The sequence below is a fragment of the Jaculus jaculus genome, chromosome 16 (assembly GCF_020740685.1).
Source record: "Jaculus jaculus isolate mJacJac1 chromosome 16, mJacJac1.mat.Y.cur, whole genome shotgun sequence".
Lineage (NCBI taxonomy): Eukaryota > Metazoa > Chordata > Mammalia > Rodentia > Dipodidae > Jaculus > Jaculus jaculus.
Genome location: NC_059117.1, coordinates 38,942,295 through 39,060,436, shown reverse-complemented (window position 1 = coordinate 39,060,436; position 118,142 = coordinate 38,942,295). Strand labels below are relative to the sequence as shown.

General features: G+C 44.2%; 2 protein-coding genes and 2 pseudogenes across 2 annotated transcripts; 1 reads left to right on the top strand and 3 right to left on the bottom strand.

The window, feature by feature from the left end:
• Positions 1-676: 676 nt before the first annotated feature.
• Nfe2l3 (NFE2 like bZIP transcription factor 3) lies at positions 677-33,605 on the bottom strand. Its single transcript, XM_045135860.1, has 3 exons — positions 33,048-33,605; positions 6,660-6,821; positions 677-2,383 (listed from the first exon to the last, which is right to left on the bottom strand). Exons 1-3 carry the CDS (start codon positions 33,603-33,605, stop codon positions 1,151-1,153), a joined length of 1,953 nt encoding a protein of 650 aa, XP_044991795.1. The 3' UTR covers positions 677-1,150.
• On the bottom strand, positions 20,498-23,537 carry LOC123455310 (annotated as a pseudogene).
• A 134-nt stretch (positions 33,606-33,739) lies between the features above and the next one.
• LOC101602568 (porimin-like) lies at positions 33,740-61,147 on the top strand. The gene is made up of 2 exons (XM_045135651.1): positions 33,740-33,988; positions 60,689-61,147. Exons 1-2 carry the CDS (start codon positions 33,740-33,742, stop codon positions 61,145-61,147), a joined length of 708 nt encoding a protein of 235 aa, XP_044991586.1.
• Positions 61,148-77,277: 16,130 nt separating this feature from the next.
• On the bottom strand, positions 77,278-79,231 carry LOC101595703 (annotated as a pseudogene).
• Between the last annotated feature and the right edge of the window lie 38,911 nt (positions 79,232-118,142).

The window sequence follows — 118,142 nt, the reverse complement described above, 5'->3', positions numbered from 1 at the left end:
TCGAGTCAACTACAGATGAAAGAAATGTACTTCAAATAAGAATCTTGTGTAGCATTGTTACTGGGAATGCAATCGCTTCAGCTCACACGGTCCTGTTGTGTTAGATCCAATATGCACAGACCCTGGCAACGCAGTCTCCCCCCCCCCCCCCGAAAATGGCAAGCATGATAAAAGATGGACATTTTAAGACTTACAGCCCCACTGCATACACCTTGATGTTGGCAATGTGAGGAAAGTAATTTATGTGCCTTTAAGTCACTTGAGGTACTTTGCAATGGTTTATTGGGCAAAATAAACACCTGTGAAGCACAGTGTTCATTGGGAAAATAGGGTTGGGAGAAAAATGCCATTTTAACTTAGGGTCATGTATCATTGAACCTCTTCATTTTCATAATGGAATAGTTGGCTTTTCTGTCTCAGTGACTTTCTATGAGTACTCTGCTTTACTCGGAAATTTTGGTGTCCCCCCTCCCTCAGTTCTCTGCGTTCCTGGTGATGAGCTCAAGATACATTGTAGGTTGCAAGGGTTAATAGCTACCACCAGAGTTTGTATGTGAACATAGGACATGAAATGACCTCATTAATGTGCTCCTTTTTGAAATAATGGGCAACTTTGTAATGTTAACCTTATGGCAGAATTGTTGAAATGGTTTTAAGGGACAATGAAGCAAGTTGATTAGGACGGTTTTAAAAGTTTATAAATTCAAATACAAAATTCACAACTTTTACAAGCTAAATGTCACAGTACTTCTTGAATGTCTTAAGATTTCCATTTTAATTGTATATGTGTATTGCATACATGTATTGGTGTACCAGGATCTCTTACAACTGATGAATGTGCGACTTAGATATCTAACAACGTGGATGCTGGGAATTACCCTTACAGAGAGGTTTGCAATGTAGGTAGATGCTTTTAAACTTGCCCCAGCCCTAAGTTTTCCATCTTATTAAAAGGTAGCTGGCAAATTGAAGTTTTTGCCAGTTTGAATACTTACACATTTCATAGGAATATAACTCAAGAGGCTTCCAGGAAAACTATTCCTCCCACCTTCCCAAAATACAAACTTTAGTCCTAGGCACTTATTAATACAAGCTTCACTTGACTTTGGGATAAGTCGAAATTTGGAAAGTGGTTTGTGGTCCAAATGAGTCATAAATCTTCCCTTTTTCCTTTCCTGGCTTCCTTTTTGTGGTTAGATGTCACCAGTTCTTTGGGTACAATCAAAACCGTTCCATCATGGCTGCACTGAAGTTCATACTGGCTTGGGTTGACTGGTCTACCTTGGTCATCTCTTAACCTACTAAGGACATCACAATAAAGGTCATGCAGTTTCTGTTTCATTATGTCAATAGCTTTGTAATACTGAGCTTGTTCTCTTTCAAGGGCCTCTTTCTTTGCTTGCAAATTACATACATCATCATCTAGGTTTACAATGATGTCTAATTTGCGTTTACGGCAGTTCTGTGCTGCAACTTTATTTTTTCCTCGACGTCTGATATCACGGATGAGAGAAACTTGCAAATCTGTCAGGTTGTACCTGCTTAACATGTTGTTCAAAGAGTCAACAGGCATGTGGACTATTTCATCTACAGAAAAAGGAATGTGCAGAGCTTTAGCACGCTGTTCATCACGGCTCAAGGTTCTTTCTGTGTCATCAAGGTACCTGCTTATTGTATGTGATTTCCTGGGTTCTGAAGTAGGTTCTTGTTCACCTGGATGTAAATGGTAAGTGTGGTTGTGAAATATATGCTGGCATGCAAGATCCTCATGAAAACCACATTTATTTCTATGATCCATATGACAAAATTTACTGGGTTCTGGGGAGTAGCCACCTACAGCCCCTTCTAACTCATAATGACAAAGAGATGGAAGGTAACTGTTAGAACCTAGAGCACCATTATATGTAGAGTGAGAAGAATTAGACTTGATCATAGATGTGCTTTTGTGACTTGAACTTGGCCCAGAATCACAGTCTGGTTCTTCAAAAAGTTGAGAAACTTCCACTGGATCAAAACCTACTTCTGTTGCCAATGACATTAGGGTTATTTCATCAAACATATTTCCATCAAGGTCGTATAGGAGGTCTAGGTTTGTCAGATTCCTTGTTCGGTTGTCAACAAGTTGGAGTGATCCTGTCAAATTAATGGCAGTAAGGGCTTGCTCAAGATTAATATGTGAATTCAACTGCAGAAATGGTTCTTGGGCATGTGAAGTTCTTGCTACTGAATCTGTAAGTGTGTTGTTGGGACACAGCAACATTGCTTCGTGAAGATTCACATCATGACTTATAACTTGGTTAAAAATTGTGTTATAATGTGCTGAAGAATTCAGACTTTGATTCATACTGCCTGGGCAAGGAGGAATGCCTTCCAATGAGATACTCTGGAAAAGAATGAGGGGGAGAATCTCATTTCATAGCACTATTTCAAAATAACAACTTCTGGGCTGGAAGGATTGCTTAGTGGTTAAGGCATTTGCCTGCAAAGTCAAAGGACCCATGCTAGCCAGATGCACAAGGGGGCATATGTGTCTGGAGTTCTTTGCAGTGGCTTGAGGCCCCGGTGTGCCCATTCTTTTTTCCACTTTGTTTAAAAAGTATTGAAAAAATACAACCTTCCCTCCCTCTTAGTGCTTGTCCATATTATTAGCTATGAATAACAAACTGGTTGAGACTACAATGTATGATGTGATCCCAAGTCAAATACACTGGTGTACTTGTGGGGAATCTAACAACGCACTTGTAGTTTGCTATGTAAATGCACCTTTAATCCTACCCACTGGCAGTCTAAATCCACACAAGGCAGTTGGGGATAATGAGCTGGTGAAGCCAACTGGAAGGGGATAAGCATTGCTACTATAAAAGGTATGCTTCATTTTGACAAGTGGCTACTGAAGTATGACCTCTTTTTTTTTTAAACACTATTTTTTGGGGGGGGGGCGGCTGAAAATTTTTTAGGGGAGGTAATTGGTGCCACCTTGCATGTGTGCCTTGATTTGTGAATCTAACATGGGATCTGGAGAGTTGAACATGGGTTCTTAGGCTTCAAAGGCGAGTAAGTGCCTGAACCACTGAGTTGTCTCCAGCCCTATTTAAGAATGGTATGCATATTGGTGATTGTCCAGTGTGAAAGTTTCTATAAAAATGCCTTTGCTTAATGTGCTTAAAGTATGGCATAACTATTAAATTTACATCCAAGAAAAGGGTCCTTTGTTTCATGCAGAAGTTTGTACAATTAGGTTCTTAAATGTGCAAGTCAAGATTCTCATTACCTCCAGAGAATACTCAGGCTGTGATGAAAGTAATTGAAGTCCTCCACAGAGAAAGATGTGTGTGTCTAGTTTAGATGGTTCTGCATACAAGCGAAATGCAAACCATCAGACAAAAGGCAACAATCTTTGTTGGGGTTAGACTATGTACTCCTGCCTGGCCATGGGCTTACTCTAGCCCAAGCCGGCATGGAAATTAGAGAAGTCCTACCATCTATATTCAGATTCTATTATATTGAATTTTTTTTTTTTTTTTTTGAGGTAGTGTCTTGCTCTAGCACAGGCTGACCTGGGATTTACTATGGAGTCTGAGTGGCCTTGAGCTCAGAGATCCTCCTATCTTTGCCTCTTGAGTGCTGGTATTAAAGGGGTGAACCACCACTCCCCCCCCCCCCCCCCCCCAGGTAGGGTCTGGAACTATCCCAGGCTGACTTGGAATTCACTGTGTAATTTCAGGCTTGCCTAAAACTCATGGAGATCCTCTTACCTCTGCCCCTAAGTGCTAGGATTAAAGGCATGCAGCACCATGCATGACAAAGAGGAGAGAGAATAGGTGTACCAGGGCTTCTAGCCACTGCAAATGCACAAATGCATTGTGCATCTGACTTTATATGGGTTCTGGGGAATCAAATTTAGGTCGTTAAGTTTTATGACCAAACTCAACTGCTGAGCCATCTCTCCAGACCCCGTTTGTAGTTTGTTTTTTTATCCCCGCCCCCCTTGGGTTTTTGAGTTAGGGTTTTAACTCTAGCCCAAGATGATGTGGAATTCACTTGGCAGTCTCACGGTGTCCTTGAACTCACATTCATCCTGTACCTCTGCCTCCCATGTGCAAATCACTTTTCTCCCCATTTTTTGAGGTAGGGTCTCATCCTAGATCAGGCTGACCTGGATCTCATTCTGTAGTCTCAGGGTGGCCTTGAAATCAGTGATCCTATCTCTGCCTCCCAAGTGCTGGGATTAAAGATGTGTTCCACAATGCCTGGCTTTCACTTTGTTCAGAGGCATGTTTGTGCAGATCCCAAGGGCAATTATAAAGCCATTTTGATAGTATTTAAGTGTAGATGCTATAAAGATGCTAACCTTAAAGTTGTATTTCTATAACTGGAGAATTACATTTTAGTGAGTATTGGACCTGTTTGCCAATTGGCACCACACTTTTTTCCCCTCCAGAAGTGTTGAAACAGGTCTAAACTTAATTGTGTGCTTGGTTCAGTGCTTGAGGTCAGAAGGTAGATGGCTGAGCAGCTAGTTTTCCTCCCCTGTTGTGCAGCCTAGGTTGGGTAGTAGGTCCAGTAGAGATACAGATCGGAGATGGGGGGAGAAGATACTGATTGTCCCTTGAACAACAGCTCATAATTCTGGTTTCCACTAAGTTCTTAATGGTTACCTTCTGTCCTTGCCTGAGCAACATTTTAAAAGTACAATGCCAAACAGTACAGGTCATGAACATAGGTGACAATAAAGAGCTAAGCCTGATAAACATGGCATGGGTGGTGCATGCCTGTAATCCCAAAACTTAGGAAATGGAGGCAGGAGGATCAAGAGTTCAAGGCCAGTTTTGGCAAAGGCTATGAGACCAGCTGGGCTGCACTCCAGTGAGTCTACTATATCTTAGACAAAGTAGTTTTTAATTTTTTTTTTTTCTTTAGAGGGAGAGAGAATTGGTGTGCTCAGGGCCTCAGCCACAGAATTTGAACTTCAGATGCTTGTACCACCTATTGGGCATGTGTGACCTTGCACTTGGCTCACCTTATGTGGGGTCTGGGGAGTTGAACATGGGTGAGTCCTTAGGCTTCATAGGCAACAGCCTTAACTGCTAAGCTATCTCTCCAGCCCAGAAAGTAGTTTTTATGGAAATCTAATGAGAGTAAATACTAAATACCCAGAAGAAACAGTAACTGATAGCATAAGGCAATATACAATTAGTTAATAATTGGTATAGTAGGAAGCATATCCTTTCCCTTTAGTGGCAGATATTTTAATTTGAAAGTCCTTACAGCACATGTGTGGGAGGTATTAAAGCCCTACAAACTGCACTACCTCTGGAGAGGGAGCATATAGGTACAGGGAGGTACCAGTACTAAGGTGATGATGGTGCTGGAGATTGAACCTAGGACCTGGCACATGCTAGGGAAGTACTCTACCATCAAATTATTTCCCCAGCTCTTTTTTTCTTTTAAATTTATTTTTATCTGAGACAGAGCCTCCAGCCACTGCAAATGAACTCCAGATGCATGTGCCACCTTGTGCATCTGGCTTACATGGAATCTTGATCCTTTGCAGACAAGGACTGCCTCTCCAGCCATCCTCAGCTCTCTATGCCTAGCTTTTTATGTGGGTGCTAGGGATCAAATTCAGGTCCTCAGAATTGTGCAGCAAGTGTTCTTGCCTGCAGAACCTTCTTCCAAGCCTGCTTTCCTAAGTTATTTGATAAACTTGGGAAGTAGAGGTGGCAGCCTTGGACCTTTTCCAATGTGGGTGATGTGGATGAGAAAACAGGAAGAAGCCAAATTTCTGTTCCAAAATTTTGGTAGTTACACCACTTTATTAATAACTGCTGCACTAAAATGATCAGAGAGCCCCCCTGTTTTGTGGTGCTGGAGACTGAATGTAGTTTCATGAATGATAGGTGGTATTTTTATTTTATGTGAAGTCATGGATTTTACTCATGGTATAGGGAAGAACTAATTCCTAGAGCAGATTAGAACAGTGGAAGGGGCAGGAGTGGTGGGCACATGAAGAGAACAAACAGCTCTTTTTGACTTCATTCCATAAAATCAAGTTAGAGGGTAATGGGGAAGTTAGAGGGTCAGGGCATGGTACTCTCCAACCTCATAAGTGTATTGAAGGATCAGTCCCACATGGTGTTTACCAGAAAGGGGAATGAAACAGGTCAGTGAAGAGAACTGCTAGCTTGTGCTGTCCAAGTGGATTGCCAAGTGGTTTAAGGTCTGCATGTCCAGGACTATCTCTGACCTTTCTGTGGCAGGACCTCAGCAGGGCTAAGTGAAAACCAAGGGGAGCTGCAAGCTGCAGGAATCCATCCCTTCAGCCTGCCCTTAGCTGAGAGCAGAGGTACAAAATAGTTTTTCGGGGGTGTGGCAGTTGCACTGACCCATTGGCATACTAAAGATGGGCTTGACCCTCAGCAGGAATTGAGATTTGCCTGCTCGGTTGGTGCTTCTTGCTCTCCTACTCTACACGTGGCTGGCCAGTTTAGGATACGTAGTATAGAATGGCAGTCATCTTTTATCCCTTATCTTGGCAAACACAACTACTAGCAAAACTTGCTGGCAAGTTCCTAGAAAAAATATACTTCTATGGTATGGTGACACCACAGTCCCATGAAAGCCAAGATGGCAAGTCTGGAACATGCTTTCATACTCACCTCAATCCTGGAGCCAACAGCCTTTTCGGCCTTCCAGTCTGGGGTATCTGACCTCTTACTTTCACCTCCATCATTCTGCTGTTGTGGATTCTCAAGAGCTGATTCTTCCTCATGCTGAATGCTGTGATACACAGCTTCACTCTCTCTCAGTATCTCATTCTCCTGTGAAAGTACCCAAAAATGTGCTAAGAACCATTATCTCACCAAAACCAGATATTGAAAATGACATTGAACTTCAGTGATATCACACACACACACACACACACACACACACACACACACGGGAAGCTGGCTATGCTAGCCCATGTAATTTTAGCTTTATTTATTTGAGAGTTACAGAGAAAGAGGGAGAGAGAGAGGGAGAGAATGGGTGTGTCAGGGCTTCCAGCCACTGCAAACAAACTCCAGATGCATGCGCCCCTTTCTGCATCTGGCTTATGTGGGTCTTGGGGAATCAAGCCTCGAACCGGGGTCTTTAGGCTTCATAGGCAAGCGTTTAACCGCTAAGCCACCTCTCCAGCCCTAGCCCATGCTTTTCATCCTAGCACTTGGAAGGCAGAGTGGACTGGGGAGATGATTCAGTAGTTAAAAGCAATTGTTTGCACTCACATAAAGCCAGATAAACAAAGTGGCACATGTATCTTGAGTCTGCAGTGACTGGAGGTCCTGGTGTATCCGATTCTCTATCTCTGCTTGCAAATAGAATATTTTTTTAAAATATCCATAATTGGGCTGGAGAGATGGCTTAGCAGTTGAGACACTTGCCTGTGAAGCCTAAAGACCCATGATTGACTCTCCAGATCCCATGTAAGCCAGACCACAAAGGTGAGGCAAGCACAAGCTTGCACATGCCCACTAGGTGACACAAGCATCTGGAATTCCATTCCAGTAGCTGAGGCCCTGGCACACCAATTCTCTCCCTTATCTCTCTGAACAACCTATAAATTACAAGCTAAGACTGAAATATTATTTTAGTAGCAAAGAAGCATTCTCAGTAAGTTAGTTTTATACACTTCCCTTCATAGGTACTCCTGAGACAGGTTGCTCTAATCTATATAGTTTAAATTAAATGAATTTATAAAGCCTCAGTATGTAAGATATTTGTAAATTGAATTAATTTTGAAAATGTTCCTAGCACAGTTAATTTTATTCTCTGAAACAGATCAAAAAACTAACATCAAATTCAAGTACAAGGAGAAAAATTTGGTATTTTTTTGTTACAACACACACGTGTGCGCACATGCACACTGACTATATATGTGCATGTGTGGGCTGCAGGTCTGGGGGTGGGATTTCCTCAATCCTACTTTTTCCGTATAGGGTCTCATTCTAGGCCAGGCTGACCTTTAAACTCACAGCAATCCTGCCTCTGCCTTCCAAGTGTTGGGATAAAGGGCATGCACCACTGCACCTGGCCCTCCTCCTCTTTTTTTTTTTTTTTTTTTTTTTGAGGCAGGGCATCTAGCTGAACCTAGAGTTCACTGATCTGGCTAGACTAGCTCTAGTTAGTCCCAGGAAATCTCTAATCTCTCTCCCCAGAACAGATTAAAGGCACATACCACCATGCCAGGAATTTAGTATGTGGGTGTTAAAGGTCTGAACTCAGGTTCTCATGCTTTTGCAGCTAGCATTTTGCTCACTGCACCCAGCCCTGGAAGGAGTATTTTAAAAATTACTTGTGTTACTCTCTGAAATGCAGAATAGATTGGGAATGAGTAATAAGGATATTTATTAAAAGGTCTCATGGGACTGGGAGATGGCTTAGTGGTTAAGGCACTTGCCTGTGAAGCCAAAGGACCTAGGTTTGATTCCCCAGGACCCACATAAGCCAGATGCACAAGATATTACATGTGTCTGAAGTTCATTTGTAGCAGCTGGAATCCCTGACATGTCCATTTTTTTCCTCTCAAATTAAAAAAAAATTTTTTTTTTTTAAAAGGTCAGATGGGACTTTTGGATATGATGGCAGCTTACTAGCCACACCAAAGCAGCCTAAGGAGGGAAATAAACAGAAACACAGCAAAATACACTCTTCTACTGAAAAGTGAAGTGTATATATCAAGCACAGCAGAGAAGCAGGAAAAACCAAGATCTTCCAGAAAGGAGGGAACTGGCCAGAATCCTGCCGAGGTACCAGCAGCCCAATCCCAAGCCTGACCAGAGGGCATCATAGAGCTGCAGGAAAAAGCATTTGACAAAATCCAACATTCCTTCATGATAAAAGTCCTACAGAGACTGAGAATAAAAGAAACATCTCAACATAATAAAGGCTATTTATGACAAACCTACAGCCAACTTAATACTAAATGGAGAAAAACTTGAAGCTTTTTCAAGACAAGGGTGACCACTGTCCCCAGTTTTATTTAATATAGTACTGGAAGTCTTAGCCATAGCAATAAGGCAAGAGACACATAAAAGGGATACCGATTAGAAAGGAAGATACCAAGTTGTCATTATTTGCAGATGACATGATTCTATACATAGAGGACCCTAAAGCCTCTACCAGCAAACTGTAAGACCTGATAAACACCTACAGCCATGTAACAGGATACAAAACAAAAACACAGAAATAAGTAGACTTCCTAATAACAAACACAGAGGAAGAAATCAGAGAATCACTGCCATTCACAATTGCATAAAAAAAAAAAAATACCTTGGAATAGACCTAACCAAGGGAATATAGGATTTCTACAATGAAAACTTTAAAACACTCAAGTAACAAATTGCAGAAGACACTAGGAAATGGAAAGATACCCCTTGTTCTTTGATCAGAAGAATTAATATTGTGAAAATGGCAATCTTAACAAAAATAATCTACACATTTAATGCAATCCCCACCAAAATTCCAATGGCATTCTTCACAGAATAGAAAAAGAAATCCTAAAATTCATTTGAAAGCACAAAATATCTCAAGTATCTAAATTTAGAGCAACCAAAATAAGACTGGTATCACCATACCTGATTTTAACCTATATTACAGAGCCATAGTAACAAAAACAGCAAGGTTCTGGCACAAAAACAGACATGTATGCCAATGGAACAGAATGAGGACCCAGATGTAATTCTGGGTAGCTACAGCAACCTGAGCTTTAACAAAAATGTGAAAAATACTTATTGGAGAAAAGATAGCACAAGAACGAAGTCCAAATGGATCAAAGACCTTAATATCAGACTGAAACTCTGAAACTTCTAGAGGAAAAGTAGGGATATCCCTTTGACATACTGGTGTTGGTGAAGACCTTCTGAATATAACCCAGTTGCTCAGGAAATAAAACCATTGATCAACTGCTGGGACCTCATGCAATTATAAAGCTTTTGTACATAAAAGGACATTGAACAGAGCCAAGAGGCAACCTACAGGATGGGAGAAAATGTTTGCCAACCATACATCCGGCAGAGAAGTAATACCCAGGATATACAAAGAACTCAAAAAACTAAATCATGGGCTGGAGAGATGGCTTAGTGGTTAAGGTGCATGCCTGTGAAGCCTAACGACCCTGGTTCGATTCTCCAGGTCTAATGCACATGGTGGCACATGCATCTGTAGTTCGTTTGTAGTGGCTAGAGGCCCTGGCACACCCATTCTCAACCCCCTTCCCTCCCTCTCTCTCCTTCTCTCTATCTCTAATAAATAAATAAAAATAAAATATTTTTAAAAAGTAAATCATAAGAAATCAAATAACCCAATTTAAAAATGGGCTATGGAACTAAATAGAGAGTTTTTAAAAGAAATACAGATATAAACATTTAAAAAAATGTTCTACATCCCTAGTCATCAAGGAAATGCAGATTCAAACTACACTGAGATTCCATCTCACTCCTGTCAGAATGGCTACCATCATGAAAACAAATGATCATAAATGCTGGCAAGGATGCAGATAAAGAGGAACCCTTCTACACTGTTGGTGGGAATGGAATCTGGTCCAGCCATTGTGGAAATCAGTGTGGAGTTTCCTAAGACAGCTAAAAATAGATTTACTATATGACCCAGCTATAGCACTCTTAGGCATATATCCTAAGGACTCATCTCACTACCTTAGATATACTTGCTCAACCATGTTTATTACTGCTCTGTTCACAATAGCTGGGAAATAGAACCAGCCTAGATGTCCCTCAACTGGTGAGTGGATAATGAAGATGTGACACATTTATATAATGGTGTTCTACTCAGTGGTAAAGAAAAATGAAGTTATGAAATTTGCAAGAAAATGGATAGATCTGGAAAGGATTATTACTAACTGAGGTAACCCAAACCTAGGCCCAGAAAGCCAAACATCACATGTTCTCACGTGTGGATCCTAGCTACAAATGATTGGACTTCTATGTGAGTAGGAATAAAACTCAGTAGCAGAGGCCAGTAAGCTAGAAAGGGGGGATATATAAGGAATAGAAAGGGAGGGGAGGGACTTAATAGGATGGAATTGTATATATGTAAGTAGAAGAACAGATTAATGGGGGTTGAAAAGGCCCAAGTGAGGTCAGGGGAAGAGATTGAGTAAAGGAAAGGTGAGGGAAGGGCTAATTAAAATCTCACAGTGTATGAATAAGTCATATGGAAATGTACTTTTTTGGACAGTGGAACACTCAGAAGCCATACATTGTTACTAAAAGTTTTCAGTGCCAGGGATGGGATGACTTCCAGTGAGTTGTTTAACAGACCATGGCCGAGGCTCTTGGTTTCCCACCAGGAATAGATGATAAGACTATTGCTGAAGACTCCATATGCCTGAACTACAAGGTCACTGAGAAATCCTGTTGGGGCTGAGCTGAAAATTTCCTCCATGTAGACCAGCTGACAGAAAGGTGGAAAAAGCTATACTGCATGCAGTTTAATGGGAGAGAGAGAAATCACCAGTGAAGATACTCAACAGTAGACACTGCAAGTCTTAAATTTGACCAGCCAGGCCAAGTGAGCCAACAGTGCAATAGTGGCATGTCTGGCATGGTGGAAACCAACAACCCTCTAATTGGAATGTAGGCCTGCTTCATGGGACAGAATACATGCCTGATACTGAAAACCTGTGATGGGGTAATTATGAGCCCTAGGGGTATAATATCTGCTGGTGTCTGGCTAAATGTATATACTATGCTTACAAAACTGCCCAGTAAGCACTTCTCTTAATGTTCATACACATATGTTAATGCTACTTTCAATTTTGGTTAGAGAACGTTCCAAGGCTCAGGGTCCACTGAGGAAGAGGTGACAGAAATAATGTGACTCCTTACATGTGTCTCCAGACACAAAATGGCCTGGATAACCATAACTTCACAGTGCCTGACACTACCTACACAAGACCATCATAATAGGAAAAGATCACGATATCAAAGTGAAAGAGAGACAAACTGAGAGGGTTAGGGGTATGATGGAATGTGGAGCTGCAAAGGGGAAAGTGGGGAGAGGGACAGAATGACCATGGGTTATTGTCCATAATTATGGAAGTTGTCAATAAAAGAAAAAAGGTCAGATGGTTCTTCTAAGCCCTCCAAACAGTTACAATTTGGCATGAACTTGGTTATGATACTGAAAGGTCTATGATTTTTTTCTACTGTAAGAATTTCTCCTCTTCCCTCTCTCCCTTTTTTTTTTTGTTTGTTTTTATTTTTTCAAGGTAGGGTCTCACTGTAGCCCAGGCTGGCCTGGAATTTACTATGTAGTCTCAGGGTGGCCTCGAACTCACGGCAATCCTACCTCTGCCTCCCGAGTGCTGGGATTAAAGTAGTGCGCCACCACACCCAGCTCCCTCTCTCCCTTTTTATTTGAAACAAAGTCTACTCTTGTCTCTCATGCTTGCCTAGAACTCACGGTGTAGCCCAGGCTGACCTTAGACTTGCTGTGCTCTTGCCCAAGTCTCCTGAGTGCTGACATTACAGATGTGGCTCATCAGGCTTTCTTTTTGAGACAGGGTCTCCCTACACAGCATAGGTTAGACTTGAACTGGTAATCGTGCTTTCGCACACCATGTTAAAAAAAAAAAATTCCAGAAGCATGATACTAGCAGAACTAACTCAAGGACCCACTTCTTCACCAACACAGAAATCTTAAGAAAACATGAAGTTCAGACAAATGGAAAGCCACAGATGTTGGAAGGAGAAGAAAAAAAAAAAAAAAAAGTAGGAAAGGACACAGATATCCTAGTGGCCTACTTGGTTTGCTTGGCTTCTCCATCTGGGGGACTGTTCCCTCCTGACACTGGAAGTGGCCCACTCATCCCCAGCACAGTCTCTCCATGACATGCTCCTCACCCCACTGCACACGTGCTGACTCGAGCCCATTGTTCTCTCTTCTGCATCAGCTCTTTCACTTCCCACTGATGGGGATTAGGAGCAAGGCATTTATCAGGGACACAGCCCCCCTCCCCCAAAAAAATATGCCAACAGACTCTACAATACTAAGGTGGGGATTTCAGAAGATGCAGTCCCAGAGCTCCCTCTATATCCTGCTTAAGTCTCGAGTTTTTGCCCATCTCCTAAATGATGATAGGGTTTTAACTCTGGGGGAATGTTGTTGGGAGGTCACTGAAGGAAGGACTCCCCACCTGCTGTTTCCCTGGTTAAAACAACAACAAAAAAGCCAAGAGCTACTTTCTCATAGAGGAACTAAGTCAATATCTATCTGGTGGGTTAAATCAGATGTCCCTCATGAACTCATGTGTTCGGAATCCTTGGTCCCCAGCTGGTGGCAATTTAGGAGGTAGCGCCTTGCTGGAGGACGTGTGTTGTTTGTGAAGGGTGGCTTAAATAGTGTCATAGCCAGCTCGCCCTTGCCAGAATTTAGCCCACTGTCCTGCTGCTGCTTTCTACCTGCTGTGGCAAAAAGGTGATGTCTGACCTCTGTTCAACTATCTTTTCCTGCCATCATGGAGCTTCCTCTTGAGACTATAAGCCAAAATAAAGTCTTCATTCGGCTTCCCAGACAACTCCGCTTGGAACACTTAGCAATTCTATCTTGTGGGGGAGAAATGGGACACAGACCCCAAACTCAAAGCAGGGATAGGTAGAGGATTTTATATCTATATATACATATACACATACATACACATACATACACACACACACACATATATATATATGCACACACACACACACATAAAATTTAGGGAGATGGAGACAAGGCTCAGGGGCTAAAGGCTCTTGCTTGCAAAGCCTAACAGCTTGGGTTTGAGTCCCTAGTACCTATGTAAAGCCAGATGCAAAAAACGGCACATGTATCTGAAGTTCATCTGCAGTGGCAAGAGGTCCTGGCATGCCCACAGTCTCTTTATCTGCCTCTTTCTGCCTCTCAACGCATTTTAAAAAATAAACATAGCTGAGAACTCTGGGAACAGGCAGCAGGATTGCTGTGAGTTCGCGGTCTGCCTGAGTGAGTGCTAGAGTGAGACGCTACCTCAAAAACAACAAAACAAACAACAACAACAAAAAAATGAAACAAGAAGCCGGGCGTGGTGGTGGTCTCCTTTAATCCCAGCACTCAGGAGTCAGAGGTAGGAGGGTCACTGTGAGTTCAAGGACACCCCTGAGAATGCAGAGTGAATTCCAGGTCAGCCTAAGGACCCTGGTTTGATTCTCCAGTACCCACATAAGCTAGATGCACAAGGCAGTGCATATGTCTGTAGTTTATTTGCGGTGGCCAGAGATGCTGGTGTGCCCATTCTATCTGCACCTCTCTCTCAAACTAAATATTAAAAAAAACCCAAACCATATTTATGAAATGAAGAGTGTCTGGCATTTGTAAGATAATTTGTATAGTTTCAAAGCCCCAAATAGCTTTGTAACTGGTACAGCTCAGCTTCAAGCTGACCAAGTTAAAAGGTTGATTCTAGCTTAGTGGTTGTGTAAGCTTGGGTCAATGGCTAAACCCCTCTGAACTTGTTATCCCAACTTTTAAATGAGAACATAATAGAATCTAGTTCACAAATTAAGGAGTTAGTTAGGAAAATGCCCCTTCATACATTTCAAGATGTTCTACAAACATTTATTACTACTTTTTTCTACTGCTTTTGATTCTGAGTTGCAGTTAGGTCTGCCAACAACTCAACTGGCATTTCAGGAGAAAGTGATACCAGCCTCTGGTGGGCAGCAATTACTATCTCTGCTCCCTCTCCTTTCCTGCTTCTCAACTTGATGATGTGAGCTGAGATGCAGGGACGGGCTTCACAAGTGCAGTCTGTGTGTTGGAAGTTTATGGCTCATGCTCTTAAAGAACAGGCACATTAAACCCATCATTAAGTTGCATTTTATTTGTGTGTGGGTGATTTTACTCTAGTGGGGGCTGGGGCCTCATTAAAAAGTAAGGCTGGGTGTGTGTGTCCTAGGAAGCTATCATAAACGTGTAAGCTGGGTCCAGTGATTTGCTGGCATCTGTGGGAAGACTTGCCACACCATACCCCCGCAAAAACCCCGGACACTTTTTTCAGTTTGGGCCCTTTGATCAAAATTTCTGGTGTCTGTCTCAGTCTATCTGAAATAATTATTTGGACCTTTTCTTTGCTACTGTACTATAAACTTTGTTTTTTCGAGGTAGGGCCTCACTCTGGCCCAGGCTATCCTGGAATTCACTCTGTAGTCTCAGGGTGGCCTTGAACTCTCGGTGATCCTCCCACCTCTGCTTCTCAAGTGCTGGATTAAAAGTGTGTGCCACCATGCCCAGCTTGCACTATGAACTTTTGTCATTCACCTCTGTCACCAGATGAGGAGCAGAGGGACACACTGGTGTGAAGGCTTTCTCATCAGTACAGGGACACTATGAAGAGGAGAGGAGCAAAGCTGGTCTTTCCTTTCCTTCCTTTTTTTGTTAAATATTTATTTATTTGAGAGTGAGGGAGAGAGAATGGGTGCACCAGGGCCTCCAGCCACTGTAAACAAACTCCAGATGCGTGTGCCCCCTTGTGCATTTGGCTAACGCGTGTCCTGGGGAATCAAGCCTCAAATCGGAGTCCTTAGGCTTCACAGGCAAGCACTAAACTGCTAAGCCATCTCTCTAGCCCCCTTTCTTTTCTTTCTCTCCTTCCTTCTTTTTTTTCTCACCTTTTCTCTTCTTGCAGTCTCCAAAGCACCTGTCTACTGGTAGCTTGTGCTTACTACACTGCACTGGGTCCTGAATAATGGGGTGGAGAGTTTGCCCATGAGATAACTTTATGAACAGTCCCAGTTAACCTATCTGGCCTTTTCATTTCCTCACCTGGGGAAGGAGGGTAGTGACCTCCTTTAACCTGTAAGGTTGCAGGAATCTTCAAAGAACTGAGTGGTACCTCTGAGTAAGATGACATCAGAAGGAGCCAGAAAACACCATGGCTTTATTCTAGGCTGGAGACAAGTTGGAGTCATCAGTCCTAGTGAGAACCAAGGAGCCAGATAAAGACAGTCTGTGTCCTGTTTGGCCTGGGTAGTTTTCAATAGCAGTTTATAATTATAGCTCATGTTTACTGAGTGCTCACTGTAGGCCAGAAGCCATGAATGTTATTATTTCATTTAAGTTACTCAGCATCCCTGAGATGGATGTATTATTATCACTCCTCTTGTAGAGGGAGAAACTGAGGTACAGAGGTTGGATGATTAGTCTTGTGTCACACAATTGGTGAAGGACAGACTTCACATTTGGCTGCAGGCCACACAGGCTCTTCTTGACCCCTCCACATGCACTGTGTCCCCACAGAAGCTAAAACTTGAGAGAGCAGAGGCAGCTACAGGTGAATCGAGATCTGGGATGAACCAGACCTGTTGAAGGAGGATTATGCCGACAGTGCTCGTGTTCCTCATCTCCATTCTCCCCAATTATATGTTCCTAAAATTTCCATCATAAAATTTGAGACACAAAAGGTTCACTGCTGAAGGCTCTTAAAAGAGGCAGGAAGCCCCGTTTTCAATGTGGCAGCCATCAGGAGAAATCAGGTATAAAACGAGGTGTTCTTCCAAACAGAACATGTAAGACACAAGACCATGCGCTCCAAGCCCCAGGCTCATTTTACCTGGTGTTGTCTCGCCTGCATGTAGACCCTGCTGTAGAGTGATGGGTGATTGGTGAACTTCTTACCTTAGCATAGAGCCCAAATGGCCTTCAAAATGCATGACTTTTTAAAAATTTGTTTTGTTTGCTCTCATGTAGCACATGCTGGTTTCAAATTCACTATGCAGCCAAGGCTGGCCTTCAACTCCTGATGATCCTTCTGCCTCCATTTCTTCTTTTTATTATTATTATATTTATTGAAGGAAGTACAGAGCTAAGAAAAGGCACCCACGTGGCATGGAAAAACTGTAGAAAGAAAAGAAAGAAAAGAAAGTTCATAGAGCTCCTGCCATGTGGGAAGCTGGAGGGAGTAAAGAACCCCTGTGGAGCTGGAGGGCTCTCCCCTCGGCTCCGCCTGGCTGACCCTGCGCAGAGCAAGTCCAGGCACAGCAGAAGGAAACACCCATAGCTGGAAGTTCACAAGTGGTCAGAGAGCCTGCCTTCCCCTTGCAAAGGTATTTATAACCTTATAGTGGTGGGCTGTCTTCCAGCTCAGGTGAACCTGAGGGACCTGGTTGGTTAGGGCTAGGGGCTGTTTCAGGTAAAGGCTAGCCCCAACACCAAGTTACTAGGCTGAACCTGACCAACCACAATGTGTAAACCCTATGAAAGACTTCCCTCCCAGAAGAGGTCCTGCTTGTTTGTGGAAAAACAGGTCTAGGTAACTAGGAGAGATAAGAAGTCAGATCACATTTAATTTCTAGCAAGTGCAGACTTTCCTGCCTTTTTTTTTTTTTTTTAAACTTTCAGGGGCCCAGTCACCCTATCTACCTACTCTCTCTCATTCCCCAATCTCTCTCTTTTTTTTTGTAAAAAAATATTTTATTTATTGAGAGAAGCAGAGGCAGACAGAGATAGAATAGGCATGCCAGGGTCTCCTAGCCACTGCAAACGAACTCCAGACGCATGTACCACCTTGTGCATTTGGCTTTATGTAGGTACTGGGGAATCAAACCTGGGTCCTTAAGCTTCACAAGCAAGTGCCTTTAACCACTAAGCCATCTCTCCAGCCCCTCATTTTCCATTCTCTTGAGAAGACATTCTAACTCTGTTAGAGGAAAGAGGACAATGACTAGTCAGTCTTTAATTGCTTCTGGCTGAATGGGGTGTAGACATATGGCAGTTAAGAGTCTCTCCTGGAGAGGGGAACTATTCTAATATAGAGTGCAGGAAGATATTCTTGGGAAAAAATGTTGGAGAGAAAGAATAAAAGTAAGGAGTTAATGAGAAGTGAGGATATAGCAAACTGGTCACCTTTAAGGTTGTCCTTCTTGTGGTCTTGTAGACCTTCAGGAACATTCAAGGGAACCAGGCAGATGGAGTTGGATTGTCTCAGGACCCTCTGAGCACAATGGCTGAGATTTCCTCCCAGAACTGCTCATCAAATCTGCCTCCGCTTCTTGAGTGCTGACACACACCAGACTTGCATGAATTTTTTTTTCATTATTTCTTTTACTTTTTTTGGTTTTTTGATGTAGAGTTTCACTCTAGCCCAGAGCTGGAATTCGCCATGTAGTCTCTGGGTGGCCTTGAACTCACGGTGATCCTTCTACCTCTGCCTCCCAGGTGCTGGGACTAAAGTGTGCCACCACGCCCGGCTTTTTTTTTTTTTAATCAAGGTTTTATTTTTATCAAATGTATAATTTCAATGTGATTTTTTTGCATACATTTGTTATGCTGTTTTACAGTGTGTGAGATGGGTAACAAAGGTGAAGATGTAAGTGACCTGAGCTAGCAGTGCTCCACATAATGAACCACACAGACTCTCAACACTCAGAATCACTGTTGTAGAAAGGAATATGTATGTATATACAAATATGCCAAGTCCATGTTGAAGACAATTACTCAAATATAGTGAAGAACCTAGATTAAGTGAGTTTATATCAACTAATAGGTAAAGAGTCCACTTTTATATGTCCAAAATCCAAGGCCCTGGGTGGGCTGGTCAGTTAGTGCCCCTGTGGCCATCACCCAGACATCTCAGGTGCCCTGCTATACTCAATGTGAAGTAAGACATATCACAAGCTCAACACCAAAATACAGGCTCTGACTCAGAAGTATGATTTTAACTTTCTCTTTAAGTAAGACAATGAAGGAGGGGAAATGAAGCTTGAAACATACTAACAACTATTTTAGTAAGAGAGCAACCAAAATTTAAAACACAACTTATGTGTCCAGATGTAAAAGGCATTAAGGAATAAACTATGGTATAAAGGGATGAGGTAGAAAACACCAAATACAAGATAGAGTATGTCCAAACAACCTGAAATTATAGTGTAAACTCTAAAACTATGCTCAGTTTTTTTTTTAAATTTAATTTACTAGTTTTCTTTTCAGTAAATACAGGCAGTTTGGTACCATTGTTTAGGCTCATCTGTGATCTACCCCCTCCCATTGGACCCTCCTTGTTGATGAAAATGGGTCGTGCATTGTGGAGTTAGCCCCCAGTTATTGGTATGATAAATGTCTCTGCAAATCATGACCCAACATGTGACTCTGACATTCTTTCCGCCCCCTCTTCCGCAAAATTTCCCTGAGCCATGTTGGGTTCATTTTTGGTCTGCTTCAGTGCTGAGGTGTTGGGGGCCTCTGAGGCTCTGGCTCTCTGATTTGGTAGGAGTTGATTTTTCTCTGTGTTGGTCTCCTTCCCCTTCGTGCTGGTATCCAGTTCACAGGAAAACATCACCCTTGCTCATTTCGCCAGTTGTATTTAGTTTCAGTTGGGCCCCTTTTGAGTGTACCTTTTCCTGTTTCTCCCAAATAAAATCATAGTTTACTATTTAATTACATCCAAAGCTTTTCTCTCAGTACAAAGCAACCACTACATACACATAAAATATCTATTTGTTAATGTAATAATCTCCCCGTCTCATCCCATGTGCAATGCACATGACTCCAAAGACTACAACTTGGGGCAAATGTACACACACTGAAAAACCACAATTCACAGTTCCACATTTCAAAACTTGCTTTAAGATTCTAGGATACTCAGGTCTGTACTTCTCAGGAAGATGTCACACTGATATTCATCATCAGTCCACCCCAGTACAACAAAAGAATTACCACTTACCAATTTCAAGGGACTAAACTTTGAAAGCACCATTAATTTCTTAGTGGCTGAAAAGGTCACTACAATTAAGCTTGTGTCTACATTCTGCCGAAGACCTCTGCAGAGCCTCAGCACTAACACAGTCTAACAGGCTCCAATCCCAGGGCCTTTCCAGGTTAGATGGCACATCTGTCTGTTAAAGGAGCCAATTACTTTAGGGTAAGGCATTCAGAGCCCCAAATCAAAGCTTTATTTTTACAAGTGTATGTGATCCAAATGTGTACATCATGAGTTTTTCCAAAAGAAACATACTATAAATAAGCAAACTACATCTGCTCACTGATATGTCTACATAGACTCCCTAGATGTCTCACTGGACTTAAAGACCACTCACAGTAATAACTTGTAAGTATCAAGTGTAACATGATGTTAAGCTATTTTAGCTTTTACACATACATGTTGCACTATTGGTTGAAAATGGAGAAAAATTTGCAGCACTACACTGTTAAGCTAGGTTGCATCCATTCTTTTATTTTTACTTATTATTTATTTATATTTTCTTAGAGTGTGTGTGAGAGAGAGAGAGAGAACTGGCATGCCAGGGCCTTAGCCACTGCAATGAAACTCCAGATGCTTGTGCCTCCTGGTGGGCATGTGTGACCTTGCTCTTGTCTCACCTTTGGGCTTCTGGCTAACTTGGGATCTGGAGAGTAGAACATGGGTCCTTAGGTTTTGCAGGGAAGTGCCTTAACTGCTAAGCCATCTCTCCAGCCCGCGTCCATCCTTTTAAATGGCATAAGTATCAATGTCATTGTCCTTGTCAGACTTCATAGTTCAACTTTTGGTGCACAGGTAGTCTTTGAATACCCCCCCTCAATATTCTCATGTTCATCTTCTTCCTCACCACCAGAAGATTCTTCCTTTGCTTGCTTCAGCCATCTTATAAATGGTCCTGTTTTGACACAGATCTCTTTGGCAAGTTCTTATGAGACACGTTTTTTTAGAAGCCTTTTCTGACCAGCTGTTGATGACCTCTTTCTCTAAAAGGTCAGCACTGTACATCTCCTTTAAGATGTGTGGAATCTTGGAGATAAGCTGTGCTTGATGCATTGCTACCATGCACTCCAAACCATGAAGAAGGAAGGTACTGCTAAGCATTTTTGATTTATTTTATTATTTATTTTATTTTATTTTAGAGACAGAAAAAGGGAGAGGGAAAGAGAATGGGCATGTCAGGGCCTCCAACTGCAAACAAATTTAAAAGATGCATGTTTCCCCTTGTGCATCTGGCTTATGTGGGTGTCCTGGAGAGTCGAACTGGGATCCTTTGGCTTTGCAGGCCTTAACTGCTAAGCCATCTTTCCAGCCCCGGTTGAGCATTTTTGCTGTTATGAAAAAGCTTAGAAAATGGTACCTGTATTTCTCAAATTGCTCTCTAATCTTCTCATTAAAGAGAACTACCACCAGCACAAGAGGGCCCATGGCTTTTACATCTAGTCTGTCTGCTTCAGCATCAATTTCTTTGTCAGAGGAGTCAATGATGTCTTCGTCTTTCTTTTTTTTAACCAAATCAAACAGGATTATTTTTGCTTTTCAAGGTAGGGTCTTGCTCTAGCCAGGCTGACCTGGAATTCACTGTGGAGTCTCAGGGTGGCCTCGAACTCAGAGCAATCCTCCTACCTCTGCCTCCCAAGTGCTGGGAATAAAGGTGTGTGTCACTACACCCGGCTCAAACAGGATTTTGACACACTTTTTCACTGCTTCCAAATCATCTGAGGGCCAGACTTTTACATGGTCGCTGATTCATCCATTCTGCTCCTCTGGGCTTCCTCAGTTGTACCTCCCACCCCCACCAGCCGTCCTCCTTCCCTTCTTCCACAGCACGGGGAGGGGACTGGTTTCATTTGGTGGTGGAGGTGGTCATGTCTCACTGTTGGATACAGAGCCGTTTTCCTTGACTTTGCCTTTCTCTTTTTCTTTCTTGCATCACTGTCACTGTTACTTTGAATAGTGTATTTATCCATAATATAATTGCAGTAGGTCTGATTGACTGTAAGTTACATCCATCCATACATAACAATACTTTTCACATACATTTTTGTGTTGTTTCAACAACTACAAAATATTACTAGGGAGCTACAGTCAGAATACAGAAAAGCCCATGATATTAGCTGTTTATACTATATAATAGTAAGCATATGTTTCATAACAAGAAATGTAAACAAAAGGCAATTATGTTTTGTTTTGTATTTCTTATTTATTTACTTTTGGGCTTCAAAACCATTTTTTAAGATTTTTATTAGCATTTTCCATGATTATAAAAAAATATCCCATGGTAATCCCCCCCCCTACTTTCCCCCTTGAAATTCCATTCTCCATCATATTTACTCCCCATCTCAATCATTGTACTTACATATATACAATATCAACCTATTAAGTACCCCCCTCCCTTCCTTTCTCTTCCCTTTATGTCTCCTTTTTAACTTACTGGCCTCTGCTACTAAGTATTTTCATTCTCACGCAGAAGCCCAATCATCTGTAGCTAGGATCCACATATGAGAGAGAACATGTGGCGCTTGGCTTTCTGGGCCTAGGTTTCAGGTGTTTTTTTTTTTTTTTTAAAAAAGGTTTTGTTTATTTTTATTTATTTGAAAGCGACAGACAGAGAGAGAGAGAAAGAGGCACATAGAGAGAGAGACAGAATGGGCGCAGCAGGGCCTCCCGCCATGGCAAACGAACTCCAGACGCGTGCGCCCCCTTGTGCATCTAGCTAACGTGGGTCCTGGAGAATCGAGCCTCAAACCGGGGTCCTTAGGCTTCACAGGCAAGCGCTTAACCGCTAAGCCATCTCTCCAGCCCTCAGGTGTTTTTTTAAAAAAAGATTTATTTTTATTTATTTATAAGAGACAGAGAAAGGGAGAGGATGAGAGAGGGAGAGAGAGAGAGGGACAGAGAAGAGAAAGGGAGAGGAAGAGAGAGAGAGAGAGAGAGAGAGGGAGAGAGAGGGAGGGAGGGAGGGAGGGAGACAATAGGTGTGCTAGGGCTAACGTGGGACCTGGAGGATTGAACCTGGATCCTCAGGCTTCATAGGCAAGTGCCTTAACCACTAAGCCATGCCCCTAGCCCTCAGGTGGGAATGAATGTAGTTTACGATATGTGTCAAGCATGCCCTGATAGCCATGAGCTTTACAACAACTGCCTACTGTTTACTTCTTTGAACTGACATGCAGATCTGTTTCAGGATTCTCACACTCAGGACAGAGAACACATTTTTAAAAAAAATTAAATGTTTTAAATTATTATTAACATATTTCATATGTATACATCATGTGTTTGTGCCCTCTTTTCTCTTGTCCATGCCCCCATTCCAATGGGGACCCTCCTCAGTGGGGTTGTAGGTATTCCCTATGGGGTTGTGGGTTTTTTTTTTTTTTTGAGGTAGGGCCTCACTGTAGCCCAGGTAGACCTGCAGGGTCGTCTCAGGGTAGCCTCGAACTCACAGTGATCTTTCTACCTCTGCCTCCTGAGTGTTGGGCTTAAAGACATGCACCACCATGCCTGGTAATAACAATGTTTTTAATCCAACATGTCTTACAGCTTATTCGCCTCATGAGATCCATTGACAATGTAACAGTAATTCTTAACATCAAACTGGGTCTGTGCTCCCAGCTCACACTGGAGGCTGATTAAGCACCTTTGCATCGTCAGCCATGTTGACTTAACTGTGTTGATTCTATTTCCTTTGCCCTCAACCGTGGAACTCAGACAGGGCATCTTGTAACGACAGAACTGGTCTGACAATGCTACGGTTGACACTAACAGACATTTTGGCTTCTTAGTGACCTTATCAATGAGATAAGGAGATCTTTGATTGTAACTTTTTTTATAATGCTGCATTTCTTTTCCCTCTGGTTATAATTACTTTTCTTTTTTTTTAAATATTGTATTTATTTGTTAGAGAGAGAGAGAAAGAGGCAGAAAGAGAGAGGCAGACAGAGAGAGAGAGAGAATGGGCACACCAGGGCCTTCAGCCACTGAAGACAAACTCCAGATACAATGCCACCTTGTGCATCTGGCATGAGTAACTGGACTGGACTAAAGGAGAGTGCTTAGGAAAGGAGGGTCAAGACTAGTGCCTTGGATTTCCAGACCTTTTCAAATTGAAACTCAATTACCCTGGCTCCTTTGATTATTCTTTTTTTTTTATTATTATTTTTATTATTATTTTTTTTTTGATTATTCTCCTTTGATTATTTGATTATTCTCCCACTAATTCCAGGTAACATCTCTGTATAAGAATGAAGTAGGTTAGGAGCGGGGGAACCAGCTTGTAAAAAATAACTAAATACTAGTAATAAGTGTAAAACTAGCTTTTTACAAGCTGGTTCCCCATGCTCCTTTGGTCCAGTCCAGTTCCTCCTTGTGCAGTTAAATCCACATTAGTGTTTTGGGCCAGTTCCTCCCTTCCTGCATCCAGGTGCTGAGCCCTATGGGAAGAGTATTCGGCTGGGCAGTGGCACAGGGCATCACCCCCAGTGGACTCCTATTTATTTATTTATTTATTTATTTATTATTTATTTATTTATTTTTATGGTTGGTTCTTGCTCTAGCCCAGGGTGACCTGGAGTTCACTTGGCAGTCTCAGGGTGGCCTTTAACTCATGGTGATCCTCCTGCCTCTGCTTCCCAGCCCTCAGCTTGGAACAGTGAGGATCTACCTACCTGGGAATGGGGGAAAGTTCAGAGGCCCCAATTCTGTAAGCCTGGGTGGCCCAAGCAACCTGCATTTTAGTCAACATGCCAGTGACCTATGCAGTCACCAAGTATTCCGGAGAAGTCCTGTGTACAGCCAATGAGCTTCCAGGAAGTTTCTTTCTGCCTCTGGGTTTCAGCCTCCCACACAAAAACTGCTCCTTACCTCTGAAGCAGGTGATTACATTCCTTCCAAAGACTAGTCTTCAGCGCAAATGGCCCAGTTTGCCCAAATATTTCAAGATTTCCCCGTCAGGGAAGGAAGGATTCTTTTCGTGCCAAAGCAGGCCCTGTGTGGCTTGGGCAGTTTTTGGCAATCTGGAAAGGATGATGGGGCTTTCCAGGGAGTTGGCACGGAGCTCACTGCCTCTTGTATACAAGGATCCAAACTGACTCTGTAATCCTTACAAGAGTACTCCAAGAAAGACATTGATATTCCCTCACCACTTTGTAAAGCAAGGTTCATCGAACTCCCAGGAAGAGGTGGAATTGGAACTGTTAGGTTTACATGCAAGGAAGCCAGGCTATAGCACTCACAGACTCAAACAGGCTGTGTCTGGCTGTGAAGGCATTTATGGACACGGTTCATCTGTGGTCATCCAATGGACTTTATGTACCTCCAATAGTCTGGGCGAGCCACATCCAATTAGTAGAAGGGCTTCAGGAGCAAAATCAAGGCTTCTTGGAGAAGAAATTCAACTCCAAGCATGCAAGATCCAGCTCCTGGTGAGCTGCCAGGGTTTCTGGCTGCCCTACATAGTTAAGACTTGCTAGTCTCTAAAACTGTGTCAGCCAATTTCTTGAAATAAATCTGGGTGTGTATGTATTCATTCATACTCTGCTCATTCTGTTTTCCTGTTAAAGCTTTCCATATGGAGATGAGAGCCCAGTTCTAATCCCACTCATGGTCTCTAAGACATGACCACATTCTGCCAGTCACCATCTTACATGATCAAAACAATCCAGACATGTGCCTCCACCTCAGCCAGCACCAGTCGTCTAGAAATGTATGCATGCATTTTCACAGAGATCTTTCACATCCTCATCTGAGCATGAGCTGTCCCCACACAAGGCTTCCCTGAATGGCAGCTTGTTTTCCTGTTTGAAGTTTTGCAGTGGGTGGAAGGGCTGGCGTACTCAGTCCTGAGGAAAAGTGATCTATTCTGCTACAGGCAAGTAACTAACTTACTCTATAACTTTATGCAGTCCCCAATTTCATTACTGGCTAATTACAATGCCAACCTAAAAGTCTGTTCTCTAGTGCCCGCGCAGTAAGGGCCAGTATTTCAGAGCTGACCTACTTTCTACTGGGGGCTCTGGCCTTGAAGTTCTCAGGATCCGTTCACAGGCAGGGCATCTGTGGGAGTGCTGCAAACCCAAGTGGAGTGATGGCTAGTGATGAAACTCGGCTCATGTGGCCCAGGGCTACAGCGGGTGAAGCTGAGCCCCAGTTGACATACTCCAGACACTTCAGTTCAAGGCAGATGGTGCTGGTCCTACGGTAGAAAGGCCGCAGACTGTGACAGAGCTTAAGGGAAGATGAGATGTTCAGTGGATGAAGTGAGTTCAGCCAGTCTGAGAATCTAGCAGTCAAAGACTTGGAAGGAACAAAAAGGTAGGCAGGTATTCTGGCCAAAGATGGAGTAAAAGTGAGTGTAAGGTTGTTTGGGGAAGGGAAGAAATAAGGTTTGGGCTAGAAAGTAGGCCTCAGGCAAATTACCAGCTGGCAATTAGCTCAGCAAGGGTAAGTGGTAGAGGAATCACATTTGGCACTGGGGAGCCTTGAATGGCAAAATATGGAACTGGTAGATCATGGGGAGCTAGTGGAGACTCCTCTAAGGAAGTGAATTGGGAAAGGGATATTCTAGACCCCCAGTGGGTTGTTAGCAATAGCTTAATAGGAAGGCATATAGCATACCAGTCTTGCTCAAATGAATTGCCCCATCTCCTTTAAAACTCCCAACAACTCCCTCAGGTCTTGTTATCCCACTTAACACATGGAAATTCAAGGCTTAGTGAAGCAGAATCACGCCACAGAACACACAATGAACAGCTAAAATCACCCCAATGGGCCACTCTTTTTTATTTTTTACCTTTTGCCTTTTTTCTCCCCCCTCAAGGTAGGGTCTCACTCTAGCCCAGGCTGACCTGGAACTCTATAGTCCCAAGCTGGACTCAAACTCATAGCAATCCTTTGACCTCAGTCCCCCAAGTGCTGGGATTAAAGGCATGTACCACCATGCCTGGCTCATTTTTTTTTGCCCCTCATTTATTGTACACAGAGAGAAACAGGGAAAAGAGAGAGAGAGAATATGAATGGGCATTCCAGGGCCTCCAGCACCTTAACCTCTAAGCCATCTCTCCAGCCCCACTCTTGAGGACTGCACTATTTTACCTTCTTGAGCTCCAGGCCCTGTACACTGGTTTTCCACTGTGTGAGCTCAGCAGCTGGGGATGGAGAGGAGGGAAGGATGCAAGAGATACTGCAGAGAGGGTTTCTCTGGAATCTACCAAAAAGATAGCTTCAACTAAGGTTTGCACATCAACCTAGCCTCCAGGTTCCTTCCAGCATAGGCTGTTGCAAATGGTCCCATACACAAACTAGCTGACTTAACTTCTAATGCTGAAGCCTGAGCAGGCCGGTTCACAGAAGCGTGGTGGGGAATCTTATGGGTCTCACTGTGTCCTCTCACACAACTTTAGAATGTAACCTTATTAGCAAGTCAGGTCATTGCAGATGAAACAAGGTAAGTTAAAGAAGCAGGATGGACTCTTGTATCAGCCCTTTCTTTTTATTATAATTATTAATTTTTTAGTTTTTCAAAGCAGGGTATCACACTGGTCCAGGCTGACCTGGAATTCACTATGTAGTATCAGGGTGGCCTTGAACTCATGGTGATCCTCCTACCTCTGCCTCCGGAGTGCTAGGATTAAAGGCATGCACCACCATGCCTGGCAGCCCTTTCTTTTTTATTTATTTATTTTTTAAATTATTTATTTATTTATTTATTTGAGAGCGACAGACACAGAAAGACAGATGGAGGGAGACGGAGAGAAGGGGCACGCCAGGGCTTCCAGCTTCTGCAGACGAACTCCAGATGCATGCGCCCCCTTGTGCATCTGGCTAACGTGGGACCTGGAGAACCAAGCCTCGAACCGGGGTCCTTAGGCTTCACAGGCAAGCGCTTAACCACTAAGCCATCTCTCCAGCCCTCTTTTTTATTTTTAATATTTAGTTATTTGCAAACACAGACAGAAAGACAGGGAGTGGGGGGAGAAGATGGGTGTTCCAGGGCTTAGTGCCACTGCAAATGAATTCCAGACACATGAGCCACTTTGTGCATTTGGCTTTATGTGAGTACTGGGGAGTCAAACCCAGACCATCAGGCATTACAAGCAAGTGCCTTAACTACTGAGCCATCTCTCCAGCCCCCACTTAAAAAATCAGGTGGCGTACGCCTTTAATCCCAGCACTCCGGAGGCAGAGGTAGGAGGAGCGCCGTGAGTTCAAGGCCACCCTGAGACTACAGAGTGAATTCCAGGTCAGCCTCAGCTAGAGTGAGACCCTACCTTGGAAAAAAAAAAAAAATCAGCCCTCTCTTATACAAAGGAAAATACAGTGAAATGCCCTAGGAAGAGGACTGCAGAGCTGAGTGTGATGGCGCATGCCTTTAATCCCAGCATTTGGGAGGGCAAGTAGGAGGATTGCTGTGAGTTGGAGGTGAGCCTGAGAATACATAGTAAATTCCAGGTCAGCCCGGGCTAGAGTGAGACCCTACCTAAAAACAAAATCAAAACAAACAAACAAACGAAACCCAAAAAAGACAGCAGATAGAAGGTGAAGAATGTCAATGATTCCATCAAAAAAGTACAGCTTCTCCCTTCGTTCTCAGAAGTAAAAAAGCTGCTGACACCTTGGTCTTGGACTCCTTGTCTCCCAGGGAGTAAATTTCTACTGAAGCCACCCAGTCTTTGTAGCAGCGAGTTACACCATTCTTTCACACATGAAGGGCCTAAGGGAGCTGGAGAGAGGACTCAAAAGTTAAAGGCACTTGCTTGCTATGCCTGTCAGTTCAATTCCCCAGCATCCGTGTAAAGCAGGGTGCAAACGCATGCACTTGCGTGTGCACACACATAAGTAAATTAAAATGTTTTTAAAAAGAGCCAGAGCGGGGCATGGTGGCACCCCCTGGGGAGGCTGAAGTTGCAGGAGAGTGTGAGCTTGAGGCCAGCCTGAGACTACAGAGTGAAGTCCTGCTCAGCCTGGGCTGCAGTGAAATTCTGCCTAAAAATAATAATAATAAAAAAAACCCAAGTACATCTTTAGAGTATCCAGTAATCACACAGTGACAGCCCTACTATGAAACTTACCAACTGCCATGAAAGAAGACTGCCTGTATTCTAGCTATGAGTTAAGGACACACTAGAATTTGCTTCCCACCTCTGTCAATGGCATTATGGATTATTTTTGAAACAAAACCAAGTTTTGGGGCTAGAGGGATGCGTTAGTGGTTAAGGTGCTTGTCTGCAAAGCCTAATGACCCAGGTTCGATTCCCAACACTCAGGTAAGCCAGATGCACATGGTGGCAGACGGGTCTGGAGTTCGTTTGCAGTGGCTGGAGGCCCTGGCATGCCCATTTTTTTTCTCTCTTTCTCACATAAATAAGTAAATAAATAAATATTTCAGAAAAACAAATTTTACTTTAATAATCAGAAGCCTTTCTTTTTTTTCTTTCTCTCCCTTTACTCTTACAATTAAATATTGACTACATGGAATTCTGTGACCTGAAGGAACCAGCCCAGTGGGCAGTGTATCAGGAGGTCCTGAGGGACTTCTCACCCAACAGAGGGTCTCTGTCACTGGACATGAAACCACATCAAGATGACCACAGCTGAGTTTCAAAGTGGCAAGTGTGAAACACTGCTGGCTGCTGACAGTCACCACTTTCAAATCACTTCACACAATATAGAGTTGTCCGTGCCTTGGCTTAACCTGTGCATCTCCATGAAGAACATGGGTTTTGGCAATGTGCATGAGTGGCTGTGTTTATCAAGCGAAGTTTGTTGGCTCGGGGGAATTCCAGAGTCTGTTTTGATGTAATTATTAGTGCCGCTAAGAAGTGACACCAAAGCAGTACTAATGATGCTTTGAAAACCCCCTACTCCAAAAGATTTTCACATGTGTGCAAAAATTGTGAAAAATTATACTGTAAAACAAGAAGATCCTACAACTCAAATGCAAGCCACCAAAATTAACTAATAATTATCTAATTACCTACCTATGGTCCTACAGAGCAAAGCATCCCTTTCTTCCAAGTCAACAGGTGGCATCGTTAATTGTTTAAGACATGGCAGGCAATGCACAGTGCTATACCCGTTAGGCAGAATGAGATTTTAATTTTACATAAGCCTATGAGTGGCCTTCAGTACTTTCACTGTGCAGATGAGGAAAAAGAAGTACAAAAAGATTAAGAAAACACAACCAAGTGGGGAGGGAATTATCATGGTTTGTTGTCAATAATAAAAAAAAATTTTTGATATGATGGAGAGTGGAATTTCAAAGGAGAATGTGTGTGGGGGGAGGGAGGGAATTAACATGGGATTTTTTTTTATGATCATGGAAAATGCTAATAAAAATAAAAAAAAATTTTGGCCGGGTGTGGTAGTGCATGCCTTTAATCCCAGCACTTGGGAGGCAGAGGTAGGAGGACTGCTGTGAGTTCGAGGCCACCCTGAGACTACAGAGTGAATTCCAGGTCAGCCTGGGCACAGTGAGACCCTACCTCAGAAAACCAAAAAAAAAAAAAAAAAAACAAAAAACTAAAACTTAAAAACACACCCAAGACCACCAAGCTCTAAGAGGGATGACTGAGATTCAAAACCAGGCAGTGTAGCTCCTACATCTCCCATTCCCTAATAAGCAAGCAAGCAAGCAGGCAAACAATGTGGAGATGAATTAAGGGAAATACTGAATAGGAGCTGGGCGTGATGGCACATGCCTTTCATCCCAGCACTCGGGAGGCAGAGGTAGGAGGACTACAAAAACAGTGAGTTTGAGGCCACCCTGAGACTACATAGTAAATTCCAGGTCAGCCAAAAAAAAAAAAAAAAGTTGAATAGGGTAAGTAAAGGGCTGGGACGGTAGGGGCCTGTGAGTGGGCAAAATAATAATCTAGGTGTGGTGTTGGTACTTTGCACATGCTTTTCCAATTTAATCACATAAACTGCCCTCTCCCACTTGACATGAGACACTGGGGCTTGGGTGAGTCACATAACCTCTGGGGGTGATTAATTCAGGTCTAGATCATTGTAAAGACTAGTGTTGTTTTCCTATCCCATTTTCCCCAGTCATGCTCTTCATTATGAATTCACAACCTGCTTTTGTGCACACCTTTAATCCCAGCACTTGGGAGGCACAGGTAGGAGGACTGCTGTGAGTTCCAGGTCAGCCTGGGCTAGAGTGAGACCCTACCCTAACACACACATGCACCCCAAAATAAACCAAGTAATCAATCCAGTGCCAGAGAGCAGTTGTCTTGGGGCCAGGAGACAGGCTGAGTCACCCCCATTCAAGAGGCAAGCCTGTAGAGAGAACCTGACTACTGGGATCCTGCACGCTTGGGTTCTAGTTTCACTTCTGGTATTAATAATGTATGGCTTTAACAAAGTCCCCTGGCCTCACTGGGCTTCAATTTTCCTTAAGTACAAAATGGACATGAAGATGCTTGGTCTGTGTAAGGCACAAGGCTGAAGTAAAAGGCACCACTGCAGGGCTGGAGAGATGGTTTAGCATTAAGGCACTTGCCTGTGAAGAAAAAGGACCCAGGTTCGATTCCCCAGGACCCACATAAGCCAGATGCACAAGGTGGTGCATGTGTCTGGAATTCATTTGCACTGGCTGGAGGCCCTGGCATACCTTTCTTTCTCTTTCTCTTTCTCTTTCTCTTTTCTTTTCTTTTCTTTTCTTTTTTCCTTCCTTCCTTCCTCCCTCCCTCCCTCCCTCCCTCCCTCCCTCCCTCCCTCCCTCCCTTCCTTCCTTCTTTCTCTCGCTATATATATACATATATAAAAGGAAGGGCTGGAGAGATGGCTTAGTGGTTAAGGCATTTATCTGTGAAGCATAAGAATACAGATTCGATTCTCTAGGTCCCATGTAAGCCAGATGCACATGGTGGTGCATGCATCTGGATTTCGTTTTCAGTGGCTAGAGGTGCTGGTGTGCCAATTTTCTCTCCCTCCCTCCCTCCCCCCTCTGTCTCTAATAAACAAATAATAAATCAGGAAAAAATAATAAAAAAGGAAGCCAGGCATGGTGGCACACACCTTTAATCCCAGCACTCGGGAGGCAGAGGCAGGGGGACTGACATTAGTTTGAGAGCACCCTGAGACTACATAGTGAATTCCAGGTCAGCTTGGGCAAGAGTGAAACTGTACCTCGAAAAACAAAACAAAAGCAAAAGGGGCATCACTGTAAAGGTGAATTGGCTGAAGGTGCTCAACATCTGATCAATGGCAGAAAGAACCAAGCTATTCCACCTCTACCATGGTCCAGCATGTATGCGCACAGACCATCCCAGCCAGACTATCCACGCCCCGGTGGGGGCGGGGGACGACAACTTTACAGGGCCTTCAAAGTAGTCTAGGCAAGCCAAAGCCATCTCCAAGCCTGGCATGCCAATTTAAGTAGGTATAGGAGCAATGACCCTCCCCTTCAGGGCCCTGTACGCGCGCTGGGCACACCGGGTGACATTCAGCTGTGAGAGGTTAGGGTACCGCCTAGCACAGCATCCAGCTGAGATTTCAATGGTGCAAGTTAAAACAGGCAGGAAAGGTGTATGTGTGTGGGGGGGCAGGTGGGACAGCTCCCTCAGGGTCCAGATAAGATGAGTGGATGGGGAAGGGGCTTCCTTTCGTCTACTCTCATAGGAGCCCACCAAAGACTAGCACTAACTCTCACCCCCATTAGATCAAGTCGCGAGAGAGGAAGGGATCAACTCAACAGTGAATCACCAGCACTTCACACAATGACCCCTCCAGGAGAGGGTGGAGAAGCCCGTCTGACAACTGCCTACACAAACAGGGTGATTCTGAAGAGCGGCAAACAAACCAGTTAAGCCCCAGTTTAACTTAGTAAAAGATCGCATTTCACAAAAACAACATCCAAGGAATACTTGCTGATCCAAAGCAGTGGTTAGCACTGCTCTCTCTCTCTGGCCAACAAGCTCCCAGGCAGGAGCTCCAGATACGGTGCTGGGGTGCAGAGGTGCTTCCATCCACAGATCCTGGCAACTTTGTTTTTAAAAAAGTTAAGTCAGCCGGCTGTACCAGTAAATCAAAGGGAACTTGCTGGTCACAGGCGAAAGTCAGGGTACCTTTTTTCTGTACGCTAATAAGGGGCTGCGCAAGCTCCGCAAGGGAAGGCTGTTTGGGACAGGGTGACCCTCACGCGGATTCACAACAAGGAGCACCAGAGTTGTCCTGACCCCTCCAACTACCCAGGGGTGGAAGGAGAATTGGGGTGCGCGCCAACCCTTCCAGCCCTAGAGAGAGTCAACGCGGCGATCCCTGGCTCCATTCCACCTACCTGGCTCGCGCGACCGTCTGCGTCGCGCACCTGCGCCGTCGGTTCCTCGGCTGCCTTCTGCTCCTCGACGGCGGCCACCGGGCTGCTGTGAGCTGTTCGGGGGTCCCCGCCGCCCCCCGCTGCTGCCTGGCCGCTGCCGTCTCCCACGGCCGACGAGGCAGCGGCGCCCAGCAGCTCGTGGGTCCCGTCTGCATCCCCGGTCGCCACGCTGTGCACCAGCCACGCATCCACCCGGGTGTGGGGGATGAAGGGGACCCCGAGCGCGCGCACCTCGCGGAGCAGCAGGCCCTCCAGGGGCGTCACGGTATCCGGCTCCCGGTCCTTGGGGTGCAGCGGGCTGGCGCGCCCCCATCCTCCAGGGGCCGGGAAGGGGCTGAGCGCGCAGGCGGAGCGGGTCGGGCAGCCCAGGACCGGCGGCTCGTGCCGGAGCCGGGGGCGCGGCGGCAGCAGCAGCAGCAGGGAGAGGTCCCGGTCCTCGCGGAGCCCCGCCGAGCTCAGCAGCAGTGCGAGGTGCAGCAGGCCGCCGCCGGCCGACCCCCACGGCTTCAGGAGTTTCATCTCCCACCACCGCACCCCAGAGGGGACGGTCGCGTGCGCACGCGGGTCCCCGGCCCCGCAGCGACGGCGGCGGTACGCGCGCCGACCCCCGTGCGACCGGCAACCGGCCCGGGAGATGCCGGGAAAGTAAAACGATGGACGAGGGCGAGCGGGAGCCGTCGCAGGCTCACCAGAGCCCGGCACAAAGACGCTCGCCCCGCAGCAGGCACCGCGTCCGGCGCGGCCAGGGATACGGGGAGAAGGAGGAGGAGGAGGCGCCCGCACGCCGAGCCCGCCCGCCCGGCACAAGCCCCGCCCAGAGCCTCGGCCCCGCCCACGGCCGCCGCCCGCCTGCGCCTGCGGGAGGGGCGGCGCGGGGCGGGGTTCCTGCGAGCTCGCGCAAAGTTTTCTGGGAATTGAAGTTCTTTTGGTCACCCAGAGGTCGCCTGGCTAAGCGCGGAAAAACGGGGGGTGGGGGGGAAGGCAGGGAGAAGTGTGTGGGGACAGAGATGTGTAGACTAGGGGAGAGTCACTGGGCCCTTTCCAGACCCAGCAGGCAGAGGACCCAGGTGAGGACCACTGGTTGGCTCAAAACCCAGGAGTAGGGCTGGAGAGATGGCTTAGCGGTTAAGCGCTTGCCTGTGAAGCGTAAGGACCCCGGTTCGAGGCTCGGTTCCCCAGGTCCCACGTTAGCCAGATGCACAAGGGGGCACACGCGTCTGGAGTTCGTTTGCAGAGGCTGGAAGCCTTGGTGCGCCCATTCTCTCTCTCTCCCTCTATCTGTCTTTCTCTCTCTGTCGCTCTCAAATAAATAAATAAATAAATAAAAAATATATTAAAAAAAAAAAAAAAAAAAAAAAACCCAGGAGTAGTCTCAGGAGCCTGACCTCTGGATTCAGATACCAGGTCATTGTATGACCTTGAATGTTTCTTCATTATTATTATTTTGTTATTATTGACAACTTCCATAATTACAGACAATAAACCATGATAATTATCTCCCCTCAACTTTCCCCCTTCACACCTCCTCCTCCACCATATTCCCTCCACCTCTCAATCAGTCTCTCTCTTATTTTGATGTCATCATTTTTTCCTCCTATTATGAGGGTCTTGTGTAGGTAGTGTCAGGCACTGTCTGGAAGAGTACATTGTCAGAAGTCCTACCCTTCCTTTGACTTTTATTTTTTATTTTTTATTTTTTTTTTTTTTAAATTATTTTTATTCATTTATTTGAGAGAGAGAGAGAGATACAGAAATAGGCAGGTAGACAGAGAATGGGTGCGCCAGGGCTTCCAGCCACTGCAAACGAACTCCAGATGCTTGCACCCCCTTGTGCATCTGGCTAACGTGGGTCCTGGGGAGTCGAGCCTCGAACCGGGGTCCTTAGGCTTCATAGGCAAGTGCTTAACCGCTAAGTCATCTCTCCAGCCCTCCTTTGACTTTTATATCGAGTACGTTTCTTCACCTTGTGTTTCGGTTCCCTTGCCAGTAGAGTGGGGACAATAACGCTTTGAAGAGGGATCTGGAGAGGTCAGAAGGAATAAACGCAAACTGTGGAACCCATAAAGAAATTACCAAGCTGACGATGAGATAAATGGCTTTACACAATACGCACTGCCTCAAGAACTCTTCCTTACTCCTGGCAGTGTGAGGGGCTAAGTCTTTCCTTGTGGTAGCCTTTACTCCTTAAGTGAGAGTTAAGAGGTCTATCGCTGGGTGCTCGTACATGTTCAGACCGCCTTCACTGCTTCCTAGACCGGATCTTGGGCATTCTACATGCCTCATTTTCTCTGTGTAAAAGGTACCAGCACCTCCCAACAGATGCTGACAAGCCATCAAGCCCAGCACTGGATAGGTAGAATGCTGTGTGATCGGTTGCTTTTTTTTTTTTTTTTTTCCAACCTGTCCTTCAAGGCTGGGTACCAAAGCTACATCTTGAATGTTCAGCAGTTGGAACTAATCTCGCCCTGTTATCCCACAGTGCTTCCTCCAGCTGCCAACATTGCAACACTTGGAACATTCTACTTTGTATTTTATCCAGGTTGACATTTAGTCGGATCTACTGTGAATTCTTGAGGACGAGGAACCTGTTTGGCTCACCTTTGTGCACGCACAGTACCCAATTCCCGGCCTTGCAAGTGGAGGAGGCTTTAGTAACCCTTCAGCCTTTCCTTTGTGGGGTGGGGCGAGGAGAGAGGCCCAAGTGAGGGTTGTCAGTTGCTTAAGAAACTGTGTAAGACTTGCTACAAAGGCTCCTTCCTTCACCTGTTTTTCCTCTTCTTTCTCCTGGGGTCTATTTAGTGTGAGAAAGGATATTGATTTTGTCCAGCAGGTGCCAGAAGAGCAAAATAGACCTTTTTGTTTTGTTTTGTTTTTCGAGGTAGGGTCTCACTCTAGCCCAGACTGACCAGGAATTCTGTATTTTCAGGGTGGCCTCCAACTCATGGCAATCCTCCTCCCTCTGCCTCCTGAGCACTGGGATTAAAGGCGTGTGCGTGTGCCACCATGCCCGGCTTTTTTAAATTTTAAAGTTTATTATTATTACTATTATTTATTTTATTTGAGAGAGACAGAGAAAGAGGGGGAGGGGAGAGAGAGAGAGAGAAAGAGAGAGAGAGAATGGGTGCGCCAGGGCCTCCAGCCACTGCAAATGAACTCCAGACACCTGCGTCCCTTGTGCATCTGGCTAATGTGGGTCCTGGGGAATCGAGCCTCCAACCGGGGTCCTTAGACTTCACAGGCAAGCGCTTAACCGCTAAGCCATCTCTCCAGCCCCTTTTTCCCCCCAGGGAGTGCTAGGGATTAAATATTTTGAGCTATGTCCCCAACCCATGTTTTTAAATTTTTTTATTTGTATATGTGTGTATGTGTGCTTGTTTTTTGTTTCATTTTTTGAGCAGAGTTTCACTATAGCAGGCTGACCTAGAACTCACTCTGTAGCCTCAGGCTAGCCTTTAACTCACGACAATCCTCCTACCTCAGTTTCCTGAGTGCTGAGATTAAAGGGTATGTGCCGTCATGCCTGGCTAGCCCTTGTTTTTTTAATATTTTGGTTATTTTTATTTATTTGAGAGCAACAAACAGAGAGAGAAAGAGGCAGAGAGAGAGAGAGAGAGAATGAGCACATCAAAGCCTCTAGCCACTGCAAACAAATTCTAGATGCATGCACTACCTTGTGCATCTGGGGTCTTGGGGAGTCAAACCTCAAACCAGGGTCCTTAGTCTTCACAGGCAAGCGCTTAATGGCTAAGCTCTTTCTTCAGCCCCAATTTTTTTTTTCAGCCCAAATTTTTTAAAAATAATTTTTATTTATATTTTTAATTTTTATTAGCATTTTCCATGATTATAAAAAAATCCCATGGTAATTCCCCCCCACACTTTCCCCTTTGAAATTCCATTCTCCATCATATTACCTCCCCATCTCAATCATTGTTAAAGTAATTTTTATTGACAATTTCCATAATTACAGGCAATAAGCCATGGTAATTCCCCCTCTCGATTTTCCCCTTTCCAACTCAACTCTCCATTATAACCCTTCCCCTCTCAATCAGTCTCTCTTTTATTGTGACATCATCCTCTTTTCCTCCTGTTATCATGGTCGTGTGTAGGTAGTGCCAGGCCCTGCGAGTCATGGATATCCAGGCCATTTTGTGTCTGGGAGAGTGCATTGTAAGGAATCCTACCCTTCCTTTGGCTCTTACATTCTTTCTGCCACCTCTTCGGCAATGGACCCTGAGCCTTGGAAAGTGTGATAGAGATGTTTCAGTGCTGAGCACTCCTCTGTCACTTCTTCTCAGCACTATGGTGCCTTTTGAGTCATCCCAAGGTCACTGCCATCTGAAAAGAGAAGTTTGTCTAACCACAGGTGAGAGTAGCATTATTATATGAGTATGAACATTAAGAGAAATGCTTACTGGGCAGTTTTATAAGCATAGTACATACATTTAGTCAGACACCAGCAGTCATTTACACCCCTAGGGCTCATGACTTCCCCTGTCATACATAGGTTTTCAGTATCAGGGACGTATTTACTCCTGTGAAATGGGCCTCCAGTCCAATTAGAGAGTGGTTGGTTTCCCCCATAACAGACATGCCTCTATTGCACCCATTGGCTCATTTGGCCTGGCTGGCCAAATTTAAGGCTTACAGTGTCCACTGTTGCTTATCTCCACTGGTGATTTCTCTCTCCCATGGAACTGCATATAGTGTAGCTTTTTCCAGCTTTCTTCCAGCTGGTCTACACAGAGGAGGTTTTCAGCTCAGCTCCAGCAGGAATTCTCGGTGACATTGCAGCCCAAGTATGTGGAGTGTTCAGCAATAGGGTCTTACCATCTATTCCTGGTGGGAAACCAGGAGCCCTGTAATGTTTTGGGGGCACCAGGGACCACCCTGCCAACAACTCACTGGAAGGCACTGACACTGAAAATCTTTTAGTAACAATCTATGGCTTCTCGGTGTTCCAGTGTCCAAAAAAGTAGGTTTCCATATGACTTATTCATATCCTCTTAGATTTGAATTAGCCCTCCTCCACCTCTCTCTTATCTGTCTTTTTTTCCCTTGACTTCACTTAGGCCTTTCCACCCCCATTAATCTGTTTTTCTACTTACATATATACAATACCATCCTCTTAAGTCCCCTCTTTCTTTCTGTTCCCTATATATTCCCTATCTAGCTTACTAGCCCCCTTTTGTTTTTATTTTTTGGTTTTACGAGGTAGGGTCTCACTTTAGCTCAGGCTGACATGGGATTCTCTATGTAGTCTCAGGGTGGCCTTGAACTCACAGCGATCCTCCTACCTCTGCCTCCCAAGTGTTGGGATTAAAGGCGTGCGCCACCACACCCGGCTATAGCCCTTGTTTTTTTCTTCTTCATTTTTTCGAGGTAGGGTTTCACTCTAGCTCAAGCTGACCTGTAGTCTCAGGATGGCCTCAAACTCATCGCGATCCTCCTACCTCTGCCTCTGCCTCCTGAGTGCTGGGATTAAAGGCATGCACCATCACGCCTGGCCTTTTTTTTTTTTCTTTTAATTAACAACTTCCATGATTGTAAACAATATCCCATAGCAATGCCCTTCCTCCCCCTCCGCTTTCCCCTTTGAAACTTCATTCTCCATCATATCCCCTCCCCCTCTCAATCAGTCTCTCTTTTATTTTGATGTCATGATCTTTTCCTCCTATTATGATGATCCTGTGTAGGTAGTGCCAGGCACTGTGAGGTCATGGATATCCAGGTCATTTTGTGTCTGGAGGAGCACGTTGTAAGGAGTCCTACCCTTTCTTTGGCTCTTTCACTCTTTCCGCCACCTCTTCTGGAATGGACTCTGAGCCTTGGAAGGTCTGATAGAGAGATTGCAGTGCTGAGCACTCCTGTCACTTCTTTCCAACACCATGATGCCTTCTGAGTCATCCCAAGGTCACTGCCATCTGAAAACAGAAGATTCTCCACCAAAAGTGAGAGTAGCATTAATATATAGGTATGAACATTAAGAAAAGTGCTTACTTGGCAGTTTGATGAGCATAGTATATACATTTAGCTAGACAACAGCAAATGTTATACCCCTAGGGCTCATGACTACCCCGTTTTAGGTTTTCAGTATCACTGATGTGTTCCCTCTCATGGAGCGGGCCTCTAGTCCAATTACAGAGCAGTTGGTCTCCACCATGACAGACATGCCACTATTGCATTTATTGGCTCATTTGGCCTGGCTGGCAAAATATAAGGTGTGCAGAATGGCATCTTCCAGCGTTCTGTCATCTGGTCTATGTGGAGGAGGTTAATCAACTCAGTTCCAGCAGGATTTCTCAGCGGTCTTGCAGTCCAAATATGTGGACTCTTCAGCAATAGGGTCTTACCATCTGTTCCTGGTGGGAAACCAAGTAGCCCTTGTTTTTTGTTATTTTGAGAGAGGGCGAGAGAGAGAGAAAATGGGAGTGCCAGAGCTTCCAGCCACTGCAAACGAACTCCAGATGTATACACCATGTTGTATGGGTTGTGGCTTACGTGGGTCCTGGGGACTCAAACCGGGGTCCTTTGGCTTTGCAGGTAAGCACCTTAACTGCTAAGCCATCTCTCCAGCCCATAACCCTTGTTTTTATGAGGTATGGTCTCAATATGTATCCCAGGCTGATCTCAAACTCTCTTTCCATCAGCCACCTACCTCTGCCTCCCTAGCGTGGGGGTTACTTGGCAGAAACGGTCTTTCAAAACTGCAACTGGAAGCCGGGTGTGGTGGCGCACGCCTTTAAACCCAGCACTCGGGAAGCAGAGGTAGGAGGATCTCCATGAGTTCAAGGCCACCCTGAGACTGCATAGTGAATTCCAGGTCAGCTTGGGCTAGAGTGAGATCCTACCCCCCAAAAAACAAAACAACAACAAAAAAAAAAACCTGCAACTGGAGCATGGGTCTGGGATGATGAAGAGGATAAAGAGAAATGTTAACCTGCTAATTTAGTAAGATGTGGGATAGGAGCTATGACTCCAGTATTTAGACCCTGAATAGAAGATTCAGGATTGTGGCTTTACAGAAGAGACCTACTAACTCTGTATAACGGTTACTTTCTCATTGCTTTGACAAAATACCTGACCAGAGCAGCTTCAAGAAGGAAAGGGCTGGCTTCCGATTAAAGCAGCCTAGGAGGGAAAAAGCCAAAAGAAACCCAGAAAAACACTCTTCTACTAAAAAATGAGGTGTATAAGAAGCTATTAACTGCAGCAGAGAAGTAGGAGAGACCCAGAGCGTCTAGAGCGCACATGGCAGGCAGAAGCGGCTCCAGCAGCGGCAGAGCCAGGTCAGTGTGGCCACAGACGCCGGGCTTGGCCTGAGCCACAGGACAAGCAGGCTGAGGGGATCCTCCACTCACACCGAAGCTCCTCACAAACTCAAGAAATGTGAAGGCAGGATGGCAGGGAAGAATGGACGAGCAGCTTGTGAGGAAGATGATTGTGAGAACCAGTGGGAAAACATCAGCCACCATCCCTAGCCTCTCTTCCCTCACTGCCAGTGCAAGTGGCAGCAAGCACCAGAGACCTGGGGAAGGGATCTCACCTACACAGCACCCAGCCCTGGTGACCAGAGCAGCGACCCACTGACCCAGCCAGCCTACCTGAGCCCACAGCACAAAAAAGAGGGACCCAAGCAGGAGCGCAGCATAACTGAGACCAAACCATTCCAAAGGGTGACTGGGATTACACCAGGTCAGTACCCGCCACATAAGCCTGGTATGGTCTTGAACTGGAAGTACTAACTGCACCTTCCATGTCAGGGTAAACTATATGTTAAGTCTTATGGATGGCCGGATTTGCCATTCTTAAATAAGCTATATTTTGGGCTTGTCATTTGTTGCTTCCTGATTTATAGTGCTTTGGTTTTCTCTTCTGTCATTTGTTAAGGAAGGGTCTCACATGGTCATAAACTGACTTGGAACCCTCAACAGACCAGAAATCTTAGCCTCCTAGATGACAGAGTTAAGGGTGTGGGGCACCACACATCCTAAGGGACTGTAACTTTGTTTGAGGATCTAGTTGTCATAATACCTACTTTTGCACAAATATTCTGTGCTGTTTTTCATTGAATGTGTACATTGTTTACTTAAACTTTAGAATCTGCCTGTATTTTGTTCCACTCAGCCTTCTTGAATACTCTCGTAGCAGGCAAACTCAACATATAGGGTCAATTTTGTAGTTACTCTGAGAGTCTTAAGAGCCATACTTAACCGTAAGTTCCTACCCTGAAGATATATAACATCAGATTGATTGATACATCTAATAATACTGCAGCCAATTAGAAAATCCAAGCATTAAATTAATCCAAGATGCAAAAATATGTACATTATAACACAAGAAACACCAAAAATCAAGACAATATAAATTCACCAAAAAGTATGAAAGCATCAGAAATGACCTCCAGTGAGACTGATTTAGAGGAAATGACTGAGAAAGATTTCAAAATAATGATTATAACTATGTTCAAAGAAATCAAAGAGGAAATCAAAGGAATTGAGGAGATCAAAGGAATCAAGGAAGACACAGAAAACCAATTTAATGAAATGAGGAGGTCAATACAAGACATAAATAAAGAAATGGAAATAATAAAGAAAAAAGAGTCAGAATTACTAGCAATGAAGAACACAGTCAATGAAATAAAAAAAAACTCTGTAGGATATCTCACCAGTAGAATGGATGAAGGAGAGGACAGAATATCTAAACTAGAAGACCAGGTGGCAGATCTAATACAGTCCAACAAAGAGAAAGACAAACTAATAGGAAAGTATGAATGGGAATTTCAAGATATTCAGAACACTATGAAAAGATCAAACATAAGAATTCAGGGTATAGTAGAAGAAGAAGAATTTCACTCCAAAGGCATAGTAGGCATTTTCAACAAAATCATAGAAGTAAACTTCCCCCAAATTGGGAAAGAGGTGTCAATACAGATACAGGAATCCTTTAGAACACCAACCAGACAAAACCTGGAAAGAACCTCTCCTTGCCATATTATAATTATACTACAAAACATACAAACCAATGGAAATATATTGAAAGCAGTTAGAGAGAAAAATCAAGTTATCTACAAAAGCAAGCCCGTCAGGATCACAGCAGATTGCTCAACACAAACTTTCAAAGCCAGAAGGTTTTGGAATGATACATTCCAAGTTCTGAAAGATAACAATTGTCAAGCAAAATTACTTTATCTTGCAAAGCTATCCATTCAAATAGATGGAGAAATAATGACATTCCACAACAAAAGCAGGCTAAAGGAATATTTGAAGACAAAACCAGCTCTACAGAAAATACTGGATAGGATCCTCCATGCTGAAGAGAAAGAAAAGCACACATATTAGGAACCTGAAAAAACAAATCATACTCAAATACTAATTAATACAAGAAGGCAAAGGTAAAACCAGAAGAAATACAAAAAAGAAAAATGACAAAAATAAATACATAACTTTCAATAATAACTCAATTTCAACAGCCTCAATGCCCCAAGCAAAAGACATAGGTTTGCACACTGGGTTAAACAGCAGGACCCTTCAATTTGTTTCCTCAATGAAACTCACCTTTCTACAAAAGATGGGCACTATCTTAGGGTGAAAGGTTGGAAAATGGCCTTTCAAGAAAATAGGCCTAGAAAACAAGCAGGGATTGCTACCCTAATATCTAAAAAGATAGTCTTTAGTCCAACATTAGTTAGGAGAGATAAGGAAGGTCACTTTATGTTGATTAAAGGCAACAGGAGGACATTATGATCCTAAACATATATGCACCTAACATGGGGGCTCCCAACTTCATCAAACAAATGCTATTAGAACTAAGGTCACAGATAACACCAAACACAGTGGTAGTGGATGACTTCAATACCCCACTCTCATCAATTGACAGGTAACCCCAGCAAAAAATAAACAGAGATACATCTGGACTAAATGAGATCATAGAACAAATGGACCTAACAGGTATATACAGGACATTTCACCCAAATGCAGCAGAATACACATTCTTTTTAGCAGCATATGGAACATTCTCAAAAATAGATGATTTATTAGGACACAAAACAAAAAAAATTTTTTTTTTTTTAGAGTTTTGAGGTAGGGTCTCACTCTAGCCCAGGCTGACCTGGAGTCTCAGGGTGGCCTGGAACTCATGGTGATCCTCCTACCTCTGCCTCCCAAGTGCTGGGATTAAAGGTATGCACCATCACGCCCGGCTTCAAAACAAATACAGGAAAATTGAAATAATTCCTTGCATTTTACCTGATCACAATGGGATCAAACTACAAATCAATAGCAAAAAAAAGTTATAGAGCATACACAAAATCATGGGAACTAAACAATGCACTACTAAATGATGAATGGGTCATGAAGAAACAAAAAGGAACTCAAAAAATTCATACAGTCAAGTGATAATAAGAACAAAATATACCAAAACCTTTGGGACACACTGAGGGCCATCCTAAGAGGGAAATTTATAGCTTTAAGTGCCCATATTAAGAAATCAGAAAGCCAGGAGTGGTGGCGCACACCTTTAATCCCAGCACTCTGGAGGCAGAGGTAGGAGGATCACCATGAGTTTGAGGCCATCCTGAGGCTACATAGTGTATTTCAGGTCAGCCTGAACTGGAGTAAAACCCTACTTGGAAAAATAAAGAAATCAGAAAGGTCACAAGTAAAGAACTTAATGCTTCACCTTAAAGCCTTGGAAGAAGAAGAACAAGGCAAACCAAAAATCAGTAGATGGGAAGAAATATAATAAAGATTAGGGCAGATATTAATGAAATAGAAACAAAAAAATCCAAAAAATCAATGTGAGAGACCCTGTCTCAGTAAAATAAGGCAGAGAATGGTTGAAGAAGACACTCACCATTGAGCTCTGACCTCCACAAGAACATGTGCACACACAAGTGAACACAGATACACACACCACACACACAACATTGGCTCTTCACCAAGGTTAGTTTGACGAGCAGTGCTGCTTTAAATGGCATCTCGGTGAGGTAGAAACTGCCTTGCAGTTGCTCACTTCCTGTGTTTCTCTTCCTTTGGATATGGGATGTCCTGGAGATTGCATTTGACAAGTAGAGTATGGCCAAGAAGATGGAACATCATTTTGAGGATTCATTTACAACAAGGCTTCTTCCTATCTCTGTTTTGCTTACTCACATGGAAAAGCCCTGGTGTCTCTGGCCAGCATCCAGTGTACATCTGAGGCTTGCTAATAGCCGAAGGATAATCTCAGAAGCAGATTCATTCACTACTTGAGGCTCAAGATGACTAGGGTCCTATTGTCTCTCTGATTGCAGCCTTGTGAGAGACTCCAGCCAGGGGACATTCATACACTGCACATGGGTTCTGGACCTAGAACTGATTCTAAGAGAATAAATGTTGGGATAGTCTGTTTTTCAGGTCTATATTGATCTCCACTATACCTTGTGTCAGAGGGTGTTATAGGAACTAATGAGTCAAATAATCAGGCAAAATCCACTTCAGAGAGAGGGAGAGAGCCTTTATTCATGCCCACTAAGTGGCACGAGTGTCTGGAGTTTGATTGCAGTGGCTGAGACCCTGGTGTGCCAAACTCTATCTCTCCTCTCTCTCTCTAAAATTAAAAAAAAAAATCATTTCGAGCCGGGCATGGTGGCGCACGCCTTTAATCCCAGCACTCGGGAGGCAGAGGTAGGAGGATCACCGTGAGTTCAAGGCCACCCTGAGACTCCATAGTGAATTCCAGGTCAGCCTGGGCTAGAGTGAGACCCTACCTCGAAAAACCAAAAAAAAAAAAAAAAAAAAATCATTTCACACCACAAAAAGTAGATGGGAAGTAGCAAGCCTACTTAGCCCGTGTTTTCTGTGGCATATGCCTGGACTTACATAAATATATTTCTCGGGCTGGAGAGATGGCATAGCGGTTAAGTGCTTGCCTATGAAGTCTAAGGACCCTGGTTCGAGGCTGGATTCCCCAGGACCCACGTTAGCCAGATACACAAGGGGGCGCATGTGTCTGGAGTTCATTTGCAGTGGCTGAAAGCCCTGGTGTGCCCATTCTCTCTCTTGCTCTCTGTGTGCCTCTTTCTCTCTCTGTCACTCTCAAATAAATAAATAAGTAATCTTAAAAAAAAGAAATATATTTCTCAAAACACCTGTGATTCTAGCACTTAGGAGATGAGGCAGGAGGATCAGAAATTCAAGGTTGCCTTCAGCTATATAGGAAGTTTAAGGCCAGCTGTGCTACATGAGACCCTGTTTCAAAAAAAAAAAAATAGAAAAAGATATTTCTTGTATGAGGAGGGCTATTGTTCTAAATCAGTAACATGCATTTCACCCTGTGCATATCTTGCTTCCTCAATAATACTGCAAGCTTTTGTCTTGGCCATTTTTGTATCCTAATGACTGTCCTCAAGTACTTAATGTCATTGATAGTAAATAAAGCTGCATGGATCAATAGGAATCAAAACTGGGCAGGGTGTTCTCAATGCAGAATAAGTTTTGCTAAAAAGATAAAGAAAGAGAAGTGTGGTTTGGAGAGACAAAACCAATCCTTCAGGCTGGAGAGATGGCTTAGCAGTTAAGGCACTTGCCTGCAAAGCCAAAGGACTCAGGTTCGATTCCACAGGACCCATGTAAGCCAGATGCACAAGGGGGCACATGCATCTGGAGTTCATTTGCAGTAGATGGAAACCCTGGAGCACCCATTCTCTCTCTCTCTCCATCTCTATGTCTTTCTCACACTCATTGTTGCAGTCAGGTTCACATTGCTGTCACAAATCACCTGACCAAGAACAGCTTGTGGGGGAAAAAGAAAGAGGTCTATTTTGGCTTACAGGCTGGAGTAAGTGAAACCCTACCTCGAAAAACAAAAACAAAACACAAACAAACAAAAGACATAGAAGCCAGACATGACGGCACATGCCTTTAATCCCAGCACTAGGGAGGCTGAGGTAGGAGGATCACTGTAACTTCGAAGCCACCCTAGGTCAGCCTGGGCTAGAGAGAGACACTGCCTCATCAAACCAAAATAAATAAATAAACACACACAAAAAAATGAATAACTTAAAGGAGGAAAGATTTATTTCAGCTTACGTTTTCAGAGATATTCGTCCATCGTCTTCGACTCTGTGGAACCAGGGTTTGTAGAAAATTGGAACATTGTGGTGGTGGAAATCAGTATGCGCTAGTCAACTCAGTCATTTCTACGCTTACTCTCTTTTCTTGAAGGCTTTGGCAAAATGTCTCAACCACTACAAGGTTCATTTAAATTCCTGTGACTGACAGTATTTAATCTAGCTATTCCTAGTTCTTCCTCCAATGTAACACAATTTATATGCTGTGTCTCAGACTTCAATAGGCTATTTTGCTTAATCCTGGAATTTCTACCATAAATGTTAACTTTCTGTGGATAATATTAATTGATAGAAACTTTCTAAAAGAAAGACGCCAAAGTTTTGACCTGTTTTCTTTCTTATGGTTTTGACTAGATGCTGTGATGTGATATAATAGGAAATATGTATATACATATAGTGCCCAACCTTGGTTCCTGGCTAAAGATCTCAAAACCCTGGTAACCTTTTAAGTGCTGAGTGACAGGAGCATCTTTGTTGTAACAGTTGATTTTTGTTCCCAGCTCCTCTCCTGAAATAACCCTCATGATGTAGGTGACAAGAACCTCTTTTATAATCTGTAACAAGACCTGATCAGCTACGCCTGAGTTTATGTCTTGAGGTGACATTTGGAAAGATTTTAAGGATGAGGAAGTTGTTTGCCTGGAAAACCAACCATCTAATTAGACTTCTGAAATGGAATTGTTATTAAAGTGTTTCTGCATTAGCTACTTTTCTCATCACAGTGACAAAATACCTGATAGAAGCAATAAAGCAATTTGAGTAAGGAAGGACTTATTTTGGCTCATTGTTTGGAGGAGAATTGAGCTCATGGCACTCCTCACATCACGGTAAACCAGGAAACAGAGACAATGGGCCAGTAAGGGACTGAAGTATAACCTTCACGGATTGCCTCCCATCATCCCACTTCCTTCAGGCTAGGTCCCATTTCCATCTTCCCCAGGTAGCCCCACCAACTTGGGATTAAGTGTTAAAACACACAAGCTTGTGGGAGGCATTTTCTATTCAAACCACTATAATGTTCTAGTGTTTGCACTTGCTAAGTGTTTAAGTGTGTGTGCATACACGTGTGTGTCCACATGTGTAAGGGGATTGCAAAGGACAGGAAGGGAATTAGAAAGAGAGGTCTAGAGGACCATAGGCAGAGTCAAATTTATCAACAAGAAATGAAAAACCTACAAGTTTACAGCCATTTTACAGCAAATACTGACTTTCAATTTTAATATATTTAATATATATGCTTAGTAATTTATTTATTCATTTGAGAGAGAGAAAGAGACACAGAGAGAGAATAGGCACACCAGGGCCTCTAGCCACTGCAAATGGATTCCAGGTACAAGTGCCACCTTGTGCATCTGGCTTTTGCATGGGTACTGGGTAATCAAACTCTGGTGGTTAGGCTTTGTAGGTAAGTGCCTTAACCGCTGAGGCATCTCTCCAGCCCCAGTTTTTAATTACTATTATTATTTATTTATTTGCAAAAACAGAGAGAATGGGTGTGCCGGAGCCTCTTGCCTCTGCAAACAAATTCCAGATGCATGGGCCAGATTGTGCATCTGGCTTTACATGGGTCCTGGGGAATCGAACCCTGGCAATCAGGCTTTACAAGCAATGGCCTTTAACTGCTGAGCAATCTCCCCGCCCTATGAATGACTTTCATTTCTACCTAGGTCCTGTCTTTTGCTTTGGAATGCACCTTTCTCTTCTGTCAGTACATTATGTCTGCCTGATGACAGTCTGTAAACCTAACACACATTGCTTTGTATACATTAACTTCATACTGTTGGCTGTAAGAAGTGTGGCAAGGTGCTGGACCCAATTTTAACTGATACACAGATGCACAAGCCTAAGCAGTACAGGCTAGTGCCCATGACAAGGAATCCCCAGTGAAAGTTTACTTTTTATTTCATAGTCCAAAGAAAGTATGGGATAAAGAACCAGAATGTTTTTTTTTTTAAATTTTTATTTATTTATTTGAGAGAGACAGAGAGAAAGAGGCAGATAGAGAGACAGAGAGAATGGCTCCATGGTCTCCTGCCACCGCAAATGAATGCCAGACACATGTGCTACCTTGTGCATCCAGTTTATGTGGGTCCTGGGGAATCAAACCTGGGTCTTCAGGCTTCATAGGCATGGACCACTAAGCCATCTCTCCAGCCCCAGAATTTTTTTTTATTTATTAATTTTCGTTTATCCAGGTAGGGTCTCACTCTAGCCCAAGCTGACCTGAAATTCACTATGTAGTCTCAGGGTGGCCTTGAACTCACGGTGATCCTCCTACCTCAGCCTCCCAAGAACTACATGTGGCAAGCCATTGTCCTTTGGTATTATTCTGCATCACCCCACAACCGCATTTTTTTGGTTTTTCGAGGTAGGGTCTCGCTCTAGCTCAGGCTGACCTGGAATTCACTGTGTAGTCTCAGAGTGGCCTCCAACTCATGGCAATCCTCCTACCACTGCCTCCCAAATGCTAGGATTAAAGGCGTGCACCACCACACCGGGCTCTGCATCCCATTTTTAAAATTTACATAATTATTTATTTATTTGAGAGAGAGAGAGAGAGAGGCAAATAGAAAGAGAGAGAGAAAAAAAAGGGCATAGCAGGGACTACTGCTACTACAAACAAACTCCAGACACATGCACCACCTTGTGCATCTGGTTTTCTTGGGTCTTGGGGAATCAAACCTGGGCCCTTAGGCTTCACAGGCAAGTGCCTTAACCATTAAGCCATTTCTCCAGTCCTGCATCCCATTTTTTAAAAATCATTTATTCGACCTGCCTTTAATTCCAGCATTTGGGAGGCAGAGGTAGAAGGATCACTGTGAGTTCAAGGCCAGCCTCAGACTATAGAATAAATTCCAGGTCAGCCTGGGCTAGAGGGTGACCACATCTCAAACCCACCCCCCCAAAGAAAAACAACAACAACAAAATCATCTATTCGAAGTCTGGGAAGATGTCACAGGAGGCAAGGTGCTTACTGTACAAGTTTGAGGACCTACACAAAATGCTGGGCATGGTGTACCCGCCTGTAATCCCAGCCCTGGGGAGTCAGGGTCAGGAAGTCCCTGCAGCTCACTCACTAGCTGCTCTAGCCAAATGGGTGAGCTCTAGGCTCAGTGAGAGACCTGATGTTGAAAAATCAGGTGGACTTTTAAGTAATTGAGGAGGTCAGCTGACTTCAAACTTCAGCTTCCACATGACATGCAGACTCATGCATACTTACCCACATACATGCATGTACCACACACAGACAAATGTACATACACATGGGTGTGGACTGCGTACCCACACACAAACCACTAATTCAGCACCTACTGGATATCTTGTCCTTTTTTAAAAAAGTAATTCATCCATTTATTTATTATTTATTTGCAAGCTGAGAGAGATAGACACAGAGAGAGAATGGGTACACCCGAGCTCTAGCCACTGCAAATGAACTCCAGATGCATGTGTCACTTTGTGCATCTGGCTTTATGTGGGTACTGCAGCATCCAACCCTGGTTGTTAGGCTTTGCAGGTAAGCACCTTTACCACTATGCCATCTCTCTAGCCCCTTCACCCATCTTAATTTGGTAGCAGCTGTTGGATTGCCCAACTGTAGGAATGGACCAGAAGATGGGTTCCTCTGCCCACTAGAGCCACTTCTGAGCCCCTCTTGTCTCATGTGCTTTGTCAGGTTGTGGTTCTTGTGAGACTATGTAGATTGATATTTTAATTATGATTGCTGTGTCTGTGCCTTGATAGCAATGGCTCCATTTTGAGCTTGCCACTTGGGCTCTGGCTGAAACAAATGGTGGCTAATAGTCACTTTGACAGCTACATGCTGATATATAAATAGGATAGTTGGTATCCTGGACTTTGCCTTCCAAAACTGGCATTGTGAAGTTGATATAATATACCTCTTGGGACTATAAACCCAAGCGCCTTTAGACTGTCCTTAGATGCACATGTTGTGTGGCTCTACCTCCTGCAAACAGCACCTGCCACCAAAGGCTCGTCTGAACCAACCATCCTTTGCTTCATTGCTGCCGACCTGATGGCGCTCTGGACCCCACCCCGCACACACATCCAGAGGGAATTCAGACCATCTGGGCAATGGGGAGTCCGTGGTTTGTTAAGTACTAGTCTTCAGTGCTTGAGGAATTTTTAAATTTAGTTTTGCTTTTATTTTCACACACTTCTTTTACATAGGCCTACTTCTTTTGCAGTAAAATGGTTAATCCCAGAACTACTTTTGCTTCACTTCACATGTCACTTGGTTAGCCTCTGGTTCTTCTTCAAGAAGGAACAACCCTAACTTTTACCATAGAATTGGGGAACCGGACCCCTGTCAATGGTGCAGGGTGACAGTCCCCCTCCAACCTCTGCCTGCCTTCTATCTACCTTCTCAAAAGGCAGGGTAATCAGTTTCACCTTCATGGTTGAATATGTCTGTGATATTGCAGTGGACTGAATAAAGTCCCTGCAAAAATCATAACCATCCAGGACTCAGGATGTGGCCTTACTTGGAAATAGGGTCTATGTATATGTACAGGTCAAAATCAAGGTGGGATCATACTGAATTAGGGTATGCTCCAAATCTAACAAGTGTGCCTTGGGAAGAGACAAAAAAATAAAAATAAAAATAAAAGACATATGTGGTGGTTTGATTCAGGTGTCCCCCATAAACTTAGGTGTTCCGAATGCTAGGTTCCCAGCTGATGGATATTTGGGAATTAATGCCTCCTGGAGGGAGTGTATTGTTGGAGGCAGGCTTATGGGTATTAAAGCCAGTTTCCCCATGCCAGTGTTTGGCATACCCTCCTGTTGCTGTGGTCCACCTTATGTTGGCCAGGGGGGTGATGTCCACCCTCTGCTCATGCCATCATTTTTCTCCTGCCATCGTGGAGCTTCCCCTCGAGCCTGTAAGCCAAAATAAACCTCTTTTTCCCAGAAGCTGCTCTTGGTTGGGTGATTTCTACCAGCAATGAGAACCGGACTGCAACAACATACGTTGACCTAGGGCTGAGGACATGGCTCAGTGAGATACAGTGCTTGCCTAGCGTGCAGGGCTCTGGGTTCCATTCCCAGTGCTGCCTACCACCCAGGCAAAAGTTCTGTGAAGACAGAAGCAGGCTGGTGTGATGTTGCTACAAGCGGGAATGCCAGGAAACCCTCAGGTCTGCAAGAGGCAGGAAGGCTCCTTTAGAGCTCTCTCAGGGATCGTATCACTACTGGCGCCTTGACCTCCACATTCTCATTGCTGGAGCTGGCTGAGAATATATTTCTGCTATCAAGCTACAAAGATCTTAATTGTTTGTTATGCAATCTGAGGAAACCAATTCCGATTCTGTTTTGTTTTGTTTGATTTTGAGGCAGGGTCTCATTCTAGTCCAGATTGACCTGGAACTTTGCAGTTCAGGCTAGCCTCTAACACCAGGTGATCCTTCAACCCAAGCCTTCTGAGTGCTGGCTTTAAAGGCATGTGCCACCATGCAGGACTACACATATGTTTTTCATTTTCTGTCTATTTTCTTTATGTTTTTTCTTATAAGAACTATTTTTTCATGCAAATTTATTCAGCTATTAAAAGAGAAAAAAGCTGGGCATGGTGGTGTATGTCTTAATGCCAGCACTCAGGAGGCTGAAGTAGGAGAATTACTATGAATTTGAGGCCACCCTGGGCTACAGAGTGAGTTCCAGGTCAGTTTAGGCAAGAGTGAGACCCTACCTCAAAAAAACACAAAAACCAAAAAATAAAGATAAAAGAGAGAACAAATTAAGTCATTTGCTACAACATGATAACCCTAAAAGACACTGTGAACAAAACTAGCTAGACACAGAAAGATAAATATTAAACATGCACAATTTAGAAAATAAAGTCAAATTCACAGAAACTGAATAGAATTGTGTTTATTAAGTGTTGGGGGATGGGAGGTGTTGGTCGAAGGTGCAAGCTTGTTCTGAGGTGAGTCCTGGAGCTCAACCATACAGCATGGAGCAATGGTTACAGGACGGTTTTCATTCTAAGTGTCCTCACATGATCACGCGTGATTACTGGGTGTGGTGGAAGATGTGTTAAGTCAATGTGGTAACTGTTTTGTGATGTATACACTCAGATCAAATCACCCTATTGTAACCTGGGATATATGCATAGTTATTTGCCAATTGTACCTTAACCAAGCCAGGGAAAAACTGGCCTCTTCCTCTTCTGAGAAAAGCCTGGGTTGCAGTGGGTGACGCTGGGGCAGCCCGGGTCTGAGCATGGCAAGAGATGGCTGCCATGGGTGTTAGCAATTCGCACAGTGGTAAGAAGCACTTTTCTCAGATGGGTAGTGGTGTGTGTGAGCTGTATCGATTTTCATCTTATTCCTTTCCTCTCGCTGCAGCAAGGACCCAGCAGAACACTATGCCTGGCTTTATCCAAGAACTTGGTTAAATGTTACATATGATTTGTTCTCACAAATGGGAAATAATTCTAGTTTTCCTCCTGATTATCAAAGCTCAGTGCACATCACTGACACTACAGAGAGGAAACAGGAAGTTACAATTGTCTAGCATTCTACCCACAGGTCACTTTTTCTATGTAATATATTAAATATATTCTAAAAATAAGTTTCTTTTCCAAAACTATTTGAGTTTTATTTATTTATTTATTTTTGCAAGGAAAGAGAGAAGGAGGGAGGAAGGGAGGGAGGGAGAGAGAGAGAGTAAGCACCAGGGCCTCTTGCCCCCCACAAATGAACTCCAGATATATGAGCCTCTGTGCATCTAGCTTTATGTGGCTGTTGGGGAATTAAATTCAGGCCACCAGGCTTTGCAAGCAAGCACCTTAAGTGCTAAGCAATCTCTCCAGCCTTAAAAATAAATTTCTTCATATTTAGAAGTTATTAGAGAAGCAGACCATCATTGATTTATTACTAGAACATTCGTTATGAGATCAGTGGCTGGAAATGGAACTCAGTGAAGGTTCTTTACCTCATGCTGTCCTTGAACCCACAATTTTCCTGTCTCTGCCCTGCATGGTATGCGCCACCACATCCAGCTATGAATCATAAAATATTTATAAAAATATGTTTTTGTTATGGATTACTTTTGTAACTGAATAAATAATAATAGTAATAGTAAGCCTCTTAGCTAGGCATAATGGCTCATGCCTGTAATTCCATCACTTGGTAGACTGAGGCAGGAGGATTATTGAGTGTGAGAGACCAACATGGGCTACATAGTGAGGTTAAGGCCAGCCAGGGTACACGGGGCTACAGAGTGAGGCCCTGTCTAAACAAACAACCAATTAACCAACTACCCCTTCTTACAGGGAAGCCCTCTTCCACAGAAACAAATATGGCTCCACACTGCCAACTTTACAGGCTGCAAAGTATCACAAGCAAATTATTATTTAAAAAAAATCTTTTATTTTATTTTTATTTTTTAATTTTTGGTTTTTCGAGGTAAGGTTTCACTCTAGTCCAGGCTGACTTGGAATTCACTATGTAGTCTCAGGGTGGCCTCAAACTCACAGTGATCCTCCTACCTCGGCCTCCTGAGTGCTGGGATTAAAGGCGTGTGCCACCACACCCAACTTTGTTTACTTATTTATTTATTTTTAAAATATATTTATTTGACAGAGAAGGGAGGGGGCAAGGAGACAATGGGCGCACCAGGGACTCCAGCCACTGCAAACAAACTCCAGAAGCCTGGGCCACCTTGTGCATCTAGCTTACGTGGGAACTGGGGAATGAAGCCTCGAACCAGGATCCTAAGGCTTCACAGGCAAGCACTTAACCACTAAGCCATCTCTCCAGCCCTCAAATTATTATTATTATTATTTTTTATTTGGTTTTTCGAGGTAGGGTCTCACTGTAGCCCAGGCTGACTTGGAATTCACTATGGAGTCTCAGGGTGGCCTCGAACTCACGGCGATCCTCCTACTTCTGCCTCCCGAGTATTGGGATTAAAGGCGTGTGCCACCATGCCCGACATGCAAATTATTTTTAGTTAAACTAAAGTATAAATCTTTAGATTTTGGCAAATTTTCATGTTAAAAGCAACTCTGATAAATTCCTTTTACACATATTTTAGACACATATTTGATTATATGGTATATATCCTTCAAATTTTCTTTTTTTTGTTGTTGTTGTTTATTTTTTATTTATTTGAGAGTGACAGAGAGAGAAAGAGGCAGAGAGAGAGAGGGAGAGAATGGGCGCGCCAGGGCCTCCAGCCACTGCAAACAAACTCCAGATGCGTGCGCCCCCTTGTGCATCTGGCTAACATGGGTCCGGGGAATCGAGCCTCAAACTGGGGTCCTTAGGCTTCACAGGAAAACACTTAACTGCTAAGCCATCACTCTAGCCCCTCCTTCAAATTTTCTGAGACAAGGAATATAAGCTTTTTGTAGAGGGTTTTGGTTAATTGTTTTCCAGAAAGAACCATATTGTAATAACTTAGTCAGTTTTTGAAAAGCATACATCCTAATTTTCTTTTACAATATGCAGTTTTAAAATATTTTATTTTAATTTCTTTATTTATGTGACAGAGAAAGAGAGAGAGGGAGAAATGGGCATGCCAGAGCCTCCATCCACTGCAAACAAACTCCAGACACATGCACCCTGCCCCTTATGCATCTGACTAACGTGGGTCCTAGGGAATCGAACCTGGGTTCTTTGGCTTTGCAGGCAAATGTCTTATCTGCTAAGCCATCCCTCCAAGTCAAAATATACATTTTAAAAAATATTATTTATTTATTTATTGGAGAGAGAGGGAGGGAGAATGAGGCAAAGAGAAAGAGAGAGAGAATGGGTGCACCAGGGCCTCCAGCTATTGCAAATGAACTCTGGATGCACGCACCACCTTGTGCATCTGGCTTACATGGATTGGGGAATTGAACCTGGGTTCTTAGGCTTTGCAGGCAAGTACCTTAATAGCTAAGACATCTCTCCAGCCCCAAAATATTTTTATTTATTTGCAAGGAAAGAGAGAGAGAGAGAGAGAATGACAAGATGACTGTTCCAGGGCTTCTTGCCACTTCAAATGAGCTTCAGATGCATGTACCTCTTCTTGTATCTGACTTTTATGTGGGTACTTGGGAATCCAACCCAGGCTGTCAGGCTTTGCAAGCAAGTACCTTTAGGAGCTGAACCATCTCTTTAGCCCTATATCCTATTTTTTTTGAGGCAAGCCCAACAGATTGTCTTTTTTTAAAATGCAAGAGCAAGAGAATGAGAAAGAATTGGTGCATCAGGGCCTCTAGCCACTGAAATTGAACTCCAGATGTGTGCACACTCTTGGGTACATGGCAACCTTGTGAACTTGCATCACTGTGTGTCTGGCTTACATGGGACCTGGAGAGTTGAACATGAGGCTTTACAGGCAAGTGCCTTAACCACTTAAGCCATCTCTCATTTTGAATTATAATATTCCTTATTTTCTGATGAAGATTAGTGTAGCCTTTTTGTTATTGACAAAAAGGTTATATTAAGTGGGGCATGGTGGCACACTCTTTTAATCCCAGCACTCAGAAAGTAGAGGTAGGAGTGCAGTGAGTTACTAGAGTGAGTTCCAGGTTAGCCTTGGTAAGACCCTACTTCAAGAAATAAAAAAAAAGTTATATTAAAAATTTCAAGAGTAGAAAAAAATCTTTTAAAATAATTTTCATATAGTGATTTAAGTTTTTGGAGGACATTTCTGTCTCCTCCCTGCCTCATTTCTGATTGACGATCTTTGTGATAACAATGTCTCAGTGCTATTTACTATTCTGTGACTTTTCCAGGCTGCATTTCACAGCTTTTTGGGGATGTGAGCCGTGGTAAGGTGAGACACAATCCCCTTTTCACAGCATCATGATTTCAACCATGCTACCTCGGAAGCTCATAAGCTCACTACTTTCTGTTAGAGAGGGAAGCAAGTTCCATTGTAGTTTTAAGGCTGAAGTGCACATAAATCTCAGCACATCAGATCTTCATCCGCAGACCCTTGCTAGTGTCTCAAGTGTGTCACCAGCGGCTCTTCTCTTGATGAGGCAAGCATGTCCAGTGTGCTCTTGAATGGCCAGCGACCCAGCCCGAGTTCCAGAGGAGGGTCTGAGTCTCCTGGGTTCCTGTGGAGAACTCAGATTCCTTTGGCCAACAACATGAAGGGTAATCTGAGAGGCCGTCTAGCCTAGGAGTGAAAATCTCAAAGTACAGTCAGAGCTTTCTGGGCCCAGTTCTCCTGCAGTGCATTGCTCTGTAGGATGTTTGCTGCCCAGAATTAATTCTCTGCCCATCTGTGTGCTGGTCAGTTCTCTCCTGAAAATAATTTGGGTATTTCAAACTCACTGGAGTGTGACTAGGACACTGGAGCATGACTATAACAGTCTTGCAATCTGGAACTCTACCTTACTATGCCATTTCTTCCATGTTTTTCTTTTCCTTTCTTTCTTTCTTTCTCTCTTTCTTTCTTTCTTTTTTGAGGCAAGTCTAACAGACTGGCCTTTTTTTTTTTTTAAATGCAAGAGAGTAAGAGCAAGAGCAAGAAAGAGAGAGGGAAAACAAAGAGAGGAAGAGAGAGAATTGGCACACCAGGGCCTCCAGCCACTGAGATCAAACTCTAGATGTGTGTGCCACCTTGTGCACATGTGTGACCTTGCATGCTTGCCTCGCCTTGTAAGTGTGGCTTATGTGGGACCTGGACAGTTGAACATGGGTCCTTAGGCTTTGCAGGCAAGTGCCTTATCTACTAAGCCATCTCTCCAACCCCCACATTTTTTTTTTTTTCTAGGTAGGATCTTACTCCAGCCCAGGCTGACCTGGAATTCACTATGGAGTCTCAGGATGGCCTCGAACTCATGGCAATCCTCCTACCTCTACCTCCCAAGTGCTGGGGTTAAAGGCGTGCGCCACCACGCCCGGCTCCCAAATTTATATCAAACAGATACTGCCAGTACACTTCTTGGGAACCAAGAATCAGCTCAATCTCACCCAGGGTTCTAGGCCAGGCACTCCAGTTGTTCCTGTGTCAGGCTGCTATGTTCCAGGGGCGTGTGAAGTGGTCAGCTGCTCTGCACTTGCATTAGGCCAGTTGACCTAGGTGCAGTGGATCCAGGAGGAACTTAGCCACTTAGTCTAATCCTTCAGAGGTAAGTGGGCTTTTGGTATGGACTAGCTTAAAACTGAATATTGAATGAACATGTGCCATATGTCAGGCATTGTTCTATGACTAAAAGAAAGCCTCAAATCAAATGGAACTTGCAATCAGTTTGATTGAGACAGACAATACAAAAATAATTTATCAGGGGATAATAGTTCTAGAAAGAGGAGGCTGAGGTAGGAGGATTGCTGTGAGTTTCAGACCAGGAGATAAAGGATGGTTGCTTAGCGATTTCTACCCAAGGAAGGCGAAGAGAGACTCAGATCTCAGGAGGTCAACCAGCCTGGGAAAGCTGAAACTCACAAGGCTCCTAAGGTAATGGAAGCCGTACACAGCTGCTGGGGGAATGGGGGGGGGACCCACCAGCTCAGCTGCCTGCAACTCTGGTGGAGCTCAGGATGCAGTGTCTGTGGGTCATCACCCATGCTGTGGTAGGCTTTTTCATGGCGCAGAAGCTGTCTTTGAGTCACCTATGCTTCTGTAAGCAACCCCAGTAAAACTCGCTGGCTCACCAAAATCGGATTTTGATGCAATTGGGCTTTAGTCTGTGGTTTGTGCCCTATCTGGAATGAAGAGCTGTGTACTCATGCCTCCCCAGGGAAAAGTTCACACCAAGGATGAACAAGAGGAGAGCGACGGCATGCACATGGAACACACACCTGTGATGTGTAGGGAGGTGGGCATGGAAAGTCTGGTTTCAAGGACGCCTCCATATTCTGCTCCAGTGTTGTCATGGCTACTGAGCTGAAGCCTTTCCACTCCAAGATGACATTGAGGAAAAAATGAAAATGGCATGCAATGTTTTGCTGTAGCCCAGGCCGACCTGGAATTCACTATGTAGTCTCAGGCTGGTCTTGAACTCACAGCAATCCTCCTACCTCAGCCTCCTGAGTGCTAGGATTAAAGGCATGCACCACCACACCTGGCCTTTTCAAGAATTCTTTAGCTTACAGTATCCAGGACATTGGGTATCTCTGTTTTCCCTTCCTCTGACCTCTGATGATGCCCCTCCTCTTCCTTCCGTCAGGTCACCTCTGGAAAGGTTCCACCATTGTCCCTGTGCCAACCTGAGAGCAAACCCTGACCCCTTGATACTCACTAGTAACCTTTAGCACTATGTACCAGTCAGAGCTGGAGCATGCTTGGCATTGCCCACTTAGGAAGCATGAGCTGCTAAAGTTCCTGCTGCTTCTTGCTGAGTTTTTGCTTCGGGATAGCATTGGGAAACATGCCAGCATGCCACTTCCTCACTCAGTCTCCAGAGAGGTACTGGTCCCAATGGGTGCCTTGAGTGGAGGAGGGGCAGTGCCACAGAGAGACGCTGTCTCATGAGGATGAAAGGAACAACCTCAAACGGGCGGCAGCGCTGGGGGAAGCCTGGAGCTCGGGTCGCGCTGGGTAAGCAGCCGCTCTGGCTGAGGAATACAAACAGCCTTTGAAGTAAAATCAAAAGCTAATGAAAGGAGGAAGCACCCCTGAGCCAACCTGCTCACAGCCGGAATATTCAAATGTCGGTCTGAAGCGGTTACCTCACTCCTGCACCTGTTTTGACTTGGCACACAAAAGTGCCGAGCGAGATTTAACAAGATGCCAGGGCTGGCACTCAAAGTGAAAATGCCACTGAAGAACAGGAGATGGAAACTGGCTAAAAAGTTTAGGGGTAATGGGACCCCAAAAAGTAAAGTCAGCCGGGTGTGGTGGAGCACACCTTTAATCCCAGCACTCGGGAGGCAGAGGTAGGAGGATCGCCATGAGTTCGAGGCCACCCTGAGACTACATAGTGAATTCCAGGTCAGCCTGAGCTAGAGTGAGACCCTACCTTGAAAAACAAAACAAACAAACAAACAAACAACAAAGTCAAGTCAGAGTGCCTAAAGATGAGAAATGTCTGTGAGCCTGTAGTCCCTCCCCCCTCCCTAAAGGAGCCCTTGCAGCCTCTACCTTGCCAGAGGCCAGCAAGGAGTTCCCTCTCTCCTAGAAAAGTTAATCACCCCCTTAATTCTCTTTTCTAAGAATGTAAATTTCCTTTCATGGAAACCTGAAGCCACCTGAACAACTGAGATGAGGCAATGTTGGAGTGACCAACTTAGTTCCCATCCAGTGAATTGCCATCCCATGAAAGACCTCAATCATGTTCTCCAGACAGGCTTTCCTATTTCCAGAAACCCTTGGGCAGGAGCTCTATCTAGTTCATTTTCTTTTTCTTTTCTTTTCTTTTCTTTTTTTTATTTTATTTTATTTATTTCAGAGTGACAGACAGAAAGAGGCAGATAGAGAGAAAGAGAGAAAGAATGGGCGCACCAGGGCCTCCACCTACTGCAAACGAACTCCAGACACGTGAGCCCCCTTGTGCATCTGGCTAACGTGGGTTCTGGGGAATGGAGCCTCGAACCTGGGTCCTTAGGCTTCACAGGCAAGCACTTAACCACTAAGCCATCTCTCCAGCCCTTTTTTTCCTTTTTTAAAAAAATATTTCATTTATTTATTTGAGAGAGAAAGAGGTGGAGAGAGAGAGAGAGAGATAGAGAGATATTGATTGAGAGTGTGCACATCAGGGCCTCTAGCCCCTGCAAATGAGCTCAAGACGCATGCACGGCCTTGTGCATCTGGCTTATGTGGGTGCTGGGGAATGGAACTGGGTCCTTAGGTTTCACAGGCAAGTGCCTTAACCACTAAGCCATCTCTCCACCCCCTATCTTCATTTTCTTAAGCTCCATAAACTCTGTACTAACACCTTTCCAAGTTTCCCTCCCTGTGATTTATGAGTATCATTTATCAACTTCATAAGCCAAGACTTGGAGGCCAATGACTCAGTGGCAGTTTTGTGTGACTGAGAGTCCAGCACCCTAAGTCTTGAGGTTCCATCCACCCGAAAGCTGAGGAAAGCAATGTCACTCTCAAGTTCGTCCCCAAACTCTTGCATCACCACAGTGATCCTACTAGTCACTTCGGCACTGCGACAACGAAGGAGAAACGACTTACCCTTTTGGCTCATGGCTTTAGAGGCTGTTGATAGAGATTAGGACAAGGTAGCCCTCTTTGTGGGTAGTCGGGGCCACACGGCCCAGAAGAACATAGATCTCATCCTGCCTTGGTAAGACTAGAAGGCTACTCAAGTGTGAACCGGAACCTGGGTCATCAAGATGGTGATCAGGCCCCGCCCCTCCCCGTGGGCCCCGCGCCCTATTTGGTGATGGGGTGCGGGGTGGACAGTCACCTGGAGGTGGTGCAAGCGCAGTGTGGCCACTGTCAGTGTGGTGCGCGGGGGGTGGGGGGGGTCGGGGGGCAGGTTGGGGGCTCATGTTGCCCTGGGGGGGGGCGCTGCAGGTGCTGGCAGGGCTGGGGACCTCGGGGATCTTCAAATGTGGTCAGTTCTGTGCTTCTGCAGAACTCCAATGCTGCAACTGAGAGTATCATGCAACATGCCAGCGAATCTAACGGCCACACTGTGAACCCACCGACAACTCCAGTTTCAGTGGTGCCAAGCGACGTAACAGCTGCCACTGTGAAACCTACAACCATTTCTAAAGTGCCAGCCCCAGGGGACTCAACACGTGTGACTTCTACTGCCTTAAAACCTACACCCAAAGCCACCAGTGTTTCACCAAATGTGACCCAGATGTCAACATTCTTGGTAACCACAGCCCACAATAGTTTGCTGACGCCTGTAACAACAAGAACTCACTCTAAGGAAAGTCAAGGATCAAACTTTGACAGGGACAGCTTTGTTGATGATATTGTACTAACACTGGGAGTTTTATCTACCTTTTATGTTGGGTGCAAAGCATATTGCTCAAGGAGAGACATTCAGTATAGAAGCATTGATGAACATGATGCCATCATTTAAAGAAATCGGTGACCAAGAAATGAAGCAAGACTGCAGTGCTATCAATTACTTTCAGTTTATTATCTTAAAAATATTATTTTCTTAAATAGTATAGGCAAGCCGTGCATAAAATCAAAAATGCATCTGCATTACATGAGTACATGAAACTTCTTCATCATTAGTAAAGGTAAAAAGGACTTGGTTTGGGTGTTTAAACGAGTAATTGGAACAAACAAGTAATTTATACAATGATCATAATTCAGTTTTAAAGTACAAAGCAAGACAAATTAAGAAAAGTTCTTCCTCCCTCTTGCCTTTTTCTGGGGTGTGTGTGTATGTGGTACTGAGTGGTCACATAGTTGCAGTATTTGAAAGACATCATCACTGAAAAACAGGACATTAACTGGGTGTACATTAAAAAGAATGTCAGCCGGGCGCGGTGGCGCACGCCTTTAATTCCAGCACTTGGGAGGCAGAGGTAGGAAGATCGCCATGAGTTCGAGGCCACCCTGAGACTACAGAGTTAATTCCAGGTCAGCCTGGACCAGAGTGAGACCCTACCTCGAAAAACCAAAAAATAAATAAATAAATAAAAAGAATGTCACATTGTCACAGCACCCAGAATTTTCAGAACTGGACATATCCTAAGTACTAATATCATGCAACAGAAATTACACAACTGAGTAAACCAGGTCTGAAACACAATTTAAGAAATCATCAGTGTTTTATGTTTTAAAGTAGTTCTTGGTTTAGAAGCAAAATATACATTCTAGAAACTGCTGGCTCCAAATTAATCCTGGACGATACCTGTGCTTCACTACACTAGAGGCCCACAGAGTGCTGGAGAGCTGTCTGCTTACTAATAGCTCTCTTTAAAAAATTTTTATTTATTTATTTATTTGACAGAGAGAAAGGTGGGGAGAGAGAGAGAAAAGGAGAGAGAGAGGGAGAATGGGTGCACCAGGGCCTCCAGCCACTGCAAATGAACTCCAGATACATGTGCCTCCTTGTGCATCTGGCTAACATGGGTCCTGGGGAATAGAACCTGGGTCCTTTGGCTTTGCAAGAAAACACCTTAACTGCTAAGCCATCCCTCCAGCCCCTAACAGCTCCTTTTAAGCTGTCATTGTTGAATTTTCTTCTGTACTTCAGGCAAACTGCAGTACTCCCCTGTGTTAAAGACTACTATGTAGGGTAACTAGCAATTAGACTATTTGCTTCTGTGAACACACTGTTACCCCTGGACACTGCTTCCATTTCATATTCACTTGTCAATTTTAGTTTTATATTCATCGTCTTTTTAAGAAATGTAGAGCTGTTTTCCATATCTAGAAATTTTTAATGGAATATAGAAACACGTAATTTTTTGAAGCCCTGTGATGTGATTTCCACGATAATATATAGAAGTTTGTGTTGTCAAACTGTAGATTAACCTGGGTCTGTGATGGTCTCCCCGGGCCACTAAATCTGCAGGACAAAAATGCTGCATTTTTGTACCCTGTCAACTTAGAAATCTGGGGAAATGACATTTTTATACTAAGACACTAATGTATTTTGTAAAAAATTATTTCAGAAAGTTATTTGAGTATTCTCCTAGAACATTACCCTGACCCACTGCTCAAAGGAAGTTACTTTCAGATGCACTATATATAATATAAGAAAAAGCACAATTTAGAGAAACACCAACATTAGTATTCTAGAATGTTTTCAGTTTTATGACTTATATTCCAGCACTCAAACTCAGGGTCAGGTTTTAACAAAAGAGGCATTTTGTCATTAAATAGTAAGATAATATTTCTATCTTAAAGGCCAAAGTAAGTTACACCAATTTTTGAAAGTCCAAAAATGAGCCAAAATGCCCTAATGAACATGCATCCACATTTATGTAACCTTTTGTGACCAACATTTGGTTTACAGAAAATGTCACCTTTTTAAAAGGTGCATTTCTACTCACTGTATATTATGACCAATTGATATAAACCTTGTCATGTACAGATACGTGTAACACATGTGGTGTGGAAGGATCTTTATGAAACAGGGTTAACTTAGTGTGACACGTGGGCCGGTAGGTTAAGTGTGTGTAACACACGTGGGCAGTGTGGAAGGGGCTTTATGACACAGGGATGGGTCAGTGTGGGTCAGTGGGTAAGTTGTTTGCTACTAACTGCTGTGCGGCCAACTGCTTTCATTTCTTTGCCAAATGCCATAGTTAAGACGGACTTTCTAGGGATGAGGGCCTTTAAGTTCGTGTCTGCTCCATTCTAGGGATGTTAGTACCAGCTTTGAATGCTTAGTGCTTCAGCACGCTGCAAACAGAAGCCACTTGCAAAGTACTGTTATTATTTGCCTGGAAAGTTCCCTGTTGAGGGGAGAAATAATGTAGTTATATCTTTTCTGATTTGTTGGCTTCAAATGCCAGTACTCTCAATGCAGTTTCTTTTTTAAAAAATATTTTATTTATTTGTTTGAGTGAGCTAGAGAGAGAGAGAAAGAGAGAGAGAGAGATAGAGAATGGGCGCACCAGGGCCTCCAGCCACTGCAAATGAACTCCAGATGCATGTGCCACCCTGTGAATCTGGCTTACATGGGTCCTAGGAAATCGAACCTAGGTCCTTTGGCTTTTCTGGCAATCACCTTGACCGCTAAGCCATTTCTCTAGCCCAGTTTCTTTTTTTAATTAAGTAGAAAGTTGTATGGATACATCATGTGTTAGTGACATCATTTCCATCCTCCCTTCCCCCATTCAACCGAGGGCCCTCCTCAGTGGGATTGCAAGTCTGATGCAATTTTGTTGGTTTTATTTTAATCTGCAAAATTGTGAGAGAAAAGTAATGCAAAACAATTACTTTGGGATACATTTCCTATTTGTACATTTGTCTTCCTAATTATGTTTACTTAAGCAAATGTTCGATTTTTGTAGCATTCCTTGCAAATGTATTTATTAAAAATAAAATAGTATGGATGCCTGTCTAAATATCAGGCAGAAGGCACTCGATGGCTTTAAAATGTCATTGGGTAACCCATAAAAAGAAAAATCCAAATGTAGATAATGAGAATCGAAAGTATATTGCATATAATTTTGTACCTTCAGGAAAAACAAATTAAACTTCTGTTACCCTTTTTTTCTATTTTCATATTCTTCTTTTTTTTCCCTCCACTGTCAGACTCATTTTGAGTCTGTATTCTTCTCTCTGATCCACCAACTAGTCGAGATTCTCCATGTACATTTAAACTTAACCCGTAGGGCTGGAGAGATGGCTTAGCGGTTAAGCGCTCGCCTGTGGAGCCTAAGGACCCCGGTTCAAGGCTCAATTCCCTAGGACCCATGTTAGCCAGATGCATAAGGGGGCACATGTGTCTGGAGTTCGTTTGCAGTGGTTGGAGGCCCTGGCGCGCCCATTCTCTCTCTCTCTATCTGCCTCTTTCTCTCTCAAATAAAATAAATAAAATGTTAACAAAAAAATTTAATAAAAAAAAAATAAACTTAACCTGTAAAGCTCATCCCAACTGAATGCCTACTTTATATCCCCAAGGACCTAAGAAAACCGAACCTAAGCCACCATGCATGTTACTCACCCTGGACTCCTGCCAACTCATGAGCTTCCTGCTTTTCTTTCTTTCCTAAAATGAAACTTTTCTTTTTTTCCCCCCTTATCCCTTTCCTCATTCCTTTCTTTTATCTTTGTTTTTTGAGGCAGAATCTCACCTAGTAGCCCAGCCTGACCTTGATTTCACGGCAATCTTCCTACCTCAGCCTCCTGACTACTGGGCTTAAAAGCATGTGCCACCGTGCCTGGCTTCTAGAACAACTCTTAACTTGTCCTTCTGCTGAGTCTGTACTTGTCAAGTCTCTGAGAGTCACAAGACAAGAAGTCAGAGCCCCTGGCTTAAGAGGCTTCATTGCTCTCAGAACTGCTAACAGCTGCAGCCTGTGGTTGCTTGGCCCTCGCACTATGGGCCTCGGGGTGGGTAGCATGGGCTGGAGCCAAGCCCATCACCTCAGAGGCAGAGGGGAGAGGAAGGAGTTGCAGACAAGACCCACTCATCGAAGGCAGGTCCTCAGTCACCTGCTTCCTCCAACTTCGTCTCATAGCCAGTAGTCTATTCCGCTATGGATTTGTCAGTGAATTAAAGAGGCTGGCATGCTTGGGATCTAATCACCTCTCCATAGTCCCACCAGCTGGGGATGAAGCTTCCAGCACATGGGCCTTATTGGGGACTACCTCACATGCAGACACTGACAGATATTGTTGTAGGATTTGAGAATGCAGAGCCTTTCTCAGAGCGCTGGACACTCAACACTCACCAGAACTCCCCAGGCCAGGGACTCAAGTCTCTTCCACCAAGAACTGACAGATAGAAACAACCTAGGAGGACAAGTTAAACAAAGTGGTTTTTATTCTTAGAAAGTAACGCAGGGCTTGAGAGATGGCTTAGCGGTTAAGCGCTTGCCTGTGAAGCCTAAGGACCCCGGTTCGAGGCTCGGTTCCCCAGGCCCACGTTAGCCAGATGCACAAGGGGGTGCACGCGTCTGGAGTTCGTTTGCAGAGGCTGGAAGCCCTGGCGCGCCCATTCTCTCTCTCTCCCTCTATCTGTCTTTCTCTCTGTGTCTGTCGCTCTCAAATAAATAAATAAATAAATAAATAAATAAATAAATAAATAAATAAATAAATAAATAAAAGAAAATAACGCAGACAGCTCCCAAGACGGGAGGGATCCCGAGCTGATAACCTACTAGGTTATGGGAAGCGGAGGTTTTTGTACCCTGAGGGATATAAAGGAGGCATCAGTTCAGGGTGGACTGGATGGCGGTGAATGTCTTGGGTGGGAGGCTTTTGATAAAAAAGGAACAAGAGTGACAGGGCTAGTAGTCAGCCCACATCTTGGTGAATTCAGTCCTTAGGATGCAGGATTTTGGGGGGTTCAGGGAGGGCCCCAACCTGTGAACCCCAACATTTAGGTCCTTATCTTGTTCCAGCAAAGAACTGACAAAACAGACTCCAAGAAGGGTAAACTATGAATTGTTAAGTTTATTTAGGAAGAAATCATGAATTATGAGGTTTATTGTAGGGGTAATAAGATCCACGGAGGGGCTGGAGGGATGGCTTAGCGGTTAAGGTGCTTGCCTGTGAAGCCTAAGGACCCAGGTTCGATTCCCCAGGTCCCACATAAGCCAGATACACATGGCGGTGCATGCATCTGGAGTTCATTTGCAGTGGCTGAGGTTCTGGCGCTCTCATATTCTTTGTCTCTCTCCCTCTGTCTCTAATACATTTAAAAAAAAAAGAAAAAGATTCAGGGAGGAGGCTAGCTGAAAGACTAAAGCCAGGCTGGGACGGGGAGAGACAGAATTACCCTATTCAGGTGAGATCACAGGAAGGAAAAAAGAGAGCTGGCCCACTGTGGGTAACCTCCTTTATCCTGCATCAGACATCCAATTAAGGTTACCAGACTGAGGTGTGTAAGGAAAGACCGGATTGGCTCATGGACTCAAGGGGCTGACTCAGGAGGGGCCAAGACCTGATTGGTTCACAGACTTAGAAGGCTGACCCCGAGAAGCTGAGCTGAAAAAGAAGCAGGAAGTTCCCTGTTGCTGGCAGGTCTTGGATGACAGGATCAGATACAAGTTCCAGAACAGACAAAATGGCATCTCCTGTTCCCCCTTTGGGCTTCTGCCCTGACTACCTGTAAAAAGCTGTCTTACTTCCTGTTCTCCTTCACCTGGGCTCTATTCAGTGCACTTCTCATCAGTGATATTCTTCCGAGTCTGTAACCCTGATTACCTACAAAATGGGGACTGACTCCCAATTTCTATCAATATTCAACTTGTGCTAGGCAAGGGGAAAGAGCTCCGCGGGTTCCGCTGTCAGTTCTGGGGGGCTGTCTGAAGTCTTCTATAGCAGACGGGACTGGGGCTGCCAGATAGCTTGCTAAGTATATTTGCCAATTTAAAATATATCCCTATGTTTTTGTTTTCATGATTGCTGAGAAAAATGTTTGAATCAGTCACAATATTGTAGATAGGCCCACATTAGGCTTGGACACCATTGTGCGCTAAATAGGGACTACCTCTTGTTTCCTGGTAACAAAAGAAAGGGGAACATCTGAATTGCCCTTTCCTAAGATTTAAAATATGATATAAAGGGGGGGGGGCAGATGGAAGCATTAGGACTTTTGCTTGTTTATTGATTTAGTTACTGCTCCTCCTCCCCCCAGGTCTCACTCTAGTCCAGGCTGACCTGGAATTTATTATGTAGCTCCAGGCTGGCCTTGAACTCACAGCAGTTCTGCTGCCTCAGCTTCTGTACTTGGCTTTTTGTTTAGGGCTACTAAAAGAAGGGCCACTTCCTCTTTAAAGAGGAATGAAGTGCTGTTTCTCTCTGGATCTAAATGGGGACAAGACATTCTAAGTTACCCAAAAGAAGGCTACTATTGTCCCCTCCCATAAGAATTAATTCAATAGGCCTGTCAATGATTTACCAGGTCAGACCACCCCTCTCCTAAAGACAGGCTAAGGAGATGGTGGAAGAGTTAGGTATGACCTTAATGAAATAATGTATTTACTATACATTTTCCTTCCCCCACCCCCACAAACCTGTCCTTTGGTGCAGATGCTTACAGACCCTCACTGACGAGCCTGCTCTCTTCTCTGAGCTCTAATTCAGAAAGTGTAACTTTCTCTTCCTTTAGTTTGATTTTGGATACCACCTGAAATGCTAAGCATGCTTTATTTTATTCATCCCTCATTGTACCTGTGCCTAATTTTTCTTTGGTTGAGACAAAAACTCTCCAGAGGCTAGAGAGATGGCTCAGCAGTTAAAGTGCTTGCCTACAAAGCCAAAGGACCTGGGGTGGATTCCCCAGGACCCACATAAACCAGATGCACAAGGCACATGCATCTGGAGTTGGTTTCCAGTGGCTGGAGGCCCTGGGGCTTCTGTTCTCATTCTCTCTCTCTCTCTTTCTCTCTCTCTCTCTCTGCAACATGATTCTATGCGGTTTTCATTGATTTACTTACTGCTTGGCAAGGATTTGATGGGATCTGGTCACACAGGGACAGCCACCAGCAGCATGAGTCAGATCAGTCAGGCCATTAAAGGCAGAGTCATGACTGATCAAAAGCTTCAGCATCCTTTCATTCACATGCAAGGTGTTTAAAGTGACATGTATGTGTTGGGAAGATTGCTCAGTGGTAAAAGGCACTTGCTGGTCCTGGCCACCCACGATTCCCAGGCCACCTGCAGAGTTGGGTACAAGGAGCGGCACAAGCTTCTGGTGCTTATTTGGAGATGTAGGAGGCCCTGGAATGCTCATAATCACATGCACTAAATAAATAAAAAATTTCAAAGATAAACTAACATTAATTAGTTGACTGATTTTGTGGTCCCTTTTTGGTTATTTTTTTTTTGGATGGCGTCAAAAGAGATTTTCCTGTTTCTCTTTATACAATTCTCTCTCTCTCTCTCTCTCTCTGTGTGTGTGTGTGTGTGTGTGTGTGTGTGTGTGTGGTGTAGACCCCCACGTGCTCACCTGTGCTCGGGGTGGGGAGTGCTCACCTATGGTGGCACAAGGAGAACATCAGGTACCCAATCCCATCACTCTTCCATCAGTCTTGTTTTGAGCTGGAGTCTCTTTATTGATCAGAGCTTGAGGGGCTTCTATGGTGACTCTCAGGTCTCTGCTCCCCTGTGGGCCTGGGGTTACAGCCCTGTACAAGTTTTTCCCCCTCAGGGTAGGGTCTCATTCTAGTCCAGACTGGCCTGGAATTTGCTATGTAGTCTCAGGGTGGCCTCGAACTCACAGTGATACTCCTATCTCTGCCTCCTGAGTGCTGGGATTAAAGGTGGGTGCCACCACACCCTCTCCTATACAACTTTTTTTTAAAAAATAATTTTATTTATTTATTTGAGAGTGACAGAGAGAGAGAAAGAGGCAGATAGAGAATGGGCGCCCCAGGGCCTCCAGCCACTGCAAACGAACTCCAGACGCATGTGGCCCCTTGTGCATCTGGCTAACATGGTTCCTGGGGAGTCTAGCCTTGAACGGGGGTCCTTAGGCTTCACAGGCAAGTGCTTAACTGCTAAGCCATCTCTCCAGCCCATCCTATCAACTTTTAAAGCTTGGTGTCTTTTGGGTTTCTATGAAAGGTAATGGAAGAACTTTTTTTTTTTTTTTTTTTTTTAGTAGAACATAGACATTTTCAAGTGCTTGTGGGAGAAATTCTTGCAAAGATGGTAAACTTGCTTTTAGGAGAAGTGGCAGACTATGATTGGCCTGGAGTAAGGGGGAAAAAGTATACATTTGCTCTCAGGAGCTTTTTTTAAAAAAATTTTTATTAACATTTTCCATGATTATAAAATATATCCCATGGTAATTCCCTCCCTCCCCACCCCCACACTTTCCCATTTGAAATTCCATTCTCCATCATATTACCTCCCCATTACATTCATTGTAATTACATATGTACAATATCAACCTATTAAGTATCCTCCTCCCTTCCTTTCTCTACCCTTTATGTCTCCTTTTTACCTTACTGGCCTCTGCTACTAAGTATTTTCATTCTCACGCAGAAGCCCAATCATCTGTAGCTAGGATCCACATATGAGAGAGAACATGTGGCGCTTGGCTTTCTGGGCCTCTCAGGAGCTTTTAATGGCTTGGTTTATAGGTAATAAGGCCTAAGCCTTGCCAATTTTCATATTTCAGGAACTGCACTTTATGTGAAAAGGGAAAATTTGATGTATGGTAAGATCAAAGTGAGTTGCAGAATAATTAGAGAATTCACCTCAAAATAAATGTTGACTGAGTGGTTCTGAGACTGCCCCAGACTATTGGCATGCCTTCGAAACTTCTCACAGGAGGGGCTAGCATCTCACCATCATCTCCTCTGGTGTCCCCATGCTCCAGTACCAGGATTGCTTCTGACAAACTAGCAGACGAACGTGTCCAGGACTTCCTGGGCCCCTAGTTTATGGGTTCTGGCAATCTCCGAGTTTCTCAAGTCCTTCCACGCATGCCTCTAACACCTGGGACTTTTTGCAGTGAATCCCACTTGTATAAGAATGTTTCCTAGTATCTGAATACAGGTCTCCTATGCCCCCTCCCTCGTTCCTTTCCTTTTCCAAGCTGATCTGTGATATGGAGCCTCCTGGCATTGCTCCTGTAGTCCAAGGGGCTGTGTTAGCCCGAAAACAGCAGTTTGTATATTTCTGAACTAGAATCTCCGAAAGATCATTCAGCTATCAGCCTCTTAAGGGAGAGTTCTCCAGATACCTGTGGACTGGCCCATTCTTCTTTTCTCACTGTAGTTCTCAAAATTCATTATAGAATGTTCTAGAAGTGCTATACCTGGAGAAGGGAAGACTGGCTGGCACAGTTGGGCTCTGCCCCACTGCCCCCTAGAAACAGGATGCCCCTTGATAATTTAGCCCATAAAACATAGGACAGGCTGGTTTGGGGGGTCCTTCCAATGTGGTACAAGTGGCATATGTACGACCAAGATTTCCTGCACCCTACGCAGCTTCCCTGAACTCGCGGGAAACTGGCTCACAGCAAATCCTGGGATTCTGTTGTCCCTCTCTGCCTAGCTGTCAGCAAGAAACCCTCCTCACGAAACTTGTATAGGAATGTTCTGTCCCACTAGACTCAGATAAATTGGTAAGTAGGGCACAGTGACCCACTTCACACATCTTGGAAGTCTGTCTCTGGGGACATCCATTAGCCAAAGCTTCCAACTTCATGCCCGGCAAAATCATGAAGCATGGCAGATAGAGACTGGCAGAGACCCGTTTTTCGGAGGTGCTTGGGCAAGCTGAGAGGTTCACCCGCTCACTTTGACTATAATTCCACACTTCCTAGACATCCTTTACAATTTTATTTACTTATTATTATTATTGTTTGTTGTTGTTTTTCTAGGTAGGGTTTCATGCAAGCCCAGTCTGAACTGGAATTCAGTACATAGTGTCAGGGTGAGCTCAAACTCACTGGTGATCCTCCTACCTCTGCCTCCTAAGCGCTGGGTGTGTGCCTCTTTTACAATTTTTTGGCATGTATGTGTGTGGTGTGATATGTAGTGTATGCATGTGTGTGTGTAAATGCGTGTGCCCCATATGTGTTCATATAGAGGCCAGCGGAGAATGTTGGAAGATCTCTCCCTTGACCTGGAGCTGCTATCAGCAAGCTTCAGTGATTCTCTGGTCTCCACTCAACCCTGAGGGCTGGGGTTACAGACATGTGTGGCGATGTTTTTTTTTTTAACATATAATTTTATTTTATTTATTTATTTATTAGAGAGAGAGAGGGAGAGGAAGAATGGGTGTGCCAGGGCCTGCAGCCACTGCAAAAAAACAAAACTCCAGATGCATGCACCACTTTGTGCATCTGGCTTACCTGAGTAGTGGGCTATTGAACCTGGGTCCTTGGGCTTCACAGAAGAGCACCTTAACTGCTAAGCCACCTATTCAGTCTGATGCTCAGATTTTTGTTTGTTTGTTTGTTTGTTTTCCAGGTAGGGTCTCACTCTAGCCCAGGCTGACCTGGAATTCACTACAAAGTCTCAGGGTGGCCTCGAACTCACGGAGATCCTCCTACCTCTGCCTCCTGAGTGCTGGGATTAAAAGCGTGCACCAGAACACCCGGCTTGATGCTGATTTTTATGTAGGTCCTGAGGAGTCAAACTTGGTGGCCTCTGGCCTGAGACTCAAGAGGCCCTTGTGCTTAAGCAGCAAGTGCTTGTAACTACAGAGCCGTCCTCAACCCTACTTACTTTTTATGAGAGAAATTATATAATAATGTACAATGACTTTGGAAAACAAGTTGGCAGAGTAAAGTTGACTCAACAATTTCAATTTTTTTTTGTTTTTGTTTTTGTTATTGTTTTTCAAGGTAGGGTCTCAGGCTGACCTGGAATTCACTCTGTAGTCTCAGGGTGGCCTTGAACTCATGGCAATCCTCCTACCTCTGCCTCCCAAGTGCTGGGATTAAAGGCGTGCGCCACCACGCCCGGCTAACAATTTCAATTTTTGTGTGTGTATATGTGTTCACATACATGTGTGCTGGTGTGCAAACACAATGTGTATGAGTGAATGTGGGGGACAGACGTCGCCCTAATTTTTTTTATTTTTTTTTTTGGCGACAGGGTCTCTCACTAAATCCCTCATCAATTTAGCTAGACCATCTAGCTGGCAAGTCCCAGGAGCCGCAGCAATTCTTTGTTCTCTGCTCCCTCTTGCTGTGATTACAGGCCTGTGCTGCCATGCCCAGCCCGTGCAGACACAGGCACTGGGGATCAAAGCTCGGGCAGCCTTTAACCAACTAAGCTGTCTCCTCAGCCCAGCAATTGCTTATTTATTTATTTTTCTTTTCAAGTTTTTATTATAAACAACTTCCATGATTATAAACAATATCCCATGGTAATGCCCTCCCTGCCCCCAGCAATTGCATATTTAGAGTTATACTCACTCTGTAAAAGTTCTTGCACATACACCAGAAGACAGAAAAGAATATTTACAGTAACACTTTATGCATTAGTAAAAACAAATGATCAAGTAGAACTGGAAATACCACATGTATTCACTGGTAGGAGAATGAGCTAATCCTTCCTTCCTTCCTTCCTTTCTTCTTCCTCTTCCACCTCCTCCTCTGCCTTCTTCCGTTTTGAGCCAGAGCCTCACTGCAGCCCGTGCTGACCTGGTACTCACGGCGTAGCCCAAGATGGCTTCAAATTCACCACGTTCCTTCTATCTCAGCTTCCCAAATGCTTAGATTAAAGGAATGAGCCACCACATTTAGCTTTTCTATTTTTTTATTGTGGCAAAATATACACAATATAAAATTTATCATTTTTTATAAAAATATTTATTTATTTATTTATTTGCAAACACAGACAGACAGACAGAGAGGGAGAGACAGACAGAGAGAATGGGCACACCAGGGCCTGGTGCCACTGCAAACGAACTCCAGATCCAGGCACCATTTTGTGCATCTGGCTTTATGTGGGTACTGAGGAATTGAACCCAGGCCATCAGGCCTTGCAAGCAAGTGCCTTGACCACTGAACTATCTCTTCAGCCCCCAAATTTACCTTTTTTTTTGGCTTTTCAAGATAGGGTCTCACTCTGGCCCAGGCTGACCTGGAATTAACTATTTAGTCTCAAAGTGGCCTTGAGCTCACAGTGATCCTCCTACCTCTGCCTCCCAAGTGCTGGGATTAAAGGTGTGCGCCACCACGCCCGGCCAGATTTACCATTTGTAATGAAGGTTAAGTGGTACTGAGCACATCCACATTATTGTGCCACCGTCACTCTCATCCATGTCCAGAACTTGCTCACCTCCCCCATGTGAACCTCAGACCACGTTAAACCATGGCTTCCTGGGCTCCTCTTTCTCCAGCCCCTGGCAATTGTGCTTTATTGTCTGTCTCTGTGAATTTGCCTATTCTAGAGACCTGCTGTAACTGGGATCATACAATGCTTGTCTTTTCATAATTGCCTTATTTTACTCAGTATAATGTTTCAGTTTCACCCATTTAACCTTTAAAGACTGAGTAATAATCATGTATGCACACATACATATTTACATATACCACATTTTGCTGATCTCTTCACCCACTGATAGACACTTGAGCTGCTGTTGGCACAATGCTGCTATGCCATAGGTATACAAATCTGTGTTGAGAGCCTTACCTTCACTTCTCTTGGGCATCTATCCAGAGGCATAATTCCATGGTAATTTTATACTCAATTTCTTTCCAAAAACCATCATATTGTGGGTCCATGTCTCTACATGTTATTTTGAGTTTTTAAATATTTCCATAGATATAGATTACATTTTGACATATGTACCCCACATTCCCTTCCCTATCCCCCTTGTTCTCACTGGAATCCGTCTCATCTCTTACTAGCAGCTACGCCATGGAAGGGAATGCCTCCCTTTCCCCAGCAACCTTCAGCTCCCATTAACTCATTTGAGAGGGTGGTGGCCTCCCAAACGTCTCCCCTGTGTGTAACACAGTGTCAGCCTGTCCCAGCATGTGCAGGCAACCACAGCTGCTGTGAGTTCATGAGCTCACTGGCCTTGTCACGTGCACGTGCCAGAGTGCCACAGCACATCTCCCCATCCTCCAGCTCTTCCATTCTTTCTGTCCATTCTTCGGCAATATTCTCTGAGCCCTGGAGGGGGTGATGTGTAGGTCTTGTTTTGGGATGAACACTCATCAATCACTCATTTTCAGCACTTGACCAATTATGATTCTCTGCATTGACTGCATTCCATTATGAGAGAGAGAGAGGGAGAGAGAGAGAGAGAGACAGAGACAGAGAGAAAGAGAGAGCTTCTCTGACTGAAAAAGGAACTGAAAGTAGAACTGATTTGTGGATATGAAGATAAATATTTAGGATGCTGTTGCAGTCAGATTCGCATAGCTGGTAGAAATCACCCAACCAAGAGCAGCTTGTGGGATAAAAAGGTTTCTTTTGGCTTATGGGCTTGATGGGAAGCTCCATGATGGCAGGGGGAAAAAGATGGCATGAGCAGAGAGTGGACATCACCCCTGGCCAACATAAAGTGGCCAATAGCAACAGGAGAGTGTGCCAAACATTCCAAGGGCCAAATGGCTATAACACCCATAAGCCCGCCCCCAACAATACACTCCTTCAAGAAGGTTTTAATCCCCAAATCTCCATCAGCTGGGGATCTAGCATTCAGAACACCTAAGTTTATGGGGGACACCTGAATCCAACCACCACAGATGCAGTTTGACAACATAGCTTTTTAGCAACACAGCAATAGTAAGTTCTTCCCTAGGGCCTACATTCTCCTCACCCACAGCCCTTTGACCTGGTTTTTAGTGCCAGAAGTCAATTCCCTCCTGTGGAGTGGGCCTAAAATCCAATCACAGACCAGCTGGATACTCCCATAAACTTTCATGTCTGACTTTATGTGGGTGCTGAGGAGGACCAAACTGGCATCAGCAGGCTTTGCAAGCAAGTGCCTTCCACCATTAGGTCATCTCCCATCACTTTTTCCCCTCTTATTTTCTCAAGATAGGGTCTTTTGTGCACTCAGATATCACCCATTGGGCAGACAAGACAAGCTAAAGATTCTCCTGCCTCTACCTCCTCAGCGCTGGGATTAAAGGAATATGCCACCACTCCCAGATTTATTTAATAGGTCCTGGTGCTCTGGACTCAGGTCCTCATGCTATGTGACAAGCCCTTTATTCCCAGAGCCATGTCCCCAGCCCTCATGCAGTTCAGTTTTGCTCGTTGGCTACCCAACCGCTGATTAACGTTGGCTGTGTTGGAGTCCATAGACCGTGTTCTAGGCTGGGCTGACCTTCGCTGTGGCCCTAGCTCTGCTACTTGCCAGCATGTGACTTTGGACAAGTCACTGAACCCCTTCAGGCCTTTCTCTTGTGGTTTGCAGAACCAGACTAGCTTCCTTGGGCTTTTGTGATGATGTCACAGGGTGATAAAAGAGTGTTCCTGCATATAGTTAGCAGATATCCTGGGGCATATTTCTGTGCCTTGTCCTGGGCTGAGCATGCAGATATGCCATTGTCCTGAACATAGCTCCTCTTGCTTAGACCTCTGTTACTTTGCTGTTGCTACTCCCCAAACTTCGGTGGTCCCCAGTTCACATATATATGGAATGTTTTCAGAGCTCAACTAAAGTCCCACTTCTATAAAAACCTTTCACTGGGGCTGGAGAGATGGCTTAGCAGTTAAGGAGTTTGCTTGCAAAGCTAAAGGATTCCGGTTTGATTTTCCAGGACCCACATAAGCCAGATGCACAAGGGGACGCATGCATCTGGAGTACATTTGCAGTGGCTGGATGCCCTGGCATGCCCATTCTCAATCTCTCTTTCTCACAAATAAATAAATAAGAAATTTTTTTTTACATTATTTTTATTTGAGAGTGACAGAGAGAGAAAGAGGGAGAAAGAGAGGGAGAGAATGGGCGCGTTGGGCCTCCAGCCACTGCAAACGAACTCAAGTTGCATGCACCCCCTTGTGCATCTGGCTAACGTGGGTTCTGGGGAATCAAGCCTCAAACCGGGGTCCTCAGGTTTCACAGGCAAGCGCTAAACCAATAAGCCATCTGTTCAGCCCAATAACCTATATATATATATATATATATATTTTTTTTTTTTTTGGTTTTTCGAGGTAGGGTCTCACTCTGGTCCAGGCTGACCTGGAATTAACTCTGTAGTCTCAGGGTGGCCTTGAACTCATGGCGATCCTCCTACCTCTGCCTCCCGAGTGCTGGGATTAAAGGCGTGCGCCACCACGCCCGGCTAACCTATATTTTTAAAACCCCTTTCATGGCTGCATTGACCTTGGCTTCCGGCTGGAGGGTCACTGTGACTTTAATCTACACCTGCTCCACGTGGGCTGGGCCGTCTGTTTGCCTTCACCTGCAGCCGCCCTGTGGGCGCATTTTGTCTCTGAAATGAAACTCTGGGAGGTCAGGGTAAATATTTGCTTCCAATAGCTGCAGGGAAAAACCTGTGTATGTGGAAGACGTTAGCACTGACCACGTTGAAGAAATTTTTCCTGCCTGGTTAAGTAAGGGTCAGGGCTCCGGATTGTCATATAATCTTCACATAAAAATTCTCTAGGAATCAAGCATGCTTTGAAACTGACTTCTTCAATCACGTATTCCTGGGCAATATAAATGCAGAAATATGAGCCATTCATTAGTAACTCATATCTATTTCTTTCCCTCAATCCATACCTGTGGTGGGGGAACAGCTGAGGGCTAATACCGTTCCAGTGAAAATGTTGGTTTGTGCCAGGCTTGGTGATGCACACCTTCAATCCCTGCAGAGGGAGAGGAGGATTGCTATGAGTTTGAGGCCAGCCTGAGACTACACAGGCCAGCCTGGGCTAGAGTGAGACCCTACTTTGAAAAGACAAAAAACAAAAAAAAGTAGAGCTGGAAAGATGGCTTAGCAGTTAAGGCCTAATGTCTTTTTATTTATTTATTTATTTTTTTGGTTTTTCAAGGTAGGGTCTCCCTCTAGCCCAAGCTGACCTGGAATTCACTATGGAGTCTCAGGGTGGCCTTGAACTCAGTAATCCTCCTACCTCTGCCTCCCGAGTGCTGGGATTAAAGGCGTGCGTCATCACGCCTGGTTTAGGGCCTAATGTCTTAATGCCTAACGACCAAGGTTCTACTCTCCAGAGCCCAAGTAAGGAAGATGCACAAGGTGGTGCATGTGTCTGGAGTTCATTTGTTCTCTTAAATTATTTAAAAAAGAGTTGTCGCTTTGTGGATAGTGTTTGCGCTGGTGGTCATGGCACCCTTTCCCCTTCCCTGAACAAGTGTGCCAAGGGAGACCGGTTGTTGAAATTCTCAGTCCCAACCTCTTCAGGTTGTGCCAGTGTCCGGTGATCTCCTTGTCCCCTCTGAGTTCCCTGGGAGGAGAGCCTGGCTCCACCTACCCCAGGGCTGCGCAAACTCTTCTGTTCCCACTCCAAAATAGAAGCGCACCTCACCTAGTGTGCTGAGTGTGATTCCAGCTGCCCAAGGAGCCGGTTTCACAAGGGTCTAGGCTGGGGCCTTTACTGTGACTCACTCCTGTGCCTACCAATTCTAGCATTTCCTTCTTTCTCTTCTCTCCCTCTCTCTCTGGAGGAAGGGTCTCGCTATAGCCCAGGTGGACCTGGCGCTCTCTTTGTAACCCCAGGCTGGCCCCGAGCTCACAGCCATCCTCCTACCTCTGCCTCGAGAGTGCTGGGACTAAAGGTGTGTGCCATCATAGCCTGGCCAATTCTAGCATCTCTTAAGATCAGTGGGCACGAAGTAGGTCAGAGAAATGGGTGAAAGGACTTTTAAAAGTTATCATTTTCAGGCTGGAGAGATGGCTTAGTGGTTAAGCACTTGCCTATGAAGCCTAAGGACCCCGGTTCAAGGCTCGATTCCCCAGGACCCACGTTAGCCAGATGCACAAGGGGGCGCACGCGTCTGGAGTTCGTTTGCAGTGGCTAGAGGCCCTGGCGCGCCCATTCTCTCTCTCTCTCTCTCTCTCTCTCTCTCTCTCTCTATTGCTCTCAAATAAATAAATAAATAAAAATTAAAAAAAAGTTATTATTTTCCAGAAGGAAGATCTCAGCTTAAACTCTATCAACCAGCTCCAGTATACAGCTCGGTTTCTCTAGTACACTCTTGGCTGAGTGGCCCTGGAGCTTTTGTTTTTGTGGCGTCATGGAGGGAGAGGAGCTCATGAAGCCCCACTCCTCTCTGGGGCTTTACTTATTTTTTTTTTTTTTAATATTTTATTTATGAGAGAGAGAGAGAGAGAGAAAGAGAGAGAGAATGGGCATGCAAATATTTTATTTGTGAGAGAGAGAGAAAGAGAGTGAGAGAGAGAGAGAATGGGCATGCCAGGGCTTCTAGCCACTGCAAATGAACTACAGACCCATGTGCTACCTGGTGCATTTGGCTTACTTGGGTTCTGGCGTTTCAGGCAAACGCCTTATCTGCTAAGCTATCTCTCCGGCCCTGAGGATTTAGTTATATGCAGTTAAGGGTTGCTAAGGGGAGACTTGCTCTTCCGTGGTCCAGCCTTGGATAAGGTGCCTGTGCTCCTGTAAGCAGCCTCAGCGAAACTCACTGGGTCGCCAGGGAAACAAAAAGGTCTTGGCCTGGGAATCAAATGAAATCACACAATTTAAAACTACAATATAAGTCAATTTTATACATTTTTTTTGATTAAAAGAAAGCTAGAATTACTCAAGTAATAAAATAGCCACATGCTCAATGATCACATTCCTTATCTCAGAGAAGAGGCATTAAACATTTATGTCTTTAGTTTATTTACCAGCATGTCTTGTATATGAGTTTAAGAGTCCGATCCATTTCTGAGGTTGTGCCTCTTAAACATTTTTCATATCTGTTAAGTTCAAACATCATTATTTCTTAAACATTTGCTGTTTTTACTATAAAGGTGCTGCAAATCCAGATCTAAAGCAAACAGTCATCATGGCCAGTAAGCATCACTTGTTTTCAATTGAAAATGGCAAAGTCCTCCCCAGGCCTTCCTCCGTGTAGTGACCATGGCAGACCATGGAGTTGTGAACTTCCGGATGCTCTGGCCCAACATGGCCCTGCTGTAAGCTCTGCAAAGGACACAGAGACCAAATGTGGAAGAATTTCCAGCATTGATTATTTGAGTGAATCTCTCCATAATTTTGCCCAACCCTGAAGACCTTTTCTGATTGACTTGATTTTATTCTTAGTCAAACCAAAAAACTTGTTCAATTTAAGATAGGAAAATACTTCAACATAAATCTACCCGTCTACCCACCCCACCCATGGATATTTACCATAAACTCACCTATCCTGCCCACACACTTACTGAAAAGACCCTACTTTTTTTTAAATTTTTTTTGTTTATTTTTATTTATTTATTTGAGAGACAGAGAGAGAGAGAGAGAGAGAGAGAGAGAGAGAATGGGCGCACCAGGGCTTCCAGCCACTGCAAATGAACTCCAGACGCGTGCGCCCCTTTGTGCATCTGGCTAATGTGGGTCCTGGGGAATCGAGCCTCGAACCGGGGTCCACAGGCTTCACTGGCAAGCGATTAAACGCTAAGCCATCTCTCCAGCCCCTTACTCTTCCTTCTTTCCTTCACTTCGTAAGCGAGGTTTTGCAAGACTTTCAGCCAGAGGAAATTAAAGAGGACCAGGGGCCAGGCGTGGTAGTTCACACTTATAAGTAAGCACTCTGGAGGCAGAGTAGGAAGATGCTGTCCAAGGTCAGACAGGGCTACAGAGTGAGTTCCGGGTCAGTTTGGGCTAGAGGGAGACCATGCCTCAAAAGACCAAAACGAAACAAAAACACAGGCAAAATCAAAGCACCAAGAGGACCAAGACCAGACATCCATAGATCTGGCTGTCTCTAAAGTTATGTCTGGTACCCCCATCACTTCTGGAAGATGACACAGTCATGGGAGGTGGCTTAACTGAAGAACAAAGTGACCCAGTGTTTTGTAGTCATGAAGTTGCTAATACATGTGGAGAGAAATTCACACTGTTTTTCCCAACACCATCTGCTTCCAGTGCAATTCAAAAATCCTGATTGTTACTAAGTAGAAACATAGGCCTTTCCTCATTTCTCAAATAGAATGAAATAAAATTGATTATCTATAAAATAGTTATCAAATCCAGGCTAGTGTTTGAATTATAATCTCTCCTGCAGGCTTTAAATTGTCCTCTTTCTGCTTATTTTATTATTGATTAGGCAGGCAAAATTCTTACTTAAAGTAGTTTGTATAATATGTTTATGGAGATTAATTTACTCACCCTTGAGGATTAATTTAAGTCTTTTATGATAGCAATTTTTCTGGACTTTTTCCCCGTAAGGGTCACATTCAAATTTATTAGATTGTTATCATGGGTCACAATAATTTGGATGTAACTAAATAATTCACACTTATGCCTGTCAAGCCTTGACACTCTTCAAAATTATCCAGGGAATATCTTGAAACTACAGATAACCAAGTCCTATTCCAGACCTGGTGAAGCAGAATGTGTTAGGGTGCAGATGGGAAATTTTCCCATTGAAAGATGTTCCCTAGAGATCCAGGCGTAGCAACTTAGCCTCTGATAGTGGATGACACACTGGCAACTGATCAATATAGTTTAGTCTCAGGGGTTTTACAGTAAAGTATTATTGTCATTAAATGTAGAATTTTATTCAGTTAACACTGTATCCTTGTTTCTTGTCTTTATTCTGCCCTCTAGAACTGCTCAAGTTCCTCTCTTTCTATGTTGGAAGGTAATGTCAGAGGAAGGGAAGACAGGATGAAGGAGGCTTGGAGTGAGACCATTTTCACTGATAGTGGCCACGGGAGCCAGATAGAGCTAACAGCCACAGGATCGGGCTGTCTCTTCTCCTCCTACTGGTCTGGCCTGAACCAAGCTCTTGGCTTCAAGTCCTGCATTTGGCTGGGTCTCTGGCCCCCTAAGGTCTACGTGTTAAAGTCTTGGACCCAGGGTGGTGCTGTTAGGAGATAAGGGCTACTGGAAGGTCTGTAAATCATTGGCTATGCCCCCTAGGAGGGGATAGTGGGACCTAAACCCCCTCTTCCCTTTTTGGTCCTGAGGATGGAACTTGAGGCCTTGGTGTGCACTAGACCCATGAGTTATGTTGTTCCTAGTCCTCTCGTTACTTTTTAAATTAAAAAAAAAATTTTTTTAAATTTTTATTTATTTATTTATTTGAGAGTGACAGACACAGAGAGAAAGGCAGATAGAGGGAGAGAGAGAGAATGGGCGCGCCAGGGCTTCCAGCCTCTGCAAACGAACTCCAGACGCGTGCGCCCCCTTGTGCATCTGGCTAACGTGGGACCTGGGGAACCGAGCCTCGAACCGGGGTCCTTAGGCTTCACAGGCAAGCGCTTAACCGCTAAGCCATCTCTCCAGCCCTAAATTTTTAAAAATTTATTTGTTTGAAGGTGTGTGTGTGTGTGTGTGTGTGTATATACATACATACATATATATATATCACTCAAATGCCACAGTGTGCAGGTAGAGGTCAGAAGACAACCTCACTGCGTCTGTGCTCCACCTTTGTTTGTTTGTTGGTTGTTTGGCTTTTTGAGGTAGGGTCTCCCTCTAGCTCAGGCTGACCTGGAATTCACTATGTAGTCTCAGGGTGGCCTCGAACTCATGGCAATCCTCCTATCTCTGCCTCTCAAGTGCTGGGATCCAAGGTGTGCGTCACCACATCCAGTTCTGCCTTCTTTTTGTTTTATATATTTTATTTATTTATGAAAGAGAGACAGTGAGAAAGTGGCACATACACACATGCACAGAAGAAGAGAAAGAAGGCTGGGAAGATGGCTTAGCGGTTAGGCGCTTGCCTGTGAAGCCTCAGGACCCCGGTTCGAGGCTCGTTTCCCCAGGACCCATGTTAGCCAGATGCACAAGGGGGCGCATGCGTCTGGAGTTCGTTTACAGTGGCTGGAGGCCCTGGCGCGCCCATTCTCTCTCAGTCTCTCTCTGCCTCTTTCTCTGTCTATCTCTTTCAAATAAATAAATAAATAAATAAATATAAAACAAAAACATTTAAAAAAAAAAAAGAAGGGTGGGGGAGAATGAGTACATCAGGGCCTCTGAGCCACTGCAGACACATGTGCCACTTTGTGCATCTGGCTTTGTGTAGGTACTGGGGAATTGAACCCAGGCCACCAGGCTTTGCAAGCAAGCACCCTTAACCACCAAGCCATATCTGTAGCCCTGTACTCCTCCTTCTTCGAGACAGGGCTCTCACTGCTGCACATTAACTTTGGCCTGGGAGCTTTGGATTCCTTTGCCTCTGCCTTCTGTTGTTATTGGTGCTTTGGAATCACAGAAACATGAGGCACTTTGCACTTGCTTTATGTGGGCACAGGGAAGTTCATCCCCAATCCCACGTTTTACTTTTCATTTTGAGATAGGGTCTCGCTCAGGCTGGGGCTTCAAGTCACTCTGTAGCCCAGGCAGGCCTTGAACTTGTGATCCTTCTGCCTCAGCGTCCTGAATAGCTTGTGCCACCAGCACTTGTTCCTTCCTTTCTTTTCCATGTCCTGGCCATGGCTTTGCTTTCGGCCACAATGTGCCACCTGGCCACAAGCCCAAAGTAATAGCTTGACTGACAGTGAACTGGAACTTCCAAGGCTGTGAGCCAAAATAAACCATTTATCTTCATATGTTGGTCTTCACAGGTGTTTGGTATGGTGATGGAAGGCAGCCCAACACGGACCCAGAGAACCCTCAACAAACTCACTTGGCAGGCTGGGGAAATGACTCAGTGGCTAAAGGCACTTGCTTGCAAAGCCTGAGGCCCAGGTTTGATTCCCCAGTGTGCACAGAAAGCCAGACACACAGTGATGCAAGAGGCTCTGGCATGCCCTTACTTGCTCTCTCTTGTAAATAAATTTTTAAAAATGTTTTAAAAAGCTAACTAACTAACTAAGTAACTAATAAAAAAACCTCAGTGGGTCCTGAATTATATACCCAGCAGAATTCACCATGTTCCATCGGTAAATTGGTATCTGGCTCCAGGACTTGTAAATATTAATTGTAACATTAAATGATGATTAGAGACACAACACAGATTTACTATTTCAAAGCTATCAGAACTAAAACAACTGCACCCCCAAGGACAAACCAGACAGCAAAACCAAACCAAAACTAAACTAAACTAAGATACTTTTTCCTCACCATAAAGCCAAGGAAAAGCTTCATCTTTATTGAAAAAGGCCATCCACCTATTTTGAACTAAAAAGTAGCCTTCCTTTTTTGGGGGACAGATTTCAAAGTAGGGTCTTGCTGCATTTCAGGCTGACCTGGAATTCATTATGTAGTCTCAGGCTAGCCTTGAACTCACAGCAGTCCTCCTACCTCTGCCTCCTAAGTGCTGGGATGGAAGGCATGTGCCACACCGGCCTATAATCTTCTTCTTTTTCTTTTTTAAAAAAAATTTATGCTGGGCATGATGGCGCACGCCTTTCAAAATACATGGCCATGCCCAGCTGTTTATGTGGGTTCTGGTGGTCAAACACCAGTGGTTTTCAGGTCTCTCCAGGTCCTCATCCTTGCACAGGAAGTGCTTCTAACCACTGAGCCATCTCCTCAGCCCACGCTTACATTCTTCCCATCCCCTCTTACACAGCGCTCCCTGAGCCTTGGAGGGCATTTGAGAGAAATTGCATTTAGTGCCGCGCATTCAACAGCCACTTCTTCTCAGGACTTTAACAAGTTTTGCATCTTCCCAGTAGTCACACTCATCTGCAAAATGAAGCATCTCTCTCCAAAGGTGAGAATAAACATGAATTAAAAAAATATTTTTTGTTATTTATTTTTATTTATTTGAGAGCAACAAACAGAAAGAGAGAAAGAGGTTGGGGGAGAGAGAGAGAATGGGTGCGCCACGGTCTCCAGCCCCTGCAAACGAACTCTAGATGTGTGCACCCCCTTGTGCATCTGGCTAACATGGGTCCTGGGGAACAGAGCCTTGAACTGGGATCCTTAGGCTTCACAGGCAAGCGCTTAACTGCTAAGCCATCTCTCTAGCCCTAAACATGAATATTTAGAGGGCATTTTGATGGGCACAACATATCCATTTAGTTAAATAACAGTGGTGGATTCCCCTTTCCCAAAATCCTAGCCTATGCTTTTGACTAGGTTTTTAATATTAGGCATGAGCTCCTTCCTTTGAAGTTGGCCTCAAATCTATTCAGAGAGCAGTTGGTTACCCCAATAATAGTCATCCTGCTACTGCATCAGTGGGCACATCTTGCCTGGCTGGGGGAGGGACCCATTGTGATCTGCCCTTGGGAAAGACCATTGCCCAGAGGCCTGTCATTCCAGCACCATGATGGCTAGTCAGCAGGGAGGAAGCTTCCCGGGATGGTCACTCTTGCTTCCAGGGGAGTTACATAGGTAATTGTTTTCTGAGCAGAGCTCCCAACTCCAGTCTTAGCAGCAAACGAAAGCTTTGTGTCTTTGTGCTAGCTGGCAGGGACTCTTCCAACTTGGATGAACAACAGGGAAATGACTTACTAACTTAGAGCCAACCATCTGGTACCATATGCTTTTGTTATAAATCGTGATTATGAAATTATAACAGGAAGAAATGCCTGCCATACTAAGTGAAACCAGATCACGTATACACTATGACTTTAACTTTGCAAAAATAAAAGGGAGGGATCGGTCGATGAGGTAGCCTTGGTAAAGCCATTTGGTAAGGTGTATTTATATCAGCATATTTTATGAACCATTTTAAAAAAAGAAGTGAGGAAAGAAAAACATTTCTGAGATAATGATGTGAAGAGAAAAATAAATATTTTCTATCACCATGAGTTCAAGGCCATCCTGAGACTACCTAGTGAATTCCAGGTCAGCCTGAGCTAGAGTGAAACCCTACCTTGAAAAAAAACCAAAAACCAAAAACCAAAAACCAAAAAAAAAAAAAAAAAAAAAAAAAAAAAGAACAAAAAGAAAGGAAGAATAGAAGAAGAATATCTTCTTGTTTCCTTTCAATGTGTTAATGTGGAAGGGGAAGTGCCCTGACCCCAGGTCACATGAGACTGAAATCCAAGCCAGCACTACAGCTAAGAACAACTTCCTATCTGTACTTCCAAGGAAACGAACGGAGCTTTTGCTGTGGCCATGGGCACCGCTCTGCGCGTGACAGCCCGTGGTGGAGGGACTCTGACTCCTGCTGAACGGCTGCCACGTGGGCTGTGGCTCAAGCCGGTGACTATTCCTGCAGCTCAGTTATCACCTGCAAGTGCTTTCTCACCACGTCTTGGTGCCAGGCCCAACTGTCCTCCTGGCTGTTATAAATTACTTCTTGTGTGAGGCAGTTGTTTAGCGACTTAGAGAACGCTTTAGAAAACTCTCCCTGCATGCTCAGACGCCGATGCTGAGAAGTCACTGTTGGAAAGTGGATTCCCTTCCATTCGTTCCTGTGTGCATGTATCTCTCAGCTAATGTGGTAAACAGCACTGCTCCTTAATTAAGAGCCATATCAGGTAAGACCCAGCAAGGCTAAAATTCTTCCTTCCTTTCTTTTTTTTTGGCGGGGGGAAGGGTTCTATATAGGGTCTCATTCTAGCTCAGGCTGACCTATGTAGTCTTAGGGTGGCCTCGAACTCAGGGTGATCCTCCTACCTCTGCTTCCTGAGTGCTGGGATTACAGGTGTGTGCCACCATGCCTGGCCCTCTTTTATCTTATTGTAAGAGAAGGAATCATGCTCACAGGCTATGAATTTCTCTTTCTTTCAGAGTATGTCATTCCATAGATTGATAAAACACACTAGCCTCTTTTGAGTGAGGGCCCAGTGACTTGGCTGACTAGGGAATCTCAACTTCCCTGCAAAAGGATGAGGAAGGTACAGGGTAGGGTAGGATAAGGGTTCTAGAACTGCAAGGTCAGCTGTGAGTCTGGCTTCCAGTCAAACCAGGAGCATGGTTCTAACGACAGAAACATGTCACAGGACATCAAGCACTAGGGCTATTCAGGGCTCAGCAGATAGAGATGAGCTAGAGGTGCCCGTCCCTCTGGTGAGAAAGAGCTTGGAATATGAGCAACCCATGAGAAGGGCTTGCAGGGCTAAGCGGGGGGTCGGGGGGTCAGAGGGGGGGAGAGCTCATTCCTCCCGTGAATCGTTACTGAAATTTCTCCTTGGTCTTCACAACGCTGAGCAGAAGCTTCCAAAGCAGCAATTCTTTCTCTTGAATAGTGCACACAACTTCTTCTTTCTTTTTTAATCATAAACATCATCATAAGATGCATGTTGGACTACATGTTTTTTTTTTTTTTTTTTTTGAGGTAGGGTCTCACTCTAGCCCAGGCTGACCTGGAATTCACTATGGAGTCTCAGGGTGGCCTCGAACTCACGGCGATCCTCCTACCTCTGTCTCCCAAGTGCTGGATTAAAGGCATGTGCCACTACGCCTGGCTAACATGTTTTTATTATAATTACTTAGTTTCAAACACATAAAGCCATCTATGTATTTTACATGGTGTCTACATAATTAAAAAATTTTTTTTTGATTTTTTTTTGAAGCAGAGTCTCACTGTAGCTCAGGCTGACCTGGAACTCATTCTGTAGCCCAGGCTGGCCTCAAACTTTTGGCAATCCTCCCACCTGAGCTTCCTGAGTGCTGGGAGTTAAAGTCATGCACCATCATACTAGCGGTGTTTATATAATTTCACACACACACACACACACACACACACACACACACACACACATATTTAACACAAAACTATACTATATATATGAGATATCATGACCAAACAGTACAGTTTTGTGTTAAAAAATTATAGGCTCTGGAGCCAGATCCATTTGGGTTCAAATCCTAGACCCACTACTTCCTTGATATATGTCACCTTTAAGCAATTAATTTTTGTACCTCAGTCCACTCACTGAAATAAGGAAGCTAATAGTAACTACTGCACAGCGTGTGGTGTGGACTTAAAATGAACCCATGGTGCAGGCCTATAACCAGCTATTGGCGAGGCTGAGGCAGGAAGATATCAATTCAAGGGTAGCCTGGACTACACAGTGAGTTCAAGGCTGGTCTGGGCAATTTAGTGAGACCCTGTTTCAAAAAAATAAATAAATAAATAAAATAAAAAGTTTAAAAAGCAGATGTTTCAAAAGGTTAAAAGGGTGATGTAGTTTGAAGGCAGGGCAGCCTGGGCTCACTGTGGCAGCAGTCAGCTCCATGTTGCTGGGATGAACATCCAAACCAGGCACAGTTTAGGGGAGGAGCAGGTTTATTTCAGACTTAAAGAACCAGGGCAAGTTCCATCACTGGTGGAAGAAGCTGCTTCCATACATCCAAGCAGAGAGAACAGCCGTCACCAGCCAGCAAACACTGAAAGCAACAGAACCAAACCAGCAGCAAGCAGGGACTCCAGAGTTCAGACTGCTCTCTTTATCTTTAGGCTGGAATTCAGATCTGCACCCAGGGACACCTCAGGACCAGACTCCAGGATCTCAGGATCAGACCCCAGTGATGCCTCCTCCAGCCAGGTGGGCTGGAGATCCAAGTTACAAGTTTTAATGAAACACCTGAGTCTATGGGGGGGGGGCATACATTTCAACTACTACAAATGTCCAGTCCCAGAAAAGAAAGGAAAAGAAAGGGAAAGAAAGGAAAAGAAAGGCTGATCCGTGTAGAGTTGTCACAGTGGCTGACATGTAGCAAACACTCTGTAACTATGAGCTACTATAAAAACAAAGAGCAAAGCTGGAGAGATGGCTTAGTGGTTAAGGTGCTTACCTGCAAAGCCTAAAGACCCAGGTTCGATTCCCCACTACCCATATAAGCCAGATGCACAAAGGTGGTACATGCATCTGGAGTTTATTTGCAGTGGCTGGAGGCCCTGGTACACCAATTCTCTCTCTTTTCTCTTTGCCTCTTTCCCTTTCTCTCAAAATAAAATAAGGAAACAAGTAAAAAATAAAACAAATGCAGTGTATGAGTGAAGCCTATACACAGCTGCAAAACCAGTTATTATGCAAGGAAGCTGTTGTCTTAAAACTGCCTTGTCATGTTGACTGCAACTGCCAGAAGAGATTACTCAGGTCCAGTTCTGCACTCAGTGTCACGGGCTTCTGGTCTCAGTGCTAAGGCAAGGTTGCTTGTGACCCTGGCTTTACCCACTGGTTTGAACAAACTTCAGGGTTAATTTAAAGGCTTCCTTGAAGCACTCTGTAGTTTCTGACTTTATTTTTTAAATATTTTTTTTGTTCATTTTTTATTTATTTATTTGAGAGTGACAGACATAGAGAGAAAGACAGATAGAGAGAGAGAGAGAGAATGGGTGCGCCAGGGCTTCCAGCCTCTGCAAACGAACTCCAGACGCGTGCGCCCCCTTGTGCATCTGGCTAAAGTGGGACCTGGGGAACTGAGCCTCGAACCAGGGTCCTTAGGCTTCACAGGCAAGCGCTTAACCGGTAAGCCATCTCTCCAGCCCAGTTTCTGACTTTAATAAATACCACCTGGCAACTGTGGCATTGTTGTGTTTATTTAAAGGTAGCTCTTGTCCACCCTGGCAATGTGCAGTGAGCGTCCAAATGCAGATGGTACAATGAGGGGTGGAGACATTCTTACTGTTCCTGGCTGCCAGGTTCACAATAAATGCACTTTGACAAGTTGGGCTCATGGACACAATGGGAATGTGGTTTTTATCGCTACAAGGGCCCTGTGAGTCTAGATGCCAAACTACTGAGTATTCTAAAGGCTTAGATGTATTTAACTTATTTTGGATCATTCATTGTTCCATATACAGTGATATCATTTGGCGTTTAGTTGTGCAATATGCACTCAATCTAATTTTATGGACAATGTCATTGAAAAATAATCCTTAAAGTGAAAATTAAAAAAAAAAAACCCAATATGGATTTTTTTTTTTTTTTTCCCGAGGTAGGGTCTCACTCTGGCTCAGGCTGACCTGGAATTCACTATGTAGTCTCAGGGTGGCCTCGAACTCTCCGCGATCCTCCTACCTCTGCCTCCTGAGTGCTGTGATTAAAGGCGTGCGCCACCACACCCGGCTCGGATTTTTTTTTTTTTTTGAGAATGGGAATGGAAGGACACTCCCTCTTAGATAGCTCAGTGTTCAATAAATACCAGTTTCTTGGGGCTGAGAAGATGGCTCGGTGGTTAAAGGCACTTGCTTGCAAAGCAGGCTGGAGTTGGGATTTGATTCCCCAGCATCTACACAAAACCAGATTTAAAAAGTGACACAAACATCAGGTATTTATTTTAATGGCAAGAGACCCTGGTGCCTGAGACTGCATAATGAATTTCAGGTCAACCTGGGGTAGAGTGAGACCCTACCTCAAAAAAAAAAAAAAAAAAAAATCATTTCTCCATGAGGGAAAGAAACTACTACTATGGGACATGAAGCCAAGAACCCATTCCTGGGACAGGCCGGAACTTGATTTTGTAGACCCCCTAGGACTTACGGTTGGCCTTCCAGCTCCTGGCACCGGTAGGGGTGGCTGGGCTCTGGAGTCAGGTCTGGAAAGGTCGACCTAATTCCAGCCGCAGTGGGTGGAAGGTGGGGCTGAGGTTCAGCCATTGCGGTTGCACCAGAAACTGGCCGTGCAGCTGGGGCCCCAGGTAGAGTCTGGGGAAACCAGTTTTCTGCGCGGTAGGGCACGAGATAACGCCCACCTATGCACTACATCCTCCCGCACAAAGCACACTGGATGTTTTATATAAGTGTGTCTACACCTTCATTAGGTTCAACCAGGGGAAAGTGAGTTTTGACCGCGAAGGGCAGACAGAACCCAGCGCTCGGGAGTCTCTCCCAGTGCGAGAAAGGGAACAAGAAGGCACAGCGCCCCTCCGAGCTTTGCGCAGCCTCGCGCAGGGCTGCGATTCCGCGTTTCTTCCGCAGCCCTGCTCCCCGGGTCTGCAGCAAGCCCCCCGGTGATCCTAACCTAACCTAACCTAACCTAACCTAACCTAACCTAACCTAACCTAACCTAACCTAACCTAACCACAGTTTCTTCAAAGACTCCACAGACAGGGTTTGGCTGAATAAGCTGCTGGGTTAGTTAATTAAATAGCCAGACTATTTGCAGCAATTCCCTGCCACATCAGGACGCAGTTCTGGGATTCTGCAAGAAAGACAATGGTTCAGCTGGATCTCTGCTCCCCCCGTTGCTTTGTGCCCCGCATCCACTGACTGCTATCTTTTTCCTGTAATTAAACCTTCCCTGGTGCCCCAGTTTTACTCACTGGGCGTCTGCATTGTTCCCATGTACCATCCTGGGTGCTTGTCTCTCCTTCCTCTGGAGTCCTGATTCTAACCTACCTTCAGGACTTGGGCCCCTGTGGGCCCTGCCTGTCCCCTGCCATGGGACCTCCTTATGGGGGGGGGTCATCTGGGCTTGTGGCATTTACCTGCCTTGAGCCATGCTGGTCCTACTGGACTGCCCCCTCCCCCCAAGCAGCTGGTGGGACAAGGTTAGGTCAACGTCGTCCCATTCCAGCCATGTTGGAAGCGTGTGTGCCCAGGAAAGATGCGCTGGGAGAGAATTCAGGAATTTGGGGTTTGGTGACGGGGGATCTAAAAGAACATGAAGAACTTGGGTGTCGTTTTTAGTTTGAAGGCTGTTTAGTGTATACCTAGTTTTTCTTTCATTTTTCTTCTTTTTATTTATTTGAGAGCGACAGAGAGGGGGGGGAATGAATGAATGAATGAATGAATGAATAGGCATGACAGGGCCCCCAGCCACTGCAAATGAACTCCAGATGCATGCGCCACCTTGTGCATCTGGCTTTACGTGGGTACTATTGACTTGAACTTGGGCCATGAGGCTTTGCAAGCCCTTCCTGGCCACTCAGCTTGTTCTGGGATTCTGAGTATTCTTGTCCTTTCCATAAACCTTCTTTTCCCTAAACAAGTCCCAACTAGTACACACCTGCCTCCACACTCCATGTCCCCACTTGCCTGACTAACTGGGATCTAGCCAGCATACTCCATATGAAGGTAGTCCTCTTGCCCAGGTGTGCTTCCCTTACCTGTGAGGCATGAGGCCCCGAGGTCCCGCTTGCCTTCTTCTGAGCTCATTCCATGACCAGCCTTGGCCCCGAAGCAGCTGGACATTCAAGTTCCACTGAAAAATATCAAATTTTTATTTTTGGTCTTTTTTGTTTTACATTTTGGAAAAGCAGTATCACTTCCTAAGTTTTAAAAGAGTAGGAGTTGCCAGGCATGGTGGCACATGCCTTTAATCCCAGTACTCAAGAGGTAGAGGTAGGAGGATTGCTGAGAGTTCGAGGCCATCCTGAGATGACATAGTGAATTTCAGGTCAGCCTGGGCTAGAGCGAGACCCTACCTCAAACCACCTCTCTTCCCCTGTTTTTTTTGTACCTAAAAGACTGGAAGTCATAAAAACCAGCCTTTCCATTCTCCATTCTTTCCCGAAACTTCACTTCAGACATGTGATTTCAAAGGAAAGAGACATTTTTGTTTTACCTTTAGATGCTGTGGTCTTTACTTAAAGACATGATTATATAGAAATTCCTGTATATCATTTATTTTGTGTGTGTGTGTGTCTGTAGAAACTAGAAAACAAAAAGGGTTCTTTTTGTTTTTTTGGTTTCCTGAGGTAGGGTCTCGTTCTAGCCCAGGCTGACCTGGACTTCACTATGCAGTCTCAAGCTGGCCTCAAATTCACGGCGATCCTCCTACCTCTACCTCCCGAATTCTGGGATTAAAAATGTGTGCCACCATGCCTGGCTTAAAAAGGGTTCTTCATTGTGATTACTGATGTAAAAATTACTAACCTTCATTCATTCAGTGCCCTGCTCTTGTGAAGTAACAAGCTGTAAAATTACACGACTCATTCCTTTCCTTGGCAACTTCCAGGCAGTGCTTGTCAGATTTCATGCAAGTCACTGCCAATGTGTAGTTAGTGTGTATCTGTTGTTGATTCAGCTATCCATCTTTTCCTACCGTTGCTCTGCCCTTCTCTCCCTCTGCTCTCAAGTCCAGCTCCTCAGCAATCGGAGGTGATTATTCCCAAAAGCAGCATTCCACCTTAGTGTCAAAGCTTGCTCCTATAGAGGCTGCGGCTGCCCACTGGGCTGTGGGATTTACTGATTCTTTCTGAGGTGTCTCCAGCCCAAGGCAGCAGTATTCATAAAGTTGTGGGACTGCCACCCAGCCCTGGACTCCTGATTTTGCTGGAGCTGGAGGATGGCACCACAGAGCATGCTCAAGTCTTCTTACCGGTGAGTTGGAATTAAGTAACATCTCTGGGCAATAGACCCAGAGCTGTAAATAGGTCAATGGCAACAATTCTTTTTAAAAAATATTTTATTTTCCTTTATTAGAGACAGAGAGGAAGAGAATGGGCATGTCAGGTCCTCCAGCCACTGCAAACGAACTCCAGACGCATGTGTCACCTTGTGCATCTGGCTTATGTAGGTCCCGGGGAATCAAACCTGGGTCCTTAGACCTTGCAGGCAAGCGTCTTAACCACTAAGCAGTCTCTTCAACCCAATGGCAACATTTCTTACAGGATTGTTTACAATAGCAAGAGAAGAAAATACAAATATTACTAGAACCCAGCATATAATACAAGAAGTTTCAGGTGAAAGTGAACTCGTAGGACGTACACGCTGCTTTTTACTTACCAGTGCTCATGAAACAGAGAAGGGAAGAAATGAAAACGACCCTGTGGAGTTATGATATTCTAGAGCTAGCAGGAAACTTGGAGATTATTATTTTTTGTTTGTTTGTTTGTTTCAAGGTAGGATCTTGCTCAAGCCCAGGCTGACCTGAACCTCACTCTGTAGCTCCAGGCTGGTCTCAAACTCACAATGATCCTCTCACTTCTGCCTTCCAAGTGCTGGGATTAAAGGTGTGCACCACCATACTCAGCCCAATTATCCTATTTTTAACTTTAAAAGTTGATTGCAACTACATTGATCAATATATTGTACATTGAGACCCAATATACAAGGACAACAGAAAGAAACAAAACAACAACAACAAAATTGGCCTCAATTTCTACAAAACCTTTAAGGAGCAATTTAAGATACTGAGCAATGGTATGATGTTGGAATAAAGATGTGGCCTCCTGGTATTTGTGTTCATGAGGATGATAAGTGCATTTCTTTTTAAAAAATATTTTATTTTTATTTACTTATGTGACAGAGAAAAAAGAGGGGGGGAGAGAGAGAGAGAGAAAGAGAGGGAGAGAGAAAGAGAGAATGGGTGTGCCAGGGCCTCCAGCCACTGCAAACAAACTCCGGACGCACGTGCCCCTTGTGCATCTTGCTAATGTGGGTCCTGGGGAATTGAACCTGGGTCCTTTGGCTTTGCAGGCAAATGCCTTAACTGTTAAGCCTTCTCTCCAGCGCCCCCAATGCATTTCTTCAACACTGTGGTACATAACTTAAGAGTTTCTCTTTCTATCGATGAAAATCATACCACTAGTGTGAACGAGCGGCAGCCCGCTACGGCTAGCAGGGGCACCCTCAGCCTGCAGGGACACGCTAGAGCTCTTTATAGTTTGTAGAGCATGGAGGGACATTTCCAATCACTCAAAATGATCAAGCCATGGTGTTTCATTGGGTTCTTCATCTTCTGTGATTTGAAACTATGATGCCCATCTAGTTCTTAAACTTGTTTCATGGATTTGAGCAAATAAAATAATTTATTGGCTCATCTGCAAATATTTTTACTAGCATTTACCATGTGCTTGGCTGTGTGGGAGTGAAACTTGAATTTCTCACAGATCTACCAAGATTTTCCTTCGTGTTTGAGGAGTTTCTCTGACCCCAAGCTTCCAATGATATTCAAGGATTTGTGAATACTGTTCAAAAGAGAATAAAAAAAAATCCCCACAACTTGTCTGTAAAATAAAACCTTGACACTCAGTAGCAGACAGGCTAATTCTCAGATGACATGGGTATATTTTCCTTCCTTGGGCTCCATTAATCTGAGCATTAACTCAGCTTGGACAACCTTTTTCCTCCCCCAGAGCCTTTCATCCCAGATGCTGGGGCTTGCTATAAAATGGCAATTACGTCTCACAACTCCCTACTTAGCCCCATTTGATGGGGAAGCAAAGTGAGGCAGAGCAAGATTCCATTGCTTAAGGAGGAACCACCAACAAAGAGTGATGCCTGTGGCCTGCTGAGCTTCGCTGTGTCCGGGGTAACCAAGAGACAGCCCACGGCTCAGCTACTTACATGGGCTGGGGAGCTGGATTAGCAGGTGAGAGTTCTTGCCAGGCCTGAGAAGACCTGATTCACCCTGTCTTCAATGCCCTAACACCCATGTAAATAGCTGGGCATGGCCACACATGTCTATAACCCCAGTTCTGTGGGGAGCAGAGACTGGAGAATCACTGGGTGTCACAAAGTGGGCTTTCGAACCTCTACATTAGAAAATAGTGGGACACTAGTAGGAAGCCACAGAAATTCTTCCCATGACATTACATTTCTCTGTGTATGTAAGATATTGGAAAATTGCATGCCTCTTTTGGGATGATAAAATTATAAAGCATAATTTCAAAACTAAAACTGGGATATATATATATATATATATATATATATATATATATATATATATATATAAATTTTTATTTATTTATTTGGGAGAGATACAGAGGGAAGGAGGGAGGAAGAGAGAGAGAGAGAGAAAGATAGAGAGAGAGGGAGAGAGAGAGAAAGATTGGGCATGGCAGGGCCTTTAGCCACTGCAAATGAACTCCAGGAGCATGTACTATCTTATGCATCTGGCTTATGTGAATCCTGGGGATCAAACCTGGGTCCTTTGGCTTTGTAGGCAAGCATCTTAACCATTAAGCTATCTTTCCAGCCCCCATATGCTTTTGACTAGAGTTTCAGTACCAGACATAAATTTCCTCCCATGGAATGGGCCTCCAAACCAGGGAATAGTTGGTCACCTCATAATGGCCATGCTAGTCTTGAACCAGTGGGCACATCTTGTATACTATACTTTATGTAGACAAATTGCATGGCATGTAAACATCACCATAAATTTATTATTTAAGGAAACCAAAATGGGCTATGGAAGTAGTAAAATGCACAAGAGTATTATTTATATGGATTTTTAAAAACTTGTGATATAATCTTAAAATGGAATATTATGTAACAACAAGCAAGCCCATCTCTTGCTTCTTCTAACAGCATGACTATTGTTCAGGGAGAAATGCTGAGTGAAGAGCTAGGCACAAGGGCACATACTACCTGAGTCCATCACATCAGGTTCAAAGTCAGGCACAGCCAATCTGTGGTGTTAGAAGTCAGGATAGGGCTCTCTTGGGAGAGGGCGAGGTACTTGTTTCATTGCTTTTTTTCTCTGGGTGTATTTGTGAAGCTTCACTGAGTTTATACTTTGCTCCCTTTTCTATAAATACATTAGACCTCATTTTCATGAATGTATCTCCATTATATCTGCAAGGTGGATTTTAGTAGTCCAATTTTCAAAATAAAGAGACTGAGGCTTAAGTGTTTAAGTAATTCGTTGAAGGCCACATGGAGAAAACAACAGCCAGGCTGTAAGCAGCTGTGGTGACCATTGGAACCAGGCTACGACAGGCTTCCCTGCCTCCAACAGCTCCTCTAACCAAGGAGTCCAACCTTTGTCTGTGAGTTGAGTCTCCCATGAAAAGACTCATTCTTTTTCCAGGGTGGCTGGGCAGGTGGCTTTCCCCCATGCCCAGCATGTGGCTGGGGAATATCTTTGGTGCATGGTCTTTTCTAGCCTGTTCTAACACTGAGCATCTCTGCCACATTCACCATGGTCTCTCCATCTCCTTTTACTAGTGCTAACTTCCTACCAGCATCAAGAAGGGGAGCAGCACTGGAAATGGATGGGTGGTATTCATTCACCTGCCACGTTATAGCTAAAACTAAAAATGGGAGGTTCTGGGGAGATGCCATTGGAGGCATCATACCAGATGATTGGCACATCCTCCCTGGTGTTAACAGTGGAAGAGACTATCTAAGAGGCACAGCTGACTTTGTCATCCAACATGGTAGTAAATTCTGGTCACTCAGAACATTTTAAGCCAGAGTAGGGAGGTATGCAAGAAAATGACACTGAAAGCAGTGTCTCCTTGAACACAAAGGAAAATGATCCACAGTGAACAAGTGAAATCTAGCCGGGCTTAGCATAAGAAAATTGGATCAATGCTGCATCAAAGGATGGTGCTCCCTTACACACACACACACACACACACACACACACACACACACACACACACGAGAGGTAAGTAATGAGTCTCAGGCAGCATTCTGCTGGGAAAAACCTAGAGCTGTACCTGGGCTGGAACTTGTAATGTACCTTCCATTTTAAAATGTATTCTTCAATAGACATTGATTTGCTGAACTGAATTAGAATTCTAAGTGGAATTTGAGCAACTTCTGGATAATTTTGGGAGATCATGAGGCTGTCTTTCCCTTCAGGCGGGTTGTTACTAAGTGTGCCTTTCATGTGGAAGTGTGCTTTTAAGTGATGAAATGCAGATGGGTGATTTGGGCTTAGTAGTCAGGATATAAAAAGGTGTTACCACAGAAATGGACTCTTCATAGGAACCTTTTGCCTGGAGCAGGATTTTAGTGTTTGGAACTTCCTGTTCAAAGGGCCCACGTGAGAAAGTTTTTCTGTGTCCCAGGAGTCATGTTTGCTTAAAAAGTCCCAGCGGAGGTGGGCAGGGTGTCATATGCTGTATTCACAGCACTGGGGAGTCTGAAGCAGGAGAATGGTGAGTTCAAGGGCAACCTCAGCTACAGAAAGAGACCCTGCTTTAAAAAACAAATCCTAGGGCTGGAGAGATGGTTTAGCGGTTAAGTGCTTGCCTGTGAAGCCTAAGGACCCCGGTTCGAGGCTCGGTTCCCCAGGTCCCACGTTAGCCAGATGCACAAGGGGGCGCACGCATCTGGAGTTCGTTTGCAGAGGCTGGCAGCCCTGGCGTGCCCATTCTCTCTCTCTCCCTCTATCTGTCTTTCTGTCTATGTCTGTCGCTCTCAAATAAATAAATAAATAAAAATTAAAAAAATAAAAAATAAATAAATAAAATAAAAAAAAAAAACAAACAAATCCTAGAAGGACTGTTGGCTCTGATGCAAGAAGTCATTTCTCATGATAAACACTGATATGTTGAAAATGGGGACCCAATAGCTTTGGGGAAAAACAACATATATTAATGATTATATTTTACTTAATTTTTCAAAAAATGTGCTTATCCAATATTAAGATCACTGTTTTTAAAAATATTTTATTTTTATAACTTTATTTGAGAGAGGGAGAGAGAGAGAGAGAGGGAGATATTGGGTGTGCTAGGGTCTCCAGCCACTACAAAAGAACTCTATTGTTCATCTTGTGCATCTGACTTACATGGGTCCTGGACAATTGAACCTGGGTCCTTTGGCTTTGCAGGCAAGTGCCTTAATCACTAAGCCATCTCTCCAGCCCTTTTAACTTAATTTTTAAGTTAAGAGTTCTTAGGGGCATGTGTGTATCAGGAAGAAAGTAACAGAGACTCAGGGTTCCATAGTAGAAATATTTTCAACGTAAACTTACTTCCATCATAAGCCTCAATTCCTTTTTTTTTTTTCCAGAACATTTTATTTTATTTTTTTTTAATTTTTATTAACAATTTCCATGATTATAAAATATATCCCATGGTAATTCCCTCTCTCCCCACCCCCACACTTTCCCATTTGAAATTCCATTCTCCATCATATTACCTCCCCATTACAATCATTGTAATTACATATATACAATATCAACCTATTAAGTATCCTCCTCCCTTCCTTTCTCTACCCTTTATGTCTCCTTTTTAACTTACTGGCCTCTGCTACTAAGTATTTTCATTCTCACGCAGAAGCCCAGTCATCTGTAGCTAGGATCCACATATGAGAGAGAACATGTGGCGCTTGGCTTTCTGGGCCTGGGTTACCTCACTTAGTATAATACTTTCCAGGTCCATCCATTTTTCTGCAAATTTCATAACTTCATTTTTCTTTACCGCTGAGTAGAACTCCATTGTATAAATGTGCCACATCTTCATTATCCACTCATCAGTTGAGGGACATCTAGGCTGGTTCCATTTCCCAGCTATTATAAATTGAGCAGCAATAAACATGGTTGAGCACATACTTCTAAGGAAATGAGATGAGTCCTTTGGATATATGCCTAGGAGTGCTATAGCTGGGTCATATGGTAGATCAATCTCTAGCTGTTTTAGGAACCTCCACACTGTTTTCCACAATGGCTGGACCAGATTGCATTCCCACCAGCAGTGCAGAAGGGTTCCTTTTTTGCACATCCCCGCCAACATTTATGATCATTTGTTTTCATGATGGTGGCCAATCTGACAGGAGTGAGATGGAATCTCAATGTAGTTTTATTCTGCATTTCCCTGATGACTAGTGACGTAGAACATTTTTTTAGATGCTTATATGCCATTCGTATTTCTTCCTTTGAGAACTCTCTATTTAGCTCCATAGCCCATTTTTTGATTGGCTTGTTTGATTCCTTATTATTTAACTTTTTGAGTTCTTTGTATATCCTAGATATTAATCCTCTATCAGATATATAGCTGGAGAAGATTTTTTCCCATTCTGTAGGTTGCCTCTTTGCTTTTTTCACTGTGTCCTTTGCGGTGCAAAATCTTTGTAATTTCATTAGGTCCCAGTGGTTAATCTGTGGTTTTATTGCCTGAGCAATTGGGGTTGTATTCAGAAAGTCTTTGCCAAGACCAATATGTTGAAGGGTTTCCCCTACTTTTTCCTCTAGCAGTTTCAGAGTTTCAGGTTTGATGTTAAGGTCTTTAAGCCATTTGGACTTAATTCTTGTGCATGGCGAGAGAGAAGAATCTATTTTCATCCTTCTGCAGATATATATCCAGTTTTCCCAACACCATTTGCTGAAGAGGCTGTCTTTTCTCCAGTGAGTATTTTTGGCATTTTTATCGAATATCAGCTGGCTATAGCTACCTGGACTTACATCTGGGTCCTCTATTCTGTTCCACTGATCTACATGTCTGTTTTTGTGCCAGTACCATGCTGTTTTTGTTACTATGGCTCTGTAGTATAGGTTAAAATCAGGTATGGTGATACCACCAGCCTCTTTTTTGTTGCTCAGTATTATTTTAGATATTCGAGGTTTTTTGTGATTCCAAATGAATTTTTGGATTGTTTTTTCTATTTCCATGAAGAAAGCCTTTGGAATTTTGATAGGGATTGCATTAAATGTGTAGATTGCTTTAGGTAAGATTGCCATTTTCACGATATTGATTCTTCCAAGCCAGGAACAAGGGATGTTTCTCCACTTTCTAGTGTCTTCTGCAATTTCTCGCTTGAGTGTTTTAAAGTTCTCATTGTAGAGATTCTTTACCTCCTTGGTTAGGTTTATTCCAAGGTACTTTATTTTTTTTTTTGATGCAATTGTGAATGGGAGTGATTCTCTGATTTCATCCTCTGTGTGTTTGTTGTTAGCATATATGAAGGCTACTGATTTCTGTGTATTTATTTTGTATCCTGCTACATTGCTGTAGGTTTTGATCAGCTCTAACAGCTTGCTAGTAGAGTCTTTAGGGTCCTTTATGTATAGAATCATGTCATTTGCAAATAATGATAACTTGATTTCTTCCTTTCCAATTTGTATCCCTTTTATGTGTGTCTCTTGCCTTATTGCTATGGCTAAGACTTCCAAAACTATATTAAATAAAAGTGGGGACAGTGGACACCCTTGTCTTGTTCCTGATTTTAGTGGAAACGCTTCCAGTTTTTCCCCATTTAGTAATATGTTGGCTGTAGGCTTGTCATAAATAGCCTTTATTATATTGAGATATGTTCCATCTATTCCCAGTCTCTGTAGGACTTTTATCATGAAGGGATGTTGGATTTTGTCAATGCTTTCTCTGCATCTAATGAGATGATCATGTGATTTTTGTCCTTCAACCCGTTTATGTAATGTCTTACATTTATAGATTTGCGTATGTTGAACCATCCCTGCATCTCTGGGATAAAGCCTACTTGGTCAGGGTGAATGATCTTTTTGATATACTCTTGTATTCTGTTTGCCAATATTTTGTTGAGAATTTTTGCATCTATGTTCATGAGGGAGATTGGTCTGTAATTTCCTTTTTTTGTTCTATCTTTGCCTGGTTTTGGTATTAGGGTGATGCTGGCCTCGTAGAAGGAGTTTGGTAGAATTCCTTCTTTTTCTATTTCCTGGAAAAGCTTAAGAAGCAATGGTGTTAGCTCTTCCTTAAAAGTCTGATAAAATTCAGCAGTGAATCCACCCGGGCCTGGGCTTTTTTTAGTTGGGAGATTATTGATAACTGTTCGGATCTCCATGTTTGTTATAGGTCTATTTAAGTGATTAATCTCATTTTGATTTAATTTAGGTAGGTCATATAGATCAAGGAAATCATCCATTTCTTTGAGATTTTCATATTTTGTGGAGTATATGCTTTTATGGTATGTCCCTATGATTTTTTGAATTTCTCTGGAATCTGTTGTGATGTTACCTTGTTCATCTCTGATTTTATTAATTTGTGTCTCTTCTCTCTTTCTTTTGGTCAGATTTGCTAAGGGTTTATCAATCTTGTTTATCCTTTCAAAGAACCAACTCTTTGTTTCATTAATTCTTTGGATTGTTCTTTTTGTTTCTATTTCATTAATTTCTGCCCTAATCTTTATTATTTCTTCCCGTCTACTACTTTTTGGTTTGCCTTGTTCTTCTTTTTCCAAGGCTTTAAGGCAAAGCATTAGGTCGTTTACTTGCGACCTTTCTAATTTCTTAATATAGGCACTCAAGGCTATAAATTTACCTCTTAGAACTGCCTTCATTGTGTCCCAGAGATTTTGGTATGTTGTGTTCTCATTATCATTTGACTGTATAAAGTTTTTGATTTCCTTCTTGATTTCTTCATTGACCCATTCATCATTTAGTAGTGTATTGTTTAGTTTCCATGATTTTGTGTATGCTCTATAGCCTTTCTTGCTACTGATTTGTAGTTTAATTCCATTGTGGTCAGATAGAATGCAAGGAATTATTTCAATTTTCCTGAATTTGTTAAGATTTGCTTTGTGTCCTAATATGTGGTCTATTTTAGAGAATGTTCCATGTGCTGCTAAAAAGAATGTATATTCTGCAGCCTTTGGATGAAATGTCCTGTATATATCTGTTAAGTCCATTCCTTCTATGACCTCATTTAGTCCAGATGCCTCTCTGTTTATTCTTTCCTGGGATGACCTGTCAATTGATGAGAGTGGGGTGTTAAAGTCATCCACCACCACTGTGTTTGGTGTTATCTGTGACCTTAGTTCTAATAGTGTTTGTTTGACGAATTTGGGAGCCCCCATGTTAGGTGCATATATGTTTAGGATTGTAGTGTCCTCCTGTTGGAGTGTGCCCTTAATCAATATAAAGTGACCTTCCTTATCCTTCTTGACTAACGTCGGACTAAAGTCTACCCTGTCTGATATTAGGATAGCAACCCCTGCTTGTTTTCTAGGCCCATTTGCTTGAAATACCGTTTTCCAACCTTTCATCCTAAGAAAATGTCTATCCTTTGTAGAAAGGTGAGTTTCTTGGAGACAACAAATTGTAGGATCCTGCTTTTTAACCCAGTCTGCAAATCTATGTCTTTTCGTTGGGGCATTGAGGCCGTTGATATTAAGAGATATTATTGAAAGGTGTGTATTTATGTTTGCCATTTTTGTGTGTGTGTGTGTGTTTCTGGTTCTACCTGCGCTCTCTTCTGTTAACTAGTATTTGAGTATTGCTTGTTTTTTCTAGGTTCCTTATATGTGTGCTTTTCCTTTTCTTCAGCATGGAGGATTCTATCAAGTATTTTCTGTAGAGCTGGTTTTGTCTTCAAATACTCCTTTAACCTGCTTTTGTCATGGAATGTCTTTATTTCTCCATCTATTTGAATGGATAACTTTGCAGGATAAAGTAACCTTGGTTGACAGTTGTTATCTTGCAGAACTTGGAATATATCTCTCCAAGCCCTTCTGGCTTTAAAAGTTTGTATTGAATAATCTGCTGTAATCCTGATGGGCTTGCTTTTGTAGGTAACTTGATTTTTCTCTCCAACTGCTTTCAATATTTTTTCTTTGGTGTGTGTGTTTGGAAGTTTGATTATAATATGGCGAGGAGAGGTTCTTTCTGGGTTTTGTCTGGCTGGGGTTCTAAAGGCTTCCTGTATCTGCATTGGCACCTCTTTCCCAATTTGGGGGAATTTTTCTCCTATGATTTTGTTGAAGACGCCTACTGTGCCTCTGGAGTGGAGTTCTTCTCCTTCTACTATGCCCTGAATTCTTATATTGGATCTTTTCATTGTGTCCCGAATATCTTGAAATTCCCACTCATACTTTTCTATAAGTTTGTCTTTCTCTTTGTTGGACTGCATTAGGTCTGCCACCTGGTCTTCTAGCTTAGATATTCTGTCCTCTCCCTCATCCATCCTACTGGTGAGATTTTCTACAGAGTTTTTATTTCGTTAACTGTGTTCTTCATTGCTAGTAATTCTGACTGGTTTTTCTTTATTATTTCTATTTCCTTATTTATGACTTGTATTGCCTTCTTTATTTCATTAAATTGGTGTCCTGCATCTTCTTTGATTCCTTTGATTTCCTCTTTGATTTCTTCTTTGATTGTTTTGATGTGTTCTTTGACCTCTTTGAACATATTTATAATCATTCTTTTGAACTCTTTCTCAGGCATTTCCTCTAACTCTTTCTCACTGGAGGACATTTCTGATGCATTAATACTTTTAGGCGGATTTATATCGTCTTGCTTTTTAGTGTTTCTTGTGTTATAATGTATATATTTTTGCATCTTGGATTAAGTTAATGCTTGGATTTTCTAGCCTGCTGTGTATTCTTAGCTGTATCAATTGATTTGATGTAATATATTTTCAGGGTAGGACCTTAAGGTGTTAGGTGTGGCTCTTAAGACTCTCAGAGTATCTACAAAGATGTTCTTAGGGGTTGAGTTTCCCTGCTATAGGAGTATTCAAGCAGGCTGAGTGGAATAAAATACAGGTAGATTCTAAAATTTAACTAAACACTGTACACATTCAATCAAAAACAGCCCCGAGTATGTATGCAAGAGTAGTTATTATAATGACCAGATCCTCTATCAACAAAGAGGTTTAGATTTCTGGTCTGTTGAGGGATCCAAGTCAGCTTGCAACCAAGTGAGACCCTTCCCTGGTGCAATCCCAGTTACCTTGGATGATTTTGGTCTCAGTCAAGTTGCTGCCTGGGTCGTCAGGCTGCTGTTCTGATTTCTGGAGCTGGGCACTTGCTTTTCCTGCGGGGCAAACCGAGCTGCTGCTGCTTCCTCTGCTGCTGCTGTAGCTGCCACTGCTGGAGCCACTACTGCTGCTGAAGCTGCTGCTGCTGTGTCCACTGCCACTGCTCCCCCTGAAGCTGCTGCCGTTGAGTCTACCGCTGCTGCCACTCCTGGGTCTGCCGCTGCTGGGGCCGCTGGTACCGGTGCTGGAGCTGCTGATGTTGCTGCCGAACTCTGCTCCTGCTTGGGTCCCGCTGTCAGCCCAAGTTGGCGTGGCCGGGTCCCCGGCCGCTGCTGTGTTCGCTGGAGCTGGGCTCAGGCGGTGGGGGAGGGGAGGGAGCCGCGGCTGCTCTGGTTGTATCGCTGTTCCACGTGTGCTTCTACCTCGCGGTCTGCTCCTCCCTCCGTTGCTCGCTACCGCTCTCCCCTCACGTTTCCCGAGTTGCGGAGAGCGCGGTGTGAGGGGAAAATCCCGCACCTGGCTTCTCCTGCGGCTCGAGCTGAGTCTGGCGGCTTTCTGGTGCGCCGCGGCCGCAGCGGTTGGCCGAGCTGCCGGAGCCGCTTTTCCCGCCTGTGCAGGCTCTGGATACTCTGGAACTCTTCTACTTCTCCGCTGCCACTTCAATTTCCTATACACCTCACTTTTTAGTAAAAGTGTGTATTTTGCTGAGTTTTTTTGGGCTTTTTCCCCCCTAGGCTGCTTTGGCGTGGTACCTACACTGCCATCTTAACCGGAAGTCTCAATTCCTTTTTTGTATCTTTTCCATCACTAGAACAGTTTGTTTGGTTTCCTCTAGAGATGGGACACACTCAGTCATTAACAAAAGAAGCCCACTCACCTTGAGCACCTAGAATGACAAACTTTTATCTTCGGGAGGCATCTACTTTTCTAAGAACATTTTGCCAGTTCCTGAGAAGAATTTATGGTGAGGACCAGGGTTGAGAAGTTTATTTATTTATTTATTTACTTTTGAGGCAAGTCCACTAGACTGGTCTTTTTTTTTAATGAGAGAGAGGGGAGAGAGAGAGAGAGAGAGAGAGAGAGAGAACTGGCATACCAGGGCCTTCAGCCACTGCACACTGAACCCTTGATGTGTGCACACCTGTGTGCTTGTGTTACTTTGTGTGTCTGGCTTGCATGGGACCTGGAGAGTTGAACATGGGTCCTTAGGCTTCACAGGCAAGCACCCTAACTAAAGCCATTTTCCAGCCCATATTTATTTATTTATTTACTTGAGGTAGGGTCTCGCTCTAGCCCAGGCTGACCTGGAACTCATTCTGTAGCCCCAGGCTGGCAATCCTCCCACTTCTGCCCCCCAAGTGCTGGGATTAAAGGTGTGTGCCTCCATATCTGGCTCAAGAAATTTATTCCGTAGCATAGCTTGGATGCGCACTGATTTTAAATGCATTCCACCTTCCATATCCCTAACTGATTCCATCTTACAAAACTAAAATTCTGCACCCATTAACTCTCCACCCTCCCTTCCCTTAGTCCTCAGTAACCACCAGTATAATCTTGGTTTTATAAAATTTACTGGAAATTAGCATCCGTGCACATTTTTAGGAGATATAGGCATAATTTTATTATATTTTCCCACTTAAATAAATAAGAAGGGAATTCTTTGAGGCAAAGCGTGTTGAGATGTCTGGGGAGAAGCTGAGAAAGGGTGGTCTTTAAATGAATGTGAATGTGTCTGAGAACAAAGAGAGGCCTATTCATGCAGGCAAAATAGCGACATCTGCTGGTGGGTTGGCGGACTTATTTTCCTACAAGTTCAGAATGGCTTCTAAGGTTAGTGTTTACAAAACAGAGGCAGATCTGTCCCTCTGCTGCCTCCTCTTTGGAAAACCTGTTATCTAATCATGGAATAAGAAAGTTCGTGAAAAGACAGCCCGGCGTGGTGGCGCATGCCTTTAATCCCAACCCTTGGGAGGCAGAGGTAGGAGGATCACTGAGAGTTCAAGGCCACCCTGAGACTACATAGTGAATTCTAGGTTAGCCTCAGCTAGAGTGAGACCCTACCTCAAAAAAAAAAAAAAAAAAAAAAAAAAAAGAATGTTCTTGAAAAGAGAAGAAAATCCAAACATTTAATTTACTGAGCTATCATGTTTGGGCATATTTAACTACCCCTGGACTGAAGAGTCTGAATTTTTTCAGAAAAGGCTAATTTTTGCCTACTGTGTTTTCTTATTGCTAATGGCCAGCCTGCAGTGAAAGGCCTACAGGCCGACCTGGAGAAGGCGGCCCATTCCTGGACTAGCCAGCAGACACCCTGATTTGCGCTGTATCCAGGGCAGGACGTGTCTGTCGAAGGTCTAGCCTACTTTCCCTTGTCCAGCTGTTCTCAGTGTGTGAATGTTCACAGCCTAAGCCCTGCCCTCTTGTAGGATGGGTCCGTGGATTGAATGAGAGTTTTGGACGCCTAGGTTGAGGGCACTAGATAAAGGCTGGCTCCTTCTCAAATTTCAGGGTTCCCCAATCAGACCATCATTTTCCAGTTGGCCAGGAGCCTCACACTCAGAGATGCTCCGTGGCCTATCTAGTACTTTCAGTTCCCTGTGTAAACATGCCCCAGTTTAGCCCAGACACAACACACCTCACACAGAATGCGCACCTTCAATGATGTCCCTGTCCTCAAATGGCTTTGAAGGTACAAAAAGAAGCTATTCCTGAGAAGCTGAGGCATCCAATTTGTTCCTTGTGCCTGTTCATGTCACTCCCAGTACAGTCAGTGAAGTCGGGTCTCAGTTTCCCTTTCCTGAAAAATAGGGAAACTAAACCTCCATCTCCAAGAGTGTTTTCAGGTGAGCTCACAGGCTCTTAGCATAGTCTCTGGCCCAGCCGAGGGACACTGCATGGCTATTTATTTTTAAGAATATGGTCCCTCAAACATGTCTATTTTCCCTAATTTCTGTTGCCTACAGGTCTGAATTTTGCAGCTGTCCCATACTTACTGGTCTCTGGCATTCAGTTCGTTACCTTCTCCCAGGCTGGTAACAAGCAAATAGCTTTTTTATATGTTTTGTTTTTTTACTTTTGTTTTTGTGTTGCTTTTGTGAGATAGGGTCTCAATATGTGGTCCAAAGTGGACTCAAATTCATAGCAATCCTCCTGCCTCAGCATTTAGAGTATGGGATTACAAGCGTGTACCACAGTATTCCTGGCTAAACTAATATATTTTATATTCTGTTCTTAATTATGTTATTTCCTAGTTAAAAATCTAAATGGGGGAGGAACTGGAGAGATGGCTTAGCAGTTAAGCCACTTGCCTGTGAAGCCTAAGAACCCAGTTTTGATGCACCAGTACCCATGTAAACCAGATGCACCCGGTGGCACAAACATCTGGAGTTTGTTTGCAGTAACTAGAGGCCCTAGCATGCCCATTCTCTCTCTCTCATAAACAAATAAATAAAAATAAGAAATTAAAAACAAAACAGATGAGCTTCTTAAACAATCAGCTGAATTCCCTTACCCAATTCTAATCACTTTATAATCTGATTTGTCCCTATATTACCCAGATTAGCCAAGCTTCACCAACTCTCCAGGTCTACTATCTACTCCAGACTGGAGGAACATGAGCACTCATCACTAAAAAACTTTTTTTTTTTTTTTTAATGTGGTAGCGTCTTGCTCTAGCCCAAGCTGACCTGGAAGTATGTAGTCTCAGGCTAGCCTTGAACTCACAGTGATCCTCCATGCCTGGCTTAAAAAAATTATGTATTTATTTATTTGAGAGAGAGAAAGAGAGAGAGAGAGAGAGAGAGAGAGGACAGCAGGGGCTGACAGGGAGCAGGGCCTCTTGCCACTACAAACCAACTCTACATGCATGCACCATTTGCTTTATGTGGGTCCTGGTACAGGCAAGCGCCTTTAACTGCTGAACTTTCTCCAGCCCTTAGCAGTCCTTCTTGATTCTGAGCCCGGTATCTTTGTTTCTGTGGTTTTCCTGGTTCCTTATGACCTGCCCTCCCACCTCCTGGTCCTGTCTAGATGTTCACATGAAGCCCACGTCCCACCTCTTCCATGAGCTTCTCTCCAGCTCAACAGCCTGTGATGATCTGTCCTGCAGACTTCCATTCTGTCATAAATCCAAATTCTTATCATATTAATAGACCCTGCTCAGCATTCACTAGCTAAACATTAGTTGTTTGGATGTTTCCTATAATCTCTGTGAAGTAAGGGCCTGTGTTACATTATCTCTCAGTACCTCAATTTCCTCCTCTGATAAATGGGGTTAGTGCCAGAGGATTGCTGTAAAGATTCAGTAAGTTCACACATGCATAGCAAATATCTAGAAACTAGCGTTTAAGAGTGTTAGCTAAGCCGGGAGTGGTGGCGCACGCCTTTAATCCCAGCACTCGGGAGGCAGAGGTAGGAGGATTGCTGAGAGTTTGAGGCCACCCTGAGACAACATAGGTCAGCTGGGCTAGAGTGAGACCCCTCCCAAAGAGTGTTAGCTATTGTTATTTTCCTGGACACATAAAAAGGGGACCACAACAGCTTGTTTGATTATTTGGGTATGTTTCATAACGAGGGACTTGGCTCTTGTGAGTCTTGTGTACCATTTAAGCAGGAGATGAATTCATTTGACAAATATTTAATGTGCGCATGCCATGTTCCAGGTACATACTGTACTGTGGGTGCCAGTCTTAGTTTCATTTCTTTACATATGTGGTCAGCCAGCCATTCATATCTGGAATAAACAGTGCAGGTCAAATACCTTCATTAAAGGGGCTTTGAGTTCAAGTTTTGTCTTCATTCATCTTGCCCTTGAGCAAACAATTTGCCACAGTTGGGCCCCATTTCCTCTGCTGCACAATGAGCTCTGAAGCCTGCCTCTCTGTTCATTATCTGTCAAAAGAGCCAACTATGGCGTTGGCCAGGCAGGGAGGGGCCCTCCCTCAGTTCTGGTTCACAGCAGGCTTGGATATGTGAGCTCCTTGTCCTGATCTGACACGACCAGCGTGTCTGCGACTGTCAGCTACTCTTCTTTCGCTGTGTACAGAGCGCCTCTGAGGATCTCCCTGCCTCATTCACATGCGTGCCCCCATGCTCTCTTAGAACGGAGAGTGAGCGCACTCCGCAAATGCTCCAGGGAGGAACGGCTGTGTGCATCTTTAGCTATCTACTGCCTTCCCTTTTGATTTTCCTCCTTCCCTTCTCTTTCTTTTTTTTTTAATTTTTATTTATTTATTTATTTGAGAGCGACAGACACAGAGAGAAAGACAGATAGAGGGAGAGAGAGAGAATGGGCGCACCAGGGCTTCCAGCCGCTGCTAACGAACTCCAGACGCGTGCGCCCCCTTGTGCATCTGGCTAACGTGGGACCTGGGGAACCGAGCCTAGAACTGGGGTCCTTAGGCTTCACAGGCAAGCGCTTAACTGCTAAGCCATCTCTCCAGCCCTCCCTTCTCTTTCTAAATTAAATTGCACTTGCGCTTTGCATCTATGCATGTTCACACAACCCATTTATATGCTCCTTAACACAAGTCTATATACTTACAAACCCCAACCATTCCTGGCCCTGCCTCGCACATTCCCAACCCAATATGCTTGCTTAATATATGCTTGCTGACAGATGGGATTGGCCTGAGCTGCCATCGTGGAGATGGAATGCTTTGTTTGCCAAGTGTGGGTGAACCCTACCACCTTTCTTTCTTCCCCCTCGCCCAGTGGAGTCAGTTTCTGGAGCTAGGACTGGGGAACCTGGGTGCTTGCCAAGTATCCAGGTGATTCCTCCGCACACTGAAGTCGGAGGCCAGCGAGGCTGGACCACCTGCACCACATCCAAGTGTACTGCAGCGGCGCATGTGCTAGATGAGTTCAGAACTGCAGCTTCACCCAGAGTCACAGATGCCATCAGGTCTGGCTTATCTGGCCTGCAGCACAAGCGCTTGCTGGATCCCTGCTCCCTGTCAGCCCCTGCTGTCCGTGTACACCCTCAGCACCTTACTGACCACGAGTGGCTTCCTGTCTAGTCTTCCCTTCATCACCGAGGGCTTCCTTTATGAGGATGAGCTTCCTTTGGACTTGGAGTTTACATACCTGGTTTTAGTTCAGTTGCATGGATTGCTCATGCACAGGATCCTGGAGTTGGGAAATAGCATATTGTGGAATAGGCTTAGTGGTTTTTGAATCATAATCTAAGAGATCCACTTTATGCAGAGATTCAGTGTATGTATAGATACACATACATGGACATGCCTAGTGAACCAGCGTATTCTGTCTTTGAGCCTCCGTCCTTTCTAGTCAGTTTCAGCAGAGGATGGTCTCTCAGGCTGCATCCGGTCTGGTTCTGCCCTTCCCCATCTTCAGATGACCTCAGATTCTGTGATCCGCCTTCAGACTCCGGCTGAGGCACCTTCTCGCTTGCTCACTTTAGATGACACTTCAGACGTGCTAGAGGAGGGCGACCTTAACCACAGCCATTCAGAAGTAGAGGTAAAACTACTGCCAAGATAGGGAGCTTGAGCTTTCAGAATGTCTGGGGCTAAGTGAGGATTCTCCATTCCATTGGAAAGTAGTTGAAAAGTGATTCTAAAAATATTTTATTTTTTTACATGTGTATGTGTGTGTAAGAGGGAGAGAGAGAGGGAGAAAGAGAGAGAAACAGAGACAGAATGGATATACCAGGGCCTCTATTCACTGCAAATGAACTCCAGATGCATGTGCCGCCTTGTGCATCTGGGTTACGTGGGCCCTGGGGAATCAAACCTGGGTCCTTTGGCTTTGCAGGAAAGTGCCTGAACCTCTGAGCCATCTCTCCAGCCCCCAAACATGTTTTTACTAGACCTATCCATCCCCACTGCTCTGGGGATGGGTGGGGCCTCATGCCTTTACATGTGGATGGGAAACTGAGACTCTTTCCTCTACTAATTGCAAAGCATTCACAATCCACTCACAAGAGTGTGTGGTCAACCCACCAAACAGCTGATTCTTCCTCACCTGGCTCCACCCTCCTTCTTTCCAAACAGCCCTTGGTGGGCCTCCCCTTTCCTCATTTTGCTTCCTTTCCTACTGGGCTTCCCCACTTTCTTTCTAGATGGTTCTTACCTTCCAAAACTTGTTGCCCTGACCCCAGTGGCATGTTGGTATGTTCTATCTATATTGGGTAGCTTACTGCATACATGCTTTATTTTATTTTATTTTTTTTGTGGCTGTGATGATCAAACCCAGGGTCCCATGCCAGGCAAGTGCTTTCCCACTAAGCTGTACCTTCAGCTGCATGCACCTTAACTCTGAGTGAGTGGCCTGGACGGGTGACGTACGAGGTATTACCCCTCCTTGTTTTACCTTCACTCCCTAAACCGGCAGAATCATCTGTGGCTGGAGATGTGGATAGGTTAGTTGATCAAGTGCTGGCCTAACACGTGTGAAGTCTGGGTCTGACCCCCCCAGTGCCTCACAGGCTGGCTGTACTGGCTCCTGCTCATCTTCCCAACAGCCTGGAGGTGGAGGCAGGAGGACCAGAAGTTCAAGGTCTAATTTGCCCACAAGGCAAGTTCAAGACAGGCTTGAACTACATGAGACCCTTCTCCTGCCCCCAACACACACAGAAACTCTAGCTTTGGTGTTTTTACTAGCTGTGTTGCTTAGAAGATTGTCTGAGTTTCCATTGGGTGTGGTGGCACGCACCTGTAATCTTTTATTTTTGTTTGTTTGTTTGTTTTTCGAGATAGGGTCTCACTGTAGCCCAGGCTGACCTGGAATTCACTATGTAGTCTCAGGGTGGCCTTGAACGCTCCATCACCTTCCTACCTCTGTCTCCCCGAGCGCTGAGGTTAAAGGCGTGCGCCACCATGCCCGGCTCACATCTGTAATCTTAGAACCGGGAGGCTGAGGCAGTAGGGTTACAAGTTTGATGCCTGCCCGGGCTGAAGAATGAGACCTTGTCTTTAAACAAAAGTTAGATGGTGGGCTGGAGAGATGTCTCAGTGGTTAGGGCGCTTGTCTGCAGACCCCAAAGACCGATGTTCAGTTCCCTAGTACCCACGTAAAGCCAGATGCCCAAGGGGGCACATGTGTCTGAAGTTTGTTTGCAGTGGCTAGAGGCTCTAGAGCACGCATTCTCTCTTTCTCTCTCTCTCTCTCATGAACAAACAAAAATTTAAAAACATTTTAGAAAGGTTAGATGGTTTAACAGTTAAAGGAGCTTCCTTTCAACGCCTGCTGGCCCAGGTTTCAGTTCCTAGTATCCACATACAACCAAATGCACAAAGTGGAGGATGGGTCTGGAGTTTATTTGCAGCAACAAGAGGCCCTAGCATGTCCACTCATTCATTCATTCATTCATTCATTCTCTCTTTCTCTCAAAGGAAAGTTTTTTGTTTTTTGTTTTTTCCTAATCCTCATCTGTAAAATGGAGCTAAGACAGCCACAGTGTGTGAACTGGGAAGACTGAATAGGATCTTGTGGACGCTATCCTTGGCAGACCTGTACATGGAGCATAGGAAGCATCTGCCATCTGTTACCTGACCCAAAACTTAGAATTGCGTCTCCTGTTCTCATATTTTGACCCAAAGCCTAGAAGCACGGGAAGTAAAGGCTCAGCCTCCCGTTCTCAGTCATCGCAGAGTCTGGCTGAGTCCGGGGCTGACCCGTCTTCATTTCATCCCCTCGGTAATCCTTCTCTTCTTCCTGCCTCCAGGCTACTCTAACATAACCCCTCCTGCGTGCCTCACATGACGCTAATGAGCATGGTGAGACACTAGAGATTCCTGAATGAGGGCACCTGGCCCCCGGTCCCCAGCTTCCAGGCACGGCCGGGCAGCCTCTCTGTCATGGTGAGTCGCAGCACCTGCGGCTTGACCCTGTGAAACTGGATCACAATTATCTGTGGGTCATGTCAACTGTCTTATCTTTTTTTTTCTTTTCTGTTAAAGTGTTAAAGTGGCTATAGGGTGATTCACTTGTTTTTGCAAGAAATAGAAGGTAGAATTTTTAGAGATTACAGTTTGATGTAAAATGATTGTCATCACCAGGCATGGTGGTGCACACCTTTGATCCCAGCACTCTTGGGAGGCAGAGGTAGGAGGACTGCTGTGAGTTCGAGGCCAGCCTGGAACTACAGAGTGAGATCCAGGTCAGCCTGGGCTAGAGTGAGACCTACCTCGTAAACAACAGCAAAAAAGATTGTCAGCCTCTGTCATTTGGTGTTCTTCTGAAACATTTTGGTAGTGATAGCCACAGAGAAGCAAAGCACCGTGGAAGAGTTGTTGCTAAGGTAGAGTCTCACTTTTAGCCCAGGCTGACCCAGAATTCACTATGTAGTCTCAGGCTGGCCTCGAACTCACAGCGATCCACCTAACTCTGTCTCTCATGTGCTGGGATTAAAGGCGTGTGCCACTATGCCTGGCTCAGATCACTGACATGTGTTCTAGCCTGGAATGGGGACACAGCTGCACAGGGCCATTATATGTTGGGAGTATAATCACATTAAAACATACTAGTAGTTGACATTTATGGAGCATTTACTGTGCACTCGAGACAGTCCTTATTCCTAACTCTATCTACAGAGACTTGATCCCTTTTACAGATGACAAGAATTAAGTGACTTGCTTAAGAAATAGCAGAGCACCCACCCACAAGCATCCCATAAGTCTTTGTCCATGGCTCTGCAGTCTTTTCTTTTTACTCTTCGAAATGTCGCAGGGTCAAACACAACCATGGACACTATGCAAATGAAGGAACATGGCTGCATTTCAATAAAAGCTTATTTATGTTCCGCATCGCTTAAAATATACAGAAATGATTCTTAGCTCACAAGGTACAAAACAGGTGGTGGACTAGCTTGTGCTCGGGGCCGTACACTGTCGGAGCTGATGAAACTCGCTGAAAATAGAACAAATGGGGAGAGGGAATAATGCCTGTAAGATCTCACCCAGCTTATGGAGGACTCCTGTCTGCTTTAGACAGGGACCAACTACGAAGCGGGGAGAGGACTTCCCTCGTCTGCCCTGATCCTCACACTTAAAGTTCCTTTTAAATTTCTTGTCCCTAGGTTAATTATTTTATTATTCTTTTTGGCTAGGCAAGTGTGTGTGTGTGTGTGTGTGTGTGTGTGTGTGTGTGTATGTATGCATGTGTGTGTGCGTGCACACACACACCTTTGGATCCAGAAGCAACAGAATGAACAGTTGTATTTTTAATTTCTTAGATTTATTTTATGTCCTCAGATTATGCCAATTTGTAGATAGCAAATTTCTTTTTACCTCTTTCAGAAAGGAGGAAAAAGATCTGAATCGTTCATGGTGGTATTATTTGACATTACTATTTGACGTCAGAAAGGAAAGGTGCCAATAGATACAATGCCAATAGAAAGGTTATAATCCTTTCCCCCTCCTGGCCATGCTGGACTTCCAAATGTGGCCTATCATATGGAAACTCATCAATATTTGAGCAACATCTCAAATTAGATTGTGTGTGGAAGCAATATATTTGGCGTCAGTGTCCGCCTCAGAGCCGGGGCTTCGGGGGAGCTGTGAGAGATTGCTAAGCCTCGGAAAACAATTTTGGACGTTCTGGGTCTGGAATTCTCTCTCTACACTTTTTGCTGAACAGGTTGGTGGCTCCATCACTCCAGGACGCTCACAGACTGGAATTTCTATTTTGAACAGAGGAAAGAAGCTGGGAAAACACAGGCATGATAAAACACGGGAGCAAGAAACCCATCTACAGTGCACACTTCCGACAGCCCACGCCCCGCGAGTATCTCGGAGAGGGATGGACACATTTAATTTCCTACATCATCAGCCTGAGGGTAGTGTCGTTGCTATGGGGCCACGATGGTGTAGGAGCATGACAATTTACCCAGCGTCCATCTCACACAATGACGAGATAGCGACATGCTATCTCTTCAGGCCGCACGCAGTCCTGCAAGGTGGTCTTTTCTTCATCTGGCGGACGAGAAAAAACGGAGGCTTAGGGGAGATTATGCCATTTGGCCCAAACCACACACCTGGGAGGAGCCGAGCGGCCGCCTTGCCCAGGGCTGGCTGACCCGGTCCTGGCCTGGCGCCGGCCACCTGCACCTCTGGGTGCACCTGCCTCGCCGGGCATGCGCGGTAGCGCTGGGCCGCCGCTGTCTTTGTCTGCAGGCGTCACCCGCCCTGCCCGAATCCCCGGCTTTGTTTTCCCCTCTTTTGTCTTGTTGGCGAGACCTTTACTCCCCTCTGGAGTTTTCCTGGGCTCACAGCTGAGAGAAATTTAATCGAATCGAAATTTACATTGGAGACCTTGTAACACAAAACGTGCGCGCTAAGACGCAGGGAGCTGTTTGCAAGCCGCGGCTGGCGAATTGCTGCAGAAACCCCTGGTGAATAACGGGCCAGCGGTGACCGGCTGGGCTGGCCGTGAGAAGGCTTCCTGGGCCGCAGTAACACCTGGAAATCGTGTTAGCACAGCTCCCTTGACTTGATTCTGTCTGCATTTTATTTTACGACACATTTCTACCTGTAGAGCTTGTTCCTATTTTTTTTTTAATGCCTTACCGCCCCCCGCCCCTCCCCTTCTTGTCCACGTAGAGTCTTGCTCTCTAGCATAGGCTGACCTATGTAGACTCAGGCTGGCCTCGAACTCACAGCAATCCTCCTACCTCTCGAGAGCCGGGATTAAAAAAGCATGCTCCACCAAGCTCAGCTTCCTTTTTTTTTTTTTTTTTAAAGATTGTCTTCCTTCAAACATCACTGGTTTTTTTTTTGTTTGTGTGTTTGTTTTTGGTAACATTGCTTTAAAAACATTTGGGAAGGAATGCTATTTCAGAGGTTACTACCATGGCAGTTTCTTGTGGCCACTGCTGCTGGGGAAGTTCAGCAGACGCCCTTTGAACTTGAAATTATCCACGGCCTCTGACCAAATTCAAAACAAATATGCCATGAACCATGCATGTGTGGCAGAGGAAGATATAAGAAGGACTTTAAAATTTGCTTGGTGATTTTATGTTTTAAAATAGTTTTGTGATAAAATATCATGTTCCATCTAGAGACTTAATTTTGTTTTCTCTCGATTTTACTTTGTTTGGGCTGGAGAGATGGTTCCGTGGCACTTGCTTGCAAAGCCTGCACGGCTGGGGTTCCCTTACCTTCCAGTAGCTTTGTAAAGCTAGATGCACAAAGCGATGCATATTTGGAGTTTCTTTAGTATAACAGGCCCTGACATTCCCATTCTCTCTTTCTCTCTCTGATTGTAACTAAATAAAAATATTAAGATATTAGATCCATATTCAGATAAAATTCCTTAAATATTGTAATAAAAATTATCATGCTAAACACAGAAAGTTTAAGCCATTTCCTCTCTCTTTCTTTCTCACACCTCTTCCTTACCTCTCTTCTCTACCTTCTCTTCTCTTCTTCCCATCAGGTACCTTTCTCTGATGTAAATTAGACAAACATATTTTAAAAGCTTAAATTTATTCAGAGATATCATTTAAAATGAAACTTTCATACTTTTCTTTCATTATACTTAAAAAAAAAGGTTTCCTTTGAAGCAAGTCACTTGGAAGTCGAAAAGGCAGGAAAACATATTTCAGTTATGAGGCATTCTTAGGGCGACTCTGACAGTAAATGCATGGAAAGAAATGCTATTTGATGCACCACGGAGATGTCACGTTATTGTCTTGATGTCAATGTAATCTGGAGTGATATATAGCTACCTCTCCCTGGCATGGGAGATTAATGAAAAGACTAATTTTGGCCATCCTTGTACACTGAGGGCGGGTAAATAACTCTAAATTGATCTGTGTAAATGACAGCACACAGAGCGTCTTACTCTCTTGTCACTTCAGTGGCATTCATCGGGTTACTTCAGGCCCGTTTGCTGCAGAAGTCCCTCCATCTCTGTCCACGCTTGCACAAGACGGCTCTGTCTCTGTCGTCCAACTCACACACTCCATCAGAGGGTATGTTCTTTCAATCATTGTGGTTGCCCTTTAGTTAACAATTATTTGATGTTTTGGTTAATTTTGTAGGGATGTATAATTTATATTTTAAGATTCAATAATTTTCTTTCAATTATTCATATTATTTAACTCAAAGGGTTTCTTCTCTTTAGTACATGTAACTCTCTTTTTAAAGTCAGTCAGTCTATCTATCTATCTATCTATCTATCTATCTATCTACCTACCTACCTACCTACCGGAGTGGAGTCTCAGTGTAGCCTAGGCTGACCTGGAACTCACTTTGTAGCCCCTGGCCTTGATGTCACAGTGATCCTCCTACCTCTGCCTCCCAAGTGCTAGGACTAATGACATGCACCACTATGTCTGGCTGGTTTATATATATATTTTTTTTGGTGGGGGGGTTTCAAGGTAGGGTCTCATTTTGGTTCAGGCTGACCTGGAATTGACTATGTAGTCTCAGGGTGGCCTTGAACTCACAGCAATCCCCCTACCTCTGCCTCCCGAGTGCTGGCATTAAAGGTATGCACCACCATGCCTGGCTTGGTTTATATTTTTGTATATTTTAAGCATTTTTACTTATTATTAATATTTTTTTTAGAGAGGGAGATATGGGCAGTCAGGGCCTCTTGCCACTGCAAATGAACTCCAGACGCACGCACCACTTTGTGTACCTGGCTTTACATAGGTGCTGAGGAATCAAAAACCGGCCCGTAGAGCCTTTAACCATTGAGCAATCTTCCCAGTCCTGTATTTTATTTTAAGGTAGAGTCTCATATAGCCCAGGCTGGCTTCAAACTCTATATGTAGCTGAGGATCGTGTTGAATTTCTGGTCTCCTGTGTCCACATCCTGAGTATGAGGTTCACAAATGTGTGTCACCATGCTTGGTTTATGTGGTGCAGATCAAACCCTCAACCCAGGGTCTTGTGAACACTAGGAAAATTCTCTATCAACTAACTGAGCCACATCGCCAGTCCTCTACTTTCATATTTGTTGCAATTTTTCTTGAGAGGAATTAAGTATGATGAAACCAAAGCAAAATAATAAGAACTGGGGAGGTGGTTCAGTGGTTTAAAGCACTTGCTTGCAAAACCTGCTGGCTCAGGTTCCATTCCCAAGGCACTCATGTAAAACCAGCTGCAAAAACATGGGGTAAGCAACCGGTATTCATTTACAGTGGCAAGAGGCTCTGGCAGGCCTATGCACACACAGACAGACAGACAGACACACACACACATGTACTCACATAAATTACTACCCCCTCTAACCAAAACAAAATCCCTGCAAAGACCTAGTGGGCTTTCAGTATCCAGCAGTCCCAGAATTCCTCTACCTGATGCTCTGCATCCAAGTCATGGGGCTCATTTTAGTCATTTGGAGGGCTTGAAGCTTCGTCAGTATGGTGGACAATTTCTCCTGGCATGGTTTATTGTCCCTTAACAGAATTTGAGAAAATGGCTGTTTCAGGTTTCTGTCACCTGCCTCAGAGGTCAAATACTGCTATCAGGAGGTGACAGTTGCTATTTGGCTCAAAGTACTTGAGGTCATGGTCACTCCATTATCTTTCTAAGACTGCAATTTTTGATCCTGCTTTACTGGATATCAGATGTTCGGTTGGTCGTCTTTTTATAGATGGCATCAATATCAGCTGGCATGTAAAAGCTTTCCCAACCATGATTGCCTTATTAATCAATTCATAAGACTGATCAGGAAAGTGTTGGGCTACTGCTAAGGCAGTAGGAAATAAATCGAAAACCTAGCTTTGTTGGATAAGTTTTTTTTTTTTTTTAAGGGAGT

Coding starts and splice junctions, on each gene's coding strand:
- Nfe2l3 (XM_045135860.1), bottom strand. CDS start 33,605: ATGAAACTCCTGAAGCCGTGGGGGTCGGCCGGCGGCGGCCTGCTGCAC. Junction 6,822..33,047: donor CAGACGGTCGCGCGAGCCAG/GTAGGTGGAATG, acceptor GTACTTTCACAG/GAGAATGAGATACTGAGAGA. Junction 2,384..6,659: donor CTGTTGGCTCCAGGATTGAG/GTGAGTATGAAA, acceptor ATTCTTTTCCAG/AGTATCTCATTGGAAGGCAT.
- LOC101602568 (XM_045135651.1), top strand. CDS start 33,740: ATGGACGAGGGCGAGCGGGAGCCGTCGCAGGCTCACCAGAGCCCGGCA. Junction 33,989..60,688: donor TTCCTGCGAGCTCGCGCAAA/GTTTTCTGGGAA, acceptor GTGCTTCTGCAG/AACTCCAATGCTGCAACTGA.